This window comes from Lissotriton vulgaris, chromosome 1_1 (genome assembly GCF_964263255.1).
Source record: "Lissotriton vulgaris chromosome 1_1, aLisVul1.2, whole genome shotgun sequence".
NCBI classification, from domain to species: Eukaryota; Metazoa; Chordata; class Amphibia; order Caudata; family Salamandridae; genus Lissotriton; species Lissotriton vulgaris.
Window position 1 is genome coordinate 944,763,905 of NC_141685.1, and position 144,179 is coordinate 944,908,083.

The window sequence follows — 144,179 nt, forward strand, 5'->3', positions numbered from 1 at the left end:
ACCAAATTCTAAATCAGCCTCCGTGAATTCACTGTTTTCTATCTCAAAATTGCCACACAGAGATTTTCATCAGTGACACTGAGGTATAGAGCAGGGGGAACATCTGTTTTTCACATGAGCTCTCTCCACAGCCAGGAGCTCAGCCTTCTGAAAGTGACAGGGAAAGATGTCTTGATGGAGAAGTTGAAGGACAGGTAGGGGCATATTTACGAGTTCTGGCGCATCTCTGCATATCAGCAGAGATGCGCCAGAACAAATGCGACACGCAAAACTACCCTTGCGTCACGGCATTTACAATGCGGCGCGTCGTGGCGCACGGGTAGGCAGATGCGTGACGCATCTCGTGATGTAAGGGCGGTGCATCGTTGGAGTCGCGTCGCAAGCGCGATGCTACTCCAGCAATGCTCAGGGCCGCCCAATACTTAACATGCTGCATCAGTCCTTACGCCTGCTTGAAGCAGGCGTAAGGAATTGACGTAGCATCGTCGTGGAAGTGCCTGTGTGAAATCTTGTAGATTTCACGCAGGCACTTTTGCGAGGCGCACAGGGCCGGAACTCCCACCCTGCGTGGGAACGCCCCCATTGTGGCGCTGTGCTTTATAACGTGACGCATCTCCCTAGATGCGTCACGTTGTAAATGCCTCGCAGGGATGCGCCACATTTACGCCGCTGTTGCGTCACGCAAGGCGGCGTAAACGTGGCACAAGGGGCTTGTAAATCTGCCCCGTAATATATTTTGTTACTCAGAAATGCGCAACTGATAATACCGATATCCCATACCCTTGTAAAGAAATTACATGAGATAGAGCGTGAGAGAATATATAAGAGAGTTCCCAGAGTGGGATAGAAAGCAAGAGAGAGACAGCAACTGTGAAAGAGCTACTTAGATTCGTACAAGAAAGTTGAACTTCTGGCTGTGGGGCCGATCAATTAGGGAGAAGCAAATCTTGCAATATACAGCAAGATTGCACAGGGACCATTTAAAGTGAATGCCTCAAACCCCAACTTTATTCACAAGCTCTCTTCTGATGTTAATATAATGTCCAAACTTCAGACACAATTGGACGTCTATGGTGATGCAACCTGGCCCACACCCAGTGGCCTCCAAGTTTGCCACTGAACTGAAACAAAGGAGGGGGGTGCCAATGTTTCCAACATCTCGGTAGGGGAATTAGCTGCTTCTCAGCAACAACAGAATTATTGCTACGTTCTCATTACACTTTCAACACTTAAGACAGGAGAAAGGACACAAGGATATGCCTTTGATCATGTCAGTGTGACAGCTATTTGATGTGTTATATAAAACCATCTTCTATGCGCCATGTGACTCTGCTCAAAATTACTTCTAAGGGAGGTGTGAGTTGTTCTCAGCTGAATTGTTTTCTGGCTGGTATATTAAAGGGGTGGAGTGTTTAAGTGTCACAGATCCACCCCTGGTTGAACTTGTCACCTGCTCACCTGGTATATAAGTATTTTCCTACACTTTTGTGGTGCAGATTGAAGGAGACAAGATCACGGTTACAGAACTTTCTTGGCTGCTAATTTTTTGCCCAGCGGATCCATGAGGCAGGAACTTTGCGCGTGGACTTTTGTCCGGGCTGTATTAGCTGAATTTATTGCCACTCTGCTATTTGTTTTTTTTGGGCTGGGTTCTGCCCTAAAATGGCCTTCGGCTCTTCCAACTGTCCTACAAATTTCTATAGCTTTTGGCTTGGCAATCGGCACCATGGTCCAGGCTGTGGGTCACGTTAGCGGTGCCCACCTGAATCCAGCTGTGACAATTGCTTTCCTGGTGGGGTCTCAGATCTCCTTCCTGCGGGCGTTTTTCTACGTTGTCGCCCAAATTCTTGGAGGGTTGTCCGGAGCAGGGATCCTCTATGGAATAGCTCCTGCAAACATCCGAGGAAATCTAGCAATCAACGCAGTAAGTAACCACGATGTCCTCTGTGAATGATGGAAAACATAGCACTGCATGTTTTGTGGGAGACAAGAGGGGGGCTGTTTGGAGACAGTGGAAACCTTACAAATGGATAGAGATTCTTCCCTCTATCTCTCCTTATACTCACCTCAAACCTCCCCCTACTACTATGATCTCCCAATAAACACTTTCTAGGCTCTTCCTTCTTTAAATCCCCCATTCCACATATTATCCTTTCCAATCCAACTAACAGAGTGATATGACCAACACTCACATTAACTCAAATGTCACTATATTAATTCACCACTAATCCTGTTTGGGTTCCAGGGTAGCGTGCTACTTACCGAAAAGCACTTCAATGCCTCATCAGAGCTAGTAAGCGCGACATAAATACAATTACATTACACTTTGGAATAAAGAGAGGTACAAATGTCATATATCAACATACACCTCTTCACCTTTCCTGGGTTCACATAAAGTAGCAGGACTTGTAGAAGCACTTCTGAGGGGACACGTTTCCTGATCTCTAAGAAGCAAACTGTTTTCCATGTAAGCAAGTTGTACAGGAAAATGAAACTCGATGTTATTCAAGGGGGTTCAGCCTTACCCTGAGGCTTCTGAAAATCTTGAAGGATTTCTGGGCTGGAACCAAGATTCCACATGCCTGGCGACGTGGAAGAAACATTTTGTTCATAAGAAGAAATGAAATGTGTTGATGGAGGAGGAGAGGGCAATGCAGAAAGAGAGGACTGCAAAACAATCTGCTTCCAATCTACGTTCCATTACTGCAATCCTCTGGCAATCAAAACCTATCAGAGCCAGACTAGACCCAAAAGCAGCCCTGGCAAAAAAGCTCAAACCAGCTTCACTCTCTTCATCTTCTCGTGCTATCTCACTCTTTCCAACCATCCATTCTCTCTTTCCTCTCCTGTTTGTCTTTTCTGTCTCTGATCGTTTTTAATCTACTGTGCCCATTCCTTCATTTCTTTCTCTCTCTCTGGAAAGATTCCCCTGCCTGCTGCAATTAGGCTCAGGAGCTGGGGAAAGTGACAGAGGCACCAGGAGCGACCCTAAGCTCCCAAAACTGGGCTCCAAGGGCTCCAGCCTACCAGGGAAAAGCCCAGTGGAAAAAAGGCCTGTCCAGACCTGAAACCACTCTTTACTTCCCTTGTGGGAAAGACAGGTTTACTTCACTTCGCTAAACTTTCTCAACAATCTCAACAAGCAGTGTCAAGATAATTATTTTTCAAAATAACACTGCCTTTTAAAACATTCAGCTGACACGAAAACCGTGTATTCAGAAGGAAAATTAACCCAGGGGACTTTGCTAAGATTGCTGCTGTAACGGAGCTATTCTGCCTGAAAAGATGACATTTTGCTAACTGCATAGATGCAGGAATCAGAGAGTGGTACATCATTGTGAAAGTCGTAAATATCTGATGGCGAAACAAAGGGGTTTATTTATGAGCCCTTGCGTCACTTTTAGACGCCGGTGTGTCACTTTTTGTGACGCACCAGCAACGTAAAAAATGCGCCATGTTGCGTCATATTTACAAACTGACTCATCTAGGTAGATGCGTCTCTTTGTAAACACCTGTACCACATTATACCTGCGCCAGGTATAATGTATGCAGGGTGGGCGTTCTGCCGCAAGAAAGCCTCATAGAAGTGAAACAGTGAAATCTATAAGATTTCACTGTGTCACTTCTAGGACGCAAATGTGTAAATATGTTACGCCTGCTTCACAGCAGCCGTAAAACTGATGCAGGCACATCTGAAATTGGACTTGCCCATGTTAAATGACCCATTGCTGAAGTTGCGTCACTTTTGTGACATACTCTAGCTATGCGTCGATTTTGCACCTACAGATACATCAGAAATACTGACATATCTGTGACTCCTTGTGACATGATGCGTCATATGTAAATATGACTCATCATTAGTTTGGCAAGGAGGGCACAGTGAAAAGTGATGTATCGCTGTTTTCACGCAGTGATGTGTCACTTTTCATAAATGAGGCCCAACGTATCTCTGTGTCAGCTTCTTCAGGATTGCAGGGGCAGCCTGGGCTCAGATCATGACAATGAGAGCCTTTCACCACTGGTGTAATGGGGCCTAATCTTACAAATGACCCTAAAACTGAGCACCAGTTGCACCTCTTTAGACCTTGACACTAATAGCTTCGGAGCTGAGCAGGTCAAGATTTACTCAGGGAAGTGGTTTGTGGTTCGAGAGTTAGAAGTTAACAAACCATTCAATAGCAATCAACAAATCAATGTCCAGCATGCCTTTATATAGAAAGGATAAAAGTACTGTGCAGCTGCACGCAGTACAATACTGTACATGTTAATCAGAAGGCCTTTCAAGCCGCACCCCAGGATTTCAAATACTAACGATGGTGAGTGTTGGAGAACAGTCTAGGACCCAGGTTGCAGCGCTTATGGTAATGCTTCACTGAATGTCTTCTCTGATGACAGAGGACACCTTTCTCCTTGGCAAAGCCCCTTCTCCGGCAGTCAAGATCAAGGGTTGAGACCACAGAATGTGGTAACAATGCTTTCAGTACCTCAAGCATCTAAGCAATAGGGTTCCTCAGCAGGAAACCCTTAAAGAATGCAGTTGGTTTCCTGAGTACCTCACATTAACCCTCACAGTGGCTTTGGCACATGCTGATGGGACACCAATGGCTCCCAGACCTCTCCCTCTGGTTTGAGGGATAGAGGCCGTAACTGAACAGCAGCAGCAGTTTTAGTTTGTGTCAGCCTTAGCTCCTTTGCTGACCGCCACCTCTAGGTGGATCTCCAATGACCCTCTTAAGCAGTTGGCCAGGTCCTTACATCAAGGCGGGCCCCTAGACAGATTTTCATGGAGGCTGCAGAACTCCCCATATTCAGGTTCCAAACTTGACAAAGTGGAGATGCTGGTCAAACTCTCACCATGGAGGCACACAAGTACCTATAAGTTGTACCTGGTGAGGGATTCTGGGTTCTGGTAGAGACATCTTGGCACAATGGATGGAAGTTTCTCTCCATATTTATACTAGGTTGTAGACAGAGATTGCATATTTTAAAAGTCCAGATCTGGGACCTGAATTGGGCTGTTCCTGTCTTCTGCTTATTCCTCCAGACTGTCCATGTATAATCTTTTTTCTTCCGATGTCAGCAGGAAGGTGAGGTGGAGTTTAGGGTGTCTGTCAGAGAAAATGCAATACAAGAGCAGAAAAGAGTTTTGGCTGTCTCACTCAACTACCTGCTATCCTGTGGGGGGAATGCCTTTTTGGAATCGATGGGGCAGGAAAGGGGCATGGGGAATTTCCCTATCAATTCAAAGTGACCATTGACTCTCTCCTACACACCCTAGAGTCTGCTCATTACAAAGGACCTCAGTAATGCCCAACAGGAGCCCTGCAGCTCACACTGCTGTCTGGGACTCTTCCCAATGTTAATCTTAGAAATCAATTGGATTCTGTAGGTCAAGGTGGATTTATGTGTAGCCACAGCTACATGCATCAGACACACTCCATGCATTACTTGTACGCATAGAAGTTGCATAAACACATATATCATCCATGTCTGACATGGTTGGAGTGAAGAACCTGGCTGCAGACTGGCAGACCAATGTACACTTACAGGAGAGTCTTGTAGGTGACTTTGCCTGGCTGTTGCTGTCACCACTGGCAGTCCTCATCAGCTCACATTGCGCATTTCTAGGCCGTAGAGCTCACTTTGGTTTATATCCTTTGCCAAAAGAAACCCCCAACACAGACATGATTGCATTGTATGCTCATGTGAATCGTCAAAAACCTACAGACGTTGCTATGGTGAACTTGAGGCAGGAGTACCTATTTTAGATCCTACATCAGGGATGTTGGTATTTTAGGTGAAGTGCAGTGTTCATAATAAAACAGACCAATAATTCTTCAGCACCTCTCTTACCTGATCAAAAATATACATTAATGTTGAGTCTACGGCATTTGACACAGTCAAACACTATATATGTCAATCCAGAATTTAAAATAAGGGAATACCATTCCAGGGAAATATTTTTAGCTTAAGGACCATTGAAAATACCATCAATGTATATTTGAAATAGAGTTCTTCTAAACATGTTACTCTTCTTAAAGCGTAATCAAAAGCAAACATTTAGCTGTCTAAATATGTATTGCATATGTTCATAAAATAATATCAATAAAAAAGGCCCATAAATCGAAATAGAAATTAGATCTGAGAATGGCCTACCAGCCATGGCACTAAAGTGGACTACTTTTTAGGCAGATGTAAACAAGAAAAATACTGTCACTCAAAATGAAGCGTCAATGGCTGAAGTGGGCTCGGCTAACCCACTGTCACAAGATGCATGCTGTGGTAGCAGAAGCAGAATGCAAATTATACTTGACCAGACCAATAGATGAAGGAGGTTGGTGGAATGTCCCTATTTGTATAAATGCACGCATGTAATTTTATTATGAATGCTGTAGAAAACATGAGGCTAATAAATGAAGCTAAAGCTGACTCTAGGCAAGACCTAAAAACTAAGAAAGAAACCCTGAGAAGTTCAAACTGGGAAGACAGGCATTAACGAAAAAAATCACTACTATTCTACCATAAATTCTCAAAATGTACTGATTAGAAGCCTAGTTTCAGATTGAGTCTGAACGTATGGATTAACAAACTAGCTTCCACAACAAGCGGGAAACTCATCAGAAAACACCATTACAGAGGAAAAAAAAAACTCAGCATATCGATTGGTAAAGCGCAACCCTAGAACACCTAAAATAGAGCACTTTTTTTTTTACATGTGCATCAATCCTGTTTGAGCTCATCAGAGGAGTGCACCATGTGCAGATATAAGCTGGGCACCAAGTACAGGCAAAACAACATTCCGCAGGCAAGGAGGCTCCATTTATTATTAAGAATAAAGACAAAACCGGTGGGATGTGTTCAGTATAGGTGCAGAATGTTTGCAATACAATGCGCGTGCAATCCTCTAGATACAGTCTAAATAGCCCATTCAAATGCCTATTTTCTGCTATAAAATTCACAATGATTACATAACAAGGGCAAGGTGGCATGTGTTCTAGGTGCAAGCCCCGCTGATGGATTTCTCTTTTTAACACCCCTCACAGCCATGTTGTATTCCCACACGTTCTTGCTCATAGTATGTCAGCTTGCGTATTGATGAAATAGGAGCCTGATTTAATGCAACGACAACAGAGTCCCCACCCCGCCAACATTATGGTCCACCTGCCCAATTGAGAATCAGATGAACCAAAGGTTTTACTTCAATAGAGACTACTTTGTCTCCCCACCGTGGTCAAATCCCTCCAACGGCATGACGGAGTAAAGGCCATCGGTACATATAGCCGGTTTTCAGTGCCTGTCAGTTCCAGAAAAAATCTGACATGAAGGGGCACTGAAAGGTGCTCAATGTCCCCTCACCATGAGAGGAAGGCATTGTTTTATTTTATGTTCAAAAAGAATATCCTGCTTTGGAACTTTTCTTTAGGATATAGAAAAAACAGTTTGCCATATGGCTTCATCATTTTGACAGAGCCGTCCGTCAAACATACGATGCATTGTCAAGAAACCCTGTGACAGCAGTCCCTGGGAATTCTAGAAATGTATGCTTGGACTGGGGACATTTTTTTCATTTGGCAGGCAGCACATCCGTCAGGACGATGGAGTGATTTACTCCATCTCTCTGGTGGAGAAACGCCCCGCCAAGAATTAAATTATGTCTTAGGTCTTACAAATGTGTTGCATCTAATGCACAGAGAGACTGTCCTTGAGGCACCACTCAACAAGTACTGCTGACTGGCTTGTGAACAAAGCTATACTTGTTGATAGCTAAACAAGTATCCCGGGCCATAACTGCTTAAAAGAGCTCTCTTGGCATTCCTCTGATGTTTCCATGGGTGAAAACAGTTATCTAATGAAGACACCGGATTGGACACTAACATTATTACCTTCTCCAGTATGAGACAGAGGAATCCATCTTTAGACTCTTCGGGGCATATTTACATGTTCTGGTGCATCTCTGCAAATCAGCAGGGATGCGCCAGAACAGATCAACCGCATTAGCCTGACTTACACTCCTGAGGCGGAAGCCGGGAGCCACGATTGCCAATTTGTTTTAAAAGCACTGATTAATAGCTGTTTTTTAAAAATTATTTCACCTGTTGTTGCACGCTAATCCACAGCACTCGCCCCTCCTTTGAGCTGCTCTCAGACCGCGCAGCCGAGGTAAACGCTGCCGCGGACCAGACAACTAATTTGCCGCCAAATCGCAGGGAAGTGAGGCCACGCCCACCGCCCTTAGGCCACGCCCCCTGTAGACTATATAAGACGCATTGAGGAAATCAACCGCATTAGCCTGACTTACACTCCTGAGGCGGAAGCCGGGAGCCACGATTGCCAATTTGTTTTAAAAGCACTGATTAATAGCTGTTTTTTAAAAATTATTTCACCTGTTGTTGCACGCTAATCCAGAGCACTCGCCGCTCCTTTGAGCTGCTCTCAGACCGCGCAGCCGAGGTAAACGCTGCCGCGGACCGGACAACTAATTTGCCACCAAATCGCAGGGAAGTGAGGCCACGCCCACCGCCCTTAGGCCACACCCCCTTCTGTCCTCATAAAGATGTGCCCCTACCGGACGCGTAGCGGACGAGCACAGCAGGCGCGCCATCAGCGCGCCGAAGGCGCGCCTAAGGCAAGTCCGTCCGCGCCAGTACGAGCCCAGGGCCCAACACCCTTACTTCCCGTACTGTAGCCCCCACTACATATTCGTCAGACACTATCAGGAAGCTAATACCAAACACCCCTGATCTCTGTCTCCATTCAATCTCCCCAGAGGAGAAGCATGACAGATGTAAACATTGTGCATACAGATTCACCATGCACTCAACCCGCAAAGTACGGACATTCAAAATGGCTCTACTCAACTGTAGATCACTACCAAAACATAGTACCGACATAAATGTACTTATCCAAAACTACAATCTTGAAGTACTATTCCTCACGGAAACATGGATCACTCCCTCATCAGATCCAGACATAGTCCAATCCCTCCCTCCAGGCTACACGATTAAACACCTGGACAGACCAAAAGGGACAGGAGGAGGACTCACAATTATTACTAAAGCCCATCTTACCTGTCAGCTTAAGGACAATCCAGTCCTTAACTGCGAAAATGTTCAATTCTCGCTACAACTTTCACCGGAAAAGACTCTGTTGGGTATACTTATTTACAGACCTACGGGTCCTCTCGAACAATTTCCCAACTCCCTGGTAGAGACTACCACTTCCCTAGCCTGTTTATCCCCCAACTTTACAGTGCTTGGAGATCTCAACATCCACTTCGACGATCTAGGGAATAAAATAGCGGAAGACATCAAGGAAGACCTTTCAGCAATCAGCCTTTCCGTGAAAAACCTCCAGCCCACGCACAAAAAGGGTCACCTCCTGGACCCCATCTTTTCAAACATACAAGAACTGTCTACCTCCGCCCCTCTTCCCATTCCATGGGCAGATCACCACCTTATCCTGTTCAACATCCCTACCTCCTGTCAATCCACCCCCAACCCTACACCCCAAGCACCATCCCGCCCGTGGAACAAATTAAACACGAATGCCTGGTCCCTCCAACTCTTAGCTACCTCCCCTACCCTGAGTCATGATCCCTCGCAAGCAGACAACCAACTCCGAGAATGGATAACATCGTCCTTGGACGCAGTTCTCCCTATTAAACAGCTACCTAGTAAGAGAAACTCTTATAAATCCCCCTGGTACACACCGGAACTACGAGATCTACGCAAAAAATGTAAGAGACTGGAACGTACTTGGAGAAAAGACTGGACTCCTAACAATAACGAATCCTATAAAGCAACTATGAAACAATACAAACGTCTTATCAAAAAATCACAAGCCACTTACTACGAAGAAAAGATCATGGCAGCATCCAACTCCTCCAGGGAGACATATCGCGTAGTAAAAAGTCTCTTGAAAGTACCCAAACCGCAACCAGTTGCCGACCCCTCCGGTACTAGATGCACCCAATTCGCCGAGCCAACATTTCTAAAATAATAATGACCTTTCCAAACACCAATTCCGCCATGGGCCTCCCACTTAGGCCCGTCAACCCTAACTCACCAACGCTAAATGCTTTTCTTCCCATCTCTACCGAGAAGCTGTTGGATACTCTCAGCCAGGTGAAGAGTGGCTCACCAGACGACCCAGTCCCCATGAGCAAACTCAAACTAGTAGCACCCATCATAGCTCCCCATCTTTCGACGCTGATAAATGCCTCGCTCGCCTGCGGCATAGTTCCCATCAGCTGGAAAAACGCGGTAGTCCGCGCACTCCTCATCTGGACCCACTGGACCCCTCGAATTTCAGACCTATCTCCCTCATTCCGGGCATTAATAAGGTGGCGGAGAGAATCGTCAATGAACAACTCTCAACATTCTTAGAGTCTAACGGTCTTCTCCGCCGCTCACAGACAGGATTCAGGCCTGGACAAGGGACTGACACCGCCCTTCTGGCAGTGATTGAGGAGACAAAGTCTATTCTAGACGCAGGAGGATCAGTGGCAGTGATCCTCCTGGACCTGAGTGCTGTCTTCGACACGGTGGACCACACCATTCTCTTACACCGTCTCCAAAAAACGGGCATCTCAGACCTAGCTTTGGCATGGTTAAAATCCTACTTGGAAAACAGGACTTTCAAAGTGGCCAACAGCCACGGCCAATCCAAATCTCTCCCCTTGAACTGTGGAGTCCCTCAGGGCTCCTCCCTGAGCCCCACACTTTTTAATGTTTACATGGCCCCCCTGGATGACGTCGTCACTCCATTCGGCATTAAGGCGGTCATGTATGCAGACGACACACAACCAGTCGTCTCCATCAACCAAGCAGACCAATCAATGGACAAACTAGTCTCCTGTCTGCACAACATTTCTATCTGGATGGGCGACTCCAGGCTCAAACTCAATGGAGAGAAATCCGAAGTCATGCTTCTGGGCAACCCAAACAAACTACCCTCAACCCTTGCCTGGCCAGTCAGCATGGGCATCCCTCCTACACCAAAACAAGAAATCAAAAGTCTTGGCTTCTGCCTTGACCAGGAGCTCAACCTAAGAACCCAAGCAAGAAAGACAGCCGGAACCTGCTTTGGGGTCATGCGAGTAGTCCGCAAGATCCTCCCGCTCATTCCCCCCCAGTCTAGAAAAATCCTGATGCAGGGCCTTATTTTATCAAGACTGGACTACGGAAATGCCCTATATCTAGGTGCACCCATAGCTACCATAAAGAAACTGCAGCACACTCAAAATGCCGCAGCAAGACTACTGACTGGAACAAAATCAAGATGCTCAGCCAGACCCTCCCTCTAGCCCCTTCACTGGCTTCCCATCCAAGAACGTATCTCCTTCAAAACCTTGTGCATCTCCCACAAGATCCTACAAGGCAAGGGCCCACCAATTCTGAGACCCCTAATTAAGCGCCATAAATCTTCCTGAGAACTTAGATCAGACACCCTGTTTTTAGCAGACATTCCCAGAATAAGAAAGGCTCGCGCTGGCGGTCGCAGCTTCTCTTACAACGCCTCTAAACTCTGGAACAGCCTTCCCCTTAACATCCGGAAAGAAAACAATCTTCTCGCATTCCGCAGACTCCTGAAAACCTGGTTGTTCCCTAAATAATTCCACCCATTGGAGGTATGTCAAGCTTTAATGTTAGCGCTGGGACGCCCAAGGGTAGCTACGCGCTTTAGAAATCCTAAAATCAAATCAAATCAAATCAAATCAGATGCGTCATGCAATCCCCTCCTTCAGCCACCACAGACGCGCCGCATTTACAATGCGGCGCATCATGGTGCAAGGAAGGGAAGATGCGTGACGCATCTTGTGGCATATTGGCGGCGCATTGCTGGAGTCGCGTCGCAAGCGCGACGCAACTCCTGCAATGCACAGGGGCCACCCATACTCAACGTGGTGCGTCACTCCTTACACCTGCTTCAAGCAGGCGTAAGGATTTGACGCAGCAGCGTCGTAAAACTGAGTCAGTGAAATCTTGTAGATTTCACTGCGTCAGTTTTACGGGGCTTTCCTGTGAGGGAACGCCCACCCTGCGACAGAACACCCACATGAAACCTGACGCAGGTTTCATGTGGCGCAGGGCTTTACAACGTGACGCATCTGCCTAGATGCGTCACGTTGTAAATAAGTCGCAACGTGGCGCATTGTTTACGCCGCTGCTGCGTCACAAAAGTGACGCAACAGCGGCGTAAAAGTGTCTCAAGGGGCTTGTAAATCTGCCCCTCTATTTGGAAACAGCTATGGGATAAAGCATCCTCTTTTGTGTTCTTGATCCCTGGCAGAGATGTTTTAAAAAAAATTAAGAACCCCTTCTCCAAATTGTGCTTCCGGATGTTTGGAGTTACCCCAAGTTTGGTGTTTGGCAATAGACCTGTCATCTGCCTCAAAGCAGTCTCTCTAGGATAAAAAAAATGATCTTTGATAGTGGGTGGCTCTTTACCAAAGGTAGTGCACCTGCCTGTGAAACAAGAGAGTTATCTGGACTAGGACGTAACTATATGCAGTTCTTAGGGTTCTGGACGGGTCTGGGATGAACAGTGAAGGAAAATGTAGGGTGGTAATTTGGAAAACATTGAGCAATGCTAAAAACCTTTTGAAAGAACTCAGAAAAGAATTTAGGTAAATCCTAGTTGTATGTCCATCACTTTTTCAGTAGAAACATCAGCATGGACACCAGCTGAGAGTGTTGACTTTTTTTAAAAAAGCTTGAGAATCTTAAGACGCTCTGTATATTTTTTAAATTGATGGGGCTCAGAATACCCCAGGACAAGGACTATTTGTGAATCCTCTCAGCAGAAAGGATGTAACTCAGTAGTGTAATTGAAGGTGACATAAACTCTTTCAGAGGGCTATGAGGCAAGCAGGAGATACTGGGCCCATCAGTGTGGATTGTGGCATTTTACTCCTGATGTCCTGAAGCCTGACCTTCTATAGGTCCTGAGTAATTGGGGCAAGTACTACCCCTTTACCACGTCATTGCCAGTGGTAGGGTGGCTTGAGCAATCAGGGGATCTTCTGATGTAGGGCAGTTCAAGGTATGCAAGGGTTCATATATCTAAATACCCACAGTGACTCCAATAAGATGATTGTCCAATCCAATATAGATCTTTAGCATACAAAGCAGTATTGTTTACAGATGTTAAGCACAGCACACTAAATAATCCACACAAGTAGTCTCTCAATACATTTGCACTTGCTCTTGTCAGAGGCGTGCTCTGCCCTGTGGGTCTCTCGCCCCCCCACCCCCACCTCCTACATGCTATACTCAGCATACCTGATGTATTTTAGCGCAGAGAGTCCTTTGAAATTTGGATTGTTAGTGTCAGCTCCTTTGAAATGTTCTCTCCTCTGCACTGCTTTTTGCCAAAAGTAAATGTAGGAGAATCCAATGAAGCAAATAAGAACGGAAACGTAGTAATGAGCGACGTAGTTTATTCAAGCGTCTGCTCTCAAAGAAGTCCAGTCAGTTAATGCCAACCTCCCTCACAACAGTACTACAGCATAGTTCCACCATATTTAAGCAACAACATTCTCCCCAACATTTCCACTCGACACGAGCCAGTCTCGAGCTGTGACAAAACCACCACGCTCGTGACAGCTCGCATCGCATGAGCAGTTCCCAACACACCTTCCCCCCTTGAAACAAAAATAGAAAACAAAAACAAACAAAAAAAACCCAGAAAGCCAAAGAATAACAACTTCATAAAAGTAAGTCATTACAAAGTCCTTATACCTAGCAGGAAGACGGTGAGAATGCTCGATCCTGGTGTTACCAGGATTGCACTCAGCATACGTACAGTTCCCTTGTGCACTTTGTTGCCCAACATCCAAAAACACATTACTGTCATAGTCATTTTGAACCGGGCTAATCCCAGTAAACACATAAATTCTGTTTAAGTTCCAAACTGAACCACCATCAACCCTAACCGCATTCTTAAAAACTTCAATTACTTTTTTAGGACTCGACCACACAGGAAAACCCTTACTAACACCTTCCTTCTTCTTAATGCGAACTAAATCACCCACCTTTATCAAGTGACTAGATGTAGAACCAATTCTATTTTCCATAGAATGTTTCATTCTATTTTTATATAGCTCAACTCTGCGTTGAACCACCTCAAAATCCACTTTCAAAAAATTATCAGACCCGCTTATATTTTTCTTTAACCACCAAGGTGCCAACCTGCTACTAGGTTTAAGTCCTCTTAAAAGTTCAAAAGGGCTGACCAACGTTACAGAATTAGGCGAAGTCCTGTATGCCAAAAGCATGGATTGTAACACATTTTTCCAATTCAAATCACCCTTAATGGAAAGCTGAATAGCCTCTTTGATCACACGGTTGAACCGTTCAACCTGGCCATTGGCCTCAGGATGGAAAATAGCAATTCTCCTATGTACAATACCACATTTAACCATAAAGTCTTCCATTTCCTTGCTAACAAACTGGGAGCCATTATCAGTGATTGAGTACCCCCCGCTGCAAACTGAGGCGGATGCTGGGTGCGGTTGGACAGAGGCTTGAATGACTATTGCTAGGGCCATTTTCATATAACTGTTATCTGCGCTGATCTATAGCGCATTTTAAAACTTTTAAAACTTGTATTTGTGTATTGTTCCTCTACCGCTACTGCGCGCTGATTGCTAGCGCGTCAGACGGCTGCTCTTGGGTGGTATTGGTATTTTGTGTACGCTGATTGCTAGAGCTTGTGGTATCTCTGTGACACTGCTTACCTGACGCTATCTCTCCTCCTCCTGCTCTCTTCATTTGCCCCACCTGAGGCGGAAAGCTGGGTGTTCTCCTGTCCGTAACTTTGGCATCTTTCCTTACTTCTTTTCCCTGCCTGCTGGGTGGCAACAGCATCGCGGGAGACTCTCCCACGCATCTCTCCAGACCTGCTCGGCTGTTTGGGCCCGCAAGGTATTCTGGGACCTGTAGGCCAGTAGGCTGCATTTAGCATTCAGGGGCCATCTTAGGAGGACTACCGGCACGCTGGCCGGCGGACCAGTGGTGCAGTCTTACTCACCGTCGCCGGATAGGTTATAAATCTAGGGGCCCTTTTTTCCGCTCAGTGGTCGCGCGGTGCTGGCGCGCCTACTTTTGCGCCAAAGGAGCGCCTAAGGTAAGCCCGTCTGCGCCCGTCAGCGTCTCGGAAGCGGACGGTGCTCTTTGTCCCTCTTAAGTCTGTGGCCTTCTCAGTATACATACCTACACCTCTGAAGAGCTTCTCTCCTTAAGAGGAAAGGCGATTTTCTGCCATAGACTTTTTCCAGGAAGACATGCCTATAAAAAGAGTTGTTCGATTTGTGGCTGGAGTTTGGGCTGTCTTCCAGTGTCATCTCCCCGGGACCCACCTATATTTCTGTCCTGTCTTCTTCCCAGACATTCTTTAGATATTTTTAATCTGTTGGTCGACACAAACCCTCTGTGTCTTTTCCTTACTGAGACTTGGTTGGGTGAATGTTCGGGGCCTGCCTTAGGGCCCCATTAGGATGACGGGCGGACATCGTCCGCCCGTCACCCTATCGGAGAACGGGACCGCCCGCCATAAGGGCGGGGTCCCGTGGGGGGAATTAGGATGTGCCCGCAACTGTAGAGAAGGTACAATTTTAAGTTGCAAATCTACTTCATCATATTCTTCATTGACTTATAATTAACCCCTTAAGTGCTGCCATCGCCCGTTGGACGTCGCGAGCACTACCTTCGTAGTGCTGCGCACGTCCAACGGCCGCCGCGGCCCCGCCCGTTTTGCTGAAGTGCCGCGCTGCTGCGAAATCACGGCCGTGGCAAACGGGTTAAAGCACAACGTTTTGTTTTGATAGTCAGCTTTATTGGTTTTTGTAGAAACATAAATAATAACAATACAGCACTTTTGATCTGTATCCAATGGCATTTCAGGTATACCAGCAGTGGTCACGTACATACATGCATAGCGACTCAGGACTACATTATATAAACAAAGCATATCGAAGGGAAGACCCCATCACCCCAGTCGGTTGATCCATTTGCCCCATATGTTTTGATGCTTGGCTGGGCATCCCCTGGCCTCAAACAAAGGTTTCTCGTGGGCGGCTCACCAGTCTACTCCCCTGCGTCATTTAGCTACTTTTGGGGGTCTGGTTATGTCCATGCCGCAGCAATGTTGCGTTTGGCCACCATGGGTGGCCATCCCCAAGAAAAATGTATCCACTCGGGACCCGTCTAGGCCATCCATGACTCCCAGGATGAGGTGTAGAGGGTTGTGGAGTACCTGGACTAGGGTGAGTTTGGTTTCTTTTTTATCCTAGCACGTTTTAAGTCGGGGACATGGCCAGACCACCATGTGCATGCAGGAGAAGCATGCAAGCCTGCCTAGGGAAGGCGTTCTGGGGTATGAAGGTAGTATAATTGAATTAGAAGGCGTCTGGCAGAAGTGGTGATGGTCTTGGGGGCCATAAGGGCATCTCGCCAGTCCTCCTCTTCCATAGGGTCTAGCCATTCCTCCCACTGGTGCCTGAGCGGGACAAGGGTTGTATGTCCGTTGTTGGTAAGTGCGTGATATATCCGTAATACTCCTCCCTTCTTCAGGTTCCCTATCATGACCTGTGCTTCTAGTGGACCGAATTCAGGGAGCATGGTGCCTGTTGATATGTGGGCACTGAGGTTGTGCTGCAGCTGCAGGTATTTGTAAACTTGCAAAGTGTAAAGTGTGGGCTATGTGTGGTCTTGCCCCTCCCCTCAGAAACCTAGTGGCCATGCTATCTATCTCTTTGAACCAGCTTTGTGGGAAGTGGAAGGGGGTATTTTGTATAATATATAGGAAACCGGGGAGGATCATCATCTTGAATAATGTCACCTTCCCAAGTGGGTTAAGTGGTAAGGGTTGTCAGCGCCGGAGGTCTTCTTTGGTCTTCTTGACAAGTGGGGTAGTGTTTAATGCCTATTCTAGTTCAGGGAGGAGAGAGACCAATATGCTCAAGTATTTAAACAACTGTCTTCTGATGGGAATGGTTGACTTCCACTTGAAGCACTCCCTAGAAAGGTGGAGGGGCACAATAGTCGATTTTGCAGGGTTGAGTTGGAAATCTGAAACATTCTCAAAGGATTGCAGGGCTCGAAGATGGATCACTGACAGAACATCGACAGACATATCGAGAGGACAAAATATCAAGGTAAAAATATCGACTGCAAAAATATCGACTTCCTATCTTCAAACAGGTAAGTACAAAAATATTGACTCCAAAATATTGAGTGTAAAAAATATAGACTGTCAAAATATTGAATTTTTTAAATGTCTTCAAAGTAAATTAAAAGTAATATAATAATAAATTAAATTAATTTAAACATATTTAAAATACTTAAATGTAAAATTGAGAAATAATTAAGGTAACTTTAAAAAAAATATATATTTTTAATACATATATATATATATATATATTACCTACTGGCGGTCGCCAGTAGGTAGTTATAGTTAGGATAATTTTCAATGTTAAATCTCAACATTCTATTTTGAATAACTTTGGCGCCGGTTGACGAATCTGCCTGAAATTTTCAGGAAAATGGTCTCATGGCGGTCCGGTCCTTCCCTGAAAGTTTGGGGGGGATTCGTCAAGCGGGGGCCGAGATAAAAGGGGGGTCCCAAAACGCGTTTTCCCCATGTTAATTTCCATAGGGCGGTCGATTTCACTTTTAGCTCGAACGGCTGAATGGATTTCCACCAAACTTGGCAAAATTGTAGGGACTGGTAGCCCGATGTGCCTTTGCTATGTCTCAAGATATGTGCTTCAGTGGATTTTGAGAAATTAACGTTCAAAAAAATATATATATCTATAGGCGCTCTCCGGTGCGCGCACCGGTGAGCGCTCCCGGCGCGACACGCGACTTGCGCGCAGAAAGCTGATTGGCTCTCAGTTGTCTGTAAACATTCTAAACAGTCCGGAGCGGCCGCCATCTTGTCTATCGGTAAAATCTAGTCATAAGAGGTGGCAAAAACAAAGGGTGGAATTGACCATAAGGGGGCAGGGTAGACCCCCCCTGACCCCCTAGGTTTGATATGGGGGCCATTAAAGGGCCCCGCGGGGCCTCAAAATTTTTTTTTTTTTTTTCGATTTTCGCGGGGGAAGCGCCTGGTGCGCGCACCGGGGAGCGTATCGAGGAGGGTACTATGGAAAAATAATCACTTCAAAAATTGTATGTTTATGAATTGTTTTTTTTTTTATTTTTTTATTTTATGTAAGTACCTACATGTAGGTACTAATGAAGAGACTTAAATTTAATGTTCACCATCTTCTTTGTAGACATCTTGCATGTTGTTATTGTATTTTTTGTGGTATATGGAATTCATAATATAGTCTGTCTGGAAAGGAGAAACAGATCTTTTAAGCACTCCCTGAGAATTTCTAGGGGATCATGAGTAGTCTGTCCTGTTCACTTATGAAAATGAGGTGTAAAATATTCATATGAGATAATATAGTGGGAGAAAGGTAGTAACTATGAGTAAACTTACTATGTAACAGAAAAATAGTTGAACAGTATACTATAAGTCTCACTTTATATTTTAAACATTTTTGGTAATACTTCATGAATTACATATAAAAAAGAATATTGTCTGAAACAATTGAAATTATTAAAGATAAATTTATTCCTCTGATTCTTTTTCATAATTTAATAAAATTTCTAACATAATATTGTCCGGAATTTCCTCATAATTATATGTACATGATTCAATTTCTTCCAAACATTCTATAAACTGTTCATCCAAAGAGTCATCCATGAAATCAACTTCTTTTTTTTCATCTTCTGGTTTTTCCACCTTTACTTTGATAGAAGTATCATTTGCCTTATTTTCTCCTTCCATTTTCTTTCTGAAAATTGCATATAAATTAACTATATTAGTAGAGCTAGTATACCAGAGAAGCCTAACTCAATCCATAACTATTACAGAGAAGTCTATCTCTATCTCTAACTATTAAAGAGGGATAGCATATCACTAACAGAATATTTTTTAAGAAATAAACTTAACGTGTACAATATACTTCCATAATTAGAAGTTACCTTAGAGAAATTAGTTGAAGTTGTCAGTGAAATTTGTTTTCAAGTGTACTTCAGGAAGCAGTAGTCAAAATGGCTGTGTTTCCCTCTCTTCTTTTATATATATTGTTGTACTTAACCAATCAAACGTCAGGAAATAATCGTAGAAAATGAGAGATACTTTTTAATTGGTTGTAAATTCTAACATTACAAGTGTGTTTTTGTCATGTAATTTACCTCAGGATATTTAGACAGGCCTGTAGCCTAAATGTCTCAATGGAATTTCACCAAATTTGGGCAAATGGTAGGGACTGCTATGTAGTAGGGCGTATTCTATATTTGATGAAAGTGTCTCCATTGGGTTTTCCGTAAATTACTTTCCCACCTTTTTTTAACGAGCGCTTAGGGGTGCGCGCTCCTTTACGCGCACTGGCAGCGTTACGGGAGTCCTCCATTTTGTGTTTCGGAACAATCGAGACACAAGATGGAGGGTAAACAATGTTCGGAATGGATAGAAGGGGGAACTGTAGAGACTTCTTGACCCTCTAGGTTTTCTGAGGGGGGCTTAGGAGGCTCATAAACGTTAAAAAAAAAAAAAAAATTCTTTAATTTTTCGCGGGGGTAGCGCCTGGTGCGCGCACCTTTAAGCGTACCCGAAAGCGTACTTTGGTGAAAAATAGTGAAAAAAGTTAGAAAAAAATAAACGCTTTGAATGATCAGAGTTAGGGTAGCTCTGAAAAGAGCTTTTGGGTTCTGTGGTTGATTTAGGTACCTACAAGTAGGTTCCAATACACATTCTTAAATTCAGGAGGAATATTCTATTCCCCTCATCTGAGAAGTGCACTCCATCTCCTCTGTAGATGTCTTGCATGTTGTAACGCAAGTTATTATTGTATAATGAACCCATTCCATAGTCTCTCATGTAAGCAGAAACAGATTTATTTACATGTTTCCGTGCTTTCTCAAATTGTGGACCAAATTGGTTGGACCAGTTCCATTTCTGTCTTTGGCATATATTGGAATATACCAAGGCAGTGTGGGGAAAAAGTATCATCAATTGATGAAAGGTGTCCTTTAATAGCATTTCCAGACCTACCCCAGTTAATGTGCCTAGATCGTTTCCACCACAGTGCACAATTATAAGGTCAGGTTCTGGCAGATGCAAAAAGGTTTTCACCAATGGTATCAATTGGTGACATTTTAATCCTCTGTGGCCAATCCACTTGATTTCCACATTTGATAAATCAAGGTTATGAAAATTTCTGCTAGCTGCATACCTTTGAGCCCAGTGGATGTAGCTATGTCCAATAACCCAAACAGAGTACATGATGTGAGAAGGTTCTGGTCCAGTCAGATGAAGTGTGGGAATGAAATGGCAGTTGGAACAGTAGGAGTTCACAAAAAAATAATTGTGGAGTTTCTGTGCTCTTGAATCACTAGCAATGATTGGTGGATTCAGATAGTTGAAAACTGAAAGTTAGGGTGTATGGTTATGTTGTGTGAAAGAAGCAATTTGAATGGTTTAAAAAAAGTCACCAAAAGCAAAAATACCCTGTATAGGCTGCTGTATTGACAGGTCAAACATCCTTGCTGAGTTAATTTGCAACATTGTAAGATAAACTTTTGAACCTTAGAGTTCAGTTAGGAGGGAGTTGCTATGGTAACAGATAGAAAGGTTTGAGAGGGGGATGGGTGTTGGTTTGAAAATAGTGAGGGAAGAGTTTTCATTGGTTGAATTAAGGCATATGTGTACAAAGATAGAGATTTTCTATGCCAGTCTTGGTTTCAGTGTATTGAGAGCACACCTTCTCCTCTGCTAAAGAAAAATTGGTGTGTGTGTCTGACACTGTTTTCAATCTCCAAAAGCATTTCTAAAGGTAAGTAATGATTCATTTAATTTAGATAGAGATTTATTTTCTCTATGGAGAATATTTGGAAGCAGATAGTTATGTTTTAGAAGTGAAATTGTATGTTAGTATATAAGTCCTGCGCAGTGTTTTTTACATGTTATTTAAAAATCGATTTTGGGTGCAAATGAATGGTATTTTTATTTGGCCTTTTTTATGATTGCCATGTGCAGTTGATGCATGACTTTAAACATGGGTAATAAGTGATGCACTGGTGGCGCCAGGCTTTTATAAATGAGGCCCTGACTTTGTTTGATGATATTGAGTGGTTGTAGTTAGGTTCTGTGCAGTGTTTCTTACATGTTATTGAAAAATCGATTTTTGGGTGCAATTGATTGGTATATGTATTTGGCCCTTATTTATGAATGCCATGTGCAGCTGATGCATGACTTTAAACATGGGTAATAAGTGACGCACTGGTGGCGCAAGGCTTTCATAAATAAGGCCCTGACTTTGTTTGATGATATTGAGTGGTTGTACTTAGGTTCTGTGCAGTGTTCCTTACATGTTATTCAAAAATCGATTTTTGGGTGCAATTGATTGGTATATGTATTTGGCCCTTATTTATGATTGCCATGTGAAACTGATGCATGATTTTAAACATGGGTAATAAGTGACGCACTGGTGGCGCAAGGCTTTCATAAATAAGGCCCTGACTTTGTTTGATGATATTGATTGGTTGTACTTAGGTTCTGCGCCGTGTTTCTTACATGTTATTGAAAAATCGATTTTTGGGTGCAATTGATTAGTATATGTATTTTGCCCTAATTTATGATTGCCATGTGCAACTGATGCATGACTTTAAACATGGGTAATAAGTGACGCACTGGTGGCGCAAGGCTTTCATAAATAAGGCCTGACTTTGTTTGATGATATTGAGTGGTTGTACTTAGGTTCTGTGCAGTGTTCCTTACATGTTATTCAAAAATCGATTTTTGGGTGCAATTGATTGGTATATGTATTTGGCCCTTATTTATGATTGCCATGTGCAGCTGATGCATGACTTTAAACATGGGTAATAAGTGACGCACTGGTGGCGCAAGGCTTTCATAAATAAGGCTCTGACTTTGTTTGATGATATTGATTGGTTGTACATAGGTTCTGTGCAGTGTTCCTTACATGTTATTCAAAAATCGATTTTTGGGTGCAATTGATTGGTATATGTATTTGGCCCTTATTTATGATTGCCATGTGCAACTGATGCATGACTTTAAACATGGGTAATAAGTGACGCACTGGTGGCGCAAGGCTTTCATAAATAAGGCCTGACTTTGTTTGATGATATTGAGTGGTTGTACTTAGGTTCTGTGCAGTGTTCCTTACATGTTATTCAAAAATCGATTTTTGGGTGCAATTGATTGGTATATGTATTTGGCCCTTATTTATGATTGCCATGTGAAACTGATGCATGATTTTAAACATGGGTAATAAGTGACGCACTGGTGGCGCAAGGCTTTCATAAATAAGGCCCTGACTTTGTTTGATGATATTGAGTGGTTGTACTTAGGTTTTGCGCAGTGTTTCTTACATGTTATTCAAAAATCGATTTTTGGGTGCAATTGATTGGTATATGTATTTGGCCCTTATTTATGATTGCCATGTGCAACTGATGCATGACTTTAAACATGGGTAATAAGTGACGCACTGGTGGCGCAAGGCTTTCATAAATAAGGCCTGACTTTGTTTGATGATATTGAGTGGTTGTACTTAGGTTCTGTGCAGTGTTCCTTACATGTTATTCAAAAATCGATTTTTGGGTGCAATTGATTGGTATATGTATTTTGCCCTAATTTATGATTGCCATGTGCAGCTGATGCATGACTTTAAACATGGGTAATACGTGACGCACTGGTGGCGCAAGGCTTTCATAAATAAGGCCTGACTTTGTTTGATGATATTGAGTGGTTGTACTTAGGTTCTGTGCAGTGTTCCTTACATGTTATTCAAAAATCGATTTTTGGGTGCAATTGATTGGTATATGTATTTGGCCCTTATTTATGATTGCCATGTGCAACTGATGCATGACTTTAAACATGGGTAATAAGTGACGCACTGGTGGCGCAAGGCTTTCATAAATAAGGCCTGACTTTGTTTGATGATATTGAGTGGTTGTACTTAGGTTCTGTGCAGTGTTCCTTACATGTTATTCAAAAATCGATTTTTGGGTGCAATTGATTGGTATATGTATTTGGCCCTTATTTATGATTGCCATGTGCAGCTGATGCATGACTTTAAACATGGGTAATAAGTGACGCACTGGTGGCGCAAGGCTTTCATAAATAAGGCTCTGACTTTGTTTGATGATATTGATTGGTTGTACATAGGTTCTGCACAGTGTTTCTTACATGTTATTCAAAAATCGATTTTTGGGTGCAATTGATTGGTATATGTATTTGGCTCTTATTTATGATTGCCATGTGCAGCTGATGCATGACTTTAAACATGGGTAATAAGTGACGCACTGGTGGCGCAAGGCTTTCATAAATAAGGCCTGACTTTGTTTGATGATATTGAGTGGTTGTACTTAGGTTCTGTGCAGTGTTCCTTACATGTTATTCAAAAATCGATTTTTGGGTGCAATTGATTGGTATATGTATTTGGCCCTTATTTATGATTGCCATGTGAAACTGATGCATGATTTTAAACATGGGTAATAAGTGACGCACTGGTGGCGCAAGGCTTTCATAAATAAGGCCCTGACTTTGTTTGATGATATTGATTGGTTGTACTTAGGTTCTGCGCCGTGTTTCTTACATGTTATTGAAAAATCGATTTTTGGGTGCAATTGATTGGTATATGTATTTTGCCCTAATTTATGATTGCCATGTGCAACTGATGCATGACTTTAAACATGGGTAATAAGTGACGCACTGGTGGCGCAAGGCTTTCATAAATAAGGCCCTGACTTTGTTTGATGATATTGAGTGGTTGTACTTAGGTTCAGCGCCGTGTTTCTTACATGTTATTGAAAAATCGATTTTTGGGTGCAATTGATTGGTATATGTATTTGGCCCTTATTTATGATTGCCATGTGCAACTGATGCATGATTTTAAACATGGGTAATAAGTGACCCACTGGTGGCGCAAGGCTTTCATAAATAAGGCCCTGACTTTGTTTGATGATATTGAGTGGTTGTACTTAGGTTCTGCGCCGTGTTTCTTACATGTTATTGAAAAATCGATTTTTGGGTGCAATTGATTGGTATATGTATTTGGCCCTTATTTATGATTGCCATGTGCAGCTGATGCATGACTTTAAACATGGGTAATAAGTGACGCACTGGTGGCGCAAGGCTTTCATAAATAAGGCCCTGACTTTGTTTGATGATATTGATTGGTTGTACATAGGTTCTGCGCCGTGTTTCTTACATGTTATTGAAAAATCGATTTTTGGGTGCAATTGATTGGTATATGTATTTGGCCCTTATTTATGATTGCCATGTGCAACTGATGCATGACTTTAAACATGGGTAATAAGTGACACACTGGTGGCGCAAGGCTTTCATAAATAAGGCCCTGACTTTGTTTGATGATATTGATTGGTTGTACATAGGTTCTGCACAGTGTTTCTTACATGTTATTCAAAAATCGATTTTTGGGTGCAATTGATTGGTATATGTATTTGGCCCTTATTTATGATTGCCATGTGCAGCCGATGCAAAACTTTAAACATGGGTAATAAGTGACGCACTGGTGGCGCAAGGCCTTTATAAATCAGACCCTGACTTTGTTTGATGATATTGAGTGGTTGTACTTAGGTTTTGCGCAGTGTTTCTTACATGTTATTGAAAAATCGATTTTTGGGTGCAATTGATTGGTATTTGCATTTGGCCCTTATTTATGAATGCCATGTGCAGCTGATGCTTGACTTTAAACATGGGTAATAAGTGACGCACTGGTGGCGCAAGGCCTTTAAAAATAAAGCCATGTGTTGCTATTGTATAAACTTAAATATGTTGCAATTTATTGTTTATATTGTTTGCTTTTTAACATTACTTTGTTGTTTGCTAATAGTGGTCTTTCATGTGTTTTTTTAACAGAACAACAGATTCAAATCAACTTCTGAAAAGGAAGCAAAAATGCCTTCAAGGCAAAGAAATATCAAAAATACCATACGGAAAAGGAGAACATCAACAACAGAGTTTATGGAATCCTCTTCAACAACTACTTCAAAAAACACCAGAAAAGCTTCTGGTAAGCCAATTAAGTCTTTTCTTCGCAACATATGTCGTAGGAAAAAAAATGAAATTGCTAATGTGAATATACAGAAAAAGTCAACAAATCTAAAAAGGAAAGAGAAGCCCACAAAAAATGTTTCCATTGGACCAGGAGAGAAGAGAATGGTTAGCAATAGAAGGGTAAATGTTTTTAGGGACATTCGTAGGCGAATGTTTCGCAATAGGGTAGTTTTAAATTTGCTAAAAAATGAAAAGAAAAGTAAACTAAAAGCTGCTTTTTACAAGAAAAAGAAAAGTGTAGAAAAGATTGTTGATCAGGCTTTTGAAGTTAAGAAAAAATTATTTATTTTAATAATCAATAGAATTAGGATACTTAATAAGGCAATGGATGTTTTCAAATCGAACAGTAGATGGAAAAGAATTATTAATCGGAGTAATTTTTGTGAAGTATTTTCTGGTGAATGGATGCATAGTTCAAGTTCTGAGCCTTTTTTTAATGAGGAGAGTTACTTTCAGGAAAATGATTTGGTGCATGCAGTTGACACCAGTGGTCGTGCATATGAGGTGAAAGATAGTTGTGTGATGGAAAAAGAGAAACTTGTATCTAGAGATGCAGAAGAGGTCTTAGCTGATGAAGTTTTAGGGAGACGTACTAAGGGTCCAGTGTACACATGGAAATGCAGTAGTATTTGTAGTGTGCGACAGGAATCAATTGATTTGCTTCGAAATTTCTTACGTACATATAGTAAAAAAAGTCTCAAACAAAAAATGAAGATCCTGCAAGAGTTAGATCCTTGCAGAGTGAGAGAAAGCACAGGTTTGCAAGGGCATTCACTAGCATGTCTTTCTAGAAAAGTTTGTCGGAGTGTTTTTCATCATTTTAGGATGTTAGCAGTGCATCATAATAACGTAAGGAAATTAGTGAGGAAGTTGTATTATGCAAAAAGTCCTGCACTTAAGCTTAAACAGTTAAATAGTGCTCTTTTGCATGGATCTGAAGTGGATGTGAAGACTATTTGTGAAGAAATTGAGTTTTGTTATTTTGGGAACAAAGAGGACAGTGTAGAAATAGATATAGTAATGGATGGTAATGCAGAAGATAATGGACAAATTTCAAGTATTGAAAAGTTTGATGAGGAAATTATCAAGTTTAAGGTGAAATCAAGTGAGAGGCCTAATGTAACTTGTGTGTGTTGTCGACGGACTCATTATAAAATTCAGACTAGGTTAGTTGATTTATATGCAAAAAGTGAATTGGAAAATAATAGTGAATGGGAGGATTTTGTAAGTTATTTGTTGGTGGAGAATTCTTTTGATTTGAGTTTGGATCAGCGTATTTGCACTTATTGTTTGAAAAAATTAAATGAAAATAGAATGCCTGCAAGAGCAGTTTATAATAATCTTCAGTTGATAGATATTCCTTCTGAATTGATGGATCTAAATACTTATGAATCTATTTTGATTCAATGTGTCCATCCTTTTCAGGCTATTGTTCGCATGGAGCCTAAGACAGGGAAATTGCCTCCATCAGATTTACTGAGAGGATTAAAGGGAAGAGTTGTTTATTTGCCTCTAGATGTAAAGAAAAATATTAATACAATTGGTGTAGAAAGAGTAGAAGAAGATCCTTTAGTTATTCTAGTTAATGGGGTTCCAACAAAGAGTAAGAAAATTTGGCAAGATTTAGTGGATGTTAAAAAAGTCAAGAAGGCAACGTTGTATTTAGTTAAAAACAATGAGTACTACAAACATGTTAGTGTTGGAGTAGAGGAAACAGCTACAGAAGAAGATAGTGATTCTTCAGTTGGTCAAATTGAAAAAGTTGATGTGTCTAGAACTGAAGAAATATATGAACATTATACTGTTCATCCTTTGCATTCCAAAGAAGTAATGGGAAATGCAATTGACTTGTTTCAAATGAAGGCAGCAAAAGGAAGTCCCATTAGTGTATGGGAAGAAAGTTTGGAAGCTCGTTGTTTTCCACAATTATTTCCAACAGGTTGTGGTGGACGATATGATGATCGACCAGTTCAAATTCCTGCAGCTGAATACCGGACTCTAAGATTATATGCAGAAGATCCAAGGTTTCGTCAATGCATTCCATATTTATTTCATCTACTGTTTGAAAGTGATTTGTCTGGGCTTTCTTATGCAGTTAATCATATATTAAAAAGTGGACCTCATTTGCAAAATGTATGTGCAAGGGACTTTATGGAGAAAGTTAATCTGCAAGACAGTATTTTGGAATCTCAGCTAATCAATCTCATGGCATGTCAACGTGGAACCAACGAGTATTGGTTTCGTCGTCATGGAGAATTGAAATGTATGCTAAGAAACTTAGGAACTCCTACATGGTTCCTCACTCTTAGCTGTGCTGAGTATGCCTGGGACGATTTACTTCAATTTCTACGAGAGGCAAATGAAAACATACCAAATATAGAATTGAAAACACCAGGAGAACTGTGTTCTTTAGATCCAGTGAATGTTTGCAGATATTTTAATCATAGATTTGAAGCTATGATGTCTTTTATTACCAACAAAAAAAATCCTCCCCTTGGAGAGGTTTTGGATTTCTTTTGGAGGAAGGAATATCAAGCGAGAGGTGCTCCTCATATACATATGTTGTTGTGGATTAAAGATGCACCCAAATTTGGATCAGATTCAGATGAAACAGTGATGAGTTTCATTGAAGAGTATTCAACATGTGCTGTTCCAAAATCTACTGAAGAAAACAATTTAAGGCAACAAGTTTTACGTTTTCAATCTCATCGTTGTGGAAAGTACTGTCGTCGAAAATTTAAAAACAAGGAAAAGTACTACACGAAATGTCGTTTTGCATTTCCTCGACCAGTGATTTCTAAAGGAAGAGTAAATAATTTGATGTCATCTCTACGACATACTGTGACGAGAAAATCTCCCAAAAACACATATAATTTGAAAAGAAATGAAGAATCTAAGTACATCAACGATTACAACCCAGTGATTTTGTCCATGTGGAATGCTAACATGGATATTCAGTTCGTTGCTGACAACTCTATTGCTGTGGCTCGATATGTGACATCTTACATCACCAAAAAAGAAAAGACAGAACTGAAGGAAATGTGGGAGGACATTTCACATGAAAAGAGTCTAAGCAAGAAATTATACAGTTTCAGTCTGAAGATGTTGTCGCATCGAGAAATTGGAGCATATGAATGTTCTGATCGGTTATCATCAGCAAGTCTCTATGCCAAATCAAGAACAATCATTTGGGTGAGTCTTGGTCTTGCTGCAACACGAAACCGAGTTTTGAAATCTGTACAAGAAATTGAATATTTGGCGGAAAAAGAACCAAACAGTACAGATATTTTGAAGACAAATATGTTGGATACATACTATCCAAATAGAAGTACTCACCTTGAGAACACATGTTTGTATGAAGTTCTTCAAAACTACAGTTATAAGAGGAACATCACAGAAGATATCAATAATGGAAAATATGCACTCATTGGCTATGAAGGATGTCTAGTGAAGCAGAAAAAAGGCCATTTGATTAATCATCGAAAATTGAGTTGTGAAGTTCCAGACAAAAGAGAATTTTACTATTTAGCTCTTTTGCAACTCTTTAAGCCATGGCGTACAGAAGAGGAACTACTTGGAGATTTTCTCTGTTATGAAGACTCTTTTAATGCAACTAAGGATACCATAGAATGTCCTATTTTTCTAAATTATCTGCAAATGTTGAATGAAGAAATGGAGCAAGAAACCACAATTGCTGAAGAGATAGCTAGAAACAGTTCTCAAGATAGTCAGAGTTCTACTTCATTGAGCCAGGATCCACTAGGAGGACCAATTATCCAAAATGAAGCTGCCACTGCCATGGATGAGGTGGAAAGAGCTATGGAACAAGCTCAAGAGGATGGAGTTAACTTAGAAGATTTGGTAACGCAACTAAACATTGAGCAGAAAAAGATATATGATGAAGTCACAGAGCAGATTGAACATGGATTCAGACATGAGAAAAAAGAGTGCTCATGTATATTATTTGACCCTGTCCGACTGTATGTAAGTGGAGAAGCGGGGACAGGAAAAAGTTTTCTAATTAAAGCCGTTGCAAGTTATCTGCAGAAAAGGACTGATTCACCACTGTCTTGTGTTGTAACTGCTCCAACTGGTCTGGCAGCACATAACATTAAAGGGATTACTCTACATCGTTTATTGATGCTGCCAGTTGAACATGATAATAAATTGCATTACAACAAGCTATCTGGAGATGCGTGTTCTGAAGTTTCAAGAGTCTTGAAGAAAATGAAACTTCTTATCATAGATGAAGTAAGCATGGTCTCAAATCTAATGCTTGCTTTTGTGCATTTGAGAATGCAAGAAATTCTTAAAACAGACTATGATGTGTTATTTGGAGGAAAACACATTATTGTTTTTGGAGATCTATTGCAGTTGACTCCAGTAAAAGGACAACCAGTGTTTAAAATGCTCACGCATGAAGATACCAGGAAGTCCCTTGGAAGCATTGGAAATGTTAATATATGGCTAAATTTTAAATATGCTGAACTGCTTCAAAATATGCGACAGGCCAAGGATGAAGATTATAAAAATATTCTACAAGATGTAAGAATTGGAAAAATGACTGAGAAAGGGAAAAAAGCTTTGCATAGTCGATTAATTTCAAATTTGTATGCAAATGAAAACATTCTTCCAGAGAATATTTTTAAAAAAATGACTGAGAAGAAATCTGGGATATGTTTGATGCCAACTCTGCAAGAATGTTCCATCTTCAATCAAAAAATGTTAGACTTAGAAAATGAAGAGATTGTGAAACTGGAAGCAATAGATAAAATAGAGCATATGGGTGCAACAATTGTTTTGTCAGAAAATTTGAAAACTAAATTGCATTCATTGGAGAAAAGTATTTCAAAAACAGCTGGTTTTGAAAAGACTCTGAATGTGTGTTTAAATTGTCGTATCATTTTGAGAAGGAATTTAAATGTTGAAAGCGGTCTGGTAAATGGAGCAATGGGTTATGTTGTTGATTTTGTGAATTACAGAAATAGAGATGGAATTGAATTTTTAAAAATAAAATTTGATGGCATTGAACAAGTACAACAAATAAGTCGTTGTTCTGCTAGATTTTTACTTGTAAAAGACTTATATGTTCGCCGAAAACAGTTTCCTGTTTGTTTGGCGTATGCGGTGACAATTCATAAATCTCAAGGTTTAAGTGTAGATAGTGCATTGGTGAACATTGGAAGATCTGTGTTTAAAGAGGGTATGGCATATGTGGCATTATCTCGAGTCAGAACTTTATCAGGATTGTACTTGATTGCGTGTGATGAGACAAAGATTTCTGCCGATCTAGATTGTGTTAAAGAATACAATAGGTTAAGAAGAGAGTATGCTCCACATTTGCCTCAATATCCTCTGTTTGAAAAACGTGTGGTAGGCCGAAAAAGAAGAAATGAGGATAATTGTAGTGAGGTAGTTGCAAAAAGACAAAAAGTAGAGAAAACTGTAATTGAAAACAGGAAGAAAAAGAATTGTGGAGAAAATGTTGTTGGATTTCAGTTTGAAAACAGTTCTGGTGTCAACTGCTATGCTAATGTAGTGGTTAATGTTGTTTTTTTTCTTAAAAGTTTACAAGAACAGATTGTTGAAAATCGGGATCAAAGATTGTGTGGTTTATTGAATTCTGTGTTTCAGAAATGTAGCAGTGTTACAGCACAAATAGAAAGTGTAACAGAAATTCGAAATATTTTAGATTTGTGTTCTGGTCAAGATAAATTTTCACAGAACATTCAGCAGGATTGTCAGGAATTTTTAATGTATATGTTTGGTGTTTTGGAAGATGAAGGTGTAGATGTAGATAATCTTTTCAGTCTTTCTTATCAATGGCAGCATGACTGCCACAATTGTAGTTTATCAAGTACTACTACAATAGACACTGAAAGATTTATATATTTGACTTTACCAGACTGTAAATCAGTGTCTTTTAAAAATCTAGTTAAAGCAGCAGATCATAATATGGTGTGTACCCAATGTAACTGTACAATGCTGTCCACATTATTTATACAAAGGTATGGGCAGTATATTATTTTAGTTTTCCAACGATGTAGACCTGATGGAACTAAATTGACAACTTCTATCAAAAATTTTGTGGCTTCTCAGTTATCAATTTCTGGAAGGACCTTTACAACTGAAGCTATTATTTATCATGATGGATCTTCGACCACCTCAGGACATTATACATGCTACTTAAAATCTGAAAATGGATGGAGTTACTGCAATGATTCTCATTTAACTTATAAACAACGTTTGCCTTATGACTCTACAAATTCTTATCTAGTGTTTTTAAAACCAAAGTTTTAGTAAAGGGAATTGGCCTTTGAAGACGGGAATAGTTAATAAAAGTTAGTTAGTTAGTTAGTTAATCTAATATTTGAAATTATTTATCTCATGTAGATACTTTAAGTGGATCTCAAAGTAAAAAATACTGATATATCTGACACAAATTGGCCGTGAGGAAAATGTAAGATATGATGTTGTTAGAAGTTGATGAAATCGAAGTTATAGAGCACAGCAGACTTTTTTTCACCAAAAGGACCTTCACTATCTGCAATCTCATGTAGATACTTTAAGTGGATCTCAAAGTAAAAAATACTGATATATCTGACACAAATTGGCCGTGAGGAAAGTGTAACATATGATGTTGTTAGATCTTTTTTCATAGGAAGTCGATGAAATGGAAGTTATAGAGCACAGCAGACTTTTTTCCACCAAAAGGACCTTCACTATCTGCAATTTGGTCTCACGGAAAAGTAAGTGAATCAAAGATTAGTGTACTTATATGAGATGTATGTTTGAATGGGTTTTTTTAAACACAATCTTTTAGATTGTGTTTTTTTTTTCCCGCTGTTATATGATGAAGACTTTGATCTCACTAATTTAAGTGAAATTCAATATATTCTGAGAACAGCAAAAATAAATAATGTAACATATTGTAGAAGTTATTGTGTAGTTTGCATTGTGTAATTTATATTGTGTTCACATTGTCTTATACTCATTTTCTTTTTCACCCTTATTTACCTCTCTTTACTAATTTACACTCTTTTTTCATCGCTGTTTCTTTAGTGCACTTCATTCACAACTTCTTAATCTAATAGGAACTGTCTGCATTTCCTCTGTTCCTTCCACCACTTTTTATCTTTTTCATATTCTCACAGTACCACTGCTTTAGTTTCCTAACCCTCTCTTTCTTTTTCTCCTTTTTTTTTCTTTCGCATCCATTGTACTGTAGTTCACTTAGTTCTTCCTTTTGTCTTTCTGTGTACTTACTCTCTCACTCCTGTTTTATCCATCGTTCTATACTAACTTCATTCCTTTCATCCCTTCACTCTGTTACTTTACTTCACTCACTCTCAATCATCTTCTATTCCTCTTTTTTATTTATAGTTTCTCAATCAGACTTCTCTCCTTTTCACTCATTTTTCTTTTATTTTCTTATCTTTACTGATTTTGATTTGATATCTTACATTCTTTTAGTATCTTATTTACCTTTAGGAATTTGTTCTCTTTCTATTTCTTTTTCCTTTTTTTTTCTCTTTCTACATTACTTTCTTTCTGTTTTTGTATCCTTCACTATTGCATCATTTCTTAGTAAACTTTTGTAGATTTTTAAACCTCATGAACTGTTGTTTCTATTTTATTATATATTTTTAAGAAATTATAACGTGTTTTTTCTTTTATCTTTCATAGATACAAGTTTGCATTGATTATATGGTAAGTGTGTTTACAAAATCTTTTTTGTTATCACCTTTTGTTTTATTTTCACTATTTTTCTGTCACCCTACCGCACCCCTATTTCCTTACTTTGCTTCCCTCACTTATTCTTTTGTTCCATGTTTACTTCCGACCACATTCAATTTCTTTCAGTACTTCTGCCTATGCACACTCCTTCACTTACCTTTTTTACTGGTTCACTTAGTCCCTTTGTGACAGTCCTTCTTTTACTCTCTCTCTTGTTTGTCTCTATTACTCCCCATGTGTTACCCTTATTCACTTACATGTACCCTCTTTCACCCCTTTTTACTTATATTCACTGATATTTACTTTCCCTCAATCACTGCTATTCTTTTCCTCTGATTCCGTCACTACCTGACATTCCCATACTTAACTGTCCTTCTTTTTACTTTCAACATCCATTTACAATCTCCCTTAACCTCTGCTTTAGTCTTCTTCCTATTTCTTCTTTCTTTTGCTCCCTTATTCATTTTTCTTTTCTCAGTTACTTCCTTTTACACTTTTTATCTGTCTTACTATCTATTACACAGTCCCTCCTTCATTTTTTTTTCTTTTTTTTTGTTAGTGCGCTGACGGTACGCGCACCGGTGCGCGCACCGAAAGCGAAATATAAAAAAAAATATTTTAAATTAAAAATATTATCTCAATATACATTATAGTGTTCATTTTTACAAAAACATACTTTAGCAATTCACTAAAAAACACATAGGTATGAGTCTATATAAAAAGTTAGGAATTAGCATTAAAAAAACCTATGAAATTCACTGAAAAAACCAAAGGTTTCACACCAGTTATAGTTAGGAATTAGCATTTAAAAAACCTATGAAATTCACTGAAAAAACCATAGGTTTCACACCAGTTATAGTTAGGAATTAGCATTTAAAAAACCTATTAAATTCACTGAAAAAACCATAGGTTTCACACCAGTTATAGTTAGCTGGAAATTTTACTGATATAAAACCATTGAAATTCCCACGTTATAGTTAGTCGGACTCACTATAACTTGCGCGTGCAATGCACTGCTGATGACATCACATATTACATCACTCATGACATGGTCAGTGACATCACTCATGACACCATCCTTGTGACATAGTGACAGACCTCCTTTCACTATAATGTAACCCTTGAGACACATATTCAAAAATAGAAACTGAAATTTTTAAAAAAATGGAGATACCTATATCAGTTACAACAAGCAATTCAGTAATTCCACTATCTATATACACATCCACTCATTCACCAATAGTTTTATATAGTCACTCATACATATACTCACTCATCATATGAAGTGATACACCTATACATCCTGTTACACACCGACATTCATCCAAAAGTTACTCACACACATATTCACACGTGCAGATAAACTATTGGACATCCATTTATTTGAATATAGAGTTATACACACACTTCCACCTTACTTCTATTTAAAATTACACATATTTATTCTCTTAAACAATCACTTATAGAAACACATACTTATTTAAACAGGAACTCTTACAATCTCTTACTCTCACATATACTCACTTATATACATCAATATTCATATATACTAGATTAAAACATATGTAGTTACTGATAAAGACACTAGTGAGACAGTCATTCACTCACTAACAAACACATATAGACACTCATCCACCCATACAGTCCTGTACATATGCTGTCTTCAAAACATAGAAACAGAGAGTCAGTCACTCATGCATCTATGTGCTAAGTAATACCCCCACCAAACCATATAGACACTCATACTGATACTAAGAGAAACATCTAATAACCCATATACATACGCATGTAGCTACTTACCAACACATGTAGCCACTTATACACAAAGTAAAACACTAATATATATATTTAAATATTTAAACATTACTCACTAATATTTACTTTTTCAGAAAGGCACATATTCACTGGATGGTGTCATCAGTGATGTCATGAGTGATGTCACTGACCATGTCATGAGTGATGTAATATGTGATGTCATCAGCAGTGCATTGCACGCGCAAGTTATAGTGAGTCCGACTAACTATAACGTGGGAATTTCAATGGTTTTATATCAGTAAAATTTCCAGCTAACTATAACTGGTGTGAAACCTATGGTTTTTTCAGTGAATATATATATACATATTATTTACAAAACATATACAATTTTTTTACCGTAGGATAGCGAAAGGGTTACATTTACTGTAACGACTCCAGTGAGTGCAACAGTAGGGAAAGCATTGGATAGCGTAGGGGTAAAAATTACTATTCCCACTCCAGAGAGTGCAACAGTAGGTAAAGTGTTGGATAGCGTAGGGGTAAAAATTACTATTCCAACTCCAGAGAGTGCAACAGTAGGGAAAGCGTTGGATAGCGTAGGTGTAAAAATTACTATTCTGACTCCAGAGAGTGCAACAGTAGGGGAAACGTTTGGATAGCGTAGAGGTAAAAATAACTATTCCCACTCCAGAGAGTGCAAAAGTAGGGAAAGCGTTGGATAGCATAGGGGTAAAAATTACTATTCCCACTCCAGCGAGTGCAACAGTAGGGAAAAACGTTGGATAGCGTAGAGGTAAAAATTACTATTACCACTCCAGAGAGTGCAACAGTTGGGAAAGCGTTGGATACCATAGAGGTAAAAATTACTTGTCCCACTCCAGTGAGTGCAACAGTAGGGAAAGCGTTGGATAGCATAGGGGTTTAAATTACTATTCCAACTCCAGTGAGTGTAACAGTAGGGTTAAGCATGGGCGAATTTTGCAAATTCGCGATCCGCGAATTTGCGGATTTGCGAATCCGCGATCCGCAAAATTCGCGAATTTGTGCGAATTTGCGGATTTTTGTTTTTTTGCGTGTTCGCGGGGTTTTTTTCGTGTTCGCGGGGTTTTTTGCGTGTTCGCAGGGATTTTTGCGTCTTCGCGAGCCGCTTGCATAGCGAAGTTACCCATGCAGTCGTTTATGGGAGAGGGAGAGATAGATAGATAGATAGATAGATAGATAGATAGATAGATAGATAGATAGATAGATAGATAGATAGAAAGAGAGAGAAAGAGAGAGGGAGAGAGAGAACGAGAGAAAGAAAGAGAGGCCGCATCTCTGAAGGGCCAGATTCCTGAGTTGCCCCTACAGAAGATACAGCTTTTTATTTTTAGCAAAATGCATATGAAAATTGTGCTGTAAAGGTCTCTTTTAGTTTAACCCCACCTGACAACTCAAAATGGGTGTATTTGCCATCCTCTCCCTTCTTCCTGTTTTTTATATCTGTAAGTGCTTCCTGATGAGGTTTAATTCCTTGGACAGGTGCCTCGTTGCCTACTTGTAACTATTCTCTGACCCTGCTTCAAGGGTCAGAGCAGGGTCAGAGAATAGTTGCAAGTAGGCAACGAGGCGCCAGGAAGCAATTAGCAGCAGGTGTCCAAGTTGAATTTAATTTGTTTGTAACCCTTTTGTAAAAGGTTACAAAGAAATTAGGTTCAACTTTTGCACCTGCTGCTGTAACCCTTGCTTGGCTGAAAATTCGTCCCCGCTGATTCGTGGATTTTACCGCGATTTCGCGAGATTCGCGGATCGCGAAATCGCGGAAAATCCGCAAATTCGCCCGCGAAACTGATTTTACGCCCACCCCTAAGTAGGGTAAGCGTTGGATAGCATAAGAGTCAAAATTACTATTCCAACTCCAGAGAGTGCAACAGTAGGGAAAACATTGGATAGCGTAGGGGTAACATTTACTATTCCCACTCCAGTGAGTGCAACAGTAGGGAAAGCGTTGGATAGCGTAGGGGTATAAAATACTATTCCCACTCCTGAGAGTGCAACAGTAAGGAAAGCGTTGGATAGCGTAGGGGTAAAAATTACTATTCCCACTCCAGCGAGTGCAACAGTAGGGAAAACGTTGGATAGCGTAGGGGTAAAAATTACTATTACCACTCCAGAGAGTACAACTGTAGGGAAACCGTTGGATACTTTAGAGGTAAAAATTACTAGTCCCACTCCAGTGAGTGCAACAGTAGGGAAAGCGTTGGATAGCGTAGGGGTTTAAATTACTATTCCAACTCCAGTGAGTGTAACAGTAGGGTAAGCGTTGGATAGCATAGGAGTCAAAATTACTATTCCAACTCCAGAGAGTGCAACAGTAGGGAAAACATTGGATAGCGTAGGGGTAAAATTTACTATTCCCACTCCAGTGAGTGCAACAGTAGGGAAAGCGTTGGATAGCATAGGGGTAAAAATTACTATTCCCACTCCAGTGAGTGCAACAGTAGGGAAAACGTTGGATAGCGTAGGGGTAAGAATTACTATTCCCACTCCAGTGAGTGCAACAATAGGGAAAACGTTGGATAGCGTATGGGTAAAAATTACTATTCCAACTCCAGTGAGTGCAACAGTAGGGAAAGCGTTGGATAGCATAGGAGTAAAATTACTATTCCAACTACAGTAAGTGCAATAGTAGGGCAAATAAATACTTCTTATTTAAATATAAGTAATATAAATAGTAACACCAATTTCAAATTAATTAATTATGTAAAATATATTAAATAATCAATTTAAAATACAAATAAAAATTATTTAATAATAAAAATTACCTACTAATAGTAATTATTTACCTATTAAAATAAAATAATTAACAATTTAAAAGTATTTTTAAAAATTAACTCAATACATTTTTTATTCAAAACTGTAATTACTTCCAATTAAATTACTTCACAAGCTATTTCCCTAAAAACACACAACCCACTACAGAAATTAATTTAATAAAAGTAATATAATTATCAATTAATCAATTACAATAAATTTCAAAATATATTTTAATTAATTAGAAATTAATATTTAATTTACGATTAATTGTAAATAAAGACCAATAATTAAAATAACATATTTAAATAATTATATTTAAATTACTTCCCACGCCATTCCCCTATAAACCCACATCCAGCTACAGAAAATAAATTACTAAAATTAAAATATTTATCAATTAATCAAATACATGTAATTACCAATTATATTTTATTTAATTGCCAATTAATAATTAATTAACAATTAATTCTAAATAAATACCCAAAAATTAAATCACATATTTAATTAATTATAATAAAATTAATTCCCACCCTATTCCCCTATAAACCCACAGCCCACTACATAAATAAAATTAATAACATTAACGTATTTATCAATTAATCAATTAAAATTAATTACCAATTATATTGTATTTAATTGCCAATTAATAATTAATTAACAATTAATTCTAAATAAATACCCAACAATTAAATTACATATTTAATTAATTATAATAAAATTACTTCCCACCCTATTTCCCTATAAACCCACAACCTGCTACATAACAAAATTTAATAACATTAACATATTTATCAATTAATCAATTAAAATTAATTACCAATTATATTTTAATTAATTGCCAATTTTCAATTAATTAACAAATAATTCTAAATAAATACTAATACCTAAAATAACATATTTATTTTATTATAATTACATTACTTCCCATCCTATTCCCCTATAAACCCACAACCCGCTACAGAAAATAAAAAACAAAAAATAATATATTAATCAATTAATCAATTAAAATTAATTAGCAATTATAGTTTAATTAATTACTAATTAATGATAATTTAACAATTAATTCCAACTAAATACCAATAAATAAAATACCATATTTAATTCATTTTAATTAAATTACTTCCCACCCTATTCCCCTATAAATCCACAACCTGCTACAGAATTATATTACACAAAAATTAAACATTAATATTAACTTACCTTAAATTCAATGTTTTTGTTGTCTAAATTCTGTCTAGTCGATATGTCCATTCTATATTTTTGATTCGATATTATTGCTATTCTAGTCGATATTATTTTTTTCTATTCGATATTTTTGTAGTCTATGTTATGTCTAGTTGATATTATGTCTATTCTATATTTTAAAAACTCGATATTTTGACTAGTTACCCTCGAAGATATCTAGGGCCAGAGCAGGCCGGATCTGCCAGAAAGAGCAGGACATCATCCGCATGTAAGGCAATTTTGTCCATATGGTGACTCCCCCAGGTCCATCTCTGGATCAAATCATTGGCCTGGATGAGCCACGCTAAGGCCTCCATCGCTAGCATGAATAGAAGTGATGAAAGGGGATAGCCCTGTCTTGTACCTCTGTGGATCGGAAATGTATCCAAGAGGGCCTCATTGATGAGTACTCTAGCGCTAAGGTTGGAGTACAGGACCCGGACGAGACAACAGAAGTGTTGACCCAGGCCCATCATTGTTAGGTAAAGCAAGTTAACAGTATAGCACGTTTTTGACTCAACCTAATATGGTTTACTTTTTATTGGTCAAGGGTAGAGGGAACTCGCACAGCAATTTAATCCAAAGGGTGGAGTGGTGAAGGGTTGTAACGAACTGTAGTGTGCAACGAGAGGATAAACACTGTCTTGCCAGGCAGTGTGAAAGTCAATAGGAATGATCCGAAGCTCCCCCGTCTAGGGAGAGAACACCTCTGTGCACAACCAGGAGGACCGTAGTCTTATTCCATACACAAGATTATACAGGAATCAAAGTTAACCATCTCAAGGTTTTATTCGCAAATGTAGGATATTTAGACATTCCAATCCGGAAATGATTGAAGTCAAAAACATGTCTCTTTGTTAGTCATATTGCAACATAATAATCCTCAAACATGCCGATGCATTACGGGCAGATGCCCTTTGTCAGGGGATTACTCTACGAGGCAAATCAGAAAATAACCAGAATCACTCAAAAGTCCTGTAGCCTATAACACAAAATAATGCAATGTCTAGCGATTAGCTAACTGAAATGAAAACAACAGAATATAAAAACAATATAAGTGAACACGAATGTGTAATTTCTGCATAACGAGTGAAGCGGTAAGAACAGACCAACGTGCCACCCTAGCATTCCCGTGTTAAATAGAAGAGGTTATCTCCAAAGGCGAGTGAGCGCGATACGTAAACAGAAGCTATCACGTAGAAAAAATGTGACCACATGATGAAAGGAATATGCAAACACAACAGGTGATGGACCGAATGTGGATCAATGTCACACACTCAACCCAGTCCAAAGATCTGGGCCCAAATCCATCGTTATTATGCACTCCACACCACCCTGGGTTAGACAATGGCGATATGCAAATCAGCTCTGACCCTGTGCCCCATGGGAACAGTCCAGTCCGAACTACAAAAGCCATGTCCTTCCCAGAACGGAATCAAGCATCCGAGGACCGGACCGGTTTCGAGGTAACACCTCTCATCAGCCCGGCTAGCTTGGCTCCAGTGGTGTGGAGTGCCTGGGACCCACGTCTGGGCATCCCCAGCGCACTTAGGGCGGAACATGCAAACACAACAGGTGATGGACCGAATGTGGATCAATGTCACACACTCAACCCAGTCCAAAGATCTGGGCCCAAATCCATCGTTATTTTGCACTCCACACCACCCTGGGTTAGACAATGGCGATATGCAAATCAGCTCTGACCCTGTGCCCCATGGGAACAGTCCAGTCCGAACTACAAAAGCCATGTCCTTCCCAGAACGGAATCAAGCATCCGAGGACCGGACCGGTTTCGAGGTAAACGATGGATTTGGGCCCAGATCTTTTGACTGGGGGAGTGTGTGACATTGATCCACACTCAGTCCATCACTTGTTGTTTTTGCAATTGCCGCCCTAAGTGCGCTGGGGATGCCCAGACGTGGGTCCCAGGCACTCCACACCACTTGGAGTCAAGCTAGCCGGGCTGATGAGAGGTGTTACCTCGAAACCGGTCCGGTCCTCGGATGCTTGATTCCGTTCTGGGAAGGACATGGCTTTTGTAGTTCGGACTGGACTGTTCCCATGAGGCAACAGGGTCAGAGCTGATTTGCATATCGCCATTGTCTAACCCAGGGTGGTGTGGAGTGCAAAAAAACGATGGATTTGGGCCCAGATCTTTTGACTGGGGGAGTGTGCGACATTGATCCACACTCAGTCCATCACTTGTTGTTTTTGCACATGATGAAAGGACATCAGATCAAACTTAAGGTGAACGCGACAGGTAACACCAGTAATGTCATTTATCCATTGAAGTGTCCCTGCGGTAAATGTTATTACGAAGGGCATCTGCCCGAAATGCATCGGGATGTTTGAGGATTATTATGTTGCAATATGACTAACAAAGAGACATGTTTTTGACTTTAATCATTTCCGGATTGGAATGTCTAAATATCCTACATTTGCGAATAAAACCTTGAGATGGTTAACTTTGATTCCTGTATAATCTTGTGTATGGAATAAGACTACGGTCCTCCTGGTTGTGCACAGAGGTGTTCTCTCCCTAGACGGGGGAGCTTCGGATCATTACTTTTTATTGGAACATTTACATAAAATGGCGGGAGGTGCATTACACCAAACAAATTAATGCTGTAGAATTGTAAATGATAAAATTGGTTTCCTGGGCCATTCCTATGACTTTTAGGCCCACTATTAGGTTGAACTTACAGTACACCAGGCCTTGTGACTTGTTCATGAGCACTCAGATCAATTTGGAAATACAGATTATCCATTCCAGTTTGGTTCACATTAATGCTAACCATCTTCTGCATGACTACCAGTCTTGATTGAGATAGTGCTGCAGCACAGACATCGCTACCCTACAAACTTGAGAACAATGGCCTCCTGGCCACAGATAAAGATGAACCATGACTCCTGATATTGCTGGACCTCTCAACTGCCTTCAACATAGTTAATCATTTCATCCTCATAGCTATCCTGAAGCCTAAAATAGGGTTCACCAGCAGAGTTCTTCACTTGTTCACCTCCAAACTTTCCAACACAGACTAGATTGTTCACATGGGCACCTCTAGGTCCAAAATAATCTCTATAACCTGCGTAGACCCCCAGGGTTCCATACTGTCTCCTGCCATCTTCAAAAGCAATGTGGAGCCACTTGGTGCTCTACTGATAGATAAAACCATCAAGGTTTACCAACATGCCAAAGATACACAATTCTATATGAAAATCTTCTCTGCTTAAGACTTCCAGTGCCTCAAAAACTGCCTGCACATCACCCAGACCTGGATGCCCATTGCTTAGCTAAAGTTCAACCAAATAATACAGAATTCCTGTTATTTGCCAAGAACAAAAATCAGTACAAACCTGGCTCAATTGAATGGACTTGGATAGCTTCAATCCCAAACTTCCACTGAATGCCAAGCACCTGTATGTATCTTGGACGCCAACTACACTCTCAGGAAACACATTGCCAAAATATGGTACCAGCTGTCTCTTTTAAAGCAAGTGAAACTATTTCTTCTGGAAAGCAACTTCAAAACTGCTGCCCAAACCCTCATCATCTTGCATCTGGATGGTGATAACACCATGCTACATGACTTCCCAGGCTCCACACTGGCACCCCTTAATGAAATCCTACACGTTAAAACATGTCTAATTCAGGGCCTGAAGGAACATGATTCTTCTCCGCCATCCTGATGCTCACGCTGCACAAATCCCACATACATTCATGCACAGGGACGGACTGGTCATTCTGGGCACCGGGCAATCCCCCGGTAGGCTGGATGGGGTGGGGCCGGTTTTGTGACAGGGGGCCGGTTTCTGTTGTTGGGGCTGATTTAGACTGACCGTGAGTCATGTCAAGTGCAAATTGGCCCCAACAACAGAACACAGTGCTTACATTAAGCACAATCAGGCCACCTATCTGTGAGCACGATTTATCATTCTCATGCTGGCAGTGGTGCTCTGATTCGCCGATTTCAAATCAAATTATTTCATTATTTAAGGCAGGCTGAGGCTCGGCTATTACTATGAGATCAGGCAGCAGACCGCCGTCCCCGGTGCTGCCTACATTTATTACACACCCCTACACGCACCACCTGATCTGTCACCTGACCATGATGATGTTGTTGTGTTGTAGTCGCACAGCGCACAGATGTCACTGCCTCTGTGCGCAGCAGTTTTTTTAGGGTGGGGTGATCTGCTGGCCTGGCTCCCTGGTGCTCGTGCGCATTGGGAGTGGACAAAGTCCGCGGGACTCAGTCTGAGGGGAGGTCAAGGTAGGCATTCAGGGGCCAGAGACTAGAGGGAGACAACCAGGGTCCAGGGACAGCCAGGATAGAGAGCGGCAGTGCGGCACCCCGTAATTTAATTCCCCCTGTCTGCCGCCCGCAGGAGGATGAGTGGCGTGTGTCCTTTCCCCTGGTGAGCCCGTAGTAAGGCCGTCGGACCCCACTCCTCTTGCATGGTTGTTGTCATTGTCACCAGGTCTACTGCAGTCGGGCATGGAACCCCGGGAAAAGTAAAAGCATCTGGTTATCTGGTCTGGCCCCAAAAAGTGAACAACTTGTATCGGCTGAACTCCGTGTAATCGCAGGTTGTTGTGAGCAAAAAATGTGATTAAAAAAAAACTGTTGCAAAATAAATGCAGTGTATTACAAAGACCATTTCTAAAATGTGTTTTCCTGTGTAAAGTCGTCTTGCAACCTATGAGGTAGTAACCAGTGTTATTCTCGGATTAACTTCCCTGTACTGTTTTAATTGGAGGACATATGACTTTTGTTTGTACTTTCATCACAAGCACGTGGAAGGGCTTTTATTGGTGCAGTTGCTCTAAATAACGTGGTTTCCGGTCAGATGCATTCTCATAGCCACAATATAAACAATACCTAAACAATATAGAATTTGTAAAGTAGTTTTCCAATGAGAGCTGGACAAATTGATGTGTGCTAATCGTTCCGACTGTGTATTTTAATAATACCATGATCGTATTAAAGGATTTTACAAAATGCTTGCAGTCATTTAGGAAAATGTGCTCTTGCAATGATTAAAGTGCCAAATAAAACACTTTGACTTAAAATATGAGTGACAAACCAGTGCAGCGGATTTCCGGATATCCGTTTTCATCCCGCCTGACATTATAGTTGTCTTTATAGGAACTGCATCAAAAGACAATTTCATGAACTATTACTTTTGGTCTGCCAAAAATTACAATGCCACTCCAGCGAGTGCAACAGTAGGGAAAGTGTTGGATAGCGGGTGGATAAAAATGACTATTCCCACTCCAGGGAGTACAACAGTAGGGAAACTGTAGGATAGCGGGGGAGTAAAGATTACCATTCTCACTCCAGCAAGTGCAACAGTAGGGAAAGTGTTGGATAGCGGGTTGGAAAAAGTTACTATTCCCACTCCAGCAAGTGCATCAGTAGGGAAAGTGTTGGATAGCGGGAGGGTAAAAATTACTATTCCCACTCCAGCGAGTGCAACAGTAGGGAAAGTGTTGGATAGCAGGTGAGTAAAAATTACTATTCCCACTCCAGTGGGTGCAACAGTAGGGTGAGTGTTGAATAGCGGAAGGGTAAAAATTACTATTCCCACTCCAGTGACTGCAACAGTAGGGAAAGTGTTGGACAGCGGAAGGGTAAAAATGACTATTCCCACTCCACCGAGTGCAACAGTAGGGAAAGTCTTGGATAGCCGAAGGGTAAAAATGACTATTCCCACTCAACCGAGTGCCACAGTAGGTAAAGTGTTGGATAGCGGGTTGGAATAATTTAATATTCCCACTCCACCAAGTGTAATAGTAGGGAAAGTGTTGGATAGCGTAGGGGAATAATTTAGTACACTCACTCCTACAATATAATTAAAATTAATTAACAAGCATTTTTACTAAATTAATTTACCTCCCACCATTTTCCCCTATAAATGTCACCTACAATATTGTAAAGTATTAATAAATTGACATATTTAATTAAACATAAATTAATGCACTTATTAAAATTAACAATGAAATTAATAACCATCAAATCTAAATTAATTCACAAAATTAACTCTATAAATTACTTTTAATAAATATAATATAAAAGTTACATTCAAACTAAAGTACTTCCTACCCTACTCCCCTATCAACTCCGACCACACTCCTAAAAAAAAGTAAACAATTAACATATTTATAAATTAATGATTAATAATTAATATATCATTAATTACTAATTAATAATAAAGAACATTAACATAATTACCGATTAATTATTCATTGGTAATAATCAATTCAAGAATATTTAATAATCAATTCATTAACTTCCTACCCTACTCCCCTAACAACCCCCACTCCAGTCCCAAAAAAGTACACAATTAACATATTTACAAATTAATAATTAATAATTAATATCTAATTATTACTAATAAGTAAAAAAATCAACATAACTACTAATTAATTATTACTTGTTGTTAATAAATGCATAATTAATTAATAATAAATTAATTAACTTAATTAACTTAATTAACAATATAAATATTCAATGATTAAATAATACATTAATCAATTATTTCAATTAAATTATTTCCCACCCTGTTCCCCTATAAACCCACAACCCGCTACAGAATTGAATTGCGCAAAAAATAATTAACATACAATTAATTATTTCTAAATATTTCGAGAAAATATATTATAATTAAATTACTTCCCACCCTATTCCCCTATAAACCCACTACCCGCTACAGATTTAAATTACGCAAACATTTATTTTATTAAAATTAAATTTTTGTTAAAAAATTCAATCATACATTACAAAATAATACATACTTTTAACACATATACTAACACTTAAAACACTATAAATAATTCGATATTTTTAACAACTATATTATGACTGTTGATATTACTAACTTCAACATAATTAAAAACGATATTTCTTACCTGCATTTCGATATTCTGCACCACTACATTCTTGTAATTTGATATTATGTCCATTCTATATTTTAGACTCAATATTTTCCCATGTCGATATTAAAAATTCGATATTCTCACTGATTACTGTTAACCTGTAACAGCGTTTGACACTATCTACAGGTGTGTTTGTCTGACGTGCAAGATGAGCCCAATCCAATACTGACTGTGGCCACATGAATGAGGTTTACAACGAATAACAGAAAGAGGTTATTTTGCATAAGGAATGAGCTTACAGTGCCCTATTTGGGTGAGCAAGGTGTGAGACAGGAAGGCATGTTTTCCAAGACTTTTTGATTTCGGAACTTGTTTACAATAGGTCAGCATAGATATTCTTGGCGCGATTCATAAAGCTTTTTTCTGAAAATATAGGTCTAATATACCTCTATTTATGCCTGACAGCATCTCACAAAAGGATTCCTGGCAGCTGTACATTGATTTACTACTGCAGATTTCTTTCTCAAGCAGTAATAAATCCAGTGCAAGGGGTGGGAAGCAGTTTTACAAATTCCGACTCGGGGAGTGGATCGATCCAGCTATGGCGGAAGTATAGGGGAAAATATGTCTACATGGGTAAAAATATTTTCCCTGCATAGGAAAAAAAAAGAATGAAAAACGTGCATTTGAAGAGCAGGCTTCATTCCTCTAATACTTACGTGAACACTATATTATTTTCACAATATTTAGAAATAGCAAATGGTGTTGGTATATACAACAGGATTGAACTATGAGTTTTCGGGGGGAAGTTGAAATGTAGAGTTGTCACCATTAGGGTTATTATCATGGCGGTCGCTAGCAAGGAAACGTGACGATGGGGCTGCACAGGAGACACAAAAAATAAAAATAAAATGTACCTGCAGCCTGCCGCCGACGGCCTCGCGGCTTCTTCAGCTCCCGGCGATGCACACACAGGTTGCTAGACTCATCTGTGTGAATCCAGAAGCTACCAAACATGAGAGAAGCACCAGGATTGGGCAGAGCAGACTGGTTTCACGCTTCAGCAGGGATTGTGTACCGGAGCCTTGCTGATATCTCCAAGAAACAGCCTGGAGATATCCATGTGTGCTTGTCAGTTTGCTGTCCTAAGACCATGTGTCTGCTGGTTCCAGCAGTGGGGCGATGCTCCTCTGCCATAAGGGAGGTGCTGCTCTGGTTATTAAATCCCTTTCCAGGCCCCCCTCCTTCAGCAACATTTATTTATAGATTTTAATCATGAGCAAGCCTACCATCTTCAATAGCAATGGGGTAGCTTTTGAGCCAGACCACTAGAGTGACAGACGCCGAGTTTTCTTTTTCCCTGAAGTACATTTTCTAATACTTAGAAACAGGCGCTGCTTATAGCACCTGGCAAAAATGAAAGAAGCATCCAGAGGGCTTCTCGTTCAATTTTGTTACGTCTCCCACCAACTTCTCACAAGACTAGGAAACAGCACAAATGCATTTCTCTAAGTTCATTTCTTCTTGCACACATGGTTGAGAGCAAGAAGAGGTACACAAACCACCATGTTATGGACAGAAAGTGTCATTTTTTTAATAATTAGTGAGCAAGTGGCAATAAGCTCTCTACCTTTTTTCCTGTGGATCTGAGCTAATCCAGTAGTAGGGTTCAATAAGGATGTATTTGTGACAGAAAAGGAGGCTGTTGACTAGGGGGCTGGTTAGGTTTGTGAGCCTGAAAATGCAGGGTAAAAGCCTGGGCAAGGGTGGGCAAGCCTGATCTATTCAGGAGGGGATCAGGTGGGAGATTGCACCTCACTTACAGAAAGAGTTAGGGTGCTGGTGTGGCATTGGTAGTGTGATGCCTCAAGAAAGTGATATTTAGGGACAAATTAATCAAAGGTTTTGTGTCGCCCTTGTGCCATGTAGGGGGAAACAGGGTGATGCAGAATTTAGAATGAGATTTACCAAGCCACGGAAGGCCACCTTACATTGCCCTACGTGGCTTGGTAAATCTGGAGTAACGCAAGACAACACAAGTTGCTGCTTGGTGTTACTCTGCCTTGGGGGAGCATGCCATTGATAGGACGTGGGTGGTCGCTCAGATTCACCCATGGATTCTGGCACAGTCCCAGATTTACTATGATTGTAAGACCTGGGAATGCATCAAAATGATATGCCTTCCCATGGGCAGCATATTGAGGAGAAAGATGCTTATTTTTCCTCATTATTCCTCTTTCTACGTGTGCTGCATCCTATAGAAAACAAAGAAAAAGGAAAATGCCTCAGAGACTTGTTATTGTGCTATAAGGTGTTCCTTCCTGCTCAGGAACTATCCCGCCTGCATAGTACACCAGCTCAAGGTGAGTACACAAATGCACCACATAATGTTAAACATGGCTTATACCTGACATCTCCCTGTCATGCAATGAAACACAGCTAGACCGAAATGTGTTATTTTGATAAATCTGTCCCTTAGACTTCATTCAATCACCTGGTGTAAGAAATCTATCCACAATATTACAGTGTGGCAACACCTACCGTCTTTGTTAGACAGATGAAGCACGGACCAAGTAGTATGCTGGTGTGTGTCTGTGATAGAGCTTCTTCTGAGGTTTTGTAATCACTTCCTGCTTTTCATTCCACTACGTTCTGAAACAAGGAAGCCTGGCTTAAAGCCCCTCTTAATCTTTAAATGGATTAGTTGGAGGACATGATAGGACCATTATTTTGACAGTCTGTTATTTCCTAATTGTTTTATGGAAGTGGAGGGATATATCCAGCAGGAAGTAAAAGGGGCGGCCTACAAGGGGGACATATGCTGGGGGAAGATAGCTCCTTTTCTGTTTGGAAAACACAAGTTGATGGGGAAGTGGTGGGAGTTCAATAAAATGTGGAATGGAATCTTGTGCCTATAGGGGAAATTGATAGCTGAGCTTCACTGTTGTTATTTGTTTTGTTGATTTCAAAAGTAATCAATAAACATTTACCTTTACTAACAATAATTCGAGAACAACTTAGGTAGGCTGTTATGTTATAACTAAGGGACCGATTCCGATCTGGGTCGGAAAGCACTCCGACCGACACGGAACCGGGATGGTTTCCGACACCTGCAGTCCGACCTGCGAGTACGATGCAGCCATATGCTGTTGGACTCGGTTCGGTCGGACTCCCATAGAAGTCAATGGGAGCTGGTCGTACGACGTGTACATGGGCTCCCATTGACTGAATGGGTATGCCGCGGACACGTGCGCCCCCTACAGTGGGTATGTGTCGGTGCCATCTGCACCATACATGCCTGTGTTGGGAGACCCATGGGTCTCCCCTGTGTCCGAGTCCTAAGGCTGCGGGTAACAGGGCATCCGACGCGCACGCCCGAAGTCCACTCCGGGAGCTTTTGTGAGCCGGACGCTCCGACTCGATCTGGCTGTCCGAATCGAGCATCGTACTAGCTCGGTTGTGAAACGTCTTCATTGCATGCCACAGTTTGCTTGTGACTGAGTCTTAGGGAGGGGTTCGAACCCGGAATCGATTCAGATGGAGATTTTGCGCTTGTTCGCATCGTACTTCGACGTCCGGACCCGTGTACGACTCCGATGGAAATTCAGCCTCCGAATCCGATCCGCTAATGCCGAAACCCATTCGGTGCCCTTCCAACTGAGATCGGAATCTGCCCCAAAGTCTGGGCGGTGAACTTCGCTCCTCTCATGGAGCTTGCAGAGTTTTCTGCACTCCGCTTTACGCGGTGAGTTTTTTTCCTCGCTCGCATGTGTCAACGTCAAGTTGGCGAGCGCAAGTATGGAAAATCCATCTTCCGTGAGATTTTTCCTCGTCGCGATCATCAACATCAAGTTGGCAGGCAAGAGCATGGAAAATAAACCTCCAGGCGAGATTTATCAACATGGGCGGTCACATATTTCTCGTTGCAAGTGGTCAGAATTGCTTGTGACCACTCGCTCTGAGAAAACTGTCCGTTAACGTTGAGAAAGCTGCCACTCGAGTAAAAATGTACTCGAGCAGCAGAAAGGAAGCAGCGCCCACTTGCGCTGGGCATGGTGCTGTTCATGATGATTACATAGTGCGGACAAACACCTAGTACTGAAAATCACAGCGAACAACATTTATATAACGCACTCTGCTACTTGCGGAGCTCCGCATAGTGCAGCAGAGGTTTTTTTAGCACTTCGCAGAGTTCCTCATAATGGGACTCTGCAAACTCCTCCCAGGCTTAGTTATAACACAACTATTGTTTCAAAATATCTCCTGGAATCCACAAGTTATCCCCTTGTAACAAGCTAGTCAGTACATTTAAATTTGAAGATGAAATCATGCTGGATGGGATCAATTGTTAGAATAAGTATGGTTAAAGCTAAAAAAGTGGGAATGCTATATTAATATTTGTTTATTTGAGAGACAATTGAAACAAATTCTCAGAATATTCCATGCACAAACACTTCAATGTGTAATAGGGAAATATTACCACTTTCTTTATTAAGGGTGTTAGCAGCGATAGATGGACTATACTTATTCATTATTTTCTGGAATTAACTCAAACCAGCAGAGTCTGTCTTACAAATAGACACCGATTCTGAATAGGTCAAAAAATGGTAGTGCACTTAATACACTTGGTAAATACTACTTCTCTAGGATGAGGTAAGGGCCACGTGTGGTTATGACATCCTGTTTCAAGGGTTTCACTTAGAAATAAGATGTATGCAGAATTGCTATTTAACACACCAAATACTGCACGTTTTTGCCGTATTTCTCCTCATTTACTTTTCAGGTTTAAACTGCCAGGGAAAAATAGCAGAGTGTGATAATTATCACACAACTTGAACTCTAATGCCTGAGATAATTTCTACACTAAACTACAACATAAATTCTTGGAAAATGGGCACAAAAGTTGTTTTAAAAGTTTTGAATTGTACAATGAAACTAAAAATGTAAATGTTTACACTAAAAAAAATTGAAGGCCATGGAACTTGATACCAGGATTGTGGTACAAATTTCATACAAGATGAAATGTCAGTCATTTGTGATTACTTCATTTTTATTATATATTTAAGGAAAGGGCCTGGCAAATCTCTTCAACCAAGGTTAATAATCACCCTATGGCGTTGGTCAGGTTTTATAGGTTCTCCAGAACAGGAGGCAGTTAGTGGTGGTTCAGAGATAAAAAAGGAAAAGTATTGTAGCTTGTCAGAGTAGTACAACAATGATTGTCTGCCTAGGCACATTCCTAATCAGACCACAGAAAAGGAGGCAGGAAGAAACTACGATGGGGCCAGAATTGGAAACTGCTTTGTGACAAATACTTATGACGATAATGAAAACAATGTAGAATAGCATGGGTGTGACAAATCTTTACAGACTTAGGGGCTGATTACGATGGCGGGTGGAGAAAGTCCGCCCGCCATCGCAGCTGCTAAAGGGACCGCCCGCAATAGTTGCAGCGGTCCCACCATATCAATTATGATGCGCCCGCCAGAGTGGCGGGCGCATCTGTATATTTTACATTGCGGCGGGCGGTGCTGCAAGCAGCACCCACCGCAATGTAAAATATACATGTTGTGCTTTTACATGCACAACGTGACAGGCATCCTGTATATTTTACATTGCGGTGGGCAGTGCTGCAAGCAGTACCCACCGCAATGTAAAATATACATGTGCTTTTACATGCATAACGTGACAGGCACCGCGTGGTGCCTGCCACATTGAACATGTAAAAGTAGGGGGGTACCATAGGAACCCCCCATTTTCAACCCGCACACTCCCAATACCTTGGGGCTCCACAACTGGCCCTCAACAGCAGGAACCGCCAGCCTTTCCATGGTGGCAATGCAGCCATGGAAAAGCTGATCACAGCCTGCATCGTAATATGGATGGCGGTGTCTTCCAGACACCACCACCATATTAAACCTTTTTTCCGCCGGTCGACGAGTCTTTCCGTCCGCCGCGGACCCCTCAGCCATCATAATGTGGTGGGGGAGTCTTTGCAGTGACAATGGCAGGCGGATCGCCCCAGCCCGGCCAGCGGTGAACAGCGCCAGCCCGGCGGGGGCGATCCGCCCGCCATCGTAATCGGCCCCTAGGATAGGAGAGTATAGGAAATAATGGGAGAGGCGAAATGTCTTAAAGGGAAGTGGGTAGGAGCAGGTATAGATATGGCATTTGAATACAATGCCAGTTAATACCCATCTGTGTCCATTTTCTTAGTTTAACTTTATGTTTTGCAGTTAAGCACCAACACAACCCCAGGACAAGGTGTTGGCATCGAGATCTTGCTCACCTTCCAACTTGTTCTCTGCATTTTCGCATCAACGGACAGCCGCAGAGGAGACCATGTCGGGTCTCCATCACTGTCTATTGGCCTGTCAGTAACTCTGGGACACCTGATTGGGGTATGTATTTGTTTGTTGCAAAGTGTACTATTGTAGCTCTTGTCCATCTTTGTCTATTTCTGTGGCTCATTGAGTTGGATTACAAGCAACAATCTTGATTTCATTCCCTGTAGACCATAAATTACATATGCTCAAGCTTTTGAGTCCAACTTTCTGCAGGGAGGCCCTGCCTCTTTCCAGGTGTGCTTGATGGATAGAGATACTTTGCATGCATCAGTATTCATTTGAAAATGTCATGACTATTACTTTTTACCTCAGTAAACGCACAGACTAGTTGGGGTCCAGGTAGCAAAAATGACTTTCTTGTTGTCAACTTATTTATCAACTATGACCAGTTTCTTAAAAAGATACAGAGAAGATTTATGAGCCTGTGTTGAATATCCCAAAAACATTGAAGCTACATACAGTTATCATTTGAAAACATACATATGTATATATCTGATATGTGATCAAGGCCTGTTCAGGCTGAAACAGGTCATGGCGGAGCAATTGTCAATAAACTCATAAGCACCAGTTAATAGGAGTCCGTACTGGTTCTTCCGCAGCAGGAATACAAAGAGCGAAGTTTCAAGGAATACGTATACATATATATATATATATATATATATATATATATATATATATATATATATATATATATATATATATATATATATATATTCACAGAAAAAAAACATACGTTTCAGCCATGTTATAGTTAGGAATTAGCATTTAAAAAAACTAAGAAATTCACTGAATCCACGCTTCCACGTAGCCTTAGTTCCTGTTCCTGACTCCTCCCCCACCTCACCTCGAGGTCAATGGCGATTGCTGCTGCTGATCTGGCGTGCCACGCTGGGTGTCTCCGTGTTTGCTGAGGATTATCCGAAGTTGCTGAGGCCGTCTACGCCGATACGGCTGACAGGAGATCTATGGAGCTGAAGCCGGCTTTTTAAGGAGACGCGAAGGGAGCGAGGTGAGCAACGCTTCATCTCCTATGAACTCGGTCTTGGATGCGAGATACAATGTGTCAGGATAGACTGATATCGACTGCGCACCAACGCTGTGCTCGCTTTGAGTGTCTCCCTGCTTGCTGCTTGCCGCTTTGAGTCGCCACTGCTACTGCCGCTGAAGCTGCTGATAATTGGGCAGCGGACGCAGTGTGGTTCTGCACTATGTCTCAGCTCTAGCTTTCCCTGCAGTACTAACAGTGGGCAAAAGCCTAGAGACAACACGACTAGCGCATTTCAGAGTGCTTCAAAGATTGCCGTAACTGTTGGGTCTAGTAAAAAAAAAAAAACCCTGGCTCTGGATTTGGACTTTCTCTTATTGCACTAATCTATAACGATTGTTCAACCTACATTTATCAAAACCTCTAAAAGCAATCTCGAACAATCTCTAGACTATTCATCTAGTGCATACTTAGTGCTCAAGCAGTCCATAACCATATTGGTGATGGGGAAGCAACTAAACGCACGTGCTAAAGCACAAATTTGTCGTCAACAGATGAAAGACGATATTGATGCTCTAAAAAATACGGATATGGCTGCAGGCAAAGATGATTCTGTGGCAGAGGTCTCTGAGAGTTCTGAGGGAGAGGAGGAAACTACGGATACAGTCTCTACCCTCTCGATTCAGCCTAATCAGGGAAATATTCCTATGCAAGAGGTTTCCGAGGTGGATAATCCTAAAGAGAACCATGGAACTACGTTGATAGAGTGTACTGAGTCTTCTCCCCAGACTGGCGCACAGGTATTAAAAGAAGGAGCGATTCCATTGGCTCCAAAAATTTCTAAACAGTTTCCGTTGTTTGAGAGAAAGTCCAGATTATCAGTGGGTCCAACTGCAGCAGCTGTTGGGACTATTACAGCAGCTTTAAAAAATCCGGGTTCGACACCCAGTCCCGCCGAATCAATGGGAATGGAGAAGAATAAAGGAACACAAGTCATTGCCACTGTTATGTCCCATATTGATTCTATACCTTCTTCCTCTACTGATTTCCAAAATCCAGTTTTGGGATTGGAAACAGAGTCTACAGGAGAGTTTCAGATCTCGGTCAAAGACATGTTGAATATGATACTAGGGGAGGTAAGGGAGATGAAGCAGTTTCAGCAGACTGAGCTGGCGGTTATTAAACAACGTTTAGACAAAATTGAGGAGTCTATGTCTTCCTTCCCTGTCCGTCTACAAGAAGCTGAAACTAAGATATCGGGCCTAGAAGACAACATGACTGAAGTTAAGAGGGAGGCCAAATGTATCTCCAAAACCTCAAAATTACTTGAGTCCAAACTTGATGATTTAGAAAATTATAATAGGAGATCAAACCTTAGAATCGTTGGAGTCCATGAGAATATTGAAGGGTCAGACATGAAAAAATGGATTACTTATTTTTTTCTCCACGAGGTTATACCCGAATATGAAGGAAACTTAACAATTACACGTGCCCACCGAGTTCCGGCGCAACCTCTTTCCGATTCTTCACTCCCGCGGACCATCTTGGTGAACTTTTCAGATGTTCGTGTTAAAGAAACAATTCTTTCCCAAGCCTTTAAGCAAAGGCAATTCGCTGCCAATGCCACTACTAAGTGCCGGATCTTTTCAGATATGTCTGCAGCGGCAGCTAGGAGGAGGAAGGAATTTGTAAAGATGTTGCAACTTTTTACAGATAAGGGCGCTCAAGCCATGATTGCTCAGCAATCAAAATTGAAAGTTCTTGTGAAAGGCAAATTTCATATGTTGACCGATATAGAAGAAGCACAATTGTTGCTTCGTAAGATTTCACAAGATTAGTTGGACTTGATTTGATTTAACTTGCTGATTTAATTCTGTAAGTTCTATAAAGTGTGCAGTTAAGGTGCAGGAATCTCTTTGCCAGATGTACAGATGTTTTGGCTCTCATGGAGAGCTGTGATTCTCTTTGGGCTTCCTGCCCTGGGTATCAACCTAATATTGACCTAATACTGGTTTATTGATGCTTTATGGTTTAAGATGAGGTGGGGTGAGGTGGTTGGGACAGAGGGATTCAAGGGGTTAGGAGGTGCAATAACAAGGCACCTCAAAGTTAGGGGTTAGTGCCATGTGGTCAGCGTGGGAAGGGGCAGTAGGAGTAGAGCAGGACCACGGGGCTGGGTTCAAGAGGGATGAGGGGGGGTATGGTAGGGGGGGTGAAAAAGCAAAAAATTGTTGAAGTTCTATTTGTCTATGTTTTTTGAATGTTTTTTTTTCTTTTTGTGTGCAGAGGAAGGATATTGGAGCAGAAATTGGCTAGGCTGTTTGTGAAACTGTTTTATAAATGCTGGGTATTATCAAATGTCTAGTACAGAGTTTAAAATAATCTCTTTCAATGTCAATGCCATAAATAATAGGAAAAAAATGGAGCTATTGAATCGTGGATTAAAACGGAGAATCCCTCGGTAATAATGTTACAAGAAACCCATATCCCACTGGCAAAATTGAATGATTTGTGTATGTTTAAGACGTGGGCCTCTTTTCGGGGGTTCTCATCATCTACAGCCTCGCAAAATGGAGTCGCTCTTTTTCTTAATAGGAATTTGGACGCAGAAGTTATTCAGTCAGATGAGGGTGGGCAGGTCGATGGTGTGGGGTAACTTGCTTAGTTAAGAATAGACTGAGACCAATCACGTTTGTTTGTTTCTATGCTCCAGTGGAGGGTAATCCTCAGGACTATGAAGATCTATTTCAATCGCTATATATGGTGAGAGGGGATATCATTATTGGGGGGGATTTTAATATTCACAAAGTTGGATTCCACTACGGTCTCTAGAAAACAGCTTAAACCCAAATCATACAGGTCCATCACCAACAATATGACCACTTTGGACTTATGCGATCCATGGCGACTACATAATCCACAAAAAAAGGAGTTTACCTGCTGGTCAGGCAGGTTTAAATCTTCGTCTTGCATTGATTTTTTTTTAGTCTCCAGGCAACTATCATTTACCTATCAGAAAATTTGCGATATTGGCTTTTCTGATCATGCATTGTTAGTCAATGTGTTTGCACTGGGTTCTGATACTAGAGTCCCTAAGAGATGGGTATTTAATAAGGCCCATCTCTCGACATGGATTGGGTGACCTTACTTAAATCTGAAATAAATTATTTTATTGTTCTTAACTCTGGCTCGGCCCAGCTGCATGTTATATGGGACTCCTTGAAAGCATTCATTTGTGGTATAGTGATCAGTAAAGACGCAGCGGAGTGGTCAGTTATTAGAGAATCTTGAAATTTACTTCAACAGAGGATTCAGACCTTAACACGGCAACGTCTATCTAATCCGTCTACTCAGGTCCAAAGTCAACTAAATGAAGCAAAACGTGAACTTAGCTCTACCATTCACAAAAAATCTACGAGGAAAGAGGGCACGCCCCCTTTTTACAACACTCTGCAACACAGCTCCGTGGCGCTTACTGGAGGTATCTGTTGGACTAGTTGGCCCCTAGGGGACCTCTGGATTGAAGAGGAATTAATTCCCCAACTTAAAATGCGCCACAGGGCATGTTTGCACACATATCACCTTAAGCCCCGCCCCCTACCTTCACCACTGTGCAAACGGTCCATGTAGCACGTTCTAAGTTGAGGGATTAAGTCCCCTTGCACACTGTGGGTCCCTGGGGGCCAACAAGCCCACCAGGAACCTCCAGTATGTGCCAGGGGGCTGCGTTGCAGAGAGGTGTAATGAGGCCACGCCCCTTTTACACCTCTCTGCAACGCAGCCCTCCCAGTATGCAAGGGGAATTAGTTCCCCTTCTGCAAATGCACCAGGGGGTGCGTTTGCAGAGAGGTGCAGGGAGGGGGTGTGGCCTCCTCCCGATCCCTTTTTTTTAAAATGTACTTTTAAGAAGGGGAGGTGTCTAGCCGGCCATTTAAAAAAAAAACAATTTTTTGGGAAGGGACCGCGAGGCCCCCCTCCCGGGCCACTTCTGGTCCTGGGGTCCCCATCTTCCGGGCCTGGCCCACCTTGTTGGGGGCCGTGGAGGTGTCCCCAAGCCCCCCCACGGTCCCTGCCAGCTCCCCCAATCTGCTTTGATTTTTGCTCTCTCATTCAAAAACTAAAGCAGTTTGCTATGGTAGGGCACGAGCAAACAGCAGTGTCCCAGGGGTAGAAACCCTGGGACACCGCTGGAACCGGACCGGGGGGTGTTGGTCCCCATGGCCATCAAGGGCTCAAGGAGGGGGGCCGTGCGGCCCCCCTATCAACAGTTAAAAGCCCTGGGGGTGGTGGTCCCCGGGGCTGAGGGGTCCGTCACTGACCCCCCTATTTTGAATATTAGTGCCCGGGGAGGTGGTGATCCTCGGGGCATGTGGGGGGTCTTTAACCCCCCACACAAGTTTGTTTTTAAAAAAAGAAGCCCCGGGGGGTTACAGTTCCTGGGGGTCCTTGTGGGATCCCTAAGCAGGCCTAGGGGATCAGGGGGTTTCTACCCTGTCCCCTTTTCATGTTTTTCTTGTGCCTCAGTTCTACCGACGAACCTGCATGCAGACATAGGACGCCACCCGAGAGATCGTTTCAAAGACGACTGTGTTACGCTGTTCAAATTGAGTGCTACTCGAGATTCGGCCAACTGATGTGGCCCTATTAATCCTCACTAAAGATTCTATTTGATACCGTGCTCCACATTTATTTTCCGTCCATTGCCATCTAATTACGGCGCATTTCAGAAGTTTCAGGGAGTATTTTCAGCAATGAAATATTCTGTCCTGATGATGGTCTACATGACGACTGCCCTTAAGACCGAAACGTCGACACTTCCATCATCTCCAGTAACGTTGCTTTGGCACAAACACACGACCATTCTTTATTAATTAATTTTGGTTGTCTGTCAAATCCACCAGGAGTCATGAGTGATGTCACTGACCATGTCATGAGTGATGTAATATGTGACGTCATCAGCAGTGCATTGCAGGCGCGCAAGTTATAGTGAGTCCAACTAACTATAACGTGGAGTTTCATTGGTTTTATGTCAGTAAAATGTCCAGCTAACTATAACTGGTGTGAAACCTATGGTTTTTTCAGTGAATTTAATAGTTTTTTTAAATGCTAATTCCTAACTAGAACTGGTGTGAAACCTATGGTTTTTTCAGTGAATATATATATATATACATATATATATATATATATATATATATATATATATATATATATATATATATATACATATATATATATATATATATATATATGTATATATATATATATATATATATATATATATATATGTATATGTATATGTATATGTATATGTATATATATATATATATATATATATATATATATATATATATATATATATATATATATATATATATATTACCAGTCCAAATCCAAACAAATCAAGGAAGGCACTGACACCGTGAATTGCTACTCAAGAAAGATGATTTATTCCATCATGCTGTAAAGACGCGTTTCGGCGGAAGCCTCCGCCTTGCTCACTTCATCTGCCAAAAAGTGATGCTGACATTTATATACATTCCAACACACTTCAACAACACTATGGTATGACTGGCTGTTCGTCACCATAGTAACCATGAGTCATGACAAGAACTGCAAAGAACATAGAAGAGTTAAAAGCATTACACGCACTGGTCGAGTGCACATCACATTGGCATTTTTAGAATTGTAAAGCACTATTTACCTAATCATTCTAGTGATGTTACGCTTTTAAATTATATTAGCAACCTTGTAGGAAAATTCTAAACAACGTTACCAGTGACCCGATTACTACAATTATTACTCATTGCAGAAACGGCATTGATGTGCTCATGTTTAGACCAGGGTAATTCATTCACATGTTTGTAAACATTCACAATTGTCTTTCATTGGAATAATGCACAGTTATATTACCTTCGAGTATTAAGTAATAAAATAAAGAGTGATGAGCAGTTCAAATGCAGGGATTGAAATGCATCCTAATTCATTTTGACCGGGTTCAGAGCTGTTCCTAAGTGAGAAACCACTTCATGAAGTAAAGCTCTAAAAACGCTATTTCTGCATGCCAATACAATTACATAGCACAGATTTACAGGTAAAATCTAATTTGGTTAAGACCACCTAAGCACGAGCCTCGTCTCCAAGTGGAGTAAGGTAGATGTCACATTAATTTGAACAATATTTGCTCCAATGCCTCAGTGTGAACCCGAATGTATAGCTGCTGCATTCATTCTTACCCTTTATAGTATGTCTCTGTGCATCTAGGTTGGTGTTATCTGTCATGTATCTGAAAGTGAATATGTGTTGGATAACGTGCATTAAAGAAAATTAAGCGAAAGAAAGTATTAACATAAGTGAAGTTGCGGATGTTATTAAAGAGTGGGTCTCAGTTAAGGAAAAGGACTACGCTGAATTATAAGTGTACTGTATATATATATATATTCACTGAAAAAAACATAGGTTATAGACCATATATAGTTAGGAATTAGCATTTACAAAACCTTTATTTACTCGCACAAAACCATAGAAATTCGCATATATAGGTAATTGCAATAACTATATATCGCGCACCCGCAATCCACTGCTGATGATGTCACATATTACATCATTCATGACATGGTCAGTGACATCACTGATGACATCACTGATGACATCATCCAGTGACTGTATGTTTCTGTAAAGTTAAAATATGTCTTACATATTGAAGAATGAGTGGCTGTATAAGTGTCTGGATGAAGGATTTAGTAGGTGCATGACTGACTGTATGAGTGAGTGATTAAATGTGTCTCACTGAGTGCATGGGTTAGTGACTAAACTGTCTAAATTTGTGCATCATTATATCTGTTGTTCTGTAAACTGCTGCATGTGTTGATCAGCAGCTATATGAGTAACTATATGGGTTATTGATTGGTTGCCCAAGTATTTGTATGGGAGAGTGAGTGTGTGTGTGTGGGTGTCTGGGAGGTGTGTGACTCTGTGCATAGATGTGTGAGCAGTTGATTCACTAGATGTATAGGTTCAAAACTGCATGTGGAAACAGCTGTATGGGTGGTTGACTGTGTGCATGAGTGTATTGGTGAGTGAATGGATATCTCAGTGCTACATGTCAAAGTAAGTACATATGTAAAACACAGTACATGTGAGAGTTCACATATATAAATTACTGTGTATAAGAGCTAGTGAATGTGTGAGTGGCTGCATGGATCATTGAAAACTTGTATCAGTGATTGTATAAGAGAGTAAATATGTGTTAGAATATGTTTGAATAAGTAAGGTGTGTATAACTGTATAGTTGAGCAAATGGAGGTGTGATTGATTCTTTGCATGACTGACTAGGTGTGTGAGTAACTCCATGGATGAGTGACAGTATGTGAGTGTCTGTTTACACTGAGTGTATCTAAGGTTATATTAGAGTCTGAAGAGGTTCATCGTATTATCACATGAATGATGTCATCAGTGATGTGATCAGTAATGCCAAATGAGATGTCATCAGTGATGTTATCAGTGATATCATTTGAGATGTCATCAGTGATGTCATTTGAGATGTCATCAGTGATGTCATCAGTGATGTCATTTGAGATGTCATCAGTGATGTCACTGACCATGTCATGAATGATGTAATATGTGACATTATCAGCAGTGGATTGCGGGTGTGCGATATATAGTTATTGCAATTAACTATATATGCGAATTTCTATGGTTTTGTGCGAGTAAATTAAGGTTTTGTAAATGCTAATTTCTAACTATATATGGTCTATAACCTATGGTTTTTTCAGTGAATTTTCAAGGTTTTGTAAATGCTAATTCCTAACTATATATGGTCTATAACCTATGGTTTTTTCAGTGAATTTCAATGGTTTTTTAATAGCAAATATCAAAAGCTGTCAAATGTCAAGTACGTGATAGGTAAAAACATTTTCGTGTTTATGCACGCTGATGTGCTTTGAACGCTGCCCCCCCTCCCCCCCAATCTTTTCTCTTAGGAGTACTCTCTCTTTGCAGATTGTGAAGGTTAGTTAACGCAGGCCTTTACCCCCGTTGTAATCCGTCGTGCCTGCTGCCCTCTCTATTTGATTGATTGTTATCCAAGCATTTACTGTTTTAGAATTGGTTCTCTTTGGTTCATTCTCTATTTACAAACAAGCACAGAATCGCAATACTCTGTTTAGTCTTTGCAGATAGTGAAAAATTGTTTAAAAAAACAAAAGGAATCGAGCAAAATCAGTAGGCCGCTAATGGGATCTCTTTTTGACCTCGCTAAAGTAGAAACATTAAGAACAACCCCTCATGAGAAATACGAAACTAGTGAGATGAACTTAGCTCCACACCATGATGGCTGCAAGACAGCTCGGCTCCGCCACCCACCCATCCCCAAAATAACGACAAACCCTATGCAAATATTATAAATATATACAACACACCAGCAAAGTAACAGGGTAAAACATTTTATTAAATAACTATTTACATAACTATTTTATACTTTTTATTGCCCGATCCGGCTAGCTCAATCGATCGAGCATGAGACTCATGCACTCTGATCTCCTTGGCCTCAGTCAAGCATTAATAGTAAGATTTTCATACATGAGTGTACTTTTTGCCTTTTGGTGACTCTTCCATTCTGAACATTGTCCCACAATCCGTTTGACCTAAAACGATTACACAAATAAAACATTTGTGAGTTTTAAATTTCCGGAGAAGTATAATTCACCAATACCTTTCTCTGTAGATCTTTTTCCATTAACAATCCCAGTTCCATCACCCGCCCAGGATATCACTACTGTTAGTTGTCATTGTTGCTTCTGTTTTAATAAAAAATGTTTGAAGGTGTTTACTGTTTTTGTTGCGATGTATATATTTATAAGTTATTAAAGTGTTATAATCCTACTAATTTTTTATCGATTATTGCTCTTTGAGATATTCCCTGTCTACAAACAGAGAAGAATAGGAATATTCTGTCTCCCTTTGCAGATAGTGAAGGATAGGTAATGCGGACTTTTGTCCCCCGTTGTAATCCGTCATGCCTGTTTTTCTCCCCACTAATTGATTGATTGGCTGGACATTTATTGTTCAAGGAATAGTTCTCTCGAGGTATTCTCTGTTTGCAAATAACGTAGAATAGAAATATTCTGTCTAGTCTTTGCAAGTAGTGAAGGGTGGGTAATGCGGACCTTTGTCCCCCGTTGTAATCTGTCATGCCCATCTACTCCCCACTGATTGAGAAACTAGTTCCACCCGGACCATTTATTAGAGGTACATCATCTGGCTCAACCGGAGAGTACCCCTAATAAAGAAGACATATGTAAAATACGAAGTAATCACTGTATCCTGTTAAACAGAAACTTTAGCATGAAACACACTTTAAAATGAAGGGAAAGAAATCGAACAAAATCAGTAGGCCACTGATGAGTTTTTGACTTTGCTAGAAATAAGAAACATGAAAGTAGTGAAAGAAGCCAAGCTTGACTTTACGGCAGCCACGAGGTAGCTAGGCTCCGCCACCCCCCCACTGCTCCAAGCATGTCTGTCCCACCGCCCGCCACGCCCAATAACGGTAACATGAAATAGATGCAAATCAGCAGATACCCACCCCCATTCCGGAAACTCCCGAAGTGCAACAGGTTCGCGGCTACGCCCATCCGGAAGACGAGGCCTTCGGCACGTGTAGGGCGGGTCCTGCTGGCAGCCGTCGGCCGGGGAGGTCATCGCCTAAGGTGAGGAGCCGAGGCCGACGGGATTCTTCTTCTTTCTAAAATAATGGCTGCGACAACGGGGGGGATGTCTTGCACATGCCACTGACCCCCCCCCCTCTTATCGCCTGGTCCGGACATCACGGATATCAACGCCAAATGTCGGCGTGGGGTGCGCTGGGAGGGAGAGGCGGCGCGAACGAGCCTCTCCCACCCCCACAGGTGGGGGCCCCTCAGCTGCACCCCCAACACTCCACTCACCCAACAAAAGGGTCGTCGCATAAGGTGGACCAGGAGAGGAGCCGAGGCTGACGGTATCTTCTTCTTTTTTTCAATAATGGCTGCAACAACACTGGGGGGGATGTCTTGCACATGCCACCGACCCCCCCCCTCCCCTCGTATCTCCTGGTCTGGCCCCGGCTTGGTATGAGCTCCCCGTTCGGTCCTGAAGCGGCGCCCTGCAGGCCACGGGGGGGGGATGTCTTGCCTCTGCCTCCGACCCCCCCCTCTTATCGCCTGGTCCGGACATCACGGATATCAACGCCAGGTGTAGGCGTGGGGTGCGCTGCGAGGGAGAGGCGGCGCAAACGAGCCTCTCCCACCCCCCTAGGTGGGGGCCCCTCAGCTGCACCCCCAACGCTCCACTCACCCGACAAGGGTTCCTCCACTCTTGCGATGCAGCGGCGCTCCACTCACCCGACAAAAGGTCTTGTCCACTATTGTGAGGCAATGATGCTCCGCTCACCCAGCGGGGGTCTCGTCCACTGTTGCGGTGCAACGGCGCTTCTGAGTTCAACTAGAAAATGAGTCCTGCGTCCAGAAACGTTCTCCTCAACTTTGAAGATTCTATAAGAGCCACGGGGGCCCCCGACCCCCGCAGACACCCCCGATGGGGAATGACTGCCTTGATCACCCACGGAACGACCACGACGTAGCCGCGGGACGTCGGCGCGCTCATGCCGGCGCCGGCCTCAGTTTTGAAATGACCAAAATCCTGCAAGACTACCAACTTGATCAGTTCCGGTGGGACACCAGTATGACCCGGTAGGAGAGATTGTTGCCTCCCACCCCACTTTGACTGATGGTTCATGTCGGCAGTCCCCCCTGCTACCCTTCAACGAAAACTTTTGGACTGCCGAAAGAGGTCCCGGTCCAACCACGAGTTGGTGGAGACATTTTGACTATACTTGGACCTACCTGACCTCACCCAAAATGGCGCCGGTACAAATGAAACTCTCAACTCCTTGTTGTGCCCTGATTGCTCAGCCTTGATATCATGAGATATGTATGCAGTTTTTAGCACATGAATTGATATGGGATAAGACTGATTATATGTTCGGACAATGAATGGATCCAGGATGGGTATTGATTATACTTTCGAACAATGAATTGACATGGGACGGGTACTGATTACACGTTCGAACAATGAATTGATATTAAGTTCTAATGCATCATTGATTACTGTATTTATTATTGAAGGTTCGAATTGTCGACACTTTTGGTACTTGCTCACAATGAATTATCGATATGATTTTGTTGCACTTGTCGCACTTTTTACTATGAAATCAACGACCACTGACTCTCTGTTATGTTTTCCACAAATAAATACCCCCCCCCCCATTTACAGTTCCAGCCTGCTCCGTGGCCGGCCCACGGGGTTGTAGGCCCGTATTTGGGCACCAACATTTTTATGAAAGGTTTTTGAAAAAGCAAACGTAGTTGTAACGCGTAGATTGGTAAGTTTCGAATAAATGGCCACTGTTTCCGATTTTTTTTTTTTTTTTAAAAAGCAGGTGAAATGAAGCAGCTCAATTAGTTAAGGGTTAAAAAGTATAGTACGCAGAAACATTGAAAATATGAATGGTCCAGGTTTGTTGTATGTGTTTTTCATTTTTGTACAGCATAAAGCAATCGATAAAGATCCTGGTATTTAGCCTCTACTTTATATGCTACCTGTATCAGGGAAGTTGTTTTAAATGCCCCTAAGCCACCCGGAAGGAATGTCACCTAGTACGAACGAAAACGACCCCGTACCACTGTAGGATATCTCTCTTCCTCAAAAATGACAAAAATTACTTTCTAGGACGTTTTGGACATTGATGATTTTCATATGATCTATTTATTAAAGTAATACTCATCTCTCCGCATGTAATTAATTTTCCACATGCTACACAAGTCAATCTCATCTGCCCAAAGTTCTTTTGCAGATTTGGGACCGTTTCCCTTGCCTCTGACTCACTTATTGCTAAGTCATTGGTGGATGTTTTTGCCGGTCGGGGGTTATCCACCAAATCTCGAAGTTGTGCTTTAGAATAATTAAGAGGGTGCCACCTCTTCATGTGCCGATGCATGGTATGATTACCATAGCTATATTTTTTTTCGGTCCCTCTCGAGAGTTTCTTTTTTGCAGATGAGGCATGTAACGAACCTGGCATTAACTTTCTTTTCATGAGAAGGAAAAGAAAAAAATTGCCAGATAAAATTCACTTTCACATGGGACGTTCTTGGCATTTCTTTCAGAAACTTTTACATCACTGTGTCATTTCTTTGTCTATCCTGGTTAAAGCAATGTCATGTAAATAATTTTTTTAAAAAGTTTGTTTTTAACGTGTTTACTTTGTTGGAGCGTTGTATATATTTATAAGTTATTAAAGTGGTATAATCCTACTACTTTGTTGGAGTACTATATATTTTTAATGTGACACATAATTGTGAAGACTTTGATGTACAAAAAGGCATCCCTGGAATCTTCCGCTTCAGGCTCGGTCCCACACACCCTTACAGTGAGAATCCCCTCCCCAATCACAATACAGGATCGTTATCAGATAGTAGGAACGCGTGTGGTGTGAAAGATCTCATGAGGTGGGGGCCTTGATCTACTGTAACTCCTTTGAACAGGGGTTATTCTTTACAGTTGGGGCCATAAACTACATCCGCAGGGCTAGGTGATAGCCTGGGACCGGCCTGGACAATCAGACACAGAGGAAGAGGAGTGTCAGAGGGTGCGGTAGTGAATAGGGTGAAAGGGAGGTGTCGGGCGGGCACAGGGTGTGATACTCAGGGAAGAGCAGCGCAGATGGGGGGAGGTTTATGGCCCATGCATGAGAGAGAGAGCAGGGGTGACCAGTGCGTGGGGGAGATGCTTGCGAGGGTGGGGAGCCATGCTGAGGATCGGCGGCATGCAGAGAGTGGGTCTGGTCAAGGCATCTAAAATGGCTGCCGTGCACGACAAAAGTGTGGCATTGGAAAAAAAGCAAGATGGCGCAGACAATGTTTATCAATACGGATTAATTTTTAACAATTATTTTTAACAATATATTTACTCGCAGTGTCAAAATGGCAGTCAACACTTCCTGATTTCCTTCGAATCGAACGTTAACAGAAGTCAAGCGGCAAAAAAAAAAAAAAACGCTCACGCGCAACCGCTGGAAGACAAGTATCAACATATATGAGCCTCCTCAACCACCCTCAGAAAACATAGGGGGTCAGGATACGTCTCCCATACCCCCTTATACCCAATACTCACATTGCTTTTCCTCCATCTTGTAATTTAATTAAATCGAAACACAAAATGGCGAATTCACGTTTCGCTACCAGTTTGCGACCCGGTTCGCGAACCGAGAAGTGCTTCTACTGCGAAAAATCAATCTTTTTTTATTTTCCCCACGGAACCCTTTAATAACCCCAACATCATTCCTAGGGGGTCAAGAGGAGTCTACCTTGCCCCCTTTCATTAAATTCCCCCTTTGTTTTTCTCCTCCTCTTGTCTCTCAATCCTACCGAGAGACAAGATGGCGGCCACACCGGACTGTTTAGAATGTTGACAGACACCGGAGAGCCAATCAGCTTCGCTTCTCAAAGCTCCGTTAGGCGAAAAGTATCTGGAGCACTATCCGGGACGCTGTCACAGATATATCTGTTTTTTTAAACGTTAATTTCTCAAAATCCACTAGAGCACATATATTGAGACCCAGCAAAGGCCCATCGGGCTAACAGTCCCTACAATTTTGCCAAGTTTCGTGCAAATCCATTCAGCCGTTCGAGCTAAAATTGAGGCCAAACGCCCTATGGAAAAATGAATGGGAAAAACGCGTTTTGGGCCCCCCCTTTTTTCTTGGCCCCCCCCTTAACGGAACCCCCCCAAATATTCAGAGGCTGCTCAGAAACAAAATGTGCCATTTTCCTGAAAATTTCAGCCGATTCCATCCACAAACGCCAAAGTTATTAGACATAGAATTTTCAAAAGTTCCATAGAGAAAAAATCCTAACTATATATACCTACTGGCGACCGCCAGTGGGTAATATATATATATATTGTCAAATGATAAACGTGTGTAATTCCGATGAATTTGAAAAAAAATACCTATATGACACATCATTTTAGTGTTTTTAGTTTTTTGAAACAAAATCAATTACACTTACATGAGTCTCTATTTAAGTATATGTGACTGAGGGCCATATGTATCAAGCCTTTTGCGATTCGTTAAGACCGAAATTCGCAGAATTTCGGCCCTAGCGAATCGCAAACTGCCTTATTACCGATTTTGGAATGCATGAACAATTAGCAAAATAAGGAATCGCAAAAAATTGCGATTCCTTATTTTGCTTAAGCATTTAAGGAATCGCAATTTTACGATTCCTTAAATGCTTTGTAATAAGCTTTTTAGACTTGCGATTTCAGGTTTAGAAATCGCAAATTACCACCAACTTGTAGTTGGTGGTAATTTGCGATTTCTTGTAATATGCATAATTGTGCGTTTGTGAGGGTGGCATATGACACACATACATGCCCATTGGGCATGTATGTGCGCCATATGCACACACATGTAATTTACAGGGGTGCAGCAGGGTGTCCTTGAGACACCCCTGCACCCTTGCAATAATTCTCAAATTGCGATTAGCAAATTGCGAATTCGCAATTTGAGAATTATTTCGCAATCATTCCTATGGGCCTCCTGGCCTATAGGAATGCATTGGAAATTATTCCTTAATTGCGAACAGTAAATAAAGAGAACAGTGGTGCTGCCATGGATTACACTTTGTTACTTTAAGGTTTCCAGAATCTGCACCATCCTAACATATAAAGCAGGGTCAATTAGATCAGCTGTGTCCAAACACATACAAATGCTACATACATAGAGAAGAGAGGCTGCACCAAGGATTCTCACGATTACGCTAGAAGCGGCTTATATTTTCCTTGTATTACGTTGGCTTGCACAGAACAAGCTTGCTCTTCTGCGATACTGATTTTATGTTTTAACCATTCACCCGATTTTAGATGCCATATTTAATTTACATTACTCTGCCAGAAGGTGTGGTGCCTAGAGAGTGTAGCATCCTCCCCTGCCTGGGAGCATGCAATTAATATGCCAAACACTGAGCTCTGAATCGTACATCTTTATTCCTCCGCAATAAATCTCATTCTACTCTCTGATTGCGTCATAACCATTAATAACCACACCTTAACACCTCCCATCCAGTTACGTACTTTCTCTACTGAGTCGGCCCAGAACTGCAAAGGTCCTAGCACACATAGGGGCCCATTAGGATGGCGGGCGGATCACTTCCGCCAGGCCAGCCGCCACGGAAAGGCATGCTGAGTCTACTTTGGGGGCCCGTTGCGGGCCCCCAAGGACTCCAGGGGGTTGGGGGTGGACATGGGGGGGTACCTATGGTACCCCCCTGAATTTCAAAGGACAACGTGGCCAGGCACCACACGGTGCCTGTCATGTTGTGCTTTGAAATGAACAACATTTATTTTTGACATTGCAGCGGGTGGTGCATTCAGCACCGTCCGCCGCAATGTTGAAAATACAGGATCCACCTGCCACTGTGGCGGGCGCATCCTAATTCCCCCCTCAGGACCCCTGCCCTCATGGCTGGCGGTCCCGTTATCCGATAGGATGGCAGTCCGCCACTCATCCTAATGACCCACATAGGTTCACAACACTACATCTTCCCCTTTGTTAAATAAAAAGCACAAACAACAGTTATATTACATTTCTTCAATGAGTCATTGAGGCTCTCACACCAGTCGCCCAGATCGAGTGACAGGGAGTGGTTGAGAAGCACTCTGTTCAGGCACCGATGGTTCAAGTTCTGATGCTTGATCTGGACTGTCAGGTGGACGGCCTCATTGGTAGGTGTAGGAACTGACAATCGCAAGGGTAGGTGTTTGAAATGTGACAAGTCTTGCGAGATGGACTGTCTGGGAAATGTGCAGTCACCGTTCATCTTTTGCACATCACAACCATCTGATGATCAACAGAAAATGGAGAGTCTGCTTCTACTTTCACTTCAGTCTTACTGGGACTAAGTCACTTTCATTGAAGACTGTCTCTTAGGCTCTCTGATGCCAATCAGCGTATGTCTTCATCTTGCATTTTTGAGAAGTGTTGCTGACACAAACCTTGTCAGCACTCAAGGATCGCTCTCCTGTCCATTGTGGCAGTTTGGTTCTGATGGATCTCCCAAAGAGCAAGGAACTAGGGATCTCACCCGTTGTGGAGTGAGGAGTTGAACGATAAGCATGGAGGTCTTGACACAGGTATGCTTCAATTCAATCCCCTCAAGAGATGCTTGCTGAATAATCATTTGAGGGTACCCATAAAAAGTTCTGCAATACCATTTGCTTGGGGCCACAGAGGTGTACTCTTTTGAGGCTTGGTATTCACTTTGACTAAGAACTCTACTAACTCTTTGGTGTTGAACAGCTGTCAGATTTCAGAATAGTGGGACATCCCATGTTGCAAAGTTGTTGTTCAACCACTCAATGACTATGTCATGGATTGTTGATGAAACATCCTCTACCAAAGGGAAACGTGAATATTCATCAATGAATGGGATGATGTCTCTTCCCTAGGGGTCCAAAGTACATCAATGCCAAACCTATCTCAAGCCTTCGTAGGAAAGTCAAACATGGCCAGTGGATGTTGAGTCACTTTAGGAGAAAGACAGTTGCAAGGATGACTCTCTTCAAGCTCCCTCTTAACCCGCTTGTCTAAGTGCAGGAACCATGCTCTGCCTCTTAAGGCTCTTTTGGTAGCTTCAATAATACAATGACCTCCATGGGCTAGTTCAATGACCTGTTGTATCAGGCTCTCAGGTAGGACAATCCTTGAGCCTCTCAATACAAGACTTTCTTTGGTCACAGACAGTTCATTCAGTATATTTTAGAATTTTTCTAAAATTCAATAATATTGACAAGGTGCGGATCATTTCTTTTCAAGGACTGAGCCAGATTAATGGGGGTCATTATGATGGCAGATGGACATAAGTCCGTCCGCCATCCTCACAGGGATTGGGACCAGCCGCCTATATGGCTGTGGTCCCACAAGGGCAATTATAATGCGATCGCCACTGTGACGGTCGCATTGCGCATGTTTACTATTGGGGTGGGTGTTGCTGGCTTCAGCACCCGCCACAATGGTAAAAATGCAAGTTTTGCATTTCCCTGCACTACGTGGCCCCCAAGTGCCAAACTGGTGTGGCCCTGCATAAGGGTAGGCAGTTACCAGCCCCCAAAGAACATCCCAGCCAGCCTGTGAATGGCGTTCGAACCGCCATACACAGGCTGGTGGGATGCAGCATCCTAATCTGGCGGACGGTGCCTGCTAGGCACCACCACAATTTTTTGGGTGCGGGGTGGGTCCGACAGGCAATTGTATCGATTGCCTGTGTCGGACCCGTGGCGGATGGACTTCCCATCTGCCAGCAATCCGTCCGCCATCCTTATCTGGTGGGCAGAGATTGGTTAATCGATGGCAGTGAACACGCCACCGTCAGGCTGCCGGTGGCAGATTTAGCGCCTTCGTAATGAGCATCAATGTCTCTGAGAATATACATGTTCCTGTAAGCATTTGTATCCACAATAATATGTTCAATTGATATGGGCTTCATAATAATAATCGTCTTGGATGTCAAACTCTGACGATTTAGTGGTACTCGTGAAAATAAACAGCAGGGTTCTGGTCTTTACCCGGCCTATGTAGAATTGTGTAATCTTACCCTTGCTGTCTCAGACCTCTCCTCTCATTGCGAAGGGGCATCTTGCCTTTGGTATTTCTAAAGATGGTGAATAACCCTTGGTGGTCTGTGATGATAGTGAAACATTTTCTGCACAGAAACACATGAAAAAGTTTGCAGGTCCCACTACAGCCAGGCTCTCCTTTTGAAAAATAGGCACGTTCAGTGTCGGTTCACTGACAGAATTTTAAAGAAAAAAATATTGAGGAAAAAATATAGAATACAAAAATATTGACTGCCTATACTCAAAAAGGTAACTACAAAAATATTTTTAACAAATATTGTTTCCAATAATATAGTGTGTTAAATATCAATTTTTAAATATATATAATTTAAAATATAAAAAATCTATTAAATACTAACATTGATTTATAAAAATAAAATATATTTAAATGTTTATTTTAACCAAAACAACAAATAAACTTACTGGAGTTAAAAATGTAAGCACACACACACCCACACACGCACGCACACACACACACACACTAACCCACACACACAGACACCCACATATATATATATTTGAACATACATATCCATAAACTATTTTAAATATTAATATAATTTAAAAAATAGGAAATAATTCATTATCAAAAATATATGTGTACATATTTAAATATACCAAAAACATAAAAGAGAAAAAACAATTTAATTTAAAATAAAAAGTAAACATATGTTTTTTTACATTGAATTAGAAATAATTTACAAACAAAAAACATTTCCATTTAAAAATATATTTATTTTAATAAATCAAACACATAGGGCCTGATTATGATGGCGGATGGACTTCAGTCTGTCCGCCATCATTTCGTATTTGGGACCGCCCAACTACAAGGCGGTAGTCCCGTTGTACAAATTACAATGCGTCCACCACCTAGGTGGTCACATTTCCTATGTTTTTTATTGTGGTGGGTGCTGCTGGCTGCAGCAAGCGCTGCCATGCAAAAACTGGACCATTTACATATCCCGGCACTATGTGGCAGATACCATGCTGTGCCTGCCATAGGTTGCAGGTATATTCAAAGGGGCACATATGCCAGGCCCATGGGGTAAGGGGGGCCTGCTAAGGGCCTCCGAATCTGTTTCCGCCAGCTGTTTCACAGGGTGTTGATTGATGCACAATGACTGCGGAAAGGGATATTGTAATCCCCATGGCGGTGCCTGACAGGCACGACCACCATTCTGGGGATTGAGGGTGGTCCTTCAGGTGGTCAGGAATGCTTCCGACCATTTGGACTGTGTCGGTCAGTCTTTGCGACCGCCAACACACCACCCGCTATTGTAATATGGCCGGCGGTGATTCAGTCACCGATAGCGGGGAAACCGCTACTGACAGCCTGTCGGTGGCAGTCTCCCCACCATCATAATCAGGCCCATAATTGACTAAGTTACAGCAACACAAACTAAATTCTTAAATATTAAAGTGCTACAATTGACTATTCTCAGTACAATTGGACTGCGGAGGGGTAAAGTTTACTATTCCCATTCCAGTCAGTGCAACAGTAGGGAAAGTGTTGGATTGCAGAGGGCTAGATTTTACTATTTCCACTCCAGTCAGTCTAATAGTAGGGAAAGTCTTGGATTGCAGAGGGGTAAAATAAATTTACTATTCCCACTCCAGTCAGTGCAACAGTGTGGATAGTGTTGGATTGTGGAGGGGTAAAATGTACTATCCCAATATAGTCAGTGAAACATTAAAAACAAGTAAACAACGATTTGTGCATAACAGCATTTGATATAAACTCTTGATATGAGGATTTGTTTTTGTAGAGCCTTGAAACTTGTGACTAAGATGACACTCTTATTAGCTTCCTGTAACCTCTGGCTCTTACCCTGTATCTGATCTGACTATATGTATTGTGAGTGATGCTTTTCTGTGACACTGTTAAAACCAAATAAACAGATTTTGAATTAAAACAAGTAAAATATCTCAAACAAAATGAAAATAATTTTAAAATGATAAATACAGTTGAAAATATGTTGAACACAAAATAGAAATGTATTTATTAATAAAAATCTAAAATTAATTTCCTTCCCACCCCATACTCCTACAAACCCACAACCCACATCTATTTTTTTTTACTTGCAAAACTAACATAATTATGTATCAATTAAACAAATATTACAATTAATTAACTTCCCACCCTTTACCAGTATAAACTCCACAACTTCAACCTAAAATTAACTAATACAATAATTAATAACACAATTAAATTATTGAATTTACAAATAAATATTTATTAGTATTTCACAAGTAATTAACAATTAAAATAAAATAGTTTACTCCCCACCCTTTACTGCTATAAACCCCACAGCCCAACCCAACAAATCATTTAATTGAACATTTTACAAAATTAATTATCAATTAATTATTATTAATTAACAATTAAATATTAAAAAATAAATTACTTCCCATCCTTTACCGCTATAAACACAACCCCCACTGATAATTTTTTTACACAATTAACATAATTAATTAATTAATATTAATTAACAACTAATTATTAATACATTAAAAATAAATTACTTCCCACCTTTTACCCTTAAAAGCCCATATCCCTCACCTAAATAAATTATGACATAATTAACATATTTAATTATCAATTATTAATTATTATTAATTAACCACTAATTATCAATTAATACAAAATAAATTGCTTTCCACCCTTTACCCCTATAATCTAACAACCCACACCTTAAACAAGTAATTACTCAATTAACATAATGAGTTATCAATTAATTAATTATTATTAATTAACAACTAATTATTAATAAAGTACTTCTCACTCTTTACCCCTATAAATGCCATATCCTACAAAAACATTTACATAAAAAAGTATAACAGAATTACCAACATTAAAGGGCCCATTAGGATGGCAGGCGAACTTTGTCCGCCCACTATCCCGATGTAAAACGGGACCGCCCGCCATAGGGGCAGGGGTCCCGTGGGGGCCATTAGGATGCGCCCGCCACACTGGCGGGCGCATCCCGCATTTTTAACATTGCGGCAGCACCGCCCGCCGCAATGCTAAAAATGCACATTTTGCACTTCAATGCACAACGTGACAGGCGCCGTGCGGTGCCAGTCAAGTTGTACAGTGAAGTGCAGGGAGGTACCACCCATGTGCACCCCCCACCGCCCCGGAGTCCATGTGGGTCCACAATGGGCCATCACAAGACATTCCTGCATGCCTTTCCGTGGCGGTAACACCTCCACGGAAAAGCATATGCCCACCTTCACCCTAATATGGATGGCGGTGTCATATGAAACCCTTTTCTGCCCGGTCACCTCCTTGACCGGGCGGAAAAGCGGCAGACGGTCTTTCCGTCCGCCGCTGTCCCCCCGCCATAGTAATATGGTGAGGGGGGAATGGGTGGCTGGCGGGGAAGGATGTCGGTGGATCGCCACCGCCCACATGGCGGTGGCGGTCCGCCCGACATCCTAATGGGGCCCTATATATAAGTTAAATAAATAATAATAATTCAAAGATAATTATTCATTTATTATAATTAAATCACTTCCCACCCTATACCCCTATAAACCTACACTACACTACGATCCAGAACTAAAACGCAATAAATAAACCAAAATATTAACCCTGGGCGGAGTACTACGCAACGCTAACAGAGCCTACCTCAAATTGCACATAGCACAGTACAAAATAGCGTAGCAGATAAATCAACAACATCCTCAGATGCTTTGATAAAGCAATTTTACATGCTAAAAAAGCATATAACCAATTCACAAAAGCGATATTTTTCAATGAAAACATTAAGCAATGAGAGAGGTGATGATTTTGGGGTCCCCCCTAACCTAGGGGTAGGACCAAGCAGATGCCTTAAACACAAAGAGCATGAACAAAAAAGCACATCTTGTTGAACTTCGGTGGTGGTCTCATCCTCTTAGGACCACTCAAGCACAGTTATTGGCAAAATAATTATTTTGATATGGGATACTATAATATTCACTGCCCACTGCTAATCTCCTCCCATAATGCTTTGCAGGGCCTTTGCTTGGGAATGTTTTTTTCCAATAACTGTGCTTGGGGTGGTCCTAAGAGGCTGGGATTACCACCGAATATTTCAACAAGATGTGCTTTTTTGTTTTCAAGGCATCTGCTTGGTTCTCTCCCTAGGTTTGGGAGGATCCCAAAATCATCACCTCTCTCACTGCTTGCTAATTTTTCAGTTTCACTTTTGTGAAAGTACTATATGCTCTTTAACATATAAAGATAGCAATACTTATTTGATCATAACTGGCACTGTGCAAGATGCTATTTGCAATTATTTCATAGTGCAGACAAGTGTACAGTGCCATCAGCTACGCTATGCCTATGTGTACTACGCAAACTTCGCCAAGGGTTACAAAATATATTTAAAATATATGGTAAAAAATAAAACTATATTTAAAAAACGATATTTTAAACAAATCTAATTTTACAAAATATATTAATGACTTCTAAAGTTTTTAAAATTGATATTACTTACCTTCAAATTGATATTCTTTACCGTAATATTCTTGCACTTGATATTTCCATTCCACAATATTTTTTACTGAATATTATGGTAGTTCGAATTTTTTCCCTCGTTATTCTGGCTCACTACCTTTGGTGTCAGACAGACTGTAACTGGCATTGGCCACAATGTATCTCTAAGCATTTGGATAACCTTTAGATTGAGCAAGGATTGCCCCCAGCCTCACCATGCTCACAAACCAATGGTGAGCTCAGGGCCTCATTTACAATATTTTGGTGCACAGCAGTGCAGCAAGCCTTCCTGCTGTGCTGATGTGCATCAAAATTAAAAGGCAGGAATGCACCATATCTACAAGACACTGCGCATTCCTGTCCTTTCCCCCTGGGTTGGCACACAATGTGCTGCCATAAGCCAACGCAGGAACCCTTGCGTCGTGATGCAAGGGTGTCTGCGTTGTTTTTGTGCAGGAAGGGACTCCTAATATTTACACCAATCTCAGTGCCAGGACAGCATTATTGGTAATCACATGCTCTACAAAAACACCAAAGGAACGAAAAAACACCTCCTTCATCCACAGATATACAGATCATTTTTTCCAGACGTGATACCATCGACATGGCCACATGGCAGTTTTCTACTCAAAGAAGTGATGTTCCTGATGTGCAGGGAGTTTCTGAGATTATTAATGGTTTTCCTGGCCGCGTCTGCCATACATTGAATGGTGCCCTGGTCAGCAGATAAGCCTTTTTAATGTAGCCCTTCTGAGGTTTATTAGCAGGCAACCCTACGGAAAAAAGACTGCTGACCATTTATGCCTTTTCCTGCCCAAATCTGCTGTTCATGGACTAAATGGAGAGTAAATGGAGTGGAAGCACCGGAAGGTTGGTTCAGCAGGATTCCAGCCTATATTGAAGCTGTCACTCTGGCAAATCCTAAATAAGACCAATGGTCTTTGCTTTTTTAAACATCTTTATCTGTGTGGGAACAAAAGAGAGAAGACCCTCTGATGTATAACTTCTACATAAAGGGCTGTGTCTGAAGAGTTCAGCAATTCATATGAAGACAGAATGAGTCCCTTAGAATGAGTCAATCTTAATAGTCATGAACAGGTATCTAGACTGCATCCCATACCACACTGATGACAACCAATTCCTAGGTGAGCATGTCTTCTCTTAAAACTTCCTTGAAAACATCTTGTCCATCTCCTGGTAGCAGATCTGTGAACTGGTACATGGAATCCCTAAGGATAACATCATTGAGCTCATAAAGTACTTTCAGACTTACTGCATGCATAGAAGTGGCCTGTTTGGTAAACACTTCTTGTTACAGAGTCCAGGTATATATTCTGTCTCCAGGGACATGGAAGTTGTTAGATGAGATGGTGCTATATCTTTTCCTGGCAACTAAAACTGCAAGAGTATCAATGGCAGGATTGTGGACGAGAGATAGCTGTTCTCAGTCACACAATATATACATCTTCTTTCATCTGGTGTCCTTTGTCTTGTCCTGGGCAGGACTTTCATAGGAGGCTCTTCCATTAGACACACTCGAGGAGGAGCTATATGTAGGACTGGACAATATTTTGTCTTCAGTACACAAATGAGAATCACAGTGTCAAACCGCCTTTTTCACCATATTCACATCAACATGCAGCTGGCAAAATAAAAGTGAACAGCAGGCAGTTTTTACCAAACAACTTCAAGATTAAAAGAGGTTTGGCCATTTCAGGTTAAACTTCCACACATTTATCTAACTTGAGAGTGGAGCAAATTTCTAGACCAATTTCTCTCTGCGGGAGAGCTAAAAGAAAGAGAAAGATGTGTCCAATTGCTCAGGTTCTTGGATGACAAAGGGCTTGAACCTCTATTTTGTATGTTTTAATGGCAGCCATGAGAGGGAGCAGCAGCAATTTCATTGCTTTGATGAAGCACCATACGGAGCATCACAAATTCTTCTCCCAGGTGCTGAAGTTAATGTATCATATCCTCTGGACCTTTTACTTGGGTAGGACACAGTAGAATTCTGTGTTTTTAGGCCAAGCCTACCAGACAGCCCAATCTGTCTGGTTGTGAAAGAGAAATTGTGATCTTCCAGGGTGCTTACAGTCCATTGATTACCATTGGTTAGCTTTATTGTCACTTTCATTTGTTTTCTTCCTATTGAATGACTTGCCTTACTCTTCTTGTGTTTGTTCCTCCTCTGGAGGATAGCATTTTATGATCCTTTTGATTGGCTGACTTGTGTCCTTCCACTACGTACATTTAAGGAGCTACTTTTTTTATTCAGCACTCCATGAGAGTGTATGTGTTTTCTATACTTACTTACTAAATCTCTCCCTCAAGTGATTTTTCTCTCCTCAAGTACCTCACACCCATGCACTTTGTTGCTTCATACTCCTCCCTGCTTGTCTGGAAAAGCACAGCAACAGGGATATCTTTACAGGGATATGGGGAAAAACAAACTTTACGGTTTTTTGTGTGTATCTCCTGCATTTCACTTATTGGATGAAAGCACAAGCTGTTACACACAATGGCCTTCATGGTGCTGGGTGAAGGGCCATCTGCTACACTCACTGAACTGGTGTCTGAGGCAGAAGATGTACTTAGCATGACACTTCTCCTGGGGACCCATCAATCTGCTCCCTAGGCTAATGCAGAGAAGTAAATGGCTGAGTCACAATATGGGAGTCCCCCTCCCAGAGCCGCAGCAGTTGGATTTCTAATCCCCTGGTGAAAGAACGTAGTTCAATACACCAACACAAATTAGAAATCTGGTTGAACTGCAACCCATACACAACTCATTGAGTGCTATTGTGTAGGAGGTACTTTTTGGTCACAATTATTCACACTAGATGAGTTCAGAGTTACAGTAATACTCAATATTTCTTTTGTAAATGAATAATCCAGTCTAAATAGCACTATGAAACATGGTATAGCACTTTATAATGCTAATTTCTAAAACCCAAGCCTATTGCGTAATATATGAGTGGCAATCTTACAGATTTGAAAATAAATTCAGCATTGCATAACATGACTATATAAAACAAGATGCACGTTTCTAACATGGTTAGCAACTTCCTAGCATCTTAACATCTTATCGCTAGATCTAAGCACTATACTAAAATTTAACAGAATCAGAAAATATTGAGCATATATATTGATGGATAGATTGATCTCACAGCATACCTTCTCTGGGAACACCAGAGCTGTATTCTTGATCACAGTCATTGTTAAGCAGTGAGAGAGTGAAGGCCACTTCTCTACACCTCTAACAAATCAGCCCCGACTTGCAAAGCTTCTTCAATTACTGATCAGATACGTGAGTTTTTATAGTTTCTGATCACTGATTTTTTTTTCATATTTATAAGTTTGGAGACACTAAAGTCCAAAAAAGACACAATAAGTAGCATACCCCACCCCTTGTCGAAAGGTAAATGAAAGAAAACACCATGCTTCTTCTTCTGAGACTCACATTTTGGGGAATGGGGATATCAAATAGAGCTCGCACAGTGACACAAGAAATGAATATGATGAAGGTGTTTTGTGAAATTCTAGAAATGCTTGTACCTTGTAAAAAAAGAGGATAAACGTTCATCGTACACACTCTTACCTTACCTTTGTGAAAAAAAGATAACCCCAAGTAGAACTGTGTTAATTTCCAATTCAAAAGTATGCATTACAATGGCAGATTGTGGTGAGAAATGATTTCGAAAAAAAAAAAAGTAATAGGAAATGGTTACTGTCAGTTTTCAAAGTGGCAATGTTCGAATTCACACATGTAAAAATCTAAGCTGTGGCACACTGTTCTCCGCTTTGTTTTTCTATTATTAAGACGAGGTTTTGCAATGGCCTTGTCAGCCAAGAGTACTTTAATAGTGGATGGCTATAAAAATAGGCTTTGCTAAAAAAATAAAAAAATAAATGTTGCACCATACATGCACTGGGGATATAGTTTAATGCAGTTCCGCAACCCTTATATTCTATGGGGCAGATTTACAAGAAAGTGCTACAGCAAAGCACCGCCAGCTCTTTGGCTGCGCCACCCTGCGGCACTTTTAGAGCACAGGTATGCAACATATTTACAATGATATGTCGCATTTCTCTGCTCGCCCCAAAAGCTGGTGCACAAACTGCTGCCGTGCGACGACGTAGGCACCCTTGCACCATGGTTTCTGTGCAGAAAGGGGGCCTTCCTGCACAAAAACAATCACTACAGGAATTTTCCTCTTTGAATGAGTGCTCTAGAATGCACCACGCATTGAAAGAGAAAAAAACGAGGAGAAATTAAAACATTTCTCCTTGTTGTGCCTCGCTATGCCACCCCTAGGGAGGCCTAGCATACTGACGCATTTCCAGATTTACGATTTCTTGTGAATCTGGAAATGTGTCAGGTTCCATTGGTGTTGCATGGGAAGATCCACAGTCCCACCCATGGAACGCCCCTTTTACGCAAAGAGCTGTGTGTAAAGGGGCTGTATTTACAAGGACAGGAAAAGTCACGCAGGGTGGCTTTTCCTGTCCTTGTAGATATGGACCAGGGAAATACACTGCCAGTGCGTCACAAGAAGTGACTTACTGGCACCGCAAGGGGCTTGTAAATGTGCCTCTATATGTTATTCACCTGTTTATGAGTTCTAAGAAAGTGCTATGATGGAAAAGCAGAAATTCCCCGGAGCCGTAGCCAAGCACCCTGGAAGAGCTGTCGAGCATGGAGATGGGGTGATTGCTGGGAATGATTTTTAGGTTTCAGGAATCTTATTCTCCTGGCAGAGAAGACTTGACGAATGGTGTGGAAATTAAGGATGGAGGCATGATCAGTTCTCCTGAATTTCTCGTTACTGCCTGCAAGGAATGCTGTAATAATCAATGTCACTGAAATTATAAGGTTCTGTTGCTGCTGCATTTTCTGCACAATTGTTTACTTGCAACACTTGCCATATAGCCCATCATCCTCTCCATAATTTGCAGTTTTTAACAAAACAAAAATTTACTTCTAGCTCAAATGGATCAAAAGCTATTAAAACCCTAATGCATCTGGCCTTCTGTCGCTTGGAGGCAGCTCACTTTTTGCTTGAGGATTGTTGTATTTAAGTGTTCAACTGATAATATTTCAATTCAATTTCAAAAACTTTATTCTGAAGCATCATAGTGTCCATGAAAGCAGTTCACAGTACAGAACAAACAATAAAACAGTTAGTAAAATGTGGAAGACGTGAAGCATTGACCTACGAGCTGGTACAGCGGATCTTAAAAAGGACCCAACGTGCAAAATAGCGTCCTCATTGCTTAAAAGTAATAAAAAACTAAAACCAGGTCTGCGTTGTCCAATACTACAACACTATTTCCTAAAAAACGGGATTAAAAATAGTCCAGCATACAGTATGCAAAATTTAAGAAAAAAGTAAAATGAAGAATTATTTTACCTCATAAAAACTACATTAATAAGTTGAAGCCTTTGCCCTTACAATGTTAATATGTATAACAATGATACACTAATGAAGTAATAATTCCTCAAATGGTGTGGTGTTATGCTGCATAAGTAGCTTTTTCCTGCTCCATATTATAATCAACCCTACCACATAATTCGGCCTTCCCCTGCTGCGTTTTCGCAGTGGCCCTGGGATTAGTATATGAATAACAGTTAGGACAGAGCTTATATACCCTGTTGTCACATTCTATCCCATGAAGAGGTGACACAGAGTTAAAACAGAAAATTTAGAGAGGGGAAAAAAGGGAATACTGGAATGCCTGAATGAGTCTTAAAAATTGGCAGCTCCTCTTGGCCGCATTACAGTCCATGTTTTTTCTCACTATGCTGCTATAAACAGAATACAACATATTACAAATTAGTCTTGCTTCTGCACCTTGGGCAATATTCATGTTCAAATTAACAAGCAATGCTGTTTGGAAAGAGAGCAAAAGTCAAGCCAGACAGGCATTGGATTTTAATCTCTAAATTTAGAGAGGATCAAGTTCACTCCTCATTCACTGCAGTGCTCTGCCCCCAAATGGAGCTTTAGGGTGCACTGTAGCAATAACAGATGTAAATTAGATTTAGTACTACAATACTGCACGAGAAGGGTTGCCTAGAAAAATGCATGATAGTGGACTATGTGATTGTCCAAGATTATGTAGCACAAGTTTCTTACTTAGGGGGTCATTAGAATGGCAGGCGGACTTTGTCCGCCCGCCCTCCTATCAGATAACGGGACCGCCCGCCATAAGGGCGGGGGTCCCATGGGGGAATTAGGATGCACCCGCCACAGTGGCGGGCACATCCTGTATTTTTAACATTGCAGCGGGCGGTGCTGAATGCACCGCCCGCCTTCCTAATGGGCCCCTTAATGTGAATAACCATACCCCCTTAGAAATGTGTTAAGGGTTTCAATGTAATTCCATATAAAACCTGCCAACATGTTCATGGGAAAAAGCCACCGGGAATCACTGCATGATCATTACGCATTTTCAGGGGATTATTTGTGATCCTGTTGTAGTCCCTAACCTATTGATCACAGTGGTATAGCTATTTCCAAGTACAGGATTACCAATGTAGTTTTAATGCACTACTACCATTAAGTGTTGCTCTACGAACTACATTTACGTGCTCCCAAATTTAGCAGTTTATGGACCTGAGCAATGTTTCCACTAATTTTGTTTCTCTGTGTGTGGCAAAGAAGGGTGCGTGTGCACCACAGCCAAGGTTGCGTGCGCCAACCTGCAACAAATCCCTTGGCAAGCAAATGATGTGTATGAGCTACCAAGTTCTTAATGTGTGCTTTGATTTAATTCCAATTACCCTCTCAATCGCCATGAGTAGGCAAACAAATTAATTTGTAAGCTGGTCTGTCACCTCTAGTGATCTCTGAACTTCAACAATGGAATATTTAAGATACACAAGTGTGGTATCTATTGATGAAAGGATGTAACTTCATTGCTTGTTCAATTTCAGAAAATCTCAACCTCTGGCACTCCCTCCTGGAACAAATAAGGATAATCAACAAATATCTAGAGCACAAAAAGGCAAAAAGAACTAGCTGCTCTCTAGCAAATGGCCCATCAGGTGCTAGTAACAAGATGTAACAGGAAGTATAAGAAACCTGAGATCCTATCTGTAAGGAAATGGGCTCTGCCCATCACTTCCACCCAGATTTATTTGCTTTTTGACCACTTTGTATTTGACCACTTTTTACTGTGGGTGAACTTCATAACCTGTGAAACACTCATGGTACACTCCTTGTAAATGGACTAAGCATGTTTAGTGCCAGTGTCCACGTTTTAAGATAAGGCCACTGCAATGCAGCATGGGTACGGGGCACTTGGCTGGTTACACATGAACACATGTGCACGTGTGTGAGGGCTGAGCATGGGAGACTCCTGTTGTGCCCAGCCTGGTAACTGCACACTGGTAGCCTGGTGGAGAGGAGACTCTGCAGGATTAGATATTGAACTAGGGTTGGCCTCATAATGGTAGTGTACACTTAAAGGGAACATCAGTGTGGTTTACTGTCTAGTCTGTAGTGACACTCCCTTATACATCTATGGGGAAGATTGCTTTAGAGTGCAGTTTTGCTGCCCTGTGGTCTACAAAGACCACTGACCCATCAAACTGGGGTTTAACCTGTGCAGGAAAATCCATTATGCAAGTTCCAAAACAATATCTGTACAGCTTATGGGTCATCCAGGATTGTCATATTTATCTGGCTCAGCTCAGGATCAGAGCCCAGGCATTTTGTCACCGTGCTGTGCTCTCACCAGCAGCAGGCTCAAAGTCACAAAGGGTGCAATTAACAGTGCTCCAGTCAGCTCCTGAGGAGGAAAGGGGTGGGGATGAAAGATCTGCATCAATCAATCAGCTGCCACACTTTACCAGGCATGGGCCAGCCCAAGCCCACTGAACAAAGGAGGGAGTTCAGACCTCTGCAGCCAATGAAAGAAGGGGGGCTCTTTTTGAAGATTTGGTGGGAAAGGCCCTGGTAGTGATGTCAGTGAGGGGAAGAGCCGAGGCCCCCAGAGAATATTTGGCTTGTGACTCCTGGGTGATACCATTTTGAAATGTCCAGCAGGCTGGTCAGGAGGGTTGGGGCAGGAGAGGAGAGATTATATGGCACCCCAGGATAGGCCTGAGGTGCCTAGCTTCTGTAACCTTCAGTCCCACTTAAAAGGACTTGTGCAAGGGGTAGAGCTCTCTTGGTTGTTTTTCTTGCTGAACACTGGGACTGGAGGGGCAGCCATGGACAACAGGAAGGAAGAACGCCCTAATGCCCACAAGGACTCTGTCTGCAGTTGACTCCGGAACCAGTGGGGCTCTCCACAGGACCAAGGAAGCCGGTCTCTTTACACTCCCTGAAGACTAGGTGGGGAAAAAGCTGGGCTTCTGCACCAATGAGGAGAGGAACTAGAGGAAACAAAGGATAAAGGTTGCTGCAGAGATCCAGTAGAACCTGCTTCAAGCACAGTTCACCACCTTAGAGGCAGGAGGCCTGAAGAAAGGACTCGAGGTGGCTATGGCTCACCACCAGGAGTAGAATGAGCCAAAGACAACCCAAATCAGCACATGTAGCCAAACCTATAGCCTGTGGAAGGGTGGCGGCCTTTGACCTTGCCCCCCGGACAGAGTGCTTGGAGCTCCTCTGCCAGTTCCAAAGATTATCCCTATGGTGGGCCGGGGCCAGGGGCTGCTGTCCGGCGCATCCTAAATGTATTTACCCACCAGGCAGGGGCTTTCATGGACCCCCTCTCCAACGTTCTAAGGGCCTGGGGACCCCAACCCTCAGGCCTGGTTATGGAAGGGGACCCGGGACCCCAACCCCAGGTCCCAGATGGCAGAGGAGAACAGGGGATTGCCATCGCACTTCCCCCGGAGAGAAGAGAAGAGGGGCGGGGTCTGGAATTCCTTACCAAGAGAGGAGGAGGGTAGTGCTGTTCCACTCCCCCCACCCATAGTGACCCCGCTACCCATGCCCATGTCCAGGGGCAGCAGTCGAAGTGCATTTTTAAAAGTAAGGGAACTGTAAGGGTGCACTCAATTGGGTAGGGGTGAGGTCAAAAGAGTGGTTAAAAAACAAAATATTCTGTAACTTTTTTCAGTCTTTCACCTTCAGGTAAGTACACATAAAATAACACTAAGCATAAATGTAAAATAAATGCAAGTTAAGTTGGGAAATGCACTTTCCTACTTTATGAAACCTCTTTTAGAGGTTTGTGTCTTTAACCAGAGAGCCACATAATTGAATCCGGTTGGATCAGTAAAGAATAGTTAGGGGCATAACACAGGCCCCTTGAGTGCTACAGGCTTTAAAAAGCCACACACTTCACAGCTCAGCTGGTGACTCCTCTCCAAAGCCACTAAAAATAACACATCTGTGTCAAAAGGAAGTGTCAAGTGATTCCATTAATTAAAGCCAATACAGGCTTCCAAGAACCCTTTACAAATGCACATTGACTAGTTGCGTACATTTACAGTTCTTTCAAGTAAGGAGGCACCCGCACAAAAAGGCTTGTTTCGCTGTCTGGCCCGCCCTCAGTTTCACAGCAGAGGGAACTCCCTGCCTGACACTTTAAATGAAGGCAGCTTTTCAGCTCTCAGAATTAACCACCCTGGGACAGTTGTATTTTCACAGAAAGTAGGGGAAGAGTTTTCCTTAAATTAAAAAAGTATCACCACGTTTTGCCCCTTTGATCCCGCCCACTTCAACTACAGCCAGGAGGAAATGGTGGGATGCACAAAATCCAGTGTACTACCAGCAGGAGCAGGCAGGGGAGAGGAGCAGCCAGCTCCTGTGGGCAGCGGTGGACATGCTGCCTGTATGCAGACCAGGCGTACAGCAAGGGGCGAGCTCCCTCAGCTGCCCCTAAGGTCTGAAGGTATGGCGATGCCCGGGTGGAACTGGGCAACCCCAAACTGAAAGAAAAGGTGCGCAGCATGAGACCACGTGACTAGAAACAAAAAGAAATACAAAGAAAAAGAAAGGCAGTGTCTCTCCCCGGCGCAGCAGGAGAGCCACACATCAAATATTCACTGCTCCGGAGGAGTGCCCCATAATGCCCTGTGGGGCTCTTCAATTTGGTACATTTTCTCTTCTCATGGTGGACCCAGGACAGCAGGGCAACCACCTACCATATAAAAAGTGTTCAGGAGAGCTGCAGGATGGGCACATTCTCCCCCCAAAGGATTTTAAAAAGTACTGACACAAAATTTGCAGGGTCCCAAAAAGGAGGGCCAACACAGGATTTTCTTTAAGTTTCCAACACTCTCCAAGTTGAAGCAAGTTGAAGCATGTGCTCTACAGCTGGGAGTGTGGCACCTTATAGGTAGAAAGTCTAAAGCTGCAGTTATTGTGGTCTACAGAAGGTACATGTTGCACAATGCCCACCTTTGGCTAAGTCTCTGGTTACACGTTGTATGATGAAAATATGATGCTCTCTGGAAGCTTTTTTTGTAATTGCGTTTCCAATGGCTGCAAGAATATGAAAAGCATACAGGCCCATGAGAAGTTCATTTTGTAAATGCTTTATTGAACTAATAATGCTGACATTGAGTATGTTTCAAAGTGCATATGCTTTATTAATATTAATAAGTGCAGTTACACATTATCATTATCGAGTATTGCATTTACTCATGAAATGATGTTTTGACATGTGATTTGTTGATCTTGAACCTTTGACCAAGTCTAGAGACTTATCTAATGTGTATTTACGACCCTTTAGGGGGGTCAGAAGTGATTTCACAATGTCATCAAAGGTATTTCCACTAGCCTTATGTATATTTGTAATGTATTGAGTAGTGTGTGTGTGTGATAAATGTACTTTTCCTTTTTCAAATGAAAAAGCACAGGCTGGACAATCATTTATTGAGGGTTATTACTGCGTGCCAGCAAATGGTGAATCCTACGCCACATCACCCCAACCTGAGTAGGCCTTGGACTGCTCTGGTCTGCTACCCTGAAGGAGTCAAGCTATGTTTAGTTCCCAGTGGAGGGTGACTGTTGAACCATTACAGGCCACACAACTATTGGCCCGTATCTTTACACTATTTCTTCCTTACATTCACGTTCATGCATAAATGCTTCTACCAACTTACTGCAATTCAGTTGGAACACACCTTCAACTTCACTTTTGACACCAAACATGCTGCTTTCAGTCCAACACAAACTGACACTCTGCCAGTTATACCACACTGTTACAAAGTTGCTTACTCAAACATCCAGAAAACTCTAGAGACCTGATGAGGGGTATCACTGACTGTACTATTGCTACAGTAGAATAATATGTAAGAAAATATGTATGCCTTTTTCAATGTTATCAATTTAATGAGATGATTTGCAAATTAAGGTGCATTTATATGAAAGAAACTGGGGTTAGGGAATTCAACATTCATGAGAGCCTAGAATAAACAAAGAGACACAGCTTTAGGCTATAAATATGGATCCATACCTTAAATGGGAGACATTGTATGGTTCTTCAGGCAGAGACATGGTCCAGATTCATCAAGTGCTTGTCTGATGTTCAAAGAAATCCTCAGCACACAACATAGGTGTATCAACAATTTGTTAAGTGCATGATGTTAGCACAAATTATACAGAATTTATTTCAATTCTTATTTTCCTTCTTTATTCTTTTGTTCTTGCTTTAGACAGCCAACACGTGTTTTGTCGCTTACAAAGGGAAATCGTCACTCTACTTTGTCAAGGCTATGTCCTTTTTGATAAAGACCTTTCTTTTGTGGTTATATTTCCAACCCACAAAGGGATTCAGTATCTTGCGCAACGTTAATAAGGCAGTCCATGCATCTGAAGGATCCTATTTTGTCCCCAAATCTTGAGATTGTGAGTCTGACGGTCTCGTCCCAAACTCGCTCTCCATGTATCTCGGGCTACTGAATCCCTTTATGGTTGGAAATATCACCACAAAAGAAAGGTTTTTTTATCAAAAAGGCCATAGCCTTGAGAAATTCGCTGGACGATTTCCATTTGTAAACGACGAAACAAGTGTTGGCTGTTTGAAGCAAGACCAAAAGAATAAAGAAAGAAAATAAGAATTGAAACATCTTGTGTGATGTGTGCTTACATCGTGCACTTAACAAGTTATTGATACACACATGACGTGTGCTAAGGATTTTTTTGTATAGTTTGTTGGCTTTGGCTGCTATTTTGGGAAGGTTTGTGGTTCTCCTCATCTTACAGCACTGTCTTCCAAATAAATGGTTTTATGTACAAATACATATTTTATTCTCCTGAGTGGCGCCAAGATACCTAAGCATTATACCACTGTTCATTAGTAGTTGCTTGACTGATGTTCTGTCCCACATAAAGATGTGGCAGTATCAAACAAATAACTGGTATTCCATTGGAATGAAGGTGTGTCTTAGGCCATCAGAGATGAACAATAAACAACAGTGTCAACCACAGGTTTAACGAGTAACCACTGAGAGATTTCCTGTTCAAATCTCAATCTTCTGTCCTTATTACTTTGTCTCAAACGGAAATAACTCTTTGTTGTTGGTTTATTTTGGTACCACGACCTGTAACCTTCACAGGAGCCTTCGAAAGTTGAGCAGTGCAGTGGGGTGGGCAAACTACACCCTAAAATGTAGGCATCCCCATTTTCCTAAATGATCTACTCTTGGGCAATCACTATTTGAATATGTCCTAGCCCCCCATTTTTTACTAGTTTGGTAGTGCCTAGAATCAGCCTAAAGGTTGGTAGTAAGGGTGATATAAAACCTGGACCTCAAAATGCTGAATATCACTCCTAGAGATTAGGAATTACTATGTTGCCTCCTTAGTTCTACTTTACTGAACTCTGTTCCCTAATCTGAAAATATGTGAGCTCTTTGAACTAAGCTTAACAGAATGAGCACTGTGACATATTGCCAGGACATACCCCAGGACAGGTTTAGTTCATGATTCTTTATGATTTTATTACATTTGCATGGCTAAATAGGTGTAGTTCACAGACTGTAATCACATTGTCTGTCACTGTAGCTACCAAACACGACTTGGTCTCAAGGTCTGCCTTTGCTCTAACATGGTTACAATAAAGATTGGTAAAAATACAACCCTCAATGGTGGAAAGCTGATTCCAAAGATTCCAGGAATCACAAAATAGTGGTTTTCTTTTCAACATATATCTAGTCTAACACTTTACGCTGTTTACCATGGGTGGGTGCATTGATCTGAGGCTATTGTTGTTTCCAGAAACTTAATTGCAGTTAACTCACACTTTTTAGTACAGGGCCTTACAAAAATGCTAGGAGTAGCAGAAGTAACATTAAGCACCCTTTCACCTTAACTACATTTTAAAAATGGGTATTATTTTCTTTATAACTTAACAAATAAATCTATTGTCAATAAAACAACAATACTTGAGATAAAAGCGTTGCGGAACATATTTAACAGCTGTTTATCCTTCATTTACTTGTTGTTTTACTATCACTCACTCCTTCATTTATATTTGATTTTTTCCTCAGTAGTACTAGCCAACTGTTGCATTTGCTTTTCATCTGGTGAAGTGCTTTGCTTTTAATGTTTTATTACTGATTGCTTTACCTGCTCCTTGCATTCACTAACTGAGTTTCATTAATTTCCTACCTAAAACATAACCAAGCAATAGGACCATGTATAAGAATTGCTAGGTCCATTTAGTTTGACTTACTATTCTTGACACAAAGGGAGGCATTTTTTAAGGATTTGGATAGACGCTTGCATAGAAATGCACAACTTGCTGCACCTGCAGGATTTTTTCAATGGTAAATAAATCAATAAAACTATTAGCACCACACCTATAACCCTAATAAGTAACACCCAAAAACTATCTCCAGCTTTAGTTGTAATTATCCAGTACTAACGCTTCCTTTTTATCAAGTGTTAGAAATGTGACATTTTTTGTTGACATTTCTCCCCTGACCACAACGATAATTTCAGTAAAATTCAGGATTCTGGGCAATTAGTCTTTGGCCTCAGATATGGTACAGAATGAGCACCGTTTATTGTCTGAGAAGGAGGATTTATTATTGGTCTAGTTGGAAGTCGGCCTGAGTGGAACCCTTGGAGTTTAACTCAGCAGAAATCAGGGAGTTACAAAGAAACTCTTAGATATTCCATGGAAAACTGTGAACATGCAGCTCCTGGCATGTCGCTCTTCTTGCGCTGTCATTTAGCACAGAGAGCTGGTTCATGAGTGATGTAATATGTGACGTCATTAGCAGTGCATTGCGGGGGCCCGAGTTATAGTTAGCTAAACTAACTATAACGGCTGAATTTCTCTGGTTTTGTACGAGTGAAATTTTCAACTAACTATAACGTCCCTGAAACCTGTGTTTTTTTCAGTGAATTTCCAAGGTTTTTTAAATGCTAATTACTAACTATAACATCCCTGAAACCAATGGTTTTTTCAGTGAATGTAAGGATATACATATATCTTACCTGTTACATTTTTACCATGCATATGCCTTTACAATGAAAATTTGTGGTAAAGACATGCATGGAAAGTAAATGCATGGTAGTGTTGCTGTCGTAATGACTGCGGGGTAAACATGGTATTGGCATGCATGGTTCAGTCATACAGCTCCTTGGTACTATTCCTACTTAAAACTTTCAAAACTGTTTGTTCCAGTTCCCCTTTTTGGATTTGTATCATTTTGGTATAATGTTTTTTTTAAATGTTACTCTATATTCTAAATTTGGTTTGGGATTTTATTGTTTTGCCACTTGACTTTATTTCTGTTTTGTACCACACAAATACTTTATACAGTGCCCTAAGTTGCGCCTGTCTGCTCTGTGCTACATCTACCAGGGTACCTAACTACGGTTAATTTAAAATTTGAGGGTTCACCCTGACAAAGGTTTTGATTATTTCTTGAGGTAGGTAGTCTCTCACATCAAGTAATCCATTTTCTTACATTATTGTTTTTGTTTCATTTGTGTTTCATGTCTACTGTTGATCACTGCAGGTCTGGGTATTACCGCTTCACTCAAGGTTTCTTCTGCAGCTCATATATGTTACATGTCATGTAGTACCAAATACTGCTGTAAATCCTTTTAAATTTGGCATTAATAAAAGTAGTTGGCATAAAAGCAATATGCAGATTTGCAGTGGAATGTCAGAAGCACAGTATTAGTTGGCTATTTTTGATCTAGACATTTCTGTGCCTTTCAGAATTGCAGATGTGGTTCTCTTTCATTGAGTGTTGTAGCGGAGGTTTACAGGGCACAGGCAGTGAGGTGTTTTCTGAATCCTTAGGTGTTCTTGTTTTTGTCCAAACTCCTCTATTCACCATCAGTTACAATGTGTCTAGAAGCATTATTTATAAAGGTCATTTTCCTGTAACTATTTTCTGTTCCATAGATACTGCTATATACGCTTTCTGAATCCCCATGTGTTTTGTTTTTGCCTACCTGTAACTATTTACCATTACTTAGAATGTCTCAGACATTTAGAAATGCCATTTCCTAGGAGACTGTTTCCTGCTTCACAGATGCTTTTGCATATATGGAGATCATTGAATGAATGCCGCATTTAGAATTTGGAGTACTGCCTCAATGTAGGTTCTCCCTTTTAAGGTCTCTTTGATTTGAAAAGTAAACTTTACATTTTAAATATGTTTTTTTCGTTGGGAACTCTAGACACATTGATATGTATAACTGAGTTTGAAGTGCTGTGTGACCCTAAGAGTTGGCATTGAAATGCACCCGGCATCAAACCTCCCTGGATCAACCTGAGAGGCCAGCCGAAGTGCTTCACCCCCGCAAGTGTGCACAATGTCAAATTGTTTCTTTTCTTTTCTCTGCTGCCTTCAGTCTGGCTGGCTTACTAAAAGGTCTCTTGACAATCCTCCCCTCCACGAGAATCCCCCATTACCGCCACCCCAATGTGTGAGGCCTCATTTCAGAGATTACATTGAACTCTTGCATCTGCGGGTGCCTGTGAGTTTAGTTGACCCCAGCAGCTACTGAGTGGGAGAGCTGAATGCTGTTATGACTCATACTAGGAAGTGGCTGAAGGTTAAATGGCCCATTATTTCCCAGCTGGAAGTCTTTGGCGAATTGGTGTTAGTAGGAGTTAAAACGGCGAGGCTTGAGAGCCTTTGGTGATGGGATTAGGTGGGAGGGGGGTAATCTCCAGTGGGGACTGGGTCCTCATCTATCACTCAGGCACCCGTCAGCATAAATCATGTGTACGGTCTGGTTGGGGTGTAGGAATGAATGGGATAAATGTGGTGATCAAGCAGGGAAGGCCATGGGATTCTGCACTGCAGGGACTGGGTTATTGGTACCCAATTCTTTTTCTCCCATCATCCTCTCTTCTCATGGAAATCCATTCATGCTGTGGACCTCAGTCTGCTTTAATTGGCCACACAACGTCTGTCCCTTCCTTATGGAATATCTCCTAAGTGTTGTGTAATTGCAGATAAGGAACAGGTGTATTAGTTGTGAAATGTAATACACAACTCGGACTGCATCAATTTTACTGCATTGCTACATCCCCACAATGTATCATCTTCCTGTGCCCATGTGAGGAGATACACTCCCTCTTGCTTTCCACAGAAACACTGTCACACACACTTGCACCTATGACACTCACTCCCCCTGCACCCCTTCTCTGGTAGACAGCTCACTCTTACACATGCACACGCTCCTACAGGTTGGTCCTCAAACATGCTGTACAGTTTAGGTAGTAGTGTTCCCAAAAGGAAACTTCTGCACAATTCACCAAATGAAATGGTACTATAGAGACAATATAAAGTGTGATAAATTTGGTACAAAACAGATTGTGTAAAAAACGGGTGCTAAATCTACCCCAAACACCTACTACCTCAAGGTACTGTAGGTACACACAAATGTGGAACCAAGTTAAACATACAAAGTTGAGGCTATCCAAAGCACACCTTATAAGTTACTTTTTAGTCCTAATTAGGTAATTGCTTATTAAAGGATCAGTATACCCTCTATTAGACAATGAGACAAAGTAAAACAAATGTCAGTTCCAAGAACAGGGGTCCAGGCAGTTCAGAGTCAATTCAATGTCCATCTTCTTGTATTTTCATCAGTTCTTTATTAATATTCAAAAAAGTCGTATAAGATCTTCGAGCACGCAAATTGCCAACACGTGTTTTGTCTTGCACTAAGACTTTCTCAAGGCATAAGAACTGGTAATGAATGTCCAAATGTCAGCTCGAAGACAGATGAATCACAAATCTATCCAAGCGCAACGCACCAATTTCAGAAGTCGCCGTGGAATCCCAATATCATTTCTAAGTACAAGCCATCATAGATGTAAGTATTATCCTCACATAATCTTGATGTCGGGCAATCAAAAGAGTCAAAGTGTTATGTACGATACCAGCCCCAGGAAGTTATAACAGCTGGCCAAAGGTTAATTATACTAGCGTCTATTGGATGGAGATTCGTAGCGTAGTCCAAGGTATGTTGCAATAGTAAGTATCTCTAACCCGAGAAATAATGTAAAATTCCCAGGTGCCGACAATAACATACAGAGTAAGAGGCATGGTCGCTAGCGTCTAGGGTGTCACAACCATAGAACGTTCTACTCCGGACAGTCGAGGATCATAATAGCAAAGCGCTCCGTCACCTCCATATGCGAGCCCTCAAACATGCACCACATGCACGTGTACGGCATGGTACCTGCAGCTCGCCTGACTACCCCATGTGAAGCGTCTGGGGGTTGGGTGCTTGCCACGTGCGTGGCTGCTTCGTGTTAGTAGTCGGAAGGGGTTGTACTGTGCACTCAGGGCTTTTGCGTAATCAACTCTGAATTTTTGCGTTTAAATAGTTTCTTCTTGGCGTGCAGGGAGGGAAGGGGATGCTACTCCCCTGGTAATCAAAATAACAGGATAGGTGATAAACTTCTCATCAGGCCCTTACTGCACTGCAAATGCTAACCTGTAAGGTTCGCAACTTTTTTTACCTTACATATAACCTTTTAATAAACAATAAATATGTTATGACTGTTGTTTTCTTTCCATTTTCATCATTTATTTTAGTAAACCAAAAAACATTTTATATATATTTTGCAATTAATGGTATTAACATTTGAATTAATACAAGTCTTCTTTGCAAAAACATAACATATATGTACAATATACAATTTCATTTGTTATGATCTTGTTGTGAATCCCAATGCATTTCGAAATCTCACTGATCTCTTCTTCAGGGGAACTGAAATAAAAAACATTTATTCTAAAATCAATGCTTTTTGCAAATTAAACTGTCAAACAAACAAAGAAGAACGAAGTTCAACGTGTATCCATATACAGTTAAATGACTGGTAATGTGCTCACAAATGCTCAATCCCATCACTATAAACGCTGTAGTTTGTCATTAGTAAAAATCAATGGTTAAAGCAAATAGAAACTCGAAGCTTACCTAAGATTCAAGATGTGGTAGTACTGCACTATAGTAGTCAACAGATCTAAGCGTTAAAAGAACCAGAGACTGAAAAAGAAATAAATGAAAATGCACTCATTATGGCCAGACCATAAGTGGTTAATGCTTACAACCATTCTATGTTCTACAAAAGAAACCATACCTTCCGAATGCCAAGTGAGATCCAGAATCTGGTTGATATATAGAGCAATGAAGATTCTAAAAAGAAAACGAATACTCCAAATAACTGACTGCTACTCAACACGCTAATGGCAATTATATAACGTGTATAGATAAAATGCGATACCTGAAGTTTGCATCAAAGTCTGTCGTCAAGCGGCAGAGTCAATCAATAGCCGAAATGGATATTCTGTAGTGAAACACATAAAAACAACGCGTCGTCACCCACTAACTCATACACTAAACTGCGTCTAATATCGTACGCTCGCAAAACAAACAGTTACCTGTAGTATCTGCTCCGCGTCTCCAAATTCAATTTCCTGCTACCGGAACACGTCGATGCTTGTATCGTTAATGATAAACACTCAAACGAGCTAGAAACAAGACTGCAGCTATCCAAAGCGGCCATCTTTAAAGAAGTACTGTTTATATCGGAATCCTGGGGCCGCCATCATAAGCTGTCTGAAATAACTGACACTAACATGAAATTCAATGATAACAAACTCCTCGGCGCTCAGAAACAACCGCAACCAACTACGGGTTTAAAAGAAAATGAATATCCCTATTTCTAGGTCAATACGAAGTGGAAGGAACAGAAAAATGAGTAATGTTAGTGGTGCTCAGAGACGATGTAGTTCATGCATGTGGGGTCATGTAGGGTTATGAGCACAATTGTTGCTCGAGTCTGACGGTGAAATGCTTTAGTATGAAATATTATGGGGTTGTAAACACTGCTAAGGCTGTAGCCTGGTAATTGACACTTGAATAATTGAAGACACATTGTGTACATGCTATCTGAGTTCCAAAAAACTAGTCTTAACAACAATTATATTAAACAATGATAGTCAGCTCAATGATAATAAGTTAACACTTTGTTTAAATTACTATGAATGAGATCTCATTGACCTATTGCATCTGTAGGTTTTTCTGAGGGCACAAATTACATGTGACTCTCTGACTGTTATACTGGAGATCTATGTGGATTTTGAACTAACGATCAGTCATAGTGATTCCATTAGGTGGTGGGCTAGTTAAAGGAAGCTAATCATATCTAGCTTTTCATTGAGTCCTTTAGGCATGATGGTTTCCATATATTTTATCCACCAAATTTCTCTTTGAGATAGTAAACGGACATTGTCACGATCAGGGTTTTGGTCAATTAATTCTAATACTTGAAATCTGAGTTGAGGTATGGTGTGCTTAAGTTCATTCCAATGGGTGGCAAGGCTTGAGGTTGTGAATTGGTTCCGAATGTGGCTCTTGTGCTCAGATATACAAGTCTTTATTTTCCTGTCTGTTTTGCCAATGTATAATTTGCCGCAAGGACATTTTATGCTATAAACAACATGAGTAGAGTTACAATCTGATCGATGGCGTAATTTGATGTTTTTGCCAGTTTGTGGATGTTGGACACTGTTACTCACGATTACATTGTTGCAGTGCACACATTTAGCACACTTTTTCATTCCCAGTTGTCCTGGGCTAGATTGAATGGAAGATGGTTTTGGTTTAGTTATCATCTCCTTCAGGTTTCTACTTCTGTTGTAGACAAACAAAGGTTTATCTTTGAAAATTTCTTGAAATTCTTGCTCTGATTCCAGTAAATCCCATCGTTTATTGATGATACTTTTAATTTGTTGCGATTGTGTGGAAAATTTGGTTACAAACACCATCCGTTGTTGTTTAATTTTTGTTTTTGATTGCTGAAGTTGGTTTCTTGACATTGTTTGTATTTTGGATTCTGCTAGTTCTAGGATTTGTGATGGATATCCACGATTTGTGAATCGTACTTTTTATAATGCCAATTCTTGGTTAAGTGCTTGATCCGTGGATGCAATACGTTTTGCTCTCATGAACTGTGAAAGAGGTAAGTTGCGCAACAATGCTTTGGGATGAAGGCTGGTGTATAACAAGGTGTTATTCCGATCAGTTGGTTTATGAAAAACCTCTGTCTCTAGTTGTTGTTTGTTGTTCTGGACCAATACGCCCAAAAAAGGGATCTCTGAATGATCAATTTTAGATGTAAATTGTATCCGGCAGTTTTTGGTATTGAGGGCATTGATTTGTTGCTGTAACAGATCTTCTGGGCCATTCCATAACAAGAAAATGTCATCAATGAATCTTTTGTAGAACACTAAGTGTTTTTTCCAGAAAACGTGTGACAGTATAAAATCATTTTCTAATTTAGCCATGAAGGTGTTGGCAAAGACTGGGGCTCCTGAAAAACCCATTGAAGTTCCGCTAATTTGTAAGTACCAGTTGGATTTCCATGAGAAATAGGAGTGGCGTAAGCTGAATTGTAACAATTCCAATAGGAAAATTTTATTCGCTGGTAGATCAGGAATTTGCAGAAGAGCCCATTCACAAGATTCTAGTCCTTAATTGATGGGTATTGATGTGTATAAAGATGTCACATCTATTGTGCATAGAATGAGTTTATCCAAGTCTGTCTTGACATTTTGCAATAGTTGCAAAAAGTGTGTAGTATCCTTGAGGTAGGTTGTCCAGTTCTGAACAAACGGTTGAAGAAACTCGTCGATGTACTGCCCTAATGGTTCAAAAATAGATCCGCATCCACTTACTATAGGTCTGAAAGGTGGGTTTTTAAACTTTTTATGGATCTTGGGCAACATATAGATCAGAGGACTTCTGGGTGCCGAAATTGTCAGGAATTTTCTAGTACGATCAATAATCCAACCCATTGCAACTGCATTCTGTAAGATGGAGTTTAGTGTTTTGGCAATCTCATTGAGAGGATTTTCTGTTAATTGTAGATATCTTAATTAATCTGTAAGGTGTTCACATACTTTTGCTTCATAGTAAATAGTGTCCATGATAACTAAAGCTCCTCCTTTATCCGCTGTTTGGATTGTGATGGATGCATCTTGAGCAAGTTTTTGAATGATTGGCTCTTCATGTTTGTTGATATTTTTCCTTGGCTTTTTGTGCCAGTCAATTTGCTGTAAATCCTGTTTAACCAGAATTTCAAAGGTGTCTAATAGTTTGTGTGATGTGGGCGGCATGAACGTACTTGGTGGTTTGAATTCCTTGTATTCAGTTTCAGTGACCATTGGGGTCTCAGGTTGTAGGTACAATATTAGTAAAAAAATGTCTCAGGCGCAAAGAACGCATACATTTGAAAAAACTTATTTCAGTGTCAAAGGAGTTACTGAAAAATGTTGGTACAAAGCTTGTAACTTTTTGTAGAACTTGTATTTGTTGTTTGTTTAGCTCTTTGCTTGAAATATTTATTACTAAGGTTTCCCCTTGCTCCTTAGATTTGCGCTGACCTGTTCTTTGGCTGCGTCTTGTTTTCGTGGCACCACTGTTTCTGGAGGTTTTTCCGGCTGCCGGACCCTTCTCTAAAAAACTCTGTTGTGGTTGTTCTTGATTTCCTGTTGCTTGTGCTGAGCTGCCTTCACCAGACATTTGCGATGTGGGTTTAGTTGATGGTTGTCGTGATAAGGTTAACTCTTGATCTGATACTATACTTTCCTGTGATGAAGTTACTGGTCTAGTTGGTGGTCTTCGTTGGGCGTACACCTCTACCCAGGTGTAAACCTCATTTAACTTGTAATTGATAGTATCACGCTTGAATTTGCAGAGTTTTCTATCATGTGTGTCCTTTCCATATTTATCCAGTTTATCTTGTAATTCCTTTAAGATTGTATTCCATTCTTCTGATTGTATTTGTCTTGATAATTCATTTGTTAGTAGTTCCAGGTCCTTAATGATTTTTGCCAATTCCTCTACCAATAATAAAATTAAATCCAATGAGCACTTGTTTAGGATTGCATGCCACTTATCCATGAAATGTTTATTGGACTGAAATTTAAAAAGCATGGGTTTGATTGGTAGTCGTAGTCCACGTGGTATTCGTTGAACTTTATGATATTGTATTAGTGTTGATGCATGAAGTTTTTGGTTGAGAACTCTTTTGGATAAAAATTCCAGTTGTTTTAACTGTTGTGGTATCTATCCGCTTTGTTTGCTGAAAGTTTGGATGTCTGTTATTAATGCATAAATATCCGATGCTTGATCTGATGTGTAAGTTTTGGTGTCAGCTTTGTTGTCTGTAATGTTCGTGATAGCATCAAACTGCATGTAATACACAACTCGGACTGCATCAATTTTACTGCATTGCTACACCCCCACAATGTATCATCTTCCTGTGCCCATGTGAGGAGATACACTCCCTCTTGCTTTCCACAGAAACACTGTCACACACACTTGCACCTATGACACTCACTCCCCCTGCACCCCTTCTCTGGTAGACAGCTCACTCTTACACATGCACACACTCCTACAGGTTGGCCCTCAAACATGCTGTACAGTTTAGGTAGTAGTGTTCCCAAAAGGAAACTTCTGCACAATTCACCAAATGAAATGGTACTATAGAGACAATATTAAGCGTGATAAATTTGGTACAAAACAGAATGTATAAAAAACGGGTGCTAAATCTGCCCCAAACACCTACTACCTCAAGGTACTATAGGTAAACACAAATGTGGAACCAAGTTAAACATACAAAGTTGAGGCTATCCAAAGCATACCTTATAAGTTACTTTTTAGTCCTAACTAGGTAATTGCTTATTAAAGGATCAGTATAAACTCTATTAGACAATGAGACAAAGTAAAACAAACGTCAGTCCCAAGAACAGGGGTCCAGGCAGTTCAGAGTCAATTCAATATCCATCTTCTTGTATTTTCATTAGTTCTTTATTAATATTCCAAAAAGTCATATAAGATCTTCGAGCACGCAAATTGCCAACACGTCTTTCGTCTTGCACTAAGACTTTCTCAAGGCATAAGAACTGGTAGTTCTTCCGAGAGAAAGCGCTGGAGTGGATCATCTCGTTCCCCACCGGAAGAACCCAGAGAGTCCGCCTCCCTCCGTTCAGATCCGAGGCCAGCGAAGTCATCTGCGGCGTACCACAAGGATCTTCACTCAGTCCAACCCTCTTCAACGTCTACATGAGCCCCCTCGCAGCCATCGCACGCCAGCACAACCTCAACATCATCTCCTACGCCGACGACACCCAGCTCATCCTCTCCCTCACCAGCGACCCCACCACCGCCAGAGCCAACCTACACGAAGGGATGAAAGACGTCGCCGACTGGATGAGGAACAGCCGCCTTAAGCTGAACTCAGACAAGACGGAAGTCCTCATCCTGGGATCATCACCCTCCGCCTGGGACGACTCCTGGTGGCCCCCCGCCCTGAGAACCGCTCCCAAACCTACGGACCACGCACGCAACCTGGGCTTCATCCTGGACTCCTCCCTGTCAATGACCAGACAAGTCAACGCCGTCTCATCCTCGTGCTTCAACACCCTGCGCATGCTCCGCAAGATCTTCAGATGGATCCCCACGGAAACCAGGAAGACCGTCACCCCTGCCGACTGAACTACGGGAACACCCTCTACGCCGGAACCACAGCGAAATTTCAAAAAAGACTCCAACGCATCCAGAACGCCTCCGCACGACTCATCCTCGACATCCCCCGACACAGCCACATCACCGGACACCTGAGAGACCTGCACTGGCTCCCCGTCAGCAAGAGAATCACGTTCAGACTCCTCACCCACGCACACAAGGCTCTCCACGACCTGGGCCCCAAGTACCTCAGCGACTGCATGACCTTCTACACTCCCACCCGCCAGCTACGATCGACCAGCCACGCACTCGCCACCGTACCACGCATCCGCAGAGCCACCGCCGGAGGAAGATCCTTTTCCTACCTGGCAGCCAAGACGTGGAACTGGATGCGCAAATCTGGCTGAAAAAAAAGCGACGTTGGATTTTAACCCCGGGTGGGCCAGGTCCCGGGGGCAGTGAAAAAAAAGTGTGGTGGCCCCAATCCTCCTACGCTGCCCCTGGGACCGCCACCTCCTCGGGGCTTGGTTAATTAGTTGCAAAGGGCACGCAGCCTTCCCGCAGCCCCGGGGACCGCCACCCCCTGGACTAATTGTAAATGTGTGGGGGGCCTCTAAGGCCCTCAAAAGCCCCAGGGACCGCCATCCAGAGAGCTGCCTTGCAGAGAGGTGTTCAGAGGCCATGCCCCTTTTTAGACCTCTCTGCAACACAGCTCTGTGGCGCTTACTGGAGGTAACTGGTGGGCTAGCTGGACCCCAGGGACCCTCATGATTCAAGGGGACTTAATCCCCCAACTTAAAACGCACCACAGGGCGTGTTTGCACAGTGGACAAGGGAGGGGGCGGGGCCTGGGGTGACATGTGTGCAAACACGCCCTGTGGCACGTTTTAAATTGGGGAATTAATTCCTCTTCAATCCTGAGGGTCCCTGGGGGCCACCGGACACCTGAGAGACCTGCACTGGCTCCCCGTCAGCAAGAGAATCACGTTCAGACTCCTCACCCACGCACACAAGGCTCTCCACGACCTGGGCCCCAAGTACCTCAGCGACTGCATGACCTTCTACACTCCCACCCGCCAGCTACGATCGACCAGCCACGCACTCGCCACCATACCACGCATCCGCAGAGCCACCGCCGGAGGAAGATCCTTCTCCTACCTGGCAGCCAAGACGTGGAACTGGATGCGCAAATCTGGCTGAAAAAAAAGCGACGTTGGATTTTAACCCCGGGTGGGCCAGGTCCCGGGGGCAGTGAAAAAAAAGTGTGGTGGCCCCAATCCTCCTACGCTGCCCCTGGGACCGCCACCTCCTCGGGGCTTGGTTAATTAGTTGCAAAGGGCACGCAGCCTTCCCGCAGCCCCGGGGACCGCCACCCCCTGGACTAATTGTAAATGTGTGGGGGGCCTCTAAGGCCCTCAAAAGCCCCAGGGACCGCCATCCAGAGAGCTGCCTTGCAGAGAGGTGTTCAGAGGCCATGCCCCTTTTTAGACCTCTCTGCAACACAGCTCTGTGGCGCTTACTGGAGGTAACTGGTGGGCTAGCTGGACCCCAGGGACCCTCATGATTCAAGGGGACTTAATCCCCCAACTTAAAACGCACCACAGGGCGTGTTTGCACAGTGGACAAGGGAGGGGGCGGGCCTGGGGTGACATGTGTGCAAACACGCCCTGTGGCACGTTTTAAGTTGGGGAATTAATTCCTCTTCAATCCTGAGGGTCCCTGGGGGCCAACTCGCCCACAACTTACCATCAATAAGTGCCGCTGCACTGCGTTGCAGAGAGGTGGCCCAGGCCATGCCTCTTTTTACACCACTCTGCAACGCAGCTCTGTGGCGCTTACTGAAGGTAAGTGGTGGGCTAGTTAGCCCCCAGGGGCCCTCAGGACTCAAGGGGATTCAATCGCCCAATGTACAATGCACCAGGGGGTGCGTTAGCACAGTGCTGCAGGAAGGGGGCGTGGCCTGATGTGACAAGTGTGCAAACGCACCCTGTGGCATGTTTTGAATTGGGGAATTAAGTAACCCTTGAATCCTTACGGTCCCTGGGGGCCAACTAACCCACCAGGTAGGTCCAGAAAGTGCCACAGAGTTGCATTGCAGAGAGGTGTAAAAAGGGACATGGCCTCGGACCACCTCTCTGCAACACAGCTCTATGGTGCTTACTAGAGGTACATGGTGGGCTAGTTGGTCCCTAGGGACCCTCAGTATTCAAGGGAACTGAATCCCCCAACTTGAAATGTGTCACGGGCGCGTTTGCACAGTGGTAAAGGGAGGGGGCAGGGCCTGAGTTGATGTGTGTAAACACGCCCTGTGGCACATTTTAAATCCTGAAGGCCCCTGGGGGGCAACTAGCCCACCAGGTACCTCCAGTAAGCGCCACAGTTCTGCGTTACAGAGAGGTGGCCCAGGCCATGTCCCTTTTTACACCTCTCTGAAACGCAGCTCTGTGACGCTTACTGGAGGTACCTGGTGGGCTAGTTGGACCCCAGTGACCCTCAGGATTCAATGGGACTTAATCCTCCAACTTACAACACGCCAGGGGGCGCATTTGCAGAGTGGTGGTGAAAGGGGGCATGTCCTTTGTCTAACTCTAACCAATCCCACTGAGTTGGGTTTATTGGAGGTAAAAGGTAGGCTAGTTGGCCCCTGAAGGACCCTTACATGCTAGGTAGTGGGTTTGTAGAGTGGTGGCAAAGTGGGCGTTGCTAAGCATGGGCTGAAAATTCGTTCGGCTAGAGGAATTTGCGGATTTTCCGCGATTTCACGATCCACGAATCTCACACAATCGCGGTAAAATTTGCGAATCAGCGGGACGAATTTTCAGCCAAGCACTTACAGGGTTACAGCAGCAGGTGCAACAGTTGAAGCTAATTTTTTGTAGCCTTTTACAAAAGGGTTACAAAGAAATTAACTTTAACTTGGGCACCTGCTGCTGTAAGCCTGTAAGTGCTTCCTGGCACCTCGTTGCCTACTTGCAACTATTCTCTGACCCTGCTCTGACCCTTGAAGCAGGGTCAGAGAATAGTTACAAGTAGGCAATGAGGCGCCTGTCACGAAAATTGACCTAAACAGGAAGCACTGACAGATACAAAAAAAAAAGAATTTGCAATGCAATAGGTCTCGCATTAGGAAAGTTTGAGCTATTGGTCTTGTAAATGACAATTGTTTTTATTTATGCGTTGGTTTTGAAAATAGCTAAATTAATAGCTTTGTCATTTACAATGCCAATAGTTATAACTTTCGCAAATGTGACACCAATAGCATTTGCAATGCAACATGTTTTGTATTTACGTGACTTAGATGTATTGATATTACAAATTACAATGGCTTTTAATTTTTTAAAATAATTAATACTTAAATAAAAGTGATTTTAATTTATAATGGCAATAGCTTAAACTTTTGAAAATAACTTTTGTGAAGATTATGTTCAGTGTATTTTATTGTGATGAAAATCCAAGAACAGAAGTGAAATATTAACATCTTCTTGTGACATTTGTAATAAAGCTTGAAACATTGAGAGAACATATTTGAACCATTTGTTGTTGAATGGTTGCGCAGATTGATGCTGGGGTGGCGCTGAGTGGTGCTGTGGTGGTGCTGAGTGGCGCTGTGGTGATACTGAGTGGTGCTGGTGGTGCTGAGTGATACTGGGATGGTGCTGAGTGGTGCTCGGGTGGTGCTGAGTGGTGCTGTCGTGGTGCTGAGTGATGCTGTAGTGTTGCTGAGTGATGCTGTGGTGGTGCTGAGTGGTGCTGTGGTGGTGCTGAGTGATAATGTGGTGGTGCTGAGTGATGCTGTGGTGGTGCTGAGTGATGCTGTGGTGGCGCTATGTGGTGCTGTGGTGGTGCTGAGTGGTGCTGTGGTGGTGCTGAGTGATGCTGTGGTGGTGCTGAGTGGTGCTGTGGTGATGCTAAGTGGTGCTGTAGTGGTGCTGAGTGATACTGGGATGGTGCTGAGTGGTGCTCAGGTGGTGCTGAGTGGTGCTGTGATGGTGCTGAGTGATGCTGTAGTGTTGCTGAGTGATGCTGTGGTGGTGCTGAGTGGTGCTGTGGTGGTGCTGAGTGATAATGTGGTGACGCTGAGTGATGCTGTGGTGGCACTGAGTGATGCTGTGGTGGCACTGAGTGGTGCTGTGGTGGTGCTGAGTGGTGCTGTGGTGGTGCTGAGTGATGCTGTGGTGGTGCTGAGTGGTGCTGTGGTGGTGCTGAGTGATGCTGTGGTGGTGCTGAGTGGTGCTGTGGTGGTGCTGAGTGATAATGTGGTGGTGCTGAGTGATAATGTTGTGGTGCTAAGTGATGCTAGGGTAGCGCTGAGTGATGATGTGGTGATGCAGAGGGCAGAAAGGCACAAAAAGCAGTCTAACAAAGGGCAGAAGGGCAGAAAAACAAGGGAATAACAGAGGGCTGAAGGGCACAAAAAACGAGTCTAACAGAGGGCAGTAGGGCAGAAAAATAAGGGAAAAACGAGTCTAACAGAGGGCAGAAGGGCACAAAAAACGAGTCTAACAGGGGGCAGAATGAATCCCGCCCTGCGTGTTTGTCCACGAAGATGCCACCGGTTTGTGCAATACCTCTACTCAACTGGAGTCCTTTCTACTGTCTAATCAGTAAGTGCTCCCTCGTTGGCTAAATGTATTGGGGCAGATTTACAATAACTGGAGCATCCCAAGGGATGCGCCAGTTATTGTGCGCCTCAACTCCGCCACCCATAGTCCACCGCATTTACAATGCGGCACACCATGTGGCAAAAACGGCACAGATGCGTCACGCATCTGTGTCGTAAAAGCAGCGCATTGCTGGAGCTGCGTTGCAAGCGTGACGCAGCTCCAGCAATGCTCTGGGGGGCCCTATCTCCCCAATGCTGCGACAAGCCTTGCGTCTGCTTCAAGCAGGCGCAGGGTTTTGACGCAGGATTGGCCTAAAAGTGACTGAGTAAAATCTTGTAGATTTCACTCAGCCACTTTTAGGAGGCGGTCCTGCACAGGAACGCCCTCCCCTGCGCCGGAACGCCTCCTGATGGCGCAGGGCTTTACAACGTGACGCATCTCTCAGCGTCATGCGTCACATTGTTAATACCCAGCACCATGGCGCATCTTTTGTGCTGCCTCTGCATCACAAAAGTGTCGCAACTGCGGCACAAAAGAGGCGCAAGTGGCTTGTAAATCTGCCCCATAGAGCTTTTACTACACTGTAGCTGCGTAAAGGGCCAGAAATTTGTCTCCATTGACCATGAGTTACAGGCACACATGGTCACTGGAGACACATCTTCTGGCCCTTTACGCAGCTGCCGTGTAGTAAAAGCACTATACATTTACCCAATGAGGGAGCACTTACTGGATTAACCAGTAGAAATTACTCCAGGGCAAATCACAAAGAAATCTGCCATTTCACGGGGAAATTTGCGAATTCGCAAATTCGTGGATTTTTTTTGCAATTTCGCGGGGAAGTCCGTTAATTCGCGGATCGCGAATTCACAAATTTCACCCATGAGCAATTACCAATGCTGCTGTGTGAGACTGACTGGAGGTAATAGTTTGGGAAGTTGGCTCCCAAGGATGTCCTTGGCGGCCAACTACCCCTCTTGTTACCTCCAGTAAGTCCCACAGAGTGGGATTGCTAAGACGTCTTCGGAGGCCATGGCCCTCTTTCTCTACTACTCTGCAAACGTGCCTCATGGCAGACTACGGGATGGGGGATGAAGTCCAATTTAGCCCTGAGGGAGTTTGGGGGCCAAGAATCCTTCCTGGTACCTCCTGTAAGTCCTACGCAGTGGAATTCCTGAGCGTTGGTTGGATGCCCAGTACCCTTTCTCCACCACTCTGCAAACGTGACTACAAGTTAAAGAAGCATATTTCTGCACCTCTGACTTAGAGGTAGGTTTAATCCTCCTGCCCTAATATGTACTAGGGCAGGAGGCCATACAGAGAAGGTCATGCTAATCACAGGGGTACCCCAATGCATAGTGTTCCCTAGTGTGTGTAGGTGTTTTCACTGTATTCTAAGTGTCTTTTAGCATAACACTGGCTCTAGCCTTGGTTAGTCAGAGTCAGATACCACCAGTACTCATTTGAAAAAGTTGTGGGCACAGGAGGATTTTGCAACAAGGCCTCTTTCTGCTCCTCTGTTGTTTCTTTCTGCACACGTCTTGCTTCTTCTTGCACTTTTCTTTGTCTTTGGGGACTTCTGTTGCTTCTTTCTGCATTTCTTTTGCTTCTTTCTGTGCGTTGTTTCTTCTTTCAACACATGTCCTACCTCTGTAGGCATGGTTAGAAACTATCATTGAAAAAACCTTTGAAATTCACTTTAAAAACCATAAGTTTCAGGCATGTTATAGTTAGAAATTAGCATTTTAAAAAACCTTTGAAATTCACTGAAAAAACCATAGGTTTCAGGCACGTTATAGTTAGAAATCAGCATTTAAAAAACCTTTGAAATTCACTTATAAAACCACAGGTTTCAGGTACGTTATAGTTAGAAATTAGCATTTAAAATACCTTAGAAATTCACTGAAAAAAAACATAGGTTTCAGGGGTGTTAGAGTTAGCTGGACATTGCACTCATACAAACCATTGAAATTCCTCCATTCTAGTTAGTTCTGCTAACTATAACTCGCGACCCTGCAATGCACTGCTGATGGCGTCATTTATTACATCACTCATGACGTGGTCAGTGACATCACTCATGACATCACTGATGACATCTCAAATTACATCAATAATGACATCACTGATGACATCATCTATGTGATAAATTGATGCAGCTTCTCACACCCTAATATAACTTTAGATACACCCATTCTAAATTACAGACTGCAATCCTCAAAACCATAGACACTCCAACACCAATACCTACATATCCACTCACTGTTCTTAGGTCTACACACACATCCACTCGCTCACCCATACAGTCACTCATACTTATGGTCACTCAGTACAGGTCTATCATACACACTCATACACCTATATAGACACTCACACACAGCCACTCATCCATAAAGGTACTCACACACCTAGTCCGTCATGCAAATAATTAATCACACTCCCTTTTACTCACCAATACAGTTATACACACACCAGCTCAATTACTCATACAAATACTAGCACATTCTTACGCTCCTATACAATCACTGATACAAGCACACACTCATCCATACAGCCACTCTCACAATCACACACTCTCACTATTTTTATACTCCAACATACATACATACTGCCTTTCACATTTGTAGTTACTCACACATGTACTACTGAGATATACATTAATTCACCAACACACCTATACATACACTCACCCACCCATACAGTCAATCACAGATGCACTCTTGAAACCATGCATCCAGTGAATCACTCACTCACACATCTATGCACAGATTCACACCCACCCCACCCACACAAACACTCAGGCACCCAACTGCTGTGCGCTTAAAGCTGCTTGCACGCACCAACACTCATGAGCTCTTTAAACCATGTGGGTTTTCAAGTGACGTGATACAAACGGCATGCTGGTGACTGTAGTGTTTCAACTACCAAGCCAAGTATTACCCCAGTGGGTTTCAGTCTGACAGCAACAGTCTTAGTTCAAAATTAATCTCCCCAGTGGGCCTCCAATCTAGAACGTCGGTAAATATATTTCCCTGCTGTGCCATCCATGCGATTTGAGGTTTTTGAGGGACACTCTGCTAGAGCTCTAACAAGAAAGTTCCTAACAAATGTTTACCTAATTGTAAACGGTGACATAGAGTTTGCAGACAAATGGGTAAGCCTTCATACACCTGGTAACTCTTTTTTGCGTTAATTCAGTGTGAGTTAATTGGGTAGCCCATGGTGTACATGGCCAACTATTGGTAAGACATTTACCAGTGCAGTCATTTCCTCTCTCCATAAAAAGCACTACATGGAATTGTGTCAGAAGTTTCTCTTACAGCTCAAGTAGGTTTACTTTATGGCAGATGTTGATCAGCAAGAACAGGTGCAAAAATGCTGTCTGGATTGGAGCTTAATCCATGTGAACTCACTAATAGATCCACAAAATTTTTGCACTCCAAGACAAGAAATCATATTTGTTTGTAATGCATTTTGTACCTAAGGAGGTGTGTACGTGCACTAGTTGTATAATGTGTTAATAAATATAAATCCTTTCAAAATAGAGTGATGTAAATGCATCTCCAACCTCTTATTTTGCCAAACACAAGCCGTGAGCCTTTGCTATCAGGAAAGTTCACAGTGCCTGTTATCGTTCCGTTTTTCACATGAAGCATGGTAAGTTGTATGGGGTGTTGAAGACAAAAATGTAATTCTGCCATACTTGCTGTTTTTTTTTAGCATACAAGAGAAATGTATGATGTTTGCCTGTTGTCTCCCCAGATATACTACACTGGTTGCTCCATGAACCCGGTTCGGTCCTTCTCCCCTGCAGTAATTGTGAACCGATTCACAAACCAATGGGTAAGCTTCCACTAAAGGCATACAAGTATCAATAACTCACTGGAGACAAGCAATCACCAGAGTACAATTGAACACTCAACATTAAGCACATGCAGCACAGAACCTTATGAAATGGGTACAGAAGGAATGCTGAGTCACAAGACCAAGATGCATTTCTATTGAGTCATATGAGGAACAAGGACAGGTGGTGCACTAATTTTCAGATATAGGGAGAATTGAACCAAAGTGGAATTAGAGCATGCAGATCAAGCCAAAAGGAACATCGTTCTGGGGCACAGGGACCAACAAAAAGGGGTGCGCTCAAGGCAGCATAGAGAAAACTCCCATGATGAGATAATGGACGTACTGAGTCAGAAATGCATAAAGTACTCACCAAAACACAGCGAGTATGTAGCTCATGGTAATGACATAACTCAAACTGAGGCACACCTGGGTGATATGTTCAGATCCATGTTATGCTTCTTATAAAGATCAAGAGAGCAAGCATCTTCTAGTGGGACTGGCCAGAAAGCATCTGCTACCCTTAGAATGATGATCCAACATCACAATAATCATTAGTTGCCCTCACGCCTATTGGTAATTCTATCATATTTATTGATGAAGCAGTTGTTGCCATAGAAAGATTCATGCTATGCCAATATTTCTCTTAGACTTTTGGCTGGCCAGTTTTCCTGAAGCTCAGCTCATCATCTCAATGCATTTTACCCAGTGGGTGCTTTGATCTCAGTATGACAGAATCAATCTAAGATTGACCTGTGGTAGGGCAGGCAAAAAATGTCTCATAGATGACACTCACTGAAACAAGCAGAGGCTAAAGTAGTCCCCAAAACTAGGAATGGGGCCATAAATAAATTGAGCAAACCAGATAACCACAAAGATGAGACAAATGTGGTTGCTAACTTGTTGGGTGCAGAGTTTACCTATTTATTTAAGCTTCACAGCACATGAGCAGTACAAATGTTGGCGCTTCCTACTTCCTACTAATAAAAGGAACGATTGAATGGATTGGGCTGCCTGAGTGCCAATAGACCAGGGCTCTAGTCAGATAAAGGAAAATCCACCCAGGAAAACATGCAAGGAACAAGATTCAAAGACCAAATCATGAAGGCTTAATTAAATTTTAAAATTATTACAGAAGTCAAAAGATTGGCTAGTCAATTCAAATCAAAATCAATACCTAACAAGTCAAGTTTAGGTATAGTGTGAATAGAAGGCCTTAATTTAAGAGGCAAGGAAAGTCTTGAATACATCCCAAAAACAGTACATTTTATAGGTTCACATCGGTAGAGAATCAAGCCACTTGCATTGTCAGAAGTGGCACCATGGGCAGTGCTAATAATGATACGTTTATAGATACCAATCAACATTTTAGAAATTGTGTTATGTAAAGCAGGCTCACACAAGGAACCCACATAAAGTTAATAGTCAAAGATGTCCTTTCACCTACATATCATAAATTTGCAGCAAAGCTTTGCAAATATTTAACACAATACTCTTCAGATTTATCCTCAGGATGATCACTGACACAATAACATGGTAAAAAGTATTGTTGACAAAAATATTGTTTACCACAATGTTCTGTTCCATAGAAGAAAAAAAATCACTGACACTAATATCATCACAAAATATGTAATATATATATATATTTAGCCATAGAGAAATGTTAGAGTCTAGTAATCCCTGCCCTGTGGCAGGCACCTCAAGGTGCCTGCCATGCTGTGTAGGGATTAACAGGGATTCACCATAGGTGCCCCCTCGGCCCCCAACCTGAGGTCGCCGAGAAAAAGGGGCCTTGCTAGGGGCCCCCAATCTCGCTTTCCAACAGGCTTTTCATGTCGGAAAGACCGGCATGGAAAGCCTGTTGGGAACCGAGCATCGTAATCCCAACGGCAGAAACGCCATCCATTGGGATTATGTGCCGGTCTCCGACTGGACAAATTAAATAAAGAAATAACAATAAACAATTAATTGTTAAGAATCATTGCTTATTTACCTTTACACCTTATACCCCATTCAAACTCAGCAGCACAGACCCAAAATATAAATAAAATAAGTCAATATTAAACAATTTACATAATTAATAATAAATCAAATAATTAATTAACAATAAATAATGTATTGGTAATATATTAATATTTAATTAACTTCCCACCTTATCCCCTTACAAACCCAACGACCCACTATGACACTATATATTACTAAAAACAAGTACCAAATTATAAATCACTCAAAATTGAAAACTATATTTGAAAAATTAATAACACTTATACAAACAATAACTACACATAAAATGAATATATTGACTAAAACACATTAAAATAATTAAAAACTATATTTTTACAACTAATTTACTGAAACCAATATTAAAAACAATGATATTCTTAAAAATTATATCGCACAAAAAAGAATATTCCTTATAACAATACTTTGGCATCACAATATTTTCTAATCACAATATATGTTTTCGTTATTTCTGTCTTCTGATATTTTGAACTCGATATTGTGTCTCACTACCTCCCCAGGTCCCTTATGTCCTCGTCCCATTCATAAATAAGTGGAGATAACTATCTCCCGACATAAAAAAAAAAGAGCAGAGGCATGCTGGGACCCTATACTGCCCCTCCCACCGGGAGTACATAAGCAGTACATACCCAGCATCCCGTCTGTTCTTTTTTCTGTCTGTCGAGAGAAGTTTGCTGTGGTTGCTGGTGCTGCTCCTGCTGGGCTTGAGTGGCTTCCCTCTCCTGGATCTTCCCGTCCGGCTGCCTGGCTGTGCGGTTGGGGTGTCTGCTGTCCTGCCTCCTGACCTGCCGGGCTTGATGAGGGGATGGTTTTCTTCATTTCCCTGGCTTTGTGGACGCAGGCCGGCCCTTTGCGGCTGGTGCGCTGGCCTCCGGCGATTGCTTCCGGGTTATGGGGGCGCGTCTTCCTGGGTCCTGGCTGCATGGAAGACGCGCTGTGTTTGCCTCAGGATGTGTCCTCTGCGTGTGATGGAGCGCCTGCTTGACGGCGCTCGGACTTGCTTCACGCTGGCATCGGGATTTGGCCGGATTCCTCTCGGCGTGTGAGGTGTTTTTTCCTGTCTGCCCAGCCCTGGCGTGGTGCCTGCTGTGCCCCTGTGGCTGGTGTGAGGGGAGGCCCTGGTTCGTGGGACGGGCCTTCCTTCCGGGTGAGTTCCGCATAGCGGTCTCTTTTTTTCCCCTTCTGTGTTTGTCTACCTGTGCTGCCTTATCAGCTTGCACACCCCGCGCTGGTGCTGGGAGCCTGTGTTCGTGCCTCTGTGCCACGTCCTCGTCCTGTGTGTTGCAACATTGGGGGCGAATGGTTGGAGGCGTGGAACCTTGGGGCACATGACGGCGAGTTGTGGGTGTCTTTACTTCACGCCTAGCATCTTGTCCATACTTTTGCCTTCGGCTCTTATGGGGCTGCAGATGGCTGTTGGTACTTGGGGGCAGGGTTTATGCCAGCGGTTCCTCTGCCTCCTGGAGGGACTGTTCTCCGGGCCGGTCTCCTGGTATCCTGGGCGTTGGGGGGGGGGGTTGTTCCTGGTGTTGGCCCCCCTCCTTCGGGTGAGTCCCGCTTGCCTGTCATTGGGGCCTGCTCTGTGTGTGTGTGTTGGGCGCTCCTTTGCGAGTCAGTGTGCTCCTGGCCTTGGACATTTGCGGCTGTGTTTGTGCGTGCTGCCTGTCCTGCTGTGCATGGTGCGCGCGGGTAAGTTTGTCCTGTGCGCGCCCTAGGCCGTCTGGTTGCCCATGTGGTCTCCGGCGCCTGCCTCTGGGGAGCTTGCTCTTCGGTTTGGCTGAGCCTTCGGGTCTCCTCATTTTGGCTCTGTTTTGGTGCGTTGGTTTCTTCCTCCTGGGGGCTGGCTGTGTGACTCTCTTTCTCCTGCCCCTCCCAGCATGCCTGTTACTGACGGTGTGTTGGCTGGGCCTTCTGGGTTTGCCGTGCTTTGTTGCGGTGGCTCCTGGTGCTACCGGGGGTTTGCTCCCTTGGCCTCGTTTTTACGTGGCTTTCTCTCTGCCTCTCTTCCTTCTTCCTGTCTTTTGCCCTGGCTGGTGGGCGGGTCTCTGTTGCTCTCCCTGCTGTAGCGGTGCCCTGTTGCCCGGGGGTTGGTTTTCCTCACGGCGTGCTTGTTCCGTGTGGTGCTCCTCGCTGGTGGCCTGCTGCGACTTTGGGTCCTCCTGGTCTCCTTCCCCGCTGTGCTTCTTGCATCTGGCTTCTGTGGCTCTGGTTTGCCTTGGTTTGGGGTCCTGTGTTTCCCCTGGGTGTTCCTGTCCAGGCTGCTTTTCTCCTCCTCCGGGTTGCCTTGCCGTGTCGCACTCCCGGGGCTGGGGTGAGTTGGTGGTTGTGCCTGCTGCTGGGTGGCTTGGGGGTGCCTGGTTCTGCTCTCTGAGTTCTTCGGGCTCTTTTTCTCCCGTTCCTCTGTCTTGTGGGGCTACTGGTTGTTGGTGGCTCTGTATCGGGCGGCTTGCGTGGGTGTTTTTTTCCCGCTGCTGCCTCTTCTCTGGCTCCTCTTTTCTGTGAGTCTGTGGGGGGGCTGTTTGCTCTGCTGCTGCCCGCCCCTGTTCCTTCCTTCTCGTGGCTGGCTTCTGGTTCGGGGTGCTGGCCTGTTTTCAGGTTCGGTGCTCTTTTACCTGCTGCCTCTATGTGCCTTTTTGTTTGGGTGCTGGCTTTCTTAGCCTGGGTTTGGTTCTCTTTTGGGGTGACTCCCTTGGGTGTTCCCTCGCCCTTGGTCTGCGTGGTGGAGGTTTCTGCCACCGTGCTTCTCCCCTTGGTTCGCTGCCTTCTGGTGGTGTCTTTGCTCCTAGCTGCTCGTGCTCTGTGTTTTGCTTGCTCCTGGGGTTCCCTGTGTTGTAGGGTTTCTCCTGCCTGCTTGCTTTCGCCTTGCCCTCTGCACTTGGGTCGGGCTCGCCTTTTGCTTCCTCGGCGGCGGTCTGTTGGGGTTTTGCTTCTGTTTTCCCCTTCTTCGGTTCCTCTGTGGCTCCCTTCCCCCTGTTGGTGGTGGATTAGTGTTTCGGTTCCTTGGGGGGCTGCGTAGGGGTGCTTTCTGTTGGCTCCCCTGGGTTCCTGTCTACCCTTTCTGTCCCTCTGCGTGCCTCCTTCTTGGGGGTCGCGGGTGTGGGTGTCTTGGCCTGTTCTTGGTGGGGCTGCGTCCTCCCTTGTTTCGGATGGCCTTGCCTCAGCTTCGGGCCGGCTGTTGTGTTCTGCCCATGCTCTCTGGCTTGCTGGTCCTGCGCCTCCACTTCCTGGCTTCGGCGTGGTTGGTCAGGGTGCGGGGCGCGGGGGCCCCTGGTTTTCTTTTTCGCGTCCCCTGGGGGGTGCGTGGCTTTCCTGGTGCTCTCTGGGGCACTCTGTCTGCACCTCGGTGGTTCGTGCTGCCTTGGCTGTGGCTGTTCTGTTCTGCTTTGCTCCGGCCTGGGGCTTCGGGTGTGGTCCCGGGGCCTTCTTTGTGCTTGGTTGCTTCTATGGTCTGGCTGCTTCTGAATCTTCCTTGCCGACCCTGGCTGTCCCTATGCTTGTCTTGGGCTTGCTTCAGGTGTTTCCTGCTTGCCCCTCCTGGTGCTGCCTGTGTTCCTGCCTGGTTTTGTTCCCAGTTGGGGTCTCCTGTGGGTGCCGGATGTAGCTTCTCTGGCTGCGGTTGTTGTCCGCCTGTTCTTCTTCGCTGTGGCGCTTCCTCCCCCCTCCCCCAGATGGGTTTCCAGTGGTGGTTCGCCTTTTGGGCCCTGGGGTTAATGCTGCTGCTATTTTGGCCTGGCTGTCTTTGTTGCTGCCTTGTCCTTGGCGGGGCGACTGTTTTTCCAATCTTCTGGTCTGCCGTTCTCCCGGTTGGTGGCCTGTGGCAGTGCTCTTATTCTGCTCTGCTTTGGTGTCAGCTGGGGCTTTCAGCTCTTGCTTGTTGGGGTTCTGCATCCTTGCCTGGGCTCTCTTTTGTGTGCTGGCAGGGTGCTCTGCTGTTGTGGCCGCTTCCTGTTGGTCCTTTGGGCCTTTTTTTTCTGTGTGGCTACAGTGGTTTGCCAGCTTCTGGCTGGTTCTGGTTGTCCTCGGGCTGTGCCCCCTGGGCTCTCTGGCTGTTTTTGCCTGCTCGTTGGGTGTTTTCATGGGCATTTCCTGGTTTTGGTGTCCTGGTTCGCTCTGCCTCCCTTGTGTTTCCGGGCTTGGTTCCCGGGGTGGGTCTGTTTGGATGCCCCCTCCCCCTCCCTCTCTCGGGTTGGGGTGCGGTTCCGAGTTGCTTTGCCTCAGTGGGGTCCTTCCTCCAGGCGACGGATTGTCTGTCTCCTGCTGCCTGGCCCTCTCTTTTCTCTCTTCCTCCGGCTTCCGCTTTGGCGGTTTTCTCTGTTTCTTTCCGGTTCTCTTTGTGGTCCGGCGGTGGTGTGGCCTGTCCGTGCGTGGGGATTTTGTGCCTACTACTCTCCTGCGTGGTTGCTTGACTGTGGTCCTGGTTTCCTGGTTCCTTTGGCTCTGTTTCTGGGTTCCTCTCCGGCTTTGCTGGGGTCGGGCCTTGTGGACTTTTGGTCTGGGTGCTGTGCGCCCTGTGGCTGTTTGTTATACGGCTGCTCCTGTCCTTGCTGCTTGCTTGGCTTGGGTGTGGGGTGCCTGTGCGGTTCCCTGCCGTGTTTCCTCCTGTTTTTTCTGCCCTCGGAGCCTGGTGTGGGGGATGCTGGGTGTTCCCCGGTTGCTCTGGCCTCCGGTCCTGCTCTGTTTCCCTTCCATTTGGGGATGGGGGTTTTCTGTGGGCTGTGGCCGGTGGCTCTGTCCCCGCCCTTGTTGGGCTTGTTCGGTTCCGGTCTTGTTGGCCTCTCCTTTGTTGGTCGGCTTTCAGCTGGTGCTTCTGGGGGCATCTCTGGCCTGTGGTCTTTGGGTTGGCCTTCCCGTCCTCTGCTGTTCTGGGTTCGGTGGCCTTCCTGGTTTCTTTTGGGGGGGCCTCCTGCCCTTTTGGTTTTTTGCCCTTCTGGGTTCCAAGGGTGTTTTCCCCTTACCTGCCTTTTCTGTGTGGTTGGAGTTTCGCTCCTGCTCGGCTCTTGTTCTGGCCTTCTGGTTGGCGTGTCCTGTGAGTCTTCCCGTTGGTTCTGGGCTGGGCGGGCGGCCTTGTCTGGTGGGTTGCTTGGCCGTGTCTTTTGGGTTTTGGGTCCAGTTGCTCTGTCTCGGGGTTTCTCTGGTTGGCGGCCTCCTTGTTGGGGGCCCTGGCCTTCTGTTTTTGGGGTATCTCCGGTCCTTGTTTTGCTCCTGCTGTCCTGTTCTGGGGTGCGGTCCGGTTGTTTCCTGTGGCTTCCTTCGTCCTCCTTCTCCGTGCTCCCTTGGGTTGCTGCTTTTGTTGTGGTTTCCTGGGTGTGCTTGTGGGGGCGGAAGGCCGGTTTTCTGCTTGGGTATTCTCCACTTATTTATGAATGGGACGAGGACATAAGGGACCTGGGAGTAATGTTCAATTACTTACCGGTAATCTTCATTACCCCAGGTCCCGTTGTCCTCGTCCCATTCATATGCCCCTCCCTCCCTCCCGGGCGGCCGGCCTTCCTGTCTGGGCTTGGTTGTACAGACGGGATGCTGGGTAAGTACTGCTTATGTGCACCCGGTGGGAGGGGCAGTGTTAGGGTCCCAGCATGCCTCTCCTCTTTTTTTTTTTCTGTCGGGAGACAGTTATCTCCACTTATTTATGAATGGGACGAGGACAACGGGACCTGGGGTAATGAAGATTACCGGTAAGTAATTGAACATTCCTTATAACAATACTTTGGCATCACAATATTTTCTAATCACAATGTTTGTTTTCGTTATTTCTGTCTTCTGATATTTTGAACTCAATATTGTGTCTCACTACCTCCCCAGGACCTGGAAAAGTCCTTTTCTTGTTACAGAAGTAGATATAATTTGTGTTACAAAAGTAGATACAATTAGAATGCACCTTCCTTCAAAGCGGATTAATTGTTACAGTGACAATAAACAACCCCATGGAACAGAGCACATTTTCAACTATTTTCTGATGAAGAAAAACAGAATCAGAGAGAGAAGCCATGCACACCAGGTAGTCCTAAAAAACATACTTCCTCAGCTGTCAATGAGGCCTAGTAAACTAGTTTTGCACCCTACTTATGTTATTCTGGACGTAATAAAAGGGTGCTCATGCAAATTCCTCTAACAGTGGACAGGTGAGAGTAGTTTAGTACAACACAGTATTAAATTGATCTTTGGGCAGCTTGAACTTGGCGTTGAATTATGTATGAGGATCTATGATCCTGCAATGTGTAATCTAAAAAAAAATCAGACTGGGGCAGAGACAGGTGACGCAGATCCGCTTTGAAAGGAAAGTAATGTTTACAGTCCCTGTATGTTGTCCTAACTGGCCTCTTTAGATGCAATAAAGTGGAACCATTGCATTGAGAGATGCTGAAGGGGTAAGAACGTTGAATGGTCATAGGTGATGAATGATGAGGAATGGGTTAAACTGATGGTAGCTGATAAGAGAAATTGATGAGTTCCATAAACAATAATGTGTAGGAGGAACATAGGGAGAATTGGATGACTGTGATCAATATACATCCCATGTTTATCTCTTTTACTTGCATATTGAAGTCGTCTTTATCCGGCTGGATAATGGCAGAAATATACTACCGATTGGGTCTAAATTTATTACCCCAGTCCAAAGTACCTCTGCGCAGGAACCGCTGTCTTTTATAATAGCTAAGTACCCAAGGACCCTGACCTATCCAAAATTGGGTTCCCTTGTTTTTTACAATGTGATCAATATGCAGACAAAAAGAGAGATGTGGATATGAATATATCGTCTAAAGGGAAAGGCCAATGACTGTAGTGATGTCGGGAGGTTTAAAAAAGGAGACGCACGTTTTCTTAGAATAAAACATGTTTTTCTGTTTCCACAGGTCTTCTGGGTGGGGCCGATCATCGGTGGAATCTTGGCATCCCTGGTATATAACTACCTCTTGTGCCCAAACAAGCAGACGACAGCGGAAAAGTTAGCCATTCTGAAAGGTGCCCTTAAAGCTCCGGAAGAGTGCTTATAGCTATGGGAGAATTGATTAACGAAATAAAAAATGAACTTGTTACTACCGTGAGCTAACATCTGGTGCCTGTGGCAGGTGCACAGGAAAACATTTGTCTTAACACAGATATCTAGAATCCCATCATTTTTACCATAAAATTCCAGTATTCCTACCTTATATCGCCTGATTCTAAGATTAGTATTTAAACTTAAGACACGATGTTCAGAACTAAGGCAGAACGAAGACAGTGGTGGCCAGTTTCACTAAAGATGGTCAGGTATTCTTCCGGGAGCACAGACTTTATTTTCCAGAAAACTGTTCCACAAGGGAAAGAGCAGATAGGATAGCAAAGAAGTGCAAAGAAAGCCAAAACAGCATTGGCGTACCAGAAATCAAAGACATTAATAAATCTATGCTGTCTGCCTAACCACATTTGTTTGTAGCAAATACCACCATCTGAGCCGGTGGACCGGCCCTTCAAACAGCATTTTTGATGCAAAAACACTGGTGTAGGCAAAAGATAGGAAAATGTTATCACATAATCCTCTTCCATGGGATATAAGTCTCTTAACCTGCACATAGAAGTAATGGCTGTTGATCTCTGCACTTGGAGGCAGGCACCTTGAGGTGCAGGGATAAACAACACCTCCCATTTCACTATGGGAACAAGTAATGCATGCTCCCTTAGTTAAATGTAGGAATGTGACCGAACAGTGTTCGGTCGTATACTAATGAGGTGGTCGGGACCGCCGACTGGGTGCCAGTCAGTCCCAGGACCAAGTCGGTGTCAGGCGGAAGCATTCTGACTGACAATGAAATCAGGCCCTGTGTATTGCAGTTAATTAAGATAAACTTTCTGAGGAGGAAATTCTGACAAGTTTGTCTGTATTCGGACTCAGGGCAGACCTTTTAACTATTAGCATATTCCAGCAGCAAGATCTAAATCAAATACCAAAAGAAGTTTAAATACATATTGCAAATTATATTAATCAGATCACTTTTCATTGCCCCATAACTTATTTTTAAATGTGTCTCCATCTACCTCAAAAGGCACCCAAATGGCAAAAAAATAAAATATCTGCTCCCCAACCATCCTTTTCTTTCCATGACTTCCCTACTCAAATCTGCTCTTGTGATTAAAATCCATTTCAAAATCAAGATGTGCGAGGATCCAGAAAGGTGATGAGCAGTAAGTACAGGTGTGAGGAATAAGTGCCAGAGAAATGAGGTTGCCAGTAAGCAATGAAAGCTACATTTCATCCTTTATCTTGTCCAAGTCATTATTATTAGAAGATATAACAAAGCAACCAGAACTACCTTCAACACATCCCTTGATTCCGCCCTCTGCCCACTACAGCCCATAATGTGTAACAGCAGCAAAGGACAATCAAGCAGCCATTTGCCAGATTCTTGCCAAGGCACCACTATGTGTCCCTACCCTGGAAGATCACACTTACAACCAATTAGGAACCAATGTATACCGTGGCTCTGATCAACCGTCTCAATGTAGATTTGGAAGAAGTACAATCAAATGAACAAATATTCTACCCAGCTGTCAATAAGATTCCATTCTAGACAGATAACAGGAAGCCAATCTACAAATACCTGGAGAAAGGAATAACATCTCCTCTAACGCAGACAACTCAGGAAGGACGCCTAGGAGCACAACCTCACTTCTCTATTGAACACTTTTAATCTGGAAAGGTATGCAGACAAGGAATCTGAATCCCCAAACCATCTACCCAGTGTGATGGTGACAAAGAAAATTTACCTACTTAGCTGAAAAATGCCTCCCCCTAAGTGTGATAGGGTGCTCTAATATTTGGGACCATGGAACTGATGGTTTGTCCATCTTCTTCAATCCCTGCACTTGAAAGTCCTGTACTGCATTGTGCATGGGGTGCTTGGGGCTAGCATATCTATTCTAAAGCATGTCTACAGAACTTTAAAAAGCTGTTGCTAAATGTACTACAAGTCTTCTTAACAGAAGTTAACTCCATGTTCTCTTGTAGGTAGTCCAGGATGACAATAAACCATTTCCTGGATATCATCCATCCACTGGGGTCAGCCTTAGGCGGCCTTTTCTTAAAGATCTTATTTGAGAGCGGGCAATAAGGAAGGAGAAGAAGGGTCTGAGTTAGCAAGGGCTACTAAACGTTTTGCCTGGGAAATATGCAGAGATGCCTTGGGTGGGTTTCTCACAGGTTACCTCAGCTAGTGTTTTTCCCAACAATTTCAAATCACTAGCCTTGCTTCTGAATGATCTTTTTAGCAGGAGAGAGTCCTAGGCACCTCGTTTTGCAATGTCACCACATTTTGATTCCCCAACAGCCCTCCCACACCACTGGAAAATGTATTGACCCACCTTTGACCTGTATTTAATCATTATATTACTACGCCTGACTAACTTGAAGGTAACATCCAATCAAAGATTGTCGCTACCTGGTATTCTCATGCCTTCATCAAAGTCCTACCCATACCAACATGGTTGCTTGAAGTACACAATATCGAACTCTGTGCCCCCACGGATGGCATCCTCCGTGATGACCACTGTCTCTTGATTTCACAGCCCACATAGCTGAAAACCACTCAATCATCAACCACACATTTATTTTTAATTTTAAAAGTAATCAGTGGCACATGTGGTCAGAAACAAATACATAGGGGCATATTATCAAAGAACAGCGTTAAATAGCGCTGAGCGGGCTTAGCGGGAATTTGCCTAACGCCGCCTATCGCCCACATCAGATCACCAAGATATCGCGTAATTTAGAACGTTTATCTCCACGGCGATGTGAAATCTGGCGATGGTCGCGAAATGCAGGATTATCGCTGGGAATCCAGCGATAATCCTGCAGCAATAGAGAAATACTTGATAATAGGGAGATGTGGATTTAGCCTCTCAATCCATCTCCCATCTAAAATATATGTTAGTCAGGAAAAAAGCAGACGTACAATAACGGCGATAACCTTTGTTAGCACATCTCTAAATATCGCTAAGGGTGTCCTGGGCCATATTGTAAATACAGCGAAGGACAGTTAGCGATAATTTCCCATCTATTTTCCCAGGGAACACCTACTTGCATCTCATTAGAGCTGCAAAGCGAGGCATTCACAAAACGGGAGCAGAATCAAGGAAACACGCGCCAGCATGTAATTGTAAATGATGCGATAATATTATAGCGGCTTTACGTCCGAAAACGGACGCTAAAGCGGCGATAATATCATCGCCACACCTTGATAATATGCCCCATAATTTCCTGAGGTGGCAACAGGGTACTCTTACAGCTGAGTGCCTGGGCAGGGAGGTTATAACAAGATGATACAAATTTAATCAGGATTACCTAAATATTTGAACTGTACATATTAAGAAAATAAAAAATAGATGCAAACTATTGACCCTGGATTCAATCAACTGCATTTTACGGTGTTATTTAAAATATCATTTTGCATATGTTATATTTATAAAAGTTTAATGTTATCAATAAATACGATTTCAGAAAATATTGGTGTCTTTATTTAATCCAAAATTGAACACTGTTGGTATATTGTGAACTCTCTAGTTTATCTATCCACATCCATTCACCCATCAATAGTTGCTGATTACTTTATTGAGGTTCGGCAGCATCGGGTGCAGTGCAGAGCTCTTTCAGACATCCTCTACGGCATTGGATTCCAAATGTCCATATATATACGAATAGCAGGAACTCGCTATGAGATGGCGAGAAAGCGAAAATATTCCATACTTGGATACTACTGGCTAAAAGAAGGCAGATCTGCAGAGTTTTGCAGTCTATCTTTTAATGAATTTATTTAACGTTCATCTATAGCGCCTCAGCATCCAGAGACATTTGGGTGCTTGATTTCAAGGAAGACACTCACAGAGTCGCACATTCTAGGAGCATAACCAAACAATAATAAGCATTTGCAATGCAATAGTACTCACATTCACGTGAGTTTGAGTTACTGGCATTGTAAATGACAATGTCTTTTATTTATGCTTTGGGTTTTAAAACATAAATAAAAGGCATTGCCATTTACAATACTAGGAGCTTAAACTCTTGCAAATGCGAGACCTATTGCATTGCAATAAAGGGCCTTCTCAATAGGGGTGGGTGGACAGCTCCGTTCCGCCCACGGAATGTGCAGAATTTTGCCTGTTCCGCATTCTGCTAAGTAGGGAGAGCAGGCAAATCTCTGCACACTCGAGGCAGGGCAGAGTTGGCCTACCACCCGCCCTATTAAAATGGTAAGAAAGAACAATTTAAAACACCTCACCTTATTGGTGGCATCCCCGGGCTTCCGTCTTCCTCCATTGCGACTTCTTGAAAACTGCACGAATGCCTGCGCATGTGCATTTCTCGCGAGGAATGCACCTGCGCAGTTTTTAAGAAGAAGGCACAATGGCGGAAGAGGGAAGCCTGGGGACCCCGCTGATAAGGTAAGGTGTTTTAAATTTTTTTTTTTAAACATTTTAATAGTGCGGTCGGGAGGAGGGAGGCGGGCGGCGCATAGCGGAGCTACGCAGAGTGTGCGGAGATTACTTCCTCCACTGTGGCACTCCGCGTAGTCCCGCTACACCCACTACGCCCACCATTGCTTCTCGACCGCTTATTAGATTGTAAATATTAAAGGGAGAGACTAGCCTCCGACGTCTTCAAAGTAGTGATAAATAGTACAGTGAAGAAGATGTGTAAGTGTACACAGACACAAAGTGTGAAGTGAGAGTTACATATGATCTGAGCTATAAACACTAACAAAATGCTCCAACACCTTTCGCTCTGTGAATACACTAGCGTGGCTCAAGCGGAAGAGCGGGAGGGGTGGGCTATTTCCTGCCCTCTCCATGATTTGAGTGTGCAGTGTGGCATTGCGTAATGTCATTGCTATCTTTGGCCTAAGAAAAAACATTCCAGCTGTAGTAGGGACCTGGCCTCACCTCCTGGTGCAGGGCAGGCTGTGCTTTATGGCAGGCATGGCGGGAGGGAGAGATGGACTCGGCGGCAGCTCTGACCTCGTACAGTGCCCCTGCTATTTCTAGTGATTGAGAGGCCATGAGGTGGTGGTATTTGTATCAGCGGTGGTGGTATTTTTAGTATTTGTGGTGTGATGGTATTGGTTTTGGTATTGGTGGTATTGGTGGTGGTGGTAGTATTGGGGGTGTTATTGGTTTGGTGGTATTGGTGGTGGTATTGGTGGTTGTGGTATTAGTGGTGGTGGTGGTATTGGTGGTGGTAGTGGTGGTGATGGTGGTATTGGTGGTGGTGGTATTGGTGGTGGTGGTATTAGTGGCTGTATTGGTGGTGGTAGTGGTGGTATTGGTGGTGCTGTTGATGGTATTGGTGGTGGTGGTGGTAGTGGTGGTATTGGTGGTGCTGTTGATGGTATTATTGGTGGTGGTAGTACTGGTGGTGGAGGTGTTGTTGGTGTTGGTTTTATTGGTGGTGGTATTAGTGTTGGTGGAGGTGGTGGTGGTATTGGTAGTGATGGTATTCGTGGTCATGGTATCGGTGGCAGTGGTACTGGTATTGGCGGTGGTATTGGTGGTGGTGGTATTGGTGGTGGTATTGGTGGTGTTGGTATTGTTGGTGGTATTGGTGTTGGTGGACGTGGTGGTATTGATGGTGGTATTTGTGGTGGTGGTAGTTTGTTGGTGGTGGTGGTATTGGTGGTGGTTGTATTGGTGGTTGGGGTGTTGTTGTTAATAAAACAGGCTTTCGAAAACAGCCTGTCACAGTGGCTTAGTACAGATGATATGTAACACAGATGTGCTGTTGTCAGCTTCAGCCCATTAGCACATGATTATGTGCTACCTGGAATTCACATGACTTCATTTGCTAATCTTTTCTGAATCCATTTTAGTGGGGGGATGAAACAGACACCAGATAATGCCGTTTTTAAGTGATTGAAACAGGCGCCCATGTTACGGAGGCAGCCGGGCTTAAAAAACCCAAGCTGTTTCAGCTGGAGCAGCGCCTGTCCGCCTTGCAGAAAGAGAAACTCAATAAAGTAAATAGTGCTTACAGACTAAATAACAGGCCCAGTGTAACAACCGAAGTAAAAGGGCCAGTTGCCATTGGAGGGTACAAAGGAAGACAAGGCCGAACTAAGGAGAGACTAACAAGCATATTAACAAATCCGAAGGCAGAATTTAAAAAAGACAATAACACAATCCAATGAAAAATATGGGAGGAAAGTGGCCACGGCTTCTCTCCCATACTGTACTAGTAGTTTTGCAGAGCGAGCTGCTCATGCGCGCTGCCGACAGGCTCAACCAAAAAAATTAGCCAGCTTTACTTTCAACCTGGTACCAATTTAATTACAGTTTGGAATGTTATTGATGACAAAAGCCTCTGAACAGAAAGCCTTTCCCCTGAAAGGAAGTTGAAGGACTCGTGCCATTGAATAAAGTAGAAAGCCCTATAAAATCCCCTCTGCCAGCGCTAGCTGCTAATAAAAGTACACATGGTGTCTGCATAAATTCTGAAGTGCATATTTAAAGCCAGCTGTTAAAACCGGCTATGAAAGGTTCCTGACACAAAGTGAGAATGGTGTCAGGACTTCCTTACCATAGAGGCCACAGAACAAGCTGCTTGATGCTTTTGGCCAGGTTTCATTATATGCAGGCTGGTGCCCCTAGAGGATTGGCTGTTTGTGGCTGGGGCAGGGCATGCGTGTGCGGGGACATTTAAGGAGCACACGCTTGGGAGTTCCTTACGGTGATAACCTCCTTGTGCTTAACAGAAGTGACAGTGTAAAAGCCAGTGAAGGTTTCTAGGAGTTCCATTATCCTTTTCCCAACAAATTGTTAGACACCAATATAGCACCTGATCTCAATCCCCTGAAAGAAAAGGCACACGCCATCATGAATATCCAGGATAACTTGAAATCAGCAAGCTAAGAAAGAATGTTTCTGCTCACAAAGATTACCCAGATTAGATACTAGTTTCGGGGATCTCTCAAGAGGCCAGTAATGAAAGAGGTGCTAGTCTGGTTAGCAGAAATGAGTCCAGTCAAATGTTGATGACAGTGCTTTTGACCTCGTACTCTTTGGGTCTTGCACCATCCGATAAATACACTGGTGACCCTGCCTTTTCCAAAGCATTTTTTTGTGCAATGAAGGTGACATTTCTATTGCACCATCCATGCAAATTAGACTGATAAAATATCATTCTATTTGTGAAAGGAGGTCTTAAAATGGACTATTTCTCTAATAAATGATGACCATATGATATTAACCAACTGTAAACACTTTATGATCCTGTCTTTGGCCAGCTTTGGAAGGTGTCACACAGCTCAATCCCCAAACATTGGTATGCTAACCTTAAAGTAGGGGTAGAGTGATTATGTGACGTTTATTACTTATTTTCAGCAGTTGAATGTTAATGAAGCCGGGGTTGATGAATCATATGCGCCTGCTATCATTGTCTAACAGAAGATCTTAAAAACATCCTAGTTATGGTAGTAAACAGGCTGACGAGGACCACAGATCTCTTTTATTTAAAATTCTGAAATTGGAAAGACGTTAGAATGCTCCTAGGGTTTATGCACCCACTTCTTCTGCAGAGAAGAAAAAGGGAGCTAATGGGGCGACAAAGCTGATGCACGTTGATAATATCTAAACATAGAACCTATGACTGTCACTTGGAGAACCCCATCTATTACAACCAAAGTTCTTAGTGCAAAACATTCTTTTGCAAAATAGCGCTGCAAATGGTGCCTCAAACCTCAATAGGCTGAGCAATTTCAGATTCCAAGTGAGCCCGAATAAGAGACAGCAAGCATAACGCACAGTCCATACCTATTCAAACACAAAGATAGAGGCAGACTGGGGATGGATCACAGTGTAGCTATCAGCCGAGTCAGTACAACTGTGTCTAGCACTACTAACAAAAGCTCGCATACAGGGATCAACCTTCACAGGTCGAACCTCACCATGATTTCCCAGAATGTAGCAGGCCTAGGGCAGATGCTAACTCAAAATTAGTTCTGACAACGTAGCAAGGAGGCTGATCTCCTCTGCTTGCAGGAAGAATGGATGCTGTCACTGGTCCTGATTGTAGGCTTTTGCAGTCTACACACACTGCCTTCTAAAACAAATCACTTTTGTTGTCCATCAAGTGGCCTTACAATCCACATAGCCACAACTATTAATCTCAACATCGTCATTGATGACACAGATTGTGCATCGTTTCTGGGAGCCACAATTAAGGGGTTGCAACTTAACAAGACGGTTAAACCAATTCTGTTATTTAATGTCTACTTAAACACTCACAGAAATGGTAGAAACTCCACAATTTCATACCTCTGTTCCGTGCTCACCAACTTAGTGGTCGAATACGATGACATTCCGAAAGACTCCGAATCGGATTCAGGCCTTCCGAATCCAATGCAGAAGCCGTCTTTCTGACAGATACGGAAAGGTTTCCGAGCTACCGATTATGATGTTTGTAAAGAGTTCAGACTTTCCGAGTTGGTTCTGGGTGGCATTCAGTGGAAACAAGTCATTCAGTGCTGACTCATACAGGTCTTTGGACTGCGTTTCCCACTGAGCGATTACGAAGTCAGATTTGGACAGCCTTTCTGAATTGGTTGTTCCGAATCGGATTAGTAGTCGGAATCTGACTTTGGGGGCCCGTATCAGGCCCCCTTCACCCGGGGTCTTCCGACTCAGTCCTGTGGGGGTACCCAAGGGACCGTCTTTCCATTCCTTCACAGTGTCGCAGGCACCATGGGGTGCCCATCACAGGGTGCACGGTTTTCCCCAACAAACCCTTTTTCAATGGGAACCTGTGTTCTCATTCGGAACACATTCTCACATTGAAGTCATTGGGAGTCTGACTGAACAATGTACGGAAGCACCGTAATACGTCGGTTGGACTTGCAGAACAAGTCAAGTCAAGTCAAGTCAGAGAATTTATATAGCGCACTACATACCCAGAGGGTCTCAAGGCGCTTAAAAACGATTACAAAACTGATTTTGTTGGAAGAGTTTCCTAACAAGATCGTAAGCGGTCCCTTAGTCTGCTGATTCCCCACCCACGAGATCATAATAACAGATTACTTTAATACATATAATTTAGGCAGGGTAGTGGAATCATCACACAACTATCACCCCTTCTCAGTGGGGGACATACCAATCTGGTTAAGAACTTGTGAACTTACCTCCCTGTGTTCCAATCAAACCAGCAATAAAACTGCTAATCCATTCATACGCTCAATTAGAGGGATTACCACACTGGAGATCACCTTTCTAAGTTTGTCACTACAGGCCAAATGCAAATCCTTAATAGTAACGTAATGCAAAGAAAGTGATCTCTATCCAGCTACAATACAGTTTGACCTCGAGTTCCCAATGCTCAACCAACAAAATGCATTAAGCGTGTCCACATAAGTGGAACAAACCACACTGGTAAGGTGACTTAAGTAGGGAAAGACAATTTTGGATCTATTCAAAATCTGGAAATAGCTATTGACAATAACACTTGTCAATTCTGGGAACCTTCAACGTGACTGGGATTTAATCACTGACTTGGAGTCTCGCAACCTGGAGGGCCAAGAAACCATTGGCCATCAATCACTAAGAAACTTGGATCTAAGAGCGTATAATGGTATATTAATGAATTACGTTTAAGAAAATCTGCTTTGAAAACTGCCACTGGAAGACAAAGTAAGGATAAAACAGATCAGAGTGCTTTTCAGCAGCTGAGTAATATAAGAAAAGCCTTTCTCACCCTGCTGTGGAAGTCAAAGGCACAATATGTGGAATCTTAATGGATACAATTGTAGTGTCTTCTGTCCCGTAATAATCAAGCTAAGTGCTGGCTTTACATCACTACACTGAACAATAAATCTACTGTGAAATGGAACGGCGTACCAACAATGAAATGGGCAGAACATGTACAGAAGTTATATACAGATCTCAATTATTTGGTCCGCCAGAGCGAGGCCTGCACATGGCACAAACTAGACCCAGGGACTAAAGAAGAGAACAAAGGGTCTATTGTTTTCAAGTGAGATTCTGTTTACATCAAGGCCATGAGAACCAATGTAATGATACCCCAGATGCCAGTGGCCCACCAAGTGTACTTTTCAAGTCAGATATAGATTTCTGGACTGGCTTGCTCACCTACTTTTAGGCAAACTCTTTTTAATCAGCAGAGGTTGTACCATTCTGGAAGGGATCCATCCTCCAGCCAATTCATGTAAAGGGGAGTAATGCCACCCCTAGAAACTATCAGTTGATCACACTATTGGATGTAGAGGCTAAAACATATGGAAAAATATTACTCCAAAAGCTTGAGGCATTGGCGACTGAAGCTAATACTATAGCAGTGTATCAAACTGGATTCAGACAGCATTCCACCACCATTAGGCCTACAGTGCTTCTCGTCCATCTCAGCTGCTTCTATTTGTGTGCTTTGTGGACTATTCCACTGCTTTTGACGGCATTGACCACAATCAACTATGGGCAAAGTTGGCAGAATGGGGTATAGCCGCTATCCTACGTAGAGCAATCTCTCACTGTACTCAGAAACATGCGTCAGTGTTAAGACCGGCACAGATAACTCAGCAACCAAACACATGTTGTCAACATGGGGCCTAATGCAATGGTGTGTTCTAGCCCCTGTGCTGTTTAACCTTTACACCACAGACCTATGCCACTCTCAGGCGAAGACAAACACAATTTCACCAAAGATCGGTTCAGTCAGGCTTCCAATTACCCAACAATGCTGATAATGTGCTCATTCTAGATCACACACAACTGGGCCTGCAGCATGCCCTTAAAGAGCTGCAAACTTAAAATACTGTGAATGAGTTGGTGGCCAATCCAGATGAAACTAAAGTGATGAGTTTCTGCAGCTATAAGAACAAGAGATATTTAAGAAGGGAGATGGGCAATCAATCGATCTCCCAAACATCCAAGTATAATTCGCTTGGCATCTGCTTTATGGATATAGGCAAACTGGGTTTACATGTTAAAGACATCAGTTGGAAGGCCCAGGTAGTCACATTTACCTTATGCAAATTTTACCAATAGCTTTATTCTACTTCAACAGAGGCCATCTTGTGAGTAGCACGGGCAAAGTTGTAACCCTACTATTCCTATGGTCAACATGTTTATCTGGGGCGTTTTCTCCAATACTGGATATGTCTCAGTCCAATGCCTTTAGGAGGCTGTTTCACCTTCCAAAATACACTCACTGCTTGCTACTTTGCGTGGTGTTAGGCCTAAATGGGCAAGAGCTTGAATGTAAGGCCACCTTCCTTAAGTACTACTACACCATCCCACAAGCTAAACCAGATAGCTTAAAAAAGGCTCTTCAAGTGATTATTACTGCCTTAACCAACCCATGGTCTTTATATTTTAGAAAGGCTGCTCTGGATCTAGATGTTAATGAGGATATGCTGACAACCCTTTATGCTTCTTACTGGAGTAAAAAGTCAATCTTGAGGAAACAGGTTGCATACATCTCGAAGAAGGTTGACTTAGCAACTGTGCATATTATCACATGTGCAGGCCCAATTATAAAATCATATGATGAAATAAAGTCAGTAGTAAGCAAGGAGACCAGGTACAGTATTCTTAGAGCGTGACCCATGGTCCTTCCAATCAACTGCTTTTAACTGGAAACATTATCGACGCATAATGCCAGTATGCCAAAGCACTCAGCTGCAGGGAAATAGCAAAGCCTGGTCCTAAAGTAAGATCCAGGGTAGGAGCTCAAGAAGGCTTCCAGTTTTGCCCCCCAAAAATGAGCATTTTTTGCTTACTATCTTTGTAGCAATGTCTCATGGCCCTAGGAATGTATTAGCTTTGATTGTCTGTAGTGCTACAGCTGTCTCAATGAAATTTGCCTTTCAAAAGGAAATTAAGATTCCTATTCAAGAAAAAGAAAGATTTGAGTTCATGTTGGATATTTACAGTAAGCTTCTCACAGCGAGAAACAAATGTTACACATGAAACTTTGTCTTGATTTTTGCTTCTGAGGAGGAGCATGTGAACTCACGGGCCTTTGATTTGATTGGCAGTCCCACTTTCTCCTACTGACTCCATTTGCAAAGCCTTCACAGATACTGTTTTCAATAAAGTAGCCAATTCACATCAATCTTTAATAACCAAAATTATTTCTTACCATTTCAAGGTTTTATGTGTAATTAATTAATTGCCTAACAATCAACTTTGAAAGGGAAATGGCATTGATACAGTCAACATATAGAGAATTGCAATATCTTTTGAGCCTCCCACCTCCCCACCTCACCAAGACGTTTTCCTGTTGGGACCACAATTCTGCATGGGAAAATTTATCTCTTACAGAAATGGAGGATACAATGCTATGGACATTTTCCTATAATAATTTTCAGAATGGGTTTATTGTCATTTGCACATTTCTGATAGGGGTACATTTTTTCTATGTTCTATAATCAGATGGAGAATATAGATCATGTGTGGATTATAGACAGTACGACCCCTTACATTGATATAAGTTTTGAAGGACCAGGCTAAAACAGCTAAAATAGCTACAAAACTAGAACTCTGGAGTGCCTATAACATGGCACAAATTCAAGAGGAGGTAAATGGAAGACCACTTTCAATGCTTGTCATGGCTAGCTCGAGTATTTAGTAATGCCATTTGGTCTCTGTAATGCTCCAGCAGCCTTTTAGCACTGTATAAACAATATCCTTTGAGCCATCCTATACACTTATGTAGTGATCAATTTGGATGTACTCTGGTACTCACAGAAGCATTGAATCTCCATCTTCAACACTTTGATGAGTATTGCAGAGACTAAGGAAGGACTTTCTATATGCTAAACTAGAGAAAGTATACTTTGAGGTGCCCACAATGACTTTTTTGGACTTCCAAATTTCTGGTAGTAGCACTGAGATGCAACATAACTACATCAGTGCAGTAAGAGAATAGCCCTTTCTATTTCTGCAATTCACCATTTTCCACAGTTATTACATCCAGGACCTTTCTTGGTTTGTAGCTCCCTCAGCTACACTAAGAAGGGTGTTTAATTTAAACGGGGGTCTGAATAAGAAAAATATTTTGATACCTTGAAATTGGCATCCTCATCAGTTCTTGTTCTTTGTCATCCAGACTTTACTTTGGCATTCATTGTGAAGACTGATGATTCTGCACTGGCGGTGGGATGTATATTCTCTCGGAGGAACCCTGCACCGAAAAGTTATATCTAGTATGTACTATTCCTGAATTTTGACACCAGAGAAAAGAATTAGACAATCTTTGACTTTGGACTTTGAGATAATAAAATAAGCTTTTATTGTATAGACATTAGTTGGAATGAGGTCAACAAAAAGTAACAGTTTGGACTGATCACAAAACCCTAGAAGGAATCACAACATTGAAATAAGCAAATCTGTGTAATGCCATCTGGAGGCTCTTCATCTCACAGGTTGATTATGAAATTCCTTTCAGGCAACCTGATGCATTCTCTCAACAGCAAGGTGCAGGGTATTTCGTAATTGTGAGCTCTTCTCTCATTTTAGTGGCTCAAGTTGCTTCTGGGAATGAAGCACAACATTTCCTAAGAGTAGTAAGGTGTAGGCAGAAATTAGAAGAGAAAGAACAATGGATTCATCAAGCTCCTTAGGAACGAAGCACCTAAAGAGCGGCTGTTTTTTCACCAATAGTGACTTTACATTCCAGGAGAAGAGTTGCAGTGTCTATTGTTGGAATAGGGATTTTAATCTAGGCTGACAGATCATCCTGGTGTCAGGAAGATGACAGACTTTTTATTACTGATATTATGGGGGCTCAAATTCCATCAAAGTGTAGAGTATTATATCAAGGCATTTGTAATCTGTGATCAATTGAAATTGGATCAGAACAACCCTGAACTATTACTACAACTTGTGGACACATATTAACAGCCTTGGGTCTAAATTCTGTTTTATTTTATCATGGAACGACCAGAGGCAGAAGATCATACCAAACTTGCAGTGGTGGTCAGTTGTTTTGCATGGTTTGCCTACATTATTCCTCTAAAATATTTACCTGCAGCTCCAGAATCAGCCTGTGTATTCCTTAAAGATGTTGTATGTCTTCATGGTCAGCCCAAGATCATCATTATGGGCAGAAGTGCCCAATGGATTTCTCGTTTCTGGAACATGTTAGTGAAGTAATCGTGGTACTGTTAACTTCAAGTCCACCAGCTATCACCCTCAGACTGATGGTCAAATTAAGTGTATGAACAAGACGATTTGACAATAGTTAAGATATTTTCTGATGAATCAACCATTTGATTGTTTTCGTTGGGTTATATGGCAGTGTTTCCCTATAATCCTCACGTCACCTATTTACGATCACTACTGTTTTTAACCATGGGTAAATCCTCCGGGTGGAGGTTGCATAATAACTGACCCAAGGATTATGCACACGCGTGTTATAAAGCGGGGAGACAACATATACCGCTACGAATTCCTACCAAAAACACGTGCATGAGGGTCTTTTACTTTGAGAGACACAACAAACCTACCTGCATACCCTGGTTATGCAGGACCAGTGATCCTTCCCCATTGATATTTTGATTATACTCTGAACGGATCAGTACTCTACCTCCCCCACCTTGATTTTTTGTGATTAAGCAGCGTGCAGCTGTGGGAGAATTTCTATTGAAATTCAAAAGTGAGCTTTCTCACCACAACATTTCTACAGTGGAATTCCACCATGGCAGAAAACTTTGGTCTCAGCTATACGACTGAAGAAATCGATGCAATACTAGCCAAACCACCATTGCTCCTAGAGGGTGACCTCACCCAGACTCTATCTGCCACCACAGAGTGGGATGAACTCACAAAGGCAAAAAGAGAGCAAGTCAGAACGGCTGTACACAGGATTATCATGACAGAATATCTCAGGGTCAACGCCGCACCAAGAGGCCTATGGGTCACAAATGCCCCAAGGATCTTCCTCAAAGATCTGGCCTTTAGAAAAGACTGGTCAGCCATAAGCTGGAAATGCACCAGAGACTATCTAGTCCTCATTATCAAAACCGCAACCAGACTTACAAATGAACTAACCATCAGAATTGATATCTTAGAGACGAAACTTAATAACACTGTCAACATTTACAAGACGAGCCTAGACGAAATCAACAAAGAAATGAAGGAGAGCCAAGAATACCTAACCCAAAGCAAGTTACAGAAATTGGCCAAGGAACTCAAAAGGTTCTCCTTAGAACGCATACATCCCTACAGCAGTAAAGACTATAAACCAAATGACAATTCATCGAATTATGACTCTACCAGTGTCTCGTCCAACGAAAGCTCTGACCAAAGTGGAGATGAATTCTCCAATCGAGGAAGAGGCAAGTACCAGAACAAGAGAGGCAACCGACGGGACCGAAATTTTTGGCGCCCCCCGTATTTCCATTCCAATACACAGAGAATGCAGTTCCAACCTTTCAACCCAAACTTCCAAGGTTGGCCAAATCCCTACTTCCAGATGCCCCCACAGATGACTCATCAGATGCAACAACATGCCGGCCAGAACTACCAATAAGGTATTCCTTTTTTAGGGAATAGCCAGTCGAGACAAAGAACAGGAAAAAGAGGAGTGACCTGGTCCGATCAGACCAGACAGATCCAGACAAGGAGCGTAACCGGAGCCAAGACAGGACCAGGTCCAACAACCTCGTCGTGAACCTCACTGACAAAATTCTGACAGCAGAACAGGAACAAGTATTTAACAAAGGCCTAGGATATGTACCCACCCCCAAACTGGATATTTTCAAAACCAAATGCGAAATCGCTGAGTTCTGCCGGACACTCAAACTTAAAGCATTCTTCAAAGACCAACCATCACCCTCAATAGAAGGCGATACACCTCTAAAGAACAAATCTACCTTCTGCCCCCTGAACTCGCAAGTTCCCATCGAGATTGCCACCTTTGAGCAGGCCATCATGAAGGAAGTAGATGCACTTATCCAACAACCACAGAGAGTGTTCCACAATATTACAAAAGTTGAACAACAAGCACTTACAGAGTTGAAGAATGACGGAAATATAGTCATAAAACCAGGCGACAAAGGCGGAGGAATTGTCATACTAACATCTACTGGCTATGACAAACAATGCATGGACCTCCTGGCGGACACCAAGTTTTATCAAGTCCTTCCAACAGATCCCACCACACGGCTGCAAAGAACCATCTCAATGATGATTGAAGAAGCAGGAACCAACAGATGGGTATCCAAGAAAGAAGCTGAATACCTGGAAATAAGATCTCCCAGGATTCCATATTTTTACTCACTCCCCAAAACTCATAAAGGGAGGATACCACCCCCAGGGAGACCAATCGTCTCGGGGATAGACTCTGTGTTGGAACCGCTTTCCCAATTCGCAGATCAATACTTAAGACCATTAGTACAACAGACACCCACCTACCTGAAGGACACAAGAGATCTCCTGATAAAGTTACAAGACTTTGAATACTCCCCAGAAACTATGCTACTAGTTGGGTTAGAGGTCGAGAGTCTTTACACAAGCCTACCCCAACAAAAGACTTTGGACACTCTAAAGACCATACTGTACAATGCAGACTGGCCCCACAGAACACCCAGACACTTTGTCCTTGAGTGCTGTAGACTCGCTCTTACAGAAAACTATTTTCAATACAAGGACACACTCTACCTACAGTGCCATGGGACCTCAATGGGGAGTACATTCGCCCCCAGTGTGGCCGGGCTCTATGTCAGCAATTTTGAGAGCAACCACATCCTCAATGAAAGTAACCCCTACCTGAGTCGTATCCTTTTTTGGAAAAGGTATATCGATGACATCCTCCTGATATGGAAAGGTGACAACATCAACCTACAAGAGTTCCACGAGCGGATGAAATCACTGGACAATTGCCTCAAATTCACATACACGGCGAATAAGCACAGCTTGGATTTCCTTGACATCAACTTGTTCGCTGAGAATAACACCCTACAAACTCGTACCTTTTTCAAACCCACGGCAAAAAACAGTTTACTCTCCTTCAACAGTTTCCATCCGCGCCCTCTTTGTGAAAATCTTCCTTACAGCCAGTTCCTCAGACTGAGGAGGAACTGCAGCAAAACTACAGATTACAAGAGGCAAGCAAATGATCTTTGCGAGAAACTGAAGGTTCGAAACTATCCAACATCTGTTATCAACAAATGTAAAAAAAGGGCTCGAAACCAACCTAGGGAATCCCTTCTGGAGACAACACAAAAACAACAAGATGATACCATCACCTGTGTTACTACCTACAGTCCTGTGAGTAACAAAATCAAGAAAATTGTCCTAAAGAATTGGAGAATTCTCACATCCAACTCTCTTACCTGGCAGAAACCTAGGTTTGCTAACAGAAGGAGTCGCAATTTGAAGGATCTGTTGGTCCATTCCAGACCTCCACCCACAAGACCAAGGGAAAGAACTGGTCTATGGGATAACCCTCCAATTACAGGACACTACCCATGTGGAACCTGTTCGGTCTGTAGCCTTACAAAACCCACAAAAGAAATCCAATTACTTCCCGATTTGAAATGGATGATGAGGAAACACACCAATTGCCAAACCAGCCACGTGATCTATATGATCACATGTCCGTGCAACATGCAGTACATTGGCATGACCTGCAGAAAGGCAAGACAAAGACTCTGCGAACACAGGAGCAATGTCCACTGTAAGAAAAGTACAACGAAAATGGCTACCCATTACCTAGAAGCAGGCTACACAGTAACTGACCTCCAGTGGGTCATCCTGGAAACTCTTGACACTAGAGACAGGAACGCCGAAAAAATCCTTTTCAAAAAGGAGCAACGCAGGATACATAGATTGAGTACTGATTCCAGAGGCCTAAATGACAATATTCCGTGGCTGAGCCTAAATAGATAATCCTGTATCAAAATCTATGGACAAGCGAACTCTCAAGAAAAAATAAAAATACCATCTATCCACCACCACTGGTGCCTCAAAACCGAGAATCCTGCATGACTGGTTGAATTAACCCAAGATTAGAGCCAACATCATCAGCCTCCATATACATCCACTGTCAGAAAGACCCTACATTATCGCAGATCACAACACTCACAATCTCTGGTTTACAACATATAATTTGTTCACCAACTCCTTTTATTAATTTAATAATTATTTATTGGATCTACCAAGAATCATACCATGAGAGCATAAATACTCGAGGAAGTATTTCTTCCATCTTTGCATTGTACTATATCTATCCCGGGAAACAGTTCCCTCTGTTTCCGGGTAGAAGGTGGCAGCGACAGCACATGCTGCGAAGGAGGAGAAACGCCACAGGTACTATCGTGATCAGCACGCTCTGCTTTCTCCGCAAGGAAACAAGGTACCCTTACTCACAGGTATGATATTTCTCTCTCCCCCTCAGAGAGACACTCCTCCTCTGCTCCCAAACCCGAAGAAGTGCACAATTGCACCTGGCCAGGTACGTCCCGCATTAGTTCTTGAAGCATTAGCCAAAGCTGGTACGAACCATCACAGTAACCCTTTTGCCCACAGCTTTCAATCACCCTGTACATCTGGATAAACATGTACCAAAACATCACGGCGGCACACCCTTGAGGCTTTAATGAGCCGCGAGTCTGAACCACGCCCCCTTTTTCACTGTGTATTGAACTAAGCATGTTTACTGCAACTTGCAGTTATCTTTCATGGCGAAACGCGATACTTTACGACGTAAGGGCTAAAAAAACACCAGCATGTATCACGTTACGAACATCACTGGGGTACAACTTTAGTGACCCACACACTTACGTGAGCACTGCACTTCACTCATTCTTAATGCAACCTTGTAAGCAAGCCTAACCACAACAAATGTCTTTGTGTTCTCAATTCTGTCACGTATCAACCGCAAAACCATCAGCCCACATTGGCTCTTCTAATCCAACTCACTAAACCGCGTTTGCACAACAATAACCACACCTCCGGCTGATTGTCATGCATGTCATTACCACTCATGGCACGAGACTGATTGAGTTGACACCTTTGATGGAGCATGTATCTGAGCTAAAGTATTGCCATTTTAAAGCTACTTTAAACCCAGAAGTGACTAACTGTTTGTCTATTTCTGTTTATGTCTTCATGTGTCCCTGACCCTTTCTATTTACCCTACCCTACTGTATATGTTTGAACCTTCTTCCAACAGGTACAATGTTACTGTGGACTACCTAAAACAGGTTATGTGCTTATATTTATTTCACTTCACTTTCTCACCTCACATTGGTCCTGAAGAAAGCCTACCGACCTACACAGGGAAAAAGGCTGAAACAGGTCGACCACTTTTTTTAAGATTCACATATTAGTGTGCTTGAATTCCTTAATATTCCAGAGCAACACCCCTACTCATTGTTTATTACTACCCGAATCCAGACCTAATAAAACTTCTATCGCTGGCTGTACGGGTATTTTTAACTTCCCTTCACGTCACCTATTTACGATCACTACTGTTTTTAACCATGGGTAAATCCTCCGGGTGGAGGTTGCATAATAACTGACCCAAGGATTATGCACACACGTGTTATAAAGCGGGGAGACAACATATACCGCTACAAATTCCTACCAAAAACACGTGCATGAGGGTCTTTTACTTTGTGAGACACAACGAACATACCTGCATACCCTGGTTATGCAGGACCAGTGATCCTTCCCCATTGATATTTTGATTATACTCAGGAGACTGAACGGATCAGTACTCTACCTCCCCCACCTTGATTTTTTGTAGTGTTTCCCTATAACAATGGGTTGCACAATTCATTGAATTGTTTCGCCTTATTTGTGCACTTATGTTATACACAATAGAATGTGAACCCTAGATTTTTTTTATGACAGAAGTGTCTTTTGTAGATCAAATTATTACATGTCTCAAATGAAGTCCACACCGTAGAAGTTTAGAACTTGTGCCAGGCTAAGCTTATGTATGAGTGGTAGGTAGAGAGACATAGGTAACCAGCACCTAAGTATACATTTGGGCATTTAGGGCTTGATTAGGATGGCGGTTTTCCCGCATCCTCCGGGCCGGCGGAAGCCACCACCGGCCCGGGAGGATGCGGGAAAACCGCTGCGGAGGCACTTAAGACCCACCGCCAAATTTGGATGGCGGTGTGTCTCAAAATCCGTCCGCAGCTTTTCCGCTGAGGTCGCCTTCCGACCCCGGTGGAAAAGCTCTAACATGGCTGGCGGTGTCTGTCAGACACCGCCAGCCATATTAGGATGGCGGAAAACATATGCTTTTCCACGGCGGCTTTTCCGCCGTGGAAAAGCATATGGAGATTGCCTTTGGGGGCCCGTTGCGGGCCCCCTTGGCGACGGGGGGTTGGGGGGGTGCACATGGGGGGTACCTATGGTACCCCCCTGCATTTGCGTGCACAAAGCAGCATTGCGTGGACAAAGCGGCAGGCTGCCTGCTGCTTTGTACACGCAAATGCCGTGCATGCATTTTTAACATTGCGGCGGGTGCAGCTTGAAGCTGCACCCGCCGCAATGTTAAAGATTGAGGATGTGAATTTAACTATTTTTTAGAAGAACATATAGTAGTGAGCTTAATAAATAAGCCAAAAAACCCAAGAAGACAGAGAAGCTAATTGGATAATTGAAGTGACATGTAGACAAAAATGATAGAAACAAACCAATTGATTATATTCAAAATTAGTTTGTGATTTATTTAAATATTTTCTTCATTTTTTGTTTCGAATTTCATTTATAAAAGATACATATAAATCTTTAAAACATCAATGACATACATTTTGTGATTTCGGAAAATGATCAATACATATTCAAAAACACAGGAAAAAAGAGACAGGGGTAAAAAACGAAAAAACAGCACAAATGACTCTGATGATAAATAGGGCTAGTGGAGTAAGCAAAGCGGTGGGTGGAGACTCTACGCGTGTTTCGGCTTTTGCCTTCTTCAGGAGTCCGTCATTTGCTTTAGGACAGAAACATAACACTGCAAAACATATAAAGATCATGTCACATAAACACATGCATAGATGATTTTATATTGTTGATATACATATCTTATGGGAGCCTTGGGTCTAGGTCTCATTCATCTACAAATACATACTATACAGACATTTTTTGAACATTGAAGCTGTTAATGTCTATTGACATTATATCTCTGAGCAGTTACATCTTCAAAGGAAACAAATTGATTTATATACATAGAATGGTTATTTGTTTGATAAGCAAATAAACCTGACATATTCAATTTGAGACAGTTACAACCAAGATCTGTACTCCTATATTTCTCACCCAACATCTATAGAACTGGATACCTTAAACAGATAACTGTAGGCATACCTTTAGAGAACTGTATATAGTATACGAAAAGAGGCTAGTAGAAAATAATAATGAAAACGAAAAAAAGAATGAGAAAGAGGAAAGAGTTTAGATAATTGCTTTCTAGATATATTTAAAGGTGGGTTGTAATTATGGTTTATCAGTTTAGTTTACCATATTAGGTTAGGGTAGACTTATAGAATATTGACCTAGTAAAGGATTAGAAGCAAACTAGTTGAATTAACTTGCATACGCAGAGGGTATACACTTATTTAGGAAAATCTCTTGCTGGTCAATCATCTGGGTAAGATCGTACTCTGTACCTCGCTGAATATAAAAGACAACAACTTTTATGTAGCAGGATATGGTGGAGAATTATGCTGGTATTCACAGGCAGCTAAATGATAGTGAATAGAACAGAAAGCTTCCCATATCTAAGCATTATTACGATTAGTAAAAACTTATTTAGTCGTCAAAAGTCTTCAAGTAATAGGGTAGTGTTTTGTATATATACACTTGTTCTTTACCTAGATATCCTATTTAGTAACCATAGCAGCATTTTTATATTTTGGCATTGTTATTGGTCAAAATCTATTTGTCTCAATTGGCAGAAAATATCGCTCGCAGATAGATATACTGTGTTAGAGTTAAGAAAAGAATGACATCCATTATTTATTTATATGTAGCTCCCTCTTTTCGAAACGCCTCGAGCCAAGTAACTACCTAAGACACGATATGAGTCTGATTAGAGCCTGGCTGTTGTTAGTTTCTAGGGCAAAAGCTTGCGGAGCTCAGTCGAATTACATACCGAAGTAAAGCCGGGCGTTTTGGTTCATCGGGGTTCTGGAAACGCCTGGAAACGCCTCGAGCCAAGTAACTGCCTAGGAAAGGATATGAGTCTGATTAGAGCCTGGCTGTTGTTAGTTTCTAGGGAAGAAGCTTGCTGAGCTCAGTCGAATTACATACCGAAGTAAAGCCGGGCGTTTTGGTTCATCAGGGTTCTGGATGTCCTACGTCGTCACACCGAAGGAAACAAATGCCGATATAGCGCTCCCTGTATCCTCCGATGTTAAGTGGGAACCGGTGTATCTGGTTAACAAAAGGCGTGAACAGACAGAGATATATTACTACCTGGGGGGTATATTTGTAAATGATCACGTGTACCAATGAACATGCATTCGTAGTTCAAACTGAGGCACAAGATAGTTGCTCTCTATGTGATATGCTGATGAGTGATCTCGTGTACCAATAAGCTTACGTTCGTAGTTCATAAGGTGAGACTACGCGGATTGATAAACGTAGCTAGCTCCTAGTGGTGAACTGATGGAAAAAAACATGTCACTATACGGTTGCGCTAGTAGTTCAAAGTATAGAACTACACGTATATGATGGCGCACCGGGCACATAGTAAATGCGTCTGGGTGATATGCTAATCAGTGATCACGTGTTACAATAAGCAAATATTCGTAGTTCAAAAAGATGGAACTACGCGTAGTGGTAAACGTATCTGACGCAAAGTGATATGCTGATAAATCAGTTTGTGTCTCTATGCGCATGCGCTCGTAGTGCAAAATAGTAGAACTACACGTAAAAAATGGAGTAGCGGGCACATGATAATCGCGCCTAATTTGGTGGCATATATACATATAAAAAAAATAGTTCAATTTACTCCCTACTAGTAGTGAATGCATTAGAAGTAGGGGTCCCCTTTTTTCCTAAATAAAGATTGAGGATGTGACCACCACCCTGGCGGTCACATCCTAATCTGCACGGAGGGACCTCCGCAGCCTCTGCGGACGGTCCCTCCTACCCTATGGTGGCGGACGGACTCAGGTCCGTCCGCCATCATAATCGGCCCCTTAGATGGGTTATCATCTTCAAACAGTCACAGAAGTGCACTCTAAGTTCCAAACACAGTTTTTATGAGCCTTTCTGATTAGCCGGCTAATTGGAAAAGGTGCAGCAGAATTAATGTTATGTAACACGTGGAAGTTCCATCCAGTAGTACATATTTTAAGAGTGAAACTTGATAATGAATTTAGGAATCCTAATCCACTCCCTGGATATTTGGTTGCTCCCCTGAGAATGAAGTGGAAACCCTTCTAAAGTATTTGATAGGGTGAAAGCAGTACATGCCTGGCAGGTGCTGGAAACCAGCAGATGTGATCCATGTCAATAATTTAGTTAGAAAATTTCACAGTACATAAAAAAAAACTGGTAGGAGTAGGCCAAGAGAAAACAGGAGAGAGAGCTTTTGTCAGGACTTCTTTACGGTGCAGCTTACAGAAAGAGTTGCATGGTGCTTTTGGTGTGTTTCAGACTAAGTGTACTGGCACCAGAGGAGGGTTATTTCTTGGCAGCTGTTATGCAGGGTGTGTGCACTGGAAAAGGGCAAGAAGCACAGGTCATTTCTAGATCAATAGGTAGAGTGGCCAAGTGCACAGAGTTGTCTGGCCATGCTAATTGTTGTAGGCCACAGTGTCCATGATAGTTTGCACCCAGCCCGTATCCACCACTTTATTTGATTTTTCCCTGGAGGTTCATGCTTGAAATTGCAACACTTTTCTGGCACAGCCCGATGTAAGATCTATTTTAGGATTTGCAAAGCCACACACAGCCTGATTTGCATGGCTTTGTAAAAAAAAAATGGAACGCAGTGTTTTCTTGTATCAGGTAGGCATTTCATGGGTGGAGCACGGGCGGCCTGTGCATACACCCATGTATTCTGATGCAAACCCTTGTTTATAATCCATAATCCTTATATAATGACTTGTAAACATGGGCATTCACCAGAATGGTGCGCCTACCTGAGGCAGGCATAAGTATGAGAAATATCTTTATTTCTCCTCGTTACTCCCTCTTTGCACACATAACAAGAGGAATAAGCCTCAAAGGACAGCTTTTGTGCAGGAAGGTATCCATTTGTGCACACAAAATATCCTGATCACGACACACGCACTCTTGCAATATGACACAAGGGTACCTGCATTGGTGCTAGGCAGCCACAAGTACGCCAGATTTGCACCATGTCTTCATAAATATGGCAAAGTTCTTCTCTCCCATCCACCCAACACATCACAGCAACTTCCCTTGCAGCAGTGAGCAGAGTAAATCCGAGCCTTGAACTTCAGACCTGCAGGTACTGAATATACCAAAGTAACAGGAGCCAGCAAACTCGGAGAAGCTAGAAAAAAGTTGGAAATGTGTTAAGATTTGGAGCCTGATGTGCAAACCTATTATGTGGTCCCAAACACTGTGAATCACAACATATTTGATTTAGCAACTTCAAAATATGTTTTTATTATGCAGCCTTTGAAAAATGTAATGTTACCAGAGCTGCAGGTCTAGTGAGTTGAATTATCTACTTAACTTGACTGCGATGTAATCGACCCACGATCTGGTCTCACACAATGCAAAGTGTGCTGCAAACAGTAGTGGAAAGGTGACTATTGAACCACCAATCCATATTAAAATATATGCATTGTTTAAAAATGATATCTCATTACTCATTGTAGTAAAGCGTTATTTCCTGCTCAAAACATATGGCGGTTGGTTAGTTTGGACTGGAGGATGGTGAAAGACTGAACCTGGTCCACCTCAGGTCAGAGTGGGGGTCGGACGTGCCAAATGGATGGCGGATGGCAGACAATGGCGGTGAGCATTAACTTAGTCAGCCAGGCTGCGTGGCCAAGCAAAGTGGTGGTGGACAGTGTTTGTGCAGCGACTCAGAGTCTACCACTGTACTGATGGTATAATGGGGAGGCCTCTCTCAAACTGATTTCTTACCACCTAGGTGCCCACTGGGCCCAAACACGGTCCAGATCACAAGATGGGAACTTATGCCAGCTGGTACTGTCAAACTAAAGAGCACATGTGATGCAGACCTGAGCAAGCCACTGAAAGCTTGAAGTAGATGAATAGCTCTGGCTCAGCTCAAGGTCCTTTTGGAACCTCTTGACGAAAACGAACTGAGGGGCATATTACCAACAACTAGCGATAATTATCGCTATGTTGGCCTAGCGGCAATATTTTTATCGCCGAGCTGCGGCGATTTTTATCGCTTAGGAACCTTGCTATTATCAAGGTTTATCTCCTAAGCGATAAAAATCGGCCGAAATGCATGAATATCGCTGAAAAGTCAGCGATATTCATACATTACCGAGCTAATGCTCTTAGCCATGTTATCCACCTACCATTGGATAACATAGCTAAGAACTGCTCAGGGGCAGATGTTAGCTTTTGGACATAATCGTGCTTAGCGCGAATATGTCCATAATTTGGTAATAGGAGATAGCGATGGAAGCGACTGTTTCCAGTCGCTAACATCTTGGCACGCCCACTTTGCATGTCATTAGTGATAAATTTCACTGACATGCAAAGCGGGGCCCAAGATGGTCGCTATCTCCTACTAGCTGTGTTAGCGACAGGTAGGTAATAGGGAGATAATTTTATCTCTGCTTTCTTGGCTTTTAAAGCCAAAAAAGGGAGATAAACCCCCTTGTTAATATGCCCCAGAGTTTTTCATAGTTTCTGTCTGCCACCAATGTCTAACTTTATACACCAAGAATTAAAGATATAGCATTACCATTTGCTGTAAAACAGAAGAAAGAGATACGCATCTAGTGGCTGAATTGCTAAGTGTGAAACTAGAAAACCTGGCATCAATCCCAGCTTCCCTGCCTAACCAAATTTTGAGATCCTAGAAAAATATTTTATGTTACTGAGTTTTCCTTTTCTTCATGAGAGCACCTTTAAATTCATGAGTTCCGAATGTGCACTGTACAAAAACAGCGTGTGTTTTATTTAATGCACTATCATGTTTTTCCATGTACAAAAATAAACCCGGTCATATTGAGTACACATGAAAACTAACTTGCTGCTTAGTTGACTAATGACATTGTTGCCAGGGTAGGGGGAGCCAAGCACAGCCAATAAAATAATGTCCCGCCTACTTGATTAAATGTCAGCACGAAATTCAAAATGTCTCAGTATGGGGATGAGGCGCTCAGAAGCACGAGTCCCAAACATGGAAACAGTGAAAAAAATGACAAGCTCAGTAGCACAAATGTGTACAATTTTTTTTATTTAAGGTAAAAGTCTTTCCATTTACTTGGATTTAACAATGAGCATCACACAGGGGGCCTACAGGCTTGTCACACTATGTCAGGCCTAGAGATTGGTTGGTTGGTTCCCTTCAAAACAGCCCACCTCTTCAAATACTATATATTCAACTATGCTCCGTTTAGTGTTAGCTTCCTCAGATCTCTCCTAGAGTGGCCACCTAACACAATATCATTAGCATAATAAGGGAGTTATTTGCAAACATTTCACATGAGCGCTGTATGGCATAAAGCCATCACACTGCATTCAGTTAGCTGCAATATGCTGACTATATTTAGTGCGGCAGTTCAGGCTTAAGCTCTCGTTCCAAGTCTGGTTAGTAGTCAGGACAACTAGCTTGACCAGCAAAAATTTGACTTGCCATACTGAGTATATTTTGTGAGGCCCACTAATTCCATGTTAGGAGTCGGTAACCTTTAGCCAACTCCTACCCGCCTTAGTGCTGTGGACGACCTATTGACGTCTTCCGAACTACCTTCACTGTGCGGAGGACGCCAATAGGCCAGCAACGGTACCGGGAAAAACAATATTTTTGGTGAAAACAATAGAAACATTTTCATTTCTGAAATCAAAGTCGAATTGTGAGGAAAAATCTTCCCTCGCTTCCTGAGTCCTAAGCACCCAACATCACAACAAACCAAAAGTGAAAGTACACCTCTTTAATGGGAAGTCTGCTTTCTCATTTGTTGATGGACGGGGGAAGGGGGGCATCAATCTATCCCCCAAGCACTGGTCAACATGGGAGAGGCAGCATTGGAAAGGAGATAAAGTCCCCTATGCAGAGCTCAGTCTCTGTAATGGATTTCATTAGGCATTAAATCCTCATGAAGGGATCTACTCAGCTAAACACAAGGGGCTTGTTTTGCCCGGGGTCTATGCATCCCCCAGTCTTTTTCCTACCTGTGGGGGGGGTGTAATAAGGGGTGAACCCCCCCAATTTGCACCCACCAGAAGCAGGAAGGGCCTTAGGCTCTAAGGAATTGTTTATGTACTGTTTGTGGTGGGGCAGTGCTTCCCCCAGGCATGAGCCTATGCTCCCCACCTCCCCTGGGCAAAACAGTCTTTCCACCGGGGATGGTTATGAATTGTGGGAGTGGGCTCCCAGTCTGCCACCCTTGAAGGCAAAAAGCCCCCTAGAACACTGTAAGAAAGTGGATTATTAATTTGGGAGAGGGGGTGACTACACGCTTCAATACATAAACACAACAATTGTCAGGATGAACCCTTAAAGTCACTGTATTAACCTGCGCTCAACCGCCTGATAGCTATTAAGCGACAGCAAAGAGCAAACAGGTCTAACTGAAGGC

At 42.4% G+C, this 144,179-nt stretch overlaps 1 protein-coding gene across 1 annotated transcript; it reads left to right on the plus strand.

Annotated features, from left to right (window-relative positions):
• Positions 1-1,511: 1,511 nt before the first annotated feature.
• LOC147748245 (aquaporin-5-like) lies at positions 1,512-118,360 on the plus strand. The gene is made up of 4 exons (XM_086959199.1): positions 1,512-1,924; positions 51,790-51,954; positions 107,368-107,448; positions 116,325-118,360. The coding sequence occupies exons 1-4, from the start codon at positions 1,562-1,564 to the stop codon at positions 116,463-116,465; spliced, it is 750 nt and encodes a 249-aa protein (XP_086815325.1). The 5' UTR covers positions 1,512-1,561; the 3' UTR covers positions 116,466-118,360.
• Positions 118,361-144,179: the final 25,819 nt, after the last annotated feature.

Coding starts and splice junctions, on each gene's coding strand:
- LOC147748245 (XM_086959199.1), top strand. CDS start 1,562: ATGAGGCAGGAACTTTGCGCGTGGACTTTTGTCCGGGCTGTATTAGCT. Junction 1,925..51,789: donor GAAATCTAGCAATCAACGCA/GTAAGTAACCAC, acceptor TATGTTTTGCAG/TTAAGCACCAACACAACCCC. Junction 107,449..116,324: donor ACCGATTCACAAACCAATGG/GTAAGCTTCCAC, acceptor CTGTTTCCACAG/GTCTTCTGGGTGGGGCCGAT.